The sequence below is a fragment of the Pelodiscus sinensis genome, chromosome 1 (assembly GCF_052426305.1).
Source record: "Pelodiscus sinensis isolate ZL-2025 chromosome 1, ASM5242630v1, whole genome shotgun sequence".
Classification (NCBI taxonomy): domain Eukaryota; kingdom Metazoa; phylum Chordata; order Testudines; family Trionychidae; genus Pelodiscus; species Pelodiscus sinensis.
The window spans coordinates 4037614-4176116 of NC_143052.1; the positions used below are offsets into that span (position 1 = coordinate 4037614).

The 138503-nt window shown below is 57.4% G+C and overlaps 6 protein-coding genes across 6 annotated transcripts; 4 read left to right on the forward strand and 2 right to left on the reverse strand.

The window, feature by feature from the left end:
• Window positions 1-6527: 6527 nt before the first annotated feature.
• LOC112545026 (interferon-induced protein with tetratricopeptide repeats 5-like) lies at window positions 6528-17047 on the forward strand. Its single transcript, XM_089777897.1, has 3 exons — window positions 6528-6679; window positions 9294-10714; window positions 15701-17047. The coding sequence occupies exons 1-2, from the start codon at window positions 6633-6635 to the stop codon at window positions 10636-10638; spliced, it is 1392 nt and encodes a 463-aa protein (XP_089634023.1). The 5' UTR covers window positions 6528-6632; the 3' UTR covers window positions 10639-10714; window positions 15701-17047.
• Window positions 17048-26643: 9596 nt separating this feature from the next.
• LOC106731656 (interferon-induced protein with tetratricopeptide repeats 5-like) lies at window positions 26644-42048 on the reverse strand. The gene is made up of 2 exons (XM_089777900.1): window positions 41918-42048; window positions 26644-29868 (listed from the first exon to the last, which is right to left on the reverse strand). Exons 1-2 carry the CDS (start codon window positions 41962-41964, stop codon window positions 28524-28526), a joined length of 1392 nt encoding a protein of 463 aa, XP_089634026.1. The 5' UTR covers window positions 41965-42048; the 3' UTR covers window positions 26644-28523.
• A 9095-nt stretch (window positions 42049-51143) lies between these two features.
• LOC142827957 (interferon-induced protein with tetratricopeptide repeats 5-like) lies at window positions 51144-61414 on the forward strand. The gene is made up of 2 exons (XM_089777906.1): window positions 51144-51331; window positions 58470-61414. The coding sequence occupies exons 1-2, from the start codon at window positions 51327-51329 to the stop codon at window positions 59815-59817; spliced, it is 1353 nt and encodes a 450-aa protein (XP_089634032.1). The 5' UTR covers window positions 51144-51326; the 3' UTR covers window positions 59818-61414.
• Window positions 61415-69119: 7705 nt separating this feature from the next.
• On the forward strand, window positions 69120-87763 carry LOC142827975 (interferon-induced protein with tetratricopeptide repeats 5-like). Its single transcript, XM_075924779.2, has 2 exons — window positions 69120-69330; window positions 84987-87763. Exons 1-2 carry the CDS (start codon window positions 69284-69286, stop codon window positions 86332-86334), a joined length of 1395 nt encoding a protein of 464 aa, XP_075780894.2. The 5' UTR covers window positions 69120-69283; the 3' UTR covers window positions 86335-87763.
• Window positions 87764-110305: 22542 nt separating this feature from the next.
• Window positions 110306-113606, forward strand: LOC142827966 (interferon-induced protein with tetratricopeptide repeats 5-like). The gene is made up of 2 exons (XM_089777628.1): window positions 110306-110406; window positions 110753-113606. Exons 1-2 carry the CDS (start codon window positions 110306-110308, stop codon window positions 112095-112097), a joined length of 1446 nt encoding a protein of 481 aa, XP_089633754.1. The 3' UTR covers window positions 112098-113606.
• A 10460-nt stretch (window positions 113607-124066) lies between these two features.
• On the reverse strand, window positions 124067-138198 carry LOC142827956 (interferon-induced protein with tetratricopeptide repeats 5-like). Its single transcript, XM_075924700.2, has 2 exons — window positions 138059-138198; window positions 124067-127359 (listed from the first exon to the last, which is right to left on the reverse strand). Exons 1-2 carry the CDS (start codon window positions 138103-138105, stop codon window positions 126015-126017), a joined length of 1392 nt encoding a protein of 463 aa, XP_075780815.2. The 5' UTR covers window positions 138106-138198; the 3' UTR covers window positions 124067-126014.
• Between the last annotated feature and the right edge of the window lie 305 nt (window positions 138199-138503).

A 138503-nucleotide genomic window follows, 5' to 3' on the forward strand; every position in this document is an offset into this window, starting at 1 on the left:
GCTGCAACATCTCTGCTAGAGCCTGCATCGAGAACTGGGAGATTCGGTGCATGTAACGTACTGTACTTTAATAAACTGACTCTCAGGCTTTTCTTTCTTGTAATAATAAACCTTTAGATATAGATTCTAAAGGATTGGCCCAGCGTGATTTGTGGGTAAGGTCCAGAGGGTAAATTGACCAGGGATCTGTGGCTGGTTTCTTGGAACCGGACAGAACTTGTTGGGGGTAGGTGGGATTGGGTGCTAGGACCCCCCACCTGTGTATAGGCCCGGGGCCATCTGGGGCATGGATATTGCTGGGGTGTCGGAGGGGTTTTGCTCGGGAGGCTTCAGGCAGGCTGCTGAAGCGCTCTGTGAGACTGGTTTTTGGCCTGTGTGGAGAGGTCGCCAGTCGGGGGCTGTAAGGAACCCCGGATTTGAGCAATTCGCCCTGAGCGGACGCACTCAGCTGTGCCCAGACACGGCCCGGTCCGTCACAGCCCATCAGAAGTTCGATAGGTGCAAGGTCCCCTCTTCTCAATGATTTTAAGAGGAGACGTGAATTTATGGTCCCCGCTGTGTAAAATGCCAGGTTTCTTTACTCTAAAGAAGGAACCACACTCAAACTTCGGTTCCTTAGCACCCTGCCGTTTGTCTGTGAAAGTCTTATACTTGCTTGCTTCTGTTCAACCGGTTTTCTCTCATCGTCCTCTTTTGGTGCATCAGGTCTGGACTTTAAGGGTACGTCTAAACTACATGGCTCCGTCGACGGAGCCATGTAGATTTGTTGTTTTGGCAAAGGCAAATGAAGCCGCGATTTAAATGATCGCGGCTTCATTTACATTTACATGGCTGCCGCGCCGAGCCGACAAACAGCTGATCAGCACGGCAGCCATGTAAATGGAAATGAAGCCGTGATCATTTAAATCGCGGCTTCATTTGCCTTTGCCTATGTGTCTAATCTACATGCCTCTGACGACAGAGGCATGTAGTCTAGACACAGCCTAACAGTACAGCAATGTTCAGTTTAGTATTCCCATCTGTTTTCCATGCAGTAAATCTGCAGGTGATCTGTGTGTTGCGGCATGTCGTGTAGCCCTGTATGCTTGCAAGAAATCAGTAGTGAAGGTTATCCATGAGCGCCCTTCCAGTTTAGCCGTTTCCAAACTCTCTTTTAAGCTTCTGTTAAACCTTTCCATTTCCCCATTGGCTTGAGGGTAATACAGCGATGATCTTCTATGTAAAATGTTCCCCTCTGCTAGAAAAGTTTCAAATTCCAGGCAAGTAAATTGACTACCATTATCCGAAACCAGTTCTTTGGGGTTACCGTCCCTGCTAACAACAGTAGAGAGGAACTTACTTACTGTAGCAGAAGAGATTCGTAATGTAAACGCTACTTCAGGCCATTTACTGAAATAGTCTATGAAAGTGATGGCATAACGTCAGTCAATTGGTGCAGTATCAAACGGTCCTACAATGTCAGTTGTAACTTTTTCCCATGCAGAATCAGGAAGAGGAACAGGCTGTAATGGTGGGGTACATGTTACTGCTGTCTTATCATGCATTTGGCAAGTGACACAGAATTTTATGATTGCTTCAGTTTGGGAGTCCATCAGTTTGCAGATCCCGTAGTCGTTGTTTGGTTTTGACAATTCCTTGGTGAGCATCATGTGTCAGGTGTATGAGTTTTGACTGTAATTCTCCTGGCACAAACAGCCAGTGTGTACCTCGTAGCACACCGCCATCAATCAAAGAAAGTTCATCCCGAATTCTAAGATAAGGCAGCAAAACTGAGTCAAGGTTTTTAGGGTTACTGGGCCATCTCTTTGTCAGAAATTCCCATAGCTTGTGTTGAATTGGACATGCCAAACAAGCAGCTTGGAATTGCTCTCTTGTTACTGCAGTAAGAGTGCTTGCAATAAGGGCATCTACTTGATCCTCATCCTCCAGTGGACCATCTGGTGAAGACAAAGGCAGGCGAGAAAGGCAATCAGCTATCACATTTTGGTTTCCAGGCTTCTATTCCAGTTCATAATTGAAAGAGAGTAGTCTTGCAGACCATCTAGCAATACGATTTCCTGCTCTTCCCAGTCCTTTTGTGGTTAGCAATGTTGTCAAAGGGCTGTGGTCTGTGTGCAACTTGAATGTGCAGCCCCACAGGTAAGCTCTCCATTTTTCAGTAGCCCAGACACAAACAAGTGCGTCTTTTTCAACTGTAGAATATTTTCTCTCAACATCACTCTGGGGATGTGTGACGTAGTGGGGGTACTTGCTGGGCTGTGGTGACCCCTGCTGTCTGGAGCAAGACCCAGCAGGGAAAACCTCACTAGGCCAAGGTAATGCCAAACTTGTTGAACCAGTGGCCAGACACCCCCCATGGAGAGGAACAAAGGAAGGTGGAATGCTGCCCTGGCTGGGGGGCAGGGCTGGAAGGGGGTTAGTTAGTTCCTGTCTGGAAGGCAGGGAATAAGGAGCTGGGGAGGGGGCTGGGACTCCCCTATCTCAAGGGGGGGCACTGAGGCCTCTTAGCCCCAGTTCCTGTAACCAGATTACATCTGTGCTGCGCTGTGCTGGAGGAGCAATAAACCACCCTCAATTCCACTGGCTGGTGCAGTCTGTTTGTGCCATTTCGGGGTGCAGGAGACGGGGAACCCCCAACGCGCCGTCACAGTATGTCTACACTACAGTGCTAATTCGAACTAACTTAGTTCGAATTAGTTAATTCGAACTCAGCTAATTCAAACTAACGCGTCTAGAACTAAAAACTAGTTCGAATTAGCGTTTTGCTAATTCGAACTAGCAAGTCCACACTGAGTGGACCCTGAACAGGGCTTAAGGATGGCCGGAAGCAGTGCCGGCAGGGCATCAGAGGAGGACTTAGAGCGTGGAGATGCTGTCTCAGGCTAGCCGAGGGCTGCACTTAAAGGGTCCCGACCCCCACCCCGGACACACAGTTCTAAGGGGTGCCCCGCTTGCAAAGCAGTCCTGGCTTGGAGTGCCCGGAGTACCCACACTGGGCACATCACAGCACTCGGCCATCAGCCCGGCTGCACTTGCCGCAGGCTGCCATCTGGGGAGAGGGGGCAATCGGGGGGCTGCAGGAGAGCTTCCTCCCCCAGAAGCCCGCAGAGCCAGCCCAGTCCTCCCCATCGGGGGCTCGTACCCCATTCCTCCCTCACCTCCTTCCACTTACCCTTCCCTAGACCCCCTTCTTATTGATGTACAAAATAAAGATAACGTTTCTTCCAACATTGACTCTGTCTTTATTGAACAAAACTGGGGGAGACTGGGAAAAGGAGGTGGGAGAGGGGAAGAGAAAGGCTGGGAGAGGGGAGGGCAACTAACATGATCAGGGGTTGGGAACAGGTCCCAGATGAAGAGAGGCTACAGAGACTGGGACTGTTCAGCTTAGAAAAGAGGAGACGGAGGGGGGACAGGATAGAGGTCTCTAAAAGCAGGGGTTGGGTGGAGAGGGTGCACACAGAAAAGTTCTTCATGAGTTCCCATAAAGAAGGACTAGAGGACACCAAAGGAAAGGAATGGGTAGCAGGCTTGAAACTAGTAAGAGAAAGTTGTTGTTGTTGTTGACAAAGCAAAGAGTTAACCTGTGGAACTCCTTGCTGCAGGAGGCTGTGAAGGCTACAACTAGAACAGAGTTTAAAGGGAAGTGAGATCAAGTCATGGAGGTTGGGTCCATGGAGTAGTCTTAGCCAGGGGGTAGGAGTGGTGTCCCTGCCGTAAGTTTGTGGAAGGCTGGAGAGGGATGGCACGAGACAAATGGCTTGGTCACTGTCTTCGGTCCATCCCCTCCAGGATCCCTAGGGTTGGCCACTGTCGGCAGACAGGCTACTGGGCTAGATGGACCTTTGGTCTGACCCAGGACGGCCATTGTAAGCTCAGGGCTCAGGGTCGGGGGTCTCAGTGGACCCCCTTGATTTTCATGCACACCTGCTCCTGGGTGGCCAGGCTGGCAGCTCTCCTGCCCTAGACGGCCACTTTCCTGTGCCTAGTGCGGAGATCGTGGACGAGGTCCACGATGTCCACACTAGCCCAGGAAGGTGCCTGCCTCTTGCGGTCCAGGGCAAGCTCCCGGGAGCCGCCAGCCTGGCCCCGGGAAGGGACGTGCAGGGGGATAGGAAAGAGGAAGCCAGTCAGGCTAACGGGGGGAGAAGAGCCCAGCTGGCTGGGGACCATGGCCGAGGCAGAAGGGACACAAGCATGGGGAGGGAGTGGTGCCCACGCACCAGACTAGCAGGCAGCTGGGACCGGAAAGAGAAAGGCAGGTGACTCCCAGGGGCTCAGTGCTCACTCAGGGGAAATGGGGTTCGCAAGGGGCTGGTCCAGAGGGCAGGATGGGGCTGGGCGAGGGATGTATCAGAACTGACCAGGGGGCGGCTGGCTACTGAGCTGAGACCAGGGCGCACACAGTGACTGTGGAGACAGGATGGGCCTGGCGACGAGGCGGTGGCATGTCGGCGCGAGGAAGTGCCGAGCTGATCAGAAGCACACGGGAGCTTCATCAGGCAGGGGTGGGCAACCATTTTTGAAGGGGGCCACTTCGTAAGTTTCAGAAGTGGCCGTGGGTGGAGCCAGAAGGGGCGGGGCATTGGCAGAAGGGGTGGAGTTCAGAGTTACCCTACTAGGAGCTTTGCTTGGCCTGGGGACGCTGCCCCCTGACTTCTGGCCAATGGAAGGGACCTGGAGCAGAGGGGAGGGTACCAGGGTTGAGTCTCCTCCCAGAGCTGTCTGGGGTGGAGGCTTAGATTTCACATGGCAGGGCTGGCAGCTCCAGGCCCCGCTGCTCAGATGTTGCCTCCCGGGCAGTTCCCAGGCAACGGGCCAGTGGGACCGAGAGCTGTGAGCCCCTGCAATGGCTTCTCTTTAAAGGGCTTGCGCCTGCCGGGCAGCTGTCAGGCTACCCGCGAGCCCTGTGACTAGAAGCAGTTGCAAGGACTCTGGCTCCCAGCCACACGCTGGCGGCGCGGGGAGCTGGAGAGTTACGAGTGTGTCGCTCACATTAGCCGGGTGGCCAAGTCGGCGAAGCGCGAGGGAGGCGCCAGGCTGGGTTTGGCCGGGACTGACGTTCGGGTCTGACAGTGACAGGACGAACCCGGCGGAAACAGGCCTGCTTCTGTAATGGCGCTTTTGTATTAGGGTCAATGGGTTTGGCTGGTTTTCTGACGGATGTTTGTTATTTCTGGGTTGGCTTGGTTTTTTTCTTATTTCTTTGTTCTGCCTTGCTACGCTGGTTTCGATTATGAATATCTCGTTCCAGTTGATAAGGACTTGCCCTTTTTCTCAGTGCCTCAGCGTTCTGGGATGCCAGTTTGCCCTCTTTTGATGGGCATATTTCATACCTCCCTTTTAGCATCTTTGGTTTGATGGTGGCCTTTGCCCTTATCTCTCCCACATTCCCAACTTTTACACCTTAACAAAGTTACAAACAGAATTTAAAAAAATAAGTTATTACATTATTTCACTACAGTGTATGACAATATTTATTTTAGATATAAACAAATAATAACCATAAAAGTCTTAATCTATTTCTACACTCAAACCATCTTTACAATATTAAAAACCAAGAGAATCTAAATTTATTTCTACTTCAAAACCATATTAAGAAAACATATTAAGAGAATAGCGCTAAAAATAGTAAATAGGAGAGACACACAGAGAGATACACACATGCACACACACAGAGAGATACACACATGCACACACACACATGAACACACAAGGATACATGCACAAATGACCACACACACACAGGCACACACGGACACACACACACACACATAAATACACACTGGGATACAAACACACACACATGAATAAACAAAAGACAGGACTATGTAGCACTTTAAAGACTAACAAGATGTTTCATTAAGTGATGAGCTTTCGTGGGCCAGACCCACGTTCTCAGATCAATTTGTGGAAGAAAATTGTCACAACCATAGATACCAAAGGGATACAATCAAAAAAAGTGAACACATAAAATTGACAAATCAAATTTTAGAACAGAGTGGGGGTGAGGGGGGAAGGTTAGGAGGGAGAAGGAGGAGGGAGAAAACTTGTTCATCTTGGCCTCTGAGGATAGGACAAGAAGCAATGGGCTTAAACTGCAGCAAGGGAGGTTTAGGTTGGACATGAGGAAAAACTTCCTGCCTGTCAGGGTGGTTAAACACTGGAATAAATTGCCCAGGGAGGTTGTGGAATCCCCATCTATGATATGTGTTCACTTTTTTTGATTGTATCCTTTGGTATAGATGGTCCTGCCAATTTTCTTCCACAAATTGATCTGAGGACGTGGGTCTGGCCCACGAAAGCTCATCACCTAATAAACCATCTTGTTAGTTTTGAAAGTGCTGCCTAGTTTTGTCTTTTGTTTCAGCCAGACCGGACTAACAGGCTGCATGTCTATCACTACTCACACGAATAGGCACAGAGACACACCCCCGGACCTGTGTCAGCCCCGGGGCTGCAGCCGACAGCCCAGGCAGGGTGACAGCCGAGCGGAACGCGGAGTTTCACTTTCCATTCCCCCCCCCCGCTCACTTTCCCTTTCCTGACACCCCCTCCCCAGGGAAGGGGCGGGGGCGGGGGCGTATAAAGGGCGCCGCGGCCGGGCAGGGACAGTCCGGAGCCCAGACAGGATGCGGCGCTGGGAGAGGAGCCCTGGCCCCGGGCTGCGCACAGCGAGGTAGGGCCGGGCGCTGGCGGCGGAGGCTTCCCCAAACCCCCGGGCGGAGCATCCCCAGCGCGCAGCGCCCTGGGCCGGGGATCCGGGCCCCCTGGCTCCTTCGCCTCCCCCGGCCCAGCCCGCGGGCTCGCCCTGCTGGGACCCTCTGCCTGCCCCCCCCCCGCCAGCTGGCACCCTCTGCCTGCCCCCCCCCGCCAGCTGGGACCCTCTGCCTGCCCCCCCCCCTCCGCCAGCTGGGACCCTCTGCCTGCCCCCCCCCCGCCAGCTGGCACCCTCTGCCTGCCCCCCCCACCAGCTGGCACCCTCTGGCTCCCCCCGCCAGCTGGGACCCTCTGCCTGCCCCCCCCCCCGCCAGCTGGCACCCTCTGCCTGCCCCCCCCGCCAGCTGGCACCCTCTGCCTGCCCCCCCGCCAGCTGGCACCCTCTGCCTGCCCCCCCCCGCCAGCTGGCACCCTCTGACTCACCCCCGCCAGCTCGCACCCTCTGCCTGCCCCCCTTCTGCCTGCCCCCCCACCAGCTGGCACCCTCTGCCTGCCCCCCCTCTGCCTGCCTCCCCACAAGCTGGCACCCTCTGCCTTCTCCCCCCCCACTGCCAACTGGCACCCTCTGGTTCCCCCCCCTGCCAGCTGGCACCCTCTAGCTCCCCCCCTGCCAGCTGGCATGCTCTGGCTGCCCCCCTGCCAGCTGGCACCCTCTGCCTGCCCCCCCCCCACCAGCTGGCACCCTCTGCCTTCTCCCCCCCCCGCCAGCTGGCACCCTCTGGCTGCCCCCCGCCACCAGTTCGCACCCTCTGGCTCCCCCCCCCCCGCCAGCTGGCATCCTCTGGCTCACTCCCCCTCCCTGCCAGCTGGCACCCTCTGCCTACTCCCCGCTGCCAGCTGGCACCCTCTGGCTCCCCCCCCCCCGCCAGCTGACATTCCTGCCCTTCCCCCTTCAGCCCCCAGGGCAGCTCCCCCCCCCCCCCCGATGTTTTACACACAAACGTGTCTGGGACGGGGATCTCCCCAGCCTGTCACCGCCCCCCTCCCCGCTGCCCTGCACCCTGGCTGGGGGGGGACCCGGGGTCTCTCCCACCCCACAGAGCTGCTGGCTGGGGCAGGGCAGGGGAGGAGGCGGCGGGAGCCCGGGACTCCTGTAACGCCCGGCCCGGAGCTAGGACCAGCCGCCCCCGCGACCGAGCGGAGAGGTGTCACGTTACTGGAATTTGAGGGAAGCAGCCAGATCATGGCTGCACCCATAGGTGGGGGTGCTGGCCCCAACAATGGTATAAAAGGGGGCCATGTGGGGTGTTGAACAGGAGCTCACTGTCTGCTGATCCTGCGAACGCTGGTCACAGGAGTGTAGAATGTCAGTGTGTGGAGTTAGGAACCTGTACTCTGCGTGGATACTGAATATTTCTCTGCATGTGGTTGAGCAGGCTGCAGTCGGGGGGCAGAGAGGACAGGTCCCTTGGCGCCCAGCAGTTCAAAGGGGCCCCGGGGCTCCTGGCCACCCTCCCTGCTCCTGCAGCAGCCAGAGCTCCGTGCCCCTGAAATCCCCCTGAGCCCCGACGGCTGGACTCCTCCTTTCCCCTGCCTGTCCTCAGGCAACCTGGCCCCTTCTGTACCCCGTGACCGGTGGCGCCTATCGCCCAAATGGGGTGATGGCAGTGAGGCCGCTGCTGGGTTTGTTTAGCAGCATTTCCCGTCCTTCCTGCGTCTTCCCGCCCGCCCGGTGCTAGGAGACACCCAGCTGAGACGCTGATTTGATTTTGCCCCCCACTTCTGTCTTGTGTCCCTGCTCCCTGCTATTGCAGCAGCACTTGTACAGCAGCTGGGTGCTCCGGCAGGCGGGACCGGCTGACGTGTGGTGAGGGTGTTGCTGGTGCAGGGGGCCGGGACCTGCTGCAGTTGCATGGCAGGCAGGATGCCTACTCCGATGGCGGGGGCTTCCACTTGGGCGGGAGGGGGGCAGGGTCTGTTCTTGTGGCTGGGGCTGGGAACGGGTCCTGCCGCACGGCGCGAGTCGGGGTGGAATTCCTGCTCCGGCAGCTGGGAACGTCTCTGTGTTAATACCTTGGGTGCTACGGTGGCACACGTCCAAACCTGCGCTCCTGGTGTACATTTTGGCTTTGATGAACGTGCGTCCGATATTGCAATAAGTCAAATATCTTCAGCCCTAACGGCGAATGGCACAACCAACCGAGGTACAGCCAAAAAACGTGCAATGTTCCCATCTCCAGCTCTGGGGTGGAGGGGCATTGAAACCAGTCACTTCACTGTCACCCTTGTAAGCGGTTCCTTCCCCAGGAGAAATTCTCCCGACTACCCGCGCGGAGCTCACCACACACTGCCTGGGCTGCAGGGAGTCGGGTCGCTTTGCAGGGGGGCTTTGTGGGACACAGGAAGTGCTAAGTGGATTCCACAGAGGTTGGGGGAAGCCCATCCACAAAGGCCCCACGCCCGGCGGAGGGGGGCATCAGACACGGCCCTCCAAGCTCCGCGCCAGGTCTGCACTTTGCAATTGGCTCTTAAGCAGACAGAGACCTCGTCCCTCCCTGGTCCCCACCCCACGACCTTAGTGTGCTGGGGAAATTCATTCATTCAACGGTGTCTGGTTCCCCCTCTCTCTGCAGCTCCCTGCCGCTGAAGGAGAAGCTGCAGGCCCTCCAGTGCCACTTCACCTGGGACTTTGAAATCAGGGACAAGGTGGACGCCGTTCACATCCTCCAAACGGTGGCTCTGAGGATTGCCCACACTCCCTACCCGAACCAGGCCGCCTACCTGGCCCTGCAGGCTTATCTCTGCCACCTGCAAGGGCGATATGAGGACGCTCTGCAAAGCCTTAGGGAAGCTGAAGAGTTCCTGGCCAGAGATCACTCAGGTAATGTCCCCCGCCAGGCCCTGGTCATTTACGGGAACTACGCCTGGATCTACTATCACCTGGCCCATTACGACGTGGTGGAGCGTTACCTGGACCAGGTGAGCCAGATCTGCCGCTCCCTGAACAGCCGCTCGCCGTACACAGCTCTGATCCCTGAGGTCCACGCACACAAAGGCTGGTCTCTCCTGGCAACCGGCTTCCGCCACGGCCAAGAGGCCTCAAAGTGTTTCCAAAGGGCATTGGCAGAAGACGAAGCCAATGGGGAATTTCTTGCTGGGTCGGCAGTCGCAGCCTTCGCCTCGTACACTCACTCACGTGATTTTGAATACAAGTCAGATGCCAAAAAGAAGTTGAGCGCCATTATCCAGGAAGAGCCGCAAACCTATGAAGCTAAGATGTATTTAGCCAAGATCCTTGAGAGGTGGGATAGACCCCAGGCAGAAGCCCTGGTCGAAGATGTTGTTCGGAATAGCCGGGACCCCGAGGTCCTGAGAAATGCAGCCAAGTTCTTTCAAGGAGAGTTCCCAGAAAAAGCAATTGCTATTCTAGAGCGAGCAATCTCTCTGGACCCCACTTATCACCTCCCTCACTATGACCTGGGTCGTTGCTACAAGGAACAGCTGGCAGTGGCTGACACGGACAGGAGAGAAGAAATCTTGGCAGCGGCTACGGAGGCCTTCAAGATGGCTGTGCAGAAAGATCCCGCCTTTGTGTTTGCAAAGCTGGCGCTTGCTGAAATGTACGGAAAAAAGACACCTGAGTATCAAGAGGAGATTTACCTCAACCTCCTGAGCGAGGTGTCCACCCTCAGCAAGAGGTGCCAGCAGGCCGTCTACCTTCACTGGGGGGACTTTCTCCTCTACACGCGGGAGTCCCTGCCCGAGGCAGCTGAGATTTACAAAGCCGGCTTCGTCATCGCAGGCACCACCCGGGAGAAAGAAACACTGAGAAATAGGCTGCAAGAGGTGGCAGGCGAATTCCGGCAGCGCTCCCAGACCACTGAGGCTGCAGCCATACAGCATGTCCTGGAACGGTACGGAAGTCCCTGGTACAAGAAGAAATCCACCCGTGGCCGGAGCAGGAGACTGTCGATGTAGTGAAAATAGAGGAATCCACCAGCAGCGCGGGAATCCTGCATTTGGAGAGGCCCCCTCACACTGCCCCCTGCTCCACCTCAAGGCTCCACCCCTGCTCAGCCTCTGTGACAGACCGGGCCGTGTCTGGGCACAGCTTAGGGCGTCCGCTCAGGGCGAATTGCTCAAATCCGGGGCTCTTTACAGTCCCCCTGACTGGCGACCTCTCCACACAGGCCACAAACCAGTCTCACAGAGCGCTTCAGCTGCCTGCCTGAAGCCTCCCGAGCAAAACCCCTCCAACACCCCAGCAATACCCGTGCCCCAGATGGCCCCGGGCCTATACACAGGTGGGGGGTCCTAGCACCCAATCCCACCTACCCCGAACAAGTCCTGTCCGGTTCCAAGAAACCAGCCACAGATCCCTGGTCAATTTACCCTCTGGATCTTACCCACAAATCACGCTGGGCCAATCCTTTAGAATCTAAAACTAAAGGTTTATTAACACAAGAAAGAAAAGCATGAGAGTAAGGTTATTAAAGTACAGTACGTTACATGCACCGAATCTCCCAGTTCTCGATGCAGGCTCTAGCAGAGATGTTGCAGCTGCTGGTTTAAAAGTTCTTATTGCACATCCTGAGATCAGGATGGGTTCACAGGTCTTCCGGGCTCTTCAATCCCTGCAATGCTGCCTCTGGGATGAAGTGCTGAGCTGAGAACAAAATGGCCTCGACCACATGGCCCCTTTTATTCCCTTCCTGGCCTCTTCTTGTATGCAGCAAGTCACCTGGTCAGAGGCCAAACTCTATGTTTCCTGCTGGCTGCCCTCAGGTGACAAATCCCATTCTTTGGGTGTGTCCATAGCCTATTGAGAGTCATTGTTCCACAGGGCTTTGCTACTCAGCCTGTCCATAGCCATGCTTAACCACATTCAGAGAAATATTCAGCTTCCACACAGACTACAGATTCCCACCTACACACACAGACATTATATACTCACATAAATAGTGTACATAAGATTAACAAACAATAATCTCCCATTCAATACCCCACATGGCTCCCCCCATACCAATTTCTGGGGCCAACACCCCCCCCTAGGGGTGCAGCAGCGATCTGGCTGCTTCCCTCCAATCCAGCAACGTGACACCCCCAACGCAAAATTGATGCAGGAAGTGATGCCAGTAACATCACTGAGGGCATCACAGGCCTCCCCCAACAAAATGGTGGTGTGCCTCAGTTTCCCTTCTTACACAGGACCTTCTGGCTGGAACCCTTTTTGTACTGTAAGAAGTTCCAAGACCAGTTACAAGTGTTAACCACGAAATATCAATATCACAAGGTCCCCTTACATACCGTCTGTCATTTGGTACATCTCCAGACAGATTACATGGTATTTTCATAGGATCATGCACATTGTATACCGTTACAATTCTCTGCAACAATAGTACATTGGTTACAAGAATTAACATCAGTAACAAGAACAATCCTATCTCAGGTGTATACTGAAATTCTCCGTCAGGCCCCTTCTCTGGCCCCACGCCATTGCAGTTTTGGCCCTTCAGGTTTAAACTGCAAATCTTCTTGGCCAAAGCAAGTCCTGCCCCTCCCCCTTGTCCTCTGGGCTCCAGGCCTGAAGCCTCTGGCCTGAGCAAGACAAAGGGCTGGCTGGGTGTGACTCCCTGGCTCACAATGGCCCTGGAATTCTCCCCCTTCCCCCACTCAGTGGGGTAACAGCAGTGAGCTGTAGACTCCCAAGTCTCTCCTCTGTCCCTCTCTAACCTCTGTTTCCACATGGAACCAGATATCAACCTCCCTGATTGAGTATGAGTGTCCACCGTGTCCAGAGATGGGAGCTTAACTGCCATCTCCTGCATCCTAGGGAGAGTGACCACACAGCTGTTCTGCTCTGCATACTTGGCTACACAGTCCTTCTCCTGAATCTGAGACACTAACTTCCCACTCTCCTCCTTCACCTGGGAACAATCCTGTCCCACACACACTGACTTCCCAGCAAGCTGGTCACCCACAGTCACTGGGTTAGCAGCCTGCTCCAATTCTCTGGATGTTCCTGCCTCATCTGGAACAACCCTCAGTCCCTCTGAGACTTCTCCAACACCATCCACACTGGGTTTCCCTAAACCCAAGTCATTGGAGTCACTGCTAACAGACAAATTCTGTCTGTCAGGCACCAAAACAAGTGCCTCACACAAGAAGCTGCTGCCGTTTACAGGCAGAGCTTTCTCCTGAATGCCTTCTCCGAGCAAGGCCCTGTCACCTCCCTCAGTCACAGCAAACTGCTTGCTACAAGCACTGCCAGGACTCTCCTCCCTATGAGCTTCCTTAAGCAGCAGGTCACCCTTCTCTGGCTCTGCAGCAGCCTTGCCCTGCTGAGCCACAACCAACTCCTCCTGCAATTCCCTTACTCCCTGAGTCACCTCTGGCCCCTCTGGTGGATTCACAGACAATCCCCTCTCAGGCACACAGACAGACCCACAAGAGACAGGGTCAGAAGCACCTTCACTCCCTGTGCAACTCTTTAGATGGCTGTAAACTTCCACACCATCATTAGGCTCCAGAGTTAACGTGCCATCAATCTCACCTTGTGCCTGGGCTAAGGGGTCTCCCTGCTCCCACCGAGTAGCTCCCCCCTCTGCCAGCAACACAGCAGCATCAGGCACAATATCAGGGTCACCACTGTCTGGTCTCTGGGGTTCTGGTAAAACACTGACTGACTCTACCTGAGTCACCTCATCCCTCTCCCCAGCAGACACAAACCTTGGGTCACCCCCTTCCTGGGCCTTAGCCATATCCAGACCCAACTCTGGGACAACCACACTGCTCTCAGCCTTCACAGGCTGTGGGGCACCTTCCGCAGACATAGGAAGAAACTCTTCCCCACACACAGCCAGACAACCAGAGACAGCTTCTCCCTTGTCCCAACACCCCTGGCTAATCTCAGGCATATAGCTAGCCACTGGGACAGCTTCCTTTACTGCCCCACTGCTACTTCCACCAGCCAAATTGCCAGCTTGCACACACTGTGCTTCTTCACACAAATCACTTTCAGCTTGTGCAGGTTCAATTCCACAAACCTCACCAGCCACCAACTCCTCAACTAAAACTTCACTCTGGCTAGCCACTCCAGGCTGCCCCAGAGAAACATTTCCCTGACTTCTGGGCTCTTCCTGCCCTGGTTCTGATTCCAGCCTCACCTCTGAGGCATCAGACGGGCCCTCACCCACAGGCTCACTGCCCCCCTGCACAGACACACAGCCGTCTGCCACAGGCACACATGTAGAGACACTTTCCCCTTGGTTACAGGGAGACTGACCAGCTCCAGGAAACTTTTCATACCCACATGCACCCCCTTCCCAAACCTCCCTGTTAGCTACAGGTAACACAAAAGGTTTGCATTCACACATGCTTTGGGGTTGGGTCATCACATCAGCTGGGCAAAATACGTCTGCCATATCATAAGCACACCGCATACCCACAGAGTTATACATTGAACCTTCAGGAGAATACAGTCTCTCTTGTTCTTTTAGTCTCTTAAGCTGGAGGTCAAGTCTAGCATGTTCCTCCTTGGCTAGGGCCATCTTCTTCACATGCTCTACCTCTTCCCTCCGCTGTCTCTCAGCATATTCTGCCTTTTTCTCCTCAAGTTCTGCTTTTCTCATCTCAAGTTCCCGATCCAGCGCCTTCTGTCTCTTAGCAATTTCTTCATCTGCCTTCTGCCTTCTTTCAGCAGCTTCCTTGGCTTGCTTCTGATCCCTTTCATCCACATCTCTGGTTAATAACAACACTACCAGATCTAGTTTAGAGGCCCTTTTCCTAAAGGCAATGCTTCTCCCCAAGCACAAATCCTTCAGAGCACTTTTGCTCAGACTCTCATATAATTCCGGGTTCATTGCAGCGGCTCTTTAATCACCCAAACTCTCAACACCAAAAATCAAATTTAGACAGCGTGGGGTCCTGATCCCAAAGCTCAATTGACCAAGATCTGTGGATCCTGCCGACTACGCCACTGTGACAGACCGGGCCGTGTCTGGGCACAGCTTAGGGCGTCCGCTCAGGGCGAATTGCTCAAATCCGGGGCTCTTTACAGTCCCCCTGACTGGCGACCTCTCCACACAGGCCACAAACCAGTCTCACAGAGTGCTTCAGCTACCTGCCTGAAGCCTCCCGAGCAAAACCCCTCTGACACCCCAGCAATACCCATGCCCCAGATGGCCCCGGGCCTATACACAGGTGGGGGGTCCTAGCACCCAATCCCACCTACCCCGAACAAGTCCTGTCCGGTTCCAAGAAACCAGCCACAGATCCCTGGTCAATTTACCCTCTGGATCTTACCCACAAATCACGCTGGGCCAATCCTTTAGAATCTAAAACTAAAGGTTTATTAACACAAGAAAGAAAAGCATGAGAGTAAGGTTATTAAAGTACAGTACGTTACATGCACCGAATCTCCCAGTTCTCGATGCAGGCTCTAGCAGAGGTGTTGCAGCTGCTGGTTTAAAAGTTCTTATTGCACATCCTACGATCAGGATGGGTTCACAGGTCTTCCGGGCTCTTCAATCCCTGCAATGCTGCCTCTGGGATGAAGTGCTGAGCTGAGAACAAAATGGCCTCGACCACATGGCCCCTTTTATTCCCTTCCTGGCCTCTTCTTGTATGCAGCAAGTCACCTGGTCAGAGGCCAAACTCTATGTTTCCTGCTGGCTGCCCTCAGGTGACAAATCCCATTCTTTGGGTGTGTCCATAGCCTATTGAGAGTCATTGTTCCACAGGGCTTTGCTACTCAGCCTGTCCATAGCCATGCTTAACCACATTCAGAGAAATATTCAGCTTCCACACAGACTACAGATTCCCACCTACACACACAGACATTATATACTCACATAAATAGTGTACATAAGATTAACAAACAATAATCTCCCATTCAATACCCCACATGGCTCCCCCCATACCAATTTCTGGGGCCAACACCCCCCCCTAGGGGTGCAGCAGCGATCTGGCTGCTTCCCTCCAATCCAGCAACGTGACAGCCTCCTCCCCAGGGCCCCACCCACACTGCCCCCTGCTCCACCCCCACTCATCCTGCTCCCCAGGGCCCCACCCACACTGCCCCCTGCTCCACCCCAAGCTCTGCTCCCTCCCACCCCACCTCGCTATTCTGACCTCTCTGCCTCCTCCGCTCAGGACCTGCCCTGAGGCCTCAGGGTGGCCCTCAGGAAAGGGGGCAGTGTAGGAGGGGTCGTGGGGGGAGACAAGGCACCAAAGTCAGGCCTCGGTGGCAGAGCGCGGGGGGGGGTCCCCCGCCCGGGCACCCTTTCAGCAGCAGCGATCCAAAGGCAGCACCTGGCCCCGTGTAACGGAGAGATGTTCCTGTGGCCCAGTAACGCTCCCCCTGCTTCCCCTCTGGGTTCCCCGCCCACCCCTCTTCTCTCAGAGCGGGGTCTGTCCCCTGGCCAGCACTGAACTTTCATTCACAGGTAGACACAGGCACTACGTCCTCCGACTCAGACCGTTGTACCCTCCTGCACCCCAGTGTGTTCCCTCTGCACATTTCCCTGTGCACCCTGATGAGGTCCTCCTCTGGTTTCGTGCAACCTGCCGGCAGCCAGCAACACAGACAGTTTCCTCTCCGATGCAATACACACACACACACTCACAGGCACACACATGAGAGACTGTCTTCAGCTACAAAGCTGGCCTCAGTTTCCCACGGCTACTGCAGAAGTAAGGAGACATTCCCCCTTTTCTTCAACAATAGCTGAGACTTCACCCTCTCCCTCTGGGGTTTCAGCATCTCCAGCATCCTATGAATGGGAGGACCCACGTAGGCAGCCCCGCTCCACTGCACCGTCTCCTGGGCCGCTGCGCTCGGTTTTCCCATATGGCGGGAAGCCTTGGATGCAAAACTTGGGTCCCAGACCAGCATGTGGAAAACTACTGACCTGCCAAGATGGAGGCCAGATTAGTGGTTTGGTCACATGTCCTGCGGTGTCTCGGCAGCTGCTGCTTACAGGCTGCCCTCAACGTTCGCTGGAAGTTAAGTTCTTCCACGTGCAGTGTCTTTGCTGATGGGCCATTGCCTCGGTCTGGCTTCTTCCCTGTTGCCCTGGAAAGGCTAGCAGGGGCTTGTCAGCAGGAGTGAAATGCAGAGACACGGCCCTGCCTTTAGATACAGCAACGACACACGCCTCCCACCGGGGCAATCAGCAGCAGCAAGTCTGAACTTTTCCAACGACATGTCACATGACCCGGCTTGCATGAAATGCGTCCGAATTGGGCGATAATTACGATATCACAGTGAAGAATACAGCCTGCAGTGCCACGGAGCGGCTGTGTTTTTATTTCATTTACAATAGCAACACCCGAGACACCAGAATGGAATCTGTCGCATCGGGGTGAGCGGCTCACACGGGACCCCCAGAAAAACATCGGGACCGTCGCTAGCAGGGCAGGAATGTCCCAGATTGAGGTGCCTTTGCAAGGGATTGGAACAAATTGAGAAACTGAACAGGAGCAGATGGTAGCACCAAAGAATTCAGAAGGAGCTCAGAGATGAAACTGCGTTACTACTAACTGTGGTCTGTCACGTTCCATTTACATCAGGTTCTGTCCCAGAAGATGTGATGCCCGTTGTAGAAAAGGGGCTGCAGAAGTGATTAGCGATAACCCACCCCAGTGCCAAGCAAAGTGGTTGACGCTATAATAAAGAATAGATTTCTCACACAGGAAAGCAACATTTGCTGCTGAAGAGTCAACTTCTACTTAGATTTCCAGAAAGCCTTTGACAAGGTGTGACGGCGCGTTGGGGGTCCCCCGTCTCCTGCACCCCGAAATGGCACAAACAGACTGCACCAGCCGGTGGAATAGAGGAAGTTTATTGCCTCTCCAGGATACAGCACAGCACAGATGTAATCTGGTCACAGAGCTGGGCTAGGATGCCTCAGGCCCCCTTGAGATGGGGGAGACTGGGCCCCTAAACTCCAGCCCCTTCCCCTAGGCTCTCCTCCATGCTCTCAGACCGCAACTAACTAACCCTCTTCCAGCCCTGCCCCCCAGCCAGGGCAGCATCCACCTTCCTTTGTTCCTCTCCATGGGGGGTGTCTGGCCACTGGTTGCATAGTGACTCATCCTGTTTTGCTGGGTCGTGGTACCCACGGCAGCCAGTGGGGGTTACCCCAGAGCCAGCAGCATAGAAACCAGCCAGGTACCCCCACTACGTCACACAAGGTCCCTCACCAAAGGCTCTTAAGCAAAGGAAACTGTCATGGGATAGGAGGGCAGATCCTCTCCTGGACTGGTATCCGGTTAAAAGACAGGAAACAAAGGGGAGAAATAAATGGTCAGTTTTCAGAGTGGAGCGAGGTATCCAGTGGTGTCCCCCAGGGCTTCCCGAGTCCTATTCAACTTATTGATAAACGATCTGGAGAAAGGGGTAAATTATGAGGTGGCCAAATTTGCAGATGATACAAAGCTGCTCAAGATACTAGTTAAGAACAAAGCAGACTGTGAGGAGCGTCCAAAGGATCTCCTGAAACTCAGTGACTGGGCAGCACAATGACAGATGAAATTCAAAGCCGACAAGTGTGAAGTAGTGCACATTGGAAACCATCATCCCAGCTATCCCTATAACGTGATGGGGGTCTAATTTGGCTGTTCCCACTCAAGAGAGAGATCTTGCAGTCCGTGTGGAGAGTGCTCTGAAAACATCCAGGCTGTGTCTAGACTGGCAAGTTTTTCCACAAAATCAGAGGATTTTGCGGAAAAACTTGCCAGCTGTCTACACTGGCCGCTTGAATTTCCGGAAAAGCACTGACGATCTAATGTAAAATCATCAGTGCTTTTGCGGAAATACTATGCTGCTCCCGTTCGGGCAAAAGTCTTGTTCCGAAAGATTTTTGCGCAAAAGGGCCAGTGTAGACAGCATAGTATTGTTTTGCGCAAAAAAGCCCCGATTGCGAAAATGGCGATCGGGGCTTTTTTGCAGAAAACCACGTCTAGATTGGCCACGGACGCTTTTCCGCAAAAAGTGATTTTGCAGAAAAGCATCCTGCCAATCTACATGCGCTTTTCCGAAAATACTTTTAACGAAAAACTTTTCCATTAAAAGCATTTCCGGAAAATCATGCCAGTGTAGACGTAGCCCGCCTCCATGTGCGGCAGCGGGCAAAAAAGCAAACAACCTTGGGAATCATTAAGGAAGGGACCCATAGGAAAATACCGTATTGCCTCTGGGTAAATCCACGGTGCTGCCACGTCTCGAATACGGGGTGTAGATGTGGTTGCCGCATCTCACCAATGATACACTGGAACTGGAAAAGATTCAGAAGAGGGCAACAAAAATGACGAGGGGTTTGGAACAGCTGCCGCGTGAGGAGAGATGAATAAAACCCTAACCCGGCAGATTCACACAGCGAAGGGGTCCGGGTCCTCATACCAGCTCCCCTACCCTGGATGCCGGCCAGACTCCAGGGCAAAGCCACCCGTGCTTATGATGGGTCAGGGCAGTCACCCCGTGCGTTGGGGGGCCCCAAGGCAGCCTGAGGCATTACCTGGGGGCTCTGGCTAGTCCTCAGCTCTGCCACCTCCCGGCTGGTCACCCACTTCACTGAGGGGGCGGGATGTGGAAAAACCCAGCCTGCTCTGTTTCCCCGAGCCACACCGGGGGAGCCTCCATTCGGATAACGTGGGGTCCCCTTTGGGCGCTGCAGGGACCCAGAGGCGGAGCCGGGACGGAGCCATTTGTCCCCCTGAGGGCTACGGGGCCTGAGGAGCCTGCATGTCGCTCCCCCTTCCACCGGGGCGCCCCCTCATTGAATGGGCAAAGGGGGGTTCGCTCAGACTGTACCTGACTGCGGGGCTGGTGGGGAGAAGCCAGCGCCCTCTGCTGACAGCCTGAGAGAACTCCAGCGCCTGGCCCGTTCCTGCCTCCCGCCCAGTCCCTAAAACCAGCCAGCCTGGGGCTGGCCTTTGGGCTATGGGGCAGGAATCGATCCCCCTCCCTCCCGTCCCCCAGCGATCTGTGACAACCAGCCATTCCTCTCTCGTCCGGCCCACCCCTCTCCTCCTGCTCCCATCTCCACACGGACCCGGGATCCCCACAGCGGGGACGGAGTGAGCTGTTGTGGAAGCGTCAGGCCCCTCCAGCGCCGGGAGCCTGAGCCTGCAGAGCTTCAAGGCTCCATCCGGCTCAGCCTGGGACCTGCCCCCCCATGGCTAGCAGCTGCACCTGGCTAAGGCTGGCCCCTGGCCATGGGGCGGGGGGTATGCGAGGCAGGAGGAGGCTTTGCCTTCCCAAACCGCCAGCCTGGCCCCGCCCAGACTCCACCCCCAGAGCATCTACTGTCACCGTACCAGGGCGGAGCGTTACTGCCCCAAAGCGCCTGCCCTCCCCATGCTCCTGGCCCGGGGAGGCTGCGACCACCCGCCACCCACCCGCCCTAAAGTACTGGGTGGGGGGCTCACATGGGTCTGGGTCCTGAGCGAAAGGGCGGGGCTGGGGGCTTGCCTCCCCCACCTCTAACTTCACCCACCGCTCATGCCCACGGCTGTAACCAGAGAGGCCAGGAGCAGACACAGAAAGTGGATTTCACCGCAAGGCACCGTGGTCAGTGCTATGAAAGGGCCATCCAGGGGGGCAGGAAAGAGGAAGCCAGTCAGGCTAACGGGGGGAGAAGAGCCCAGCTGGCTGGGGACGATGGCCAAGGCAGAAGGGACACAAACATGGGGAGGGGGAGTGGTGCCCACGCACCAGACTAGCGGGCAGCTGGGAACGGAAGGAGAAAGGCAGGAGACTCGCAGGGGCTCAGTGCTCACCTGGGGGAATCGGGGTTTGCAAGGGGCTGGCCCAGACGGCAGGATGGGGCTGGGCGAGGGATCTGTCAGAACGGACCAGTGTTACCTGTCAGCCCTGTGCTCTTGGGGAGCCGGAGAGTGACACTCATGGAAAACCATCCCCTTCCCCCAGGCCTCTGCTTGAATCAGAGGCAAAGCCATGAAAAGGCCGGGGGAGACCCAGCTAACCCCTCCAGACAAGGGGAGTAGAATTAAGGAGACGCCCCGGCCTCATGTGCATTGACGCTAGAACAGAGAGACATCCCCATTGGCATACAGCATGGGGACCAGCTCTTCCAAAGCAGGAACCGCACTGAACTATGGGATACCGAAAGCAGAGACGCACGGCCTGATGGGAAATCTCAGCTCCAGATGCTAATGAACCCAGGCCTGCTCACACCCCAATTAGTCATTATCAGACCAATTCTAGTAACGGTCCTATTGACATCCAAATCCTGAAACTGCTTCTTTGCATTGTGAATTCCTTCAAGGAACATCCCCCCTAGCCAGGGGTGCTCAGTCTATTGTCTCACCTCCGTTAACCCTTAAACAAATCCAGTGTCTCTTCGAACCATTGTCCTGTCCCTGTACAAACTCCTACCCTTGCCCCAAGAACAACTGTTCTGATACCTGGATTTAAACTGTATCAGTTCCATTGAGGCTTCTTCATCTCCTGTCTGATCGTGCTGGGGGCTCTGCTCTGCTGGTCTCCTGCCCTCTGGCCCCCGGCTCCCATCAGCATCTGGGAACCCCGCTCAGTGCAAGTGGTGAGGTCTCTCTCTCTACATTTAGATCTATCTCTTCCCGCCCCCTCCCCCCAGCTACCTCTCTCTAGGCATAGCTTCCCGACCCTGCCCTAGGTAAACTGTTCATAGAATCATAGAATCATAGAATAATAGGACTGGAAGGGACCTCAAGAGGTCATCGAGTCCAGCCCCCCACCCTCAAGGCAGGACCAAGCTCCGTCTACACCATCCCTGACAGATGTCTATCTAACCTGTTCTTAAATATCTCCAGAGAGGGAGATTCCACCACCTCCCTTGGCAATTTATTCCAATATTTGACCACCCTGAGAGTTAGGAATTTTTTCCTAATGTCCAATCTAAACCTCCCCTGCTGCACTTTAAGCCCATTACTCCTTGTCCTGTCCTCAGAAACCAAGAGGAACAAATTTTCGCCTTCCTCCTTGTGACACCCTTTTAGATATTTGAAAACCGCTATCATGTCCCCCCTTAATCTTCTTTTTTCCAAACTAAACAAGCCCAGTTCATGAAGCCTGGCTTCATAGGTCATGTTCTCTAAACCTTTAATCATTCTTGTCGCTCTTCTCTGTACCCTTTCCAATTTCTCCACATCTTTCTTGAAATGTGGCGCCCAGAACTGGACACAGTACTCCAGCTGAGGCCTAACTAGTGCAGAGTAGAGCGGCAGAATGACTTCACGAGTTTTGCTTACAACACACCTGTTGATACAACCTAGACTCATATTTGCTTTTTTTGCAACAGCATCACACTGTTGACTCATATTCAACTTGTGGTCCACTATGACCCCTAGATCCCTTTCCGCCATGCTCCTTCCTAGACAGTCGCTTCCCATCTTGTATGTATGGAACTGGTTGTTCCTTCCTAAGTGGAGCACTTTGCATTTCTCTTTATTAAACCTCATCCTGTTTACCTCTGACCATTTCTCTAACTTGCTAAGGTCATTTTGAATTATGTCCCTATCCTCCAAAGAAGTTGCAACCCCACCCAGTTTGGTATCATCTGCAAACTTAATAAGCGTACTCTCTATCCCAATATCTACATCATTGATGAAGATATTGAACAGTACGGGTCCCAAAACAGACCCTTGAGGAACTCCACTTGTTATCCCTTTCCAGCAGGATTTAGCACCGTTAACAACAACTCTCTGACTACGGTTATCCAGCCAATTATGCACCCACCTTATCGTGGCCCTATCTAAGTTATATTTGCCTAGTTTGTCAATAAGAATATCATGCGAGACCGTATCAAATGCCTTACTAAAGTCTAGGTATATGACATCCACCGCTTCTCCCTTATCCACAAGGCTCGTTATCTTATCAAAGAAAGCTATCAGATTAGTTTGGCATGACTTATTCTTCACAAACACATGCTGGCTATTCGCTATCACTTTATTACCTTCCAAGTGTTTGCATATGATTTCCTTAATTATCTGCTCCATTATCTTCCCTGGGACAGACTTTAAACTGACCGGTCTGTAGTTTCCTGGGTTGTTCTTATTCCCCTTTTTATAGATGGGCACAAGATTTGCCCTTTTCCAGTCTTCTGGAATCTCCCCTGTCTGCCATGATTTTTCAAAGATCATAGCTAAAGGCTCAGATACCTCCTCTATCAGCTCCTTGAGTATCCTGGGATGCATTTCATCAGGATCATTTCATTTGGTGTCCTCTAGTCCTTATATTATGGGAACTAATGAATAACTTTTCTTTATTCACCCTCCCCACACCACTCATGATTTTATAGACCTCTATCATATCCCCCCTCAGTCTCCTCTTTTCCAAACTGAAAAGTCTAGTATACTTTACGTTACGTGTTACGCAGTTAACCCTCAGGGCCAGTGTAGGGGAAGCGGCGCAAGGCGTTGTCAACTACTTCGAAGGAGAATCGGCCCATTTCTTAGCAGAGAACTGGTTAGCACGGGGGCGTAGGCTGCACCGGCGCGGTGCTGGCTCTGAAGGGGTAAATCGCCCTCCGTGGGCCGGGGTGATGCTCCTCCGCTGGCCATGTTCCAGCTGGAGCCGGGATAGAAAAGGGGGCCTAGCGCAGGCCGGCACAGCCCAAGGGCGAGGCGGGGCACTGCTGGCTCCAGCACGAGCGACGACGCACCCGGACATGGGGGATAGCCAGACTGCAACATCCAGCAACACCCAGCCCCTGATGTCACGGCGGGTGGAGAACCTGTGGGACCCCCCTAGCTGGCTAACCTGAGCCCCCCGACCTAGCTGCCACAAACCCTGAGTCAGTGGCCTGCTGCTGCAGCCACTCTGGAGCCACGCAGCCCTAACGAGGGGGTGGCCATATTGACTCTGGCCACTAGGCTATATTACCCTGAGGTGTAGGGTGGCCAGCTGGACTCAGCCGCAGGGGGATAATGCCCTGCCCTGCCCCCAAAGACAGCAGACTGCCCCAGCCCCGTGCCACACACACGAATACAAACCAGTTCTGCAACTCTGAGGGATCACCGAAAGCGATTCGGTTCTCATGCCGACGTCCCCCTTGTGTGGCCGTTGGCATGCACTGAAATGCGGGTTTCCAACATCCATCTACCCTGGAGCAAAGCCCAGTGGCCCACCCCCCTCGGCGCTGCTTTCCGAGACGCTTTCTCGCGCCCCATGGTGCCACCGGACACACGTCGTGCGTCTCTCCCGGACTCTTCCTCGCCTGAGCAGAATGAAGGGTTGGAAAAGGCTGAGCGACCGCCGGAGTCTGCGTCTGGCACCAGCCACGCTGGGAAGACAGGACGCTGGGCGAGAGGGAGCCCTGGGGCTCTCACCGCTAGCAGTGCGCCAGCCCTGGGGGGGGCCCGGTTCCTGGGGAAGGAGAAATGCGTAGCAAGTATCCAAAGCGGCACAGGGATTGATGGGTGAGGGGGTCGCCGGGTGAGTCTGTAACTTTAAAAACAAGTGGCCCTGTGACCCCAGAGGGCCTGTCTGCACTGGGGAGTTATTTCGAAATCACGTGGTAGTGCAGACACAGCCTGAGGGACCACGGGACCACTGGCTGGCTTTAGGCACTGGAGTTCTCTCAGGCTGTCAGCAGAGGGCGCTGGCTTCTCCCCACCAGCCCCGCAGTCAGGTACAGCCCGTGCGAACCCCCCTTTGCCCATTCAATGAGGGGGCGCCCCGGTGGAAGGGGGAGCGACATGCAGGCTCCTCAGGCCCCGTAGCCCTCAGGGGGACAAATGGCTCCATCCCGGCTCCGCCTCTGGGTCCCTGCAGCGCCCAAAGGGGACCCCACGTTATCCGAATGGAGGCTCCCCCGGGATGTGCAGCTGGAGTAGCGCTGGCCCGTATCCAGACGGGTACAGGGACTGGGCCCCCCTCCCAGCTGGCAGACACAGCCCCACAGAGTCCATGAAGGGGAGAGGGAAAAAGGGAAAGAAGGACCCGGCTCGCCGAGCCAGCAGGGAGATGCCAACGCTGGATGTCAGCTGGATGGACAGGGTGGACAGGCCAGTGCAAGAGTCAAGGGCCCAGGGCCCAGGGCCCAGCCTCAGTGTGAGCTGGGGCTGTGGGGCAGAGCTAAGGGGAGAGCAGCAGCCAGAGCGGGGCTGGAAGCTGGGGCAGCCGAGAGCTAGGGCAGCCATAAGCTGGAGTACCGGGAGCTGGGGCAGCCGGGAGCTGGAGTACCGGGAGCTGGGGCAGCCTGGAGCTGGAGTACCGGGAGCTGGGGCAGCCGGGAGGTGGAGTACCGGGAGCTGGGGAAGCCGGGAACTGGAGTACCGGGAGCTGGGGCAGCCGGGAGCTGGAGTACCGGGAGCTGGGGCAGCCAGGACCTGGAGTACCGGGAGCTGGAGTACCAGGAGCTGGGGCAGCTGGGAGCTGGAATACCGGGAGCTGGGGCAGCCGGGAGCTGGAGTACCGGGAGCTGGGGCAGCCGGGAGCTGGAGTACCGGGAGCTGGGGCAGCCGGGAGCTGGAGTACCGGGAGCTGGGGCAGCCGGGAGCTGGAGTACCGGGAGCTGGGGCAGCAGGGATCTGGAGTACCGGGAGCTGGGGCAGCCGGGAGCTGGAGTACCGGGAGCTGGGGCAGCCGGGAGCTGGAGTACCGGGAGCTGGGGCAGCCGGGAGCTGGAGTACTGGAAGCTGGGGCAGCCGGGAGCTGGAGTACTGGGAGCTGGGGCAGCCGGGAGCTGGAGTACCGGGAGCTGGGGCAGCCGGGAGCTGGAGTACCGGGAGCTGGGGCAGCACAGACCAACCATGCCAAGGGGGGGCCAGGGCTGAGCTATAGCAAGGAGCTGAGGGGCCACAGAGGAAGGGGTGGACTCTGGCCGTGCCACGCAACGCTGGGGGGCTCTGAGCAGCAAGGGCCCAGCACAGCAAGAGGTCACTAGACAAGTGGCTGGCCCGGGGTGGGGACGGGGGAAGGGACATGACCCCACATGGGGAGGGGAGTTGTGCTGGGGTCATGTCACTGGAGCCTGAGGACGTGTGGACACCGTCTGAGCAGGGGTCGGACCCCTGGTGTCACCGCAGCGCAGCCAGGGCCGGGGCGGGAGGCCGGGGACGTGTGAGGAACAGTCGGTGAACTTCCGTTAGTGCCCGGAGATTATTTGGAATACGTGATGTTGGGTTTTATGTTAACGGAGAGGTCACTGGCTTTGCCCTGGGGTCTGGCCGGCATCCAGGGTAGGGGAGCTGGTGCGAGGACCCGGACCCTTTGGCTGTGTGAATCTGCCGGGTAAGGGTTTACGGCAGGACAGCGCCAGGGTTAGGCAAACTCTGTTGGGCACTTCGCTAAAGGGCCAGCTGCCATGCAGAGCCAGGGACACGCTGCTCCCCCCAGCTGAAAACAAGGGAGGTTCTGCCCCCCCCGGTTACGAATCCCTCTCTTGGGGGGGGGGGCGATCAGAGCACTCCGGGGTTCGTACAGAGCAGGGCTGAAGGACCGAGGGCCCAGTGAGGCCAGTATCCTTAGGGTAGTTTTATTCCGTATCTATGGCAACAGACAAGCGATGGAGAGGGCGCAATCTAGTCCATTCCCCTTCTCAGCTCCACTCGCACAAGCCTCCTTCTCGGGCGGCCAGAGGCTGGAGATCTGGCGGGGCACCGCGCTGCCTCGGCGTCTGTCCATCCGTCTCCAGTGACGCCCCGGCGCTGTCAAGGCCGTTCCCCACTCTGGCATGACAAAGGCAGACGTGGGAGCCTGCAAAAGGACCCCAAAACCGGATCTCTACAGGCTTTGGTACAAAAACTCCCCCCCACGATATTCGCTGCGACCACCGAAGTACTCCCAGCAAACCAGGGAAAAGATCACTTGGGAAAACTTCCTCCCTAAAACCTCAGGGGCACCTCAAGCTCCTTTCCCCCAAAGAGCTTGAAAAAAGAAAAGAGAAAACAAGCTGCCGTCTGTGGAAGCTGACTCCTTAGGCAGACAGGCAGACAGACTTCCCAGGACACAAAAATGAACCGATACCGATTACTTAGACAAGAGAAAACAAGCTTTTATTTTCAAAACAAAACTGCAGTTGCGAGCATAGTTGAGGTGGCAAGATGGTAAGAGCCACCAAATTGATACACTCAGACAAAATTCTCTGGGTTAACAAGCTTCATTGCAAAAGAGAAAAAACACTGTTAAACAAAGAAAAAAACATGGTTAATAGCACAGACCTCAGTTCCAAATTCCCAAACCAGAATACAATAAAACGTGACGGACTAGCTAAACGTTTCCTTACATACACGTGTAAGAAGTCCTTCTTGGGGACAGAAGTGTCTTTCTGTCTCCCTTAGTATCTGGAGAAACTGTTCTGCCTCAGCCTAGTTCGAACTACCTAGTTTGTGCCCCGTGTAGCCGCGCTGCACAGGGTTCGAACCAGCGGGGTTTTAAAAATGGCGGCGCCCTGCTTATGCAAATGAAGCCCGGGAAATTCAAATCCTGGGCTTCATTTGCAAGTGCGGTATGCCTACATTACCCCGCTAGTTCGAACTAGCGGGGTAGTGTAGACATACCCGGAGGGAAAAGATAAAAATTTCTTTGTTCCAGTTTGAAATCCCTACTTGCATTACTATCGGCTGACCAGATACCTGGCTAGGTAAGCCCCTTAGCCACGAGGCTACTGGTCAACTCTCCTGGTTATGACAGGCGCTAAGGACTCTTATACACTTCTAATCAGTATCTCTGTTGGGATGTGTCTACCCAGCACCCAGGACAAGCTACGCAAATTACATAGCTTATTTCGAAATAGCTTATGCGTGTGTCTCTGTGTTTGTGTCGCTGAGAGTCTGTTTGTATGTGTCTCTGTGTGCACGTCTGTCTGTGTGTGAATGAGTGTGTATGTGTGTGTGAGTATGAGTGTGTATCTGAGTGGGTGGGTGTGTGTACTGCATCAGTGAGGGAACTGTCCGCGTTGCTGGCTGCAGGCAGGGTGCACAGAGCCAGAGGCAGATCTCACCGGGGTGCACAGGGAGATGTGTTGCAGAGGGAACACACTGGGGTGGGGGAGGGTCCCAAGGCTGCTACTGCTGGAAGGGTGCCCGGGTGGTGGACCCTCCCGCGCTCTGCCACCGAGGCCCGACTGGCTCCTTCTCTCCCCCCACAGCCTCCCCTGCACTGCCCCTCCCCCAAGGACCACCCTGAGGCCTGGGCGATGGGGGGAGGGAGGAGGCAGACAGTTCAGAATAGCAGGGCGGGGGGGGAGAGGGAGCAAACTTGGGTCGGAGCAGGGGCCAGTGTGGGTGGGGCCCTGGGGAGGAGGCTAGGCGGGGGTGGGGCCTTGAGGTGGGGCAGGGGGCAGTGTGGGTGGGGCCCTGGGGAGGAGGCTAGGCGGGAGTGGGGCCTTCGGGTGGAGCAGGGGGCAGTGTGGGTGGGCCCCTGGGGAGGAGGCTAGGCGGGGGTGGGGCCTTGGGGTGGAGCAGGGGCCAGTGTGGGTGGGGCCCTGGGGAGGAGGCTAGGCGGGGGTGGGGCCTTGGGGTGGAGCAGGGGCCAGTGTGGGTGGGGCCCTGGGGAGGAGGCTGAGCGGGGGTGGGGCCTTGGGGTGGAGCAGGGGGCAGTGTGGGTGAGGCCCTGGGGAGGAGGCTAGGCGGGGGTGGGGCCTTGGGGTGGAGCAGGGGGCAGTGTGGGTGGGGTCCTGGGGAGGAGGCTGAGCGGGGTGGGGCCTTGGGGTGGAGCAGGGGGCAGTGTGGGTGAGGCCCTGGGGAGGAGGCTAGGCGGGGGTGGGGCTTTGGGGTGGAGCAGGGGGCAGTGTGGGTGGGGCCCTGGGGAGGAGGCTGAGCGGGGTGGGGCCTTGGAGAGGAGCAGGGGGCAGTGTGAGGAGGTGTCTCCAAATGCAGGAGTCCCGCGCTGCTGGTGGATTCTCCCATTTTCACTACATCTCCAGTCTCCAGGTCCGGCCATGAGAGGTGCACTTCTTGTAGTTGGGACTTGTGTTCCGTTCCAGGACATGCTGTATGGCTGCAGCCTCGGTGGTCTGGGAGCGCTGCCGGAATACGTCTGCCACCTCTTGCAGCCTATTTCTCAGTGCTGTTTTCTCCCAGGGGTTGCTTGCGATGGCAAAACCGGCTTTGTAAATCTCAGCTGCCTCGGGCAGGGACTCCCGCGTGTAGAGGAGAAAGTCCCCCCAGTGAAGGTAGACGGCCTGCTGGCACCTCTTGCTGAGGGTGGACACCTCGCTCAGGAGGTTGAGGTAAATCTCCTCTTGATACTCAGGTGTCTTTTGTCCGAGCATTTCAGCTAGCGCCAGCTTTGCAGACACAAAGGCGGGATCTTTCTGCACAGCCATCTTGAAGGCCTCTGTAGCCGCTGCCAAGATTTCTTCTCTCCTACCCGTGTCGGCCACCACCAGCTTTTCCTTGTAGCAACAACCCAGGTCATAGTGAAGGAGGTGATAAGTGGGGTCCAGAGAGATTGCTCGCTCTAGAATAGCAATTGTTTCTTCTAGGAACTCTCCTTGAAAGAACTTGGCTGCATTTCTCAGGACCTCGGGGTCCCGGCTATTCCGAACAACATCTTCGACCAGGGCTTCTGCCTGGGGTCTATCCCACCTCTGAAGGATCTTGGCTAAATACATCTTAGCTTCATAGTTTTGCGGCTCTTCCTGGATAATGGCGCTCAACTTCTTTTTGGCATCTGACTTGTATTCAAAATCATGTGAGTGGAACCATGAAGCAAAGGCTGCGATTGCCGACCCAGCAAGAAATTCCCCATTGGCTTCGTCTTCTGCCAATGCCCTTTGGAAACACTTTGAGGCCTCTTGGCCGTTGCGGAAGCCGGTTGCCAGGAGAGACCAGCCTTTGTGTGCGTGGACCTCAGGGATCAGAGCTGCGTACGGCGAGCGGCTGTTCAGGGAGCGGCAGATCTGGCTCACCTGGTCCAGGTAACGCTCCACCACGTCGTAATGGGCCAGGTGATAGTAGATCCAGGCGTAGTTCCCGTAAATGACCAGGGCCTGGCGGGGGATGTTACCTGGGTGATCTCTGGCCAGGAACTCTTCAGCTTTCTTAAGGCTTTGCAGAGCGTCCTCATATCGCCCTTGCAGGTGGCAGAGATAAGCCTGCAGGGCCAGCAACGCGGCCTGGTTCGGGTAGGGAGTGTGGGCAATCCTCAGAGCCACCGTTAGGAGGAGGTGAACGGCGTCCACCTTGTCCCTGATTTCAAAGTCCCAGGTGAAGTGGCACTGGAGGGCCTGCAGCTTCTCCTTCAGCGGCAGGGAGCTGCAGAGAGAGGGGGAACCAGACACCGTTGAATGAATGAATTTCCCCAGCACACTAAGGTCGTGGGGTGGGGACTATGGAGGGACGAGGTCTCTGTCTGCTTAAGAGCCAATTGCAAAGTGCAGACCTGGCGCGGAGCTCGGAGGGCCGTGTCTGATGCCCCCTCCGCCGGGCGTGGGGCCTTTGTGGATGGGCTTCCCCCAACCTTTGTGGAATCCACTTAGCACTTCCTGTGTCCCACAAAGCCCCCCTGCAAAGCGACCCGACTCCCTGCAGCCCAGGCAGTGTGTGGTGAGCTCCGCGCGGGTAGTCGGGAGAATTTCTCCTGGGGAAGGAACCGCTTACAAGGGTGACAGTGAAGTGACTGGTTTCAATGCCCCTCCACCCCAGAGCTGGAGATGGGAACATTGCACGTTTTTTGGCTGTACCTCGGTTGGTTGTGCCATTCGCCGTTAGGGCTGAAGATATTTGACTTATTGCAATATCGGACGCACGTTCATCAAAGCCAAAATGTACACCAGGAGCGCAGGTTTGGACGTGTGCCACCGTAGCACCCAAGGTATTAACACAGAGACGTTCCCAGCTGCCGCAGCAGGAATTCCGCCCCGACTCGCGCCGTGCGGCAGGACCCGTTCCCAGCCCCAGCCACAAGAACAGACCCTGGCCCCCTCCCGCCCATGTGGAAGCCCCCGCCACCGGAGTAGTTGTCCGTCCTGCCATGCGGCTGTGACAGGTCCTGGCCCCCCGCCCCAGTGGCTCCCTCATCACAGCAAATCAGCCAGCCCCGCCTGCTGTACAGGTTCTGCTGCGCGGCTGTCCAGAGGAGGTGGCGGGGGAAGAATGTTTTGTGCGCGGTGGCGCACGGATCCACCTTAGCGGGAGCTGTGACCAGGAGGTTCATTTTGGCTTTGACTCCCATGCGTCAAGGGAGGAGGCTTTAAAATGGGTATGGCGGGGGCAGGTGACCAGAGCCCCCAGCTAAGTCATGAACACAGAGAGCTGGAGGACACGTCACAAGCTGGTGGGAGCAGGGAGACAAGACGGAAGTGGGGGGCAAAATCGAATCAGCATCTCAGTTGGGTGTCTCCTAACACCAGGCGGGCGGGAGGACGCAGGAAGGACGGGAAAGGCTGCTAAACAAACCTGGTGGCAGCTTCGCTGCCATCACCCCGGCTTGGGCGATAGGAGCCACTGGTCACGGCCCTGCAGACACCCCAACCCCACACCCTTGTGCCTGGCTACACACACACAGACACCCCACCCCCACCTAAACACACAGATCATTTCAACCCTCCCTCCCCCAAGCCTGGCCAGATACTCAGACCCCCCTGCTGGACAGACAGCTCCCCCCGCCCGCTCTGTCTGGACACAGAGCCCTTCTCTGCACCCCCCCCCCCAGCTGGACACCCAGCAGCCCCCCCTCCCACTCTCCTCTCTGCTCGGTCCCATGCTCAGCCAAGGAGTCAGCGCGCCCGGGCCGGTGTAACGACAAAAAATGGTGCAGGAGTGTTATGATGCTGCAGTGAGATGGGGGTTTGGCCCCAACTGGGGGCTTGTTGGCCTGGCTTCATTTTGAAATAAAATATTCTGTCAAACTCCAAAGGTTTTAGCATTGTCTCAATATATGAGAGGGGTGAGGAACCTGTTTTGAGTCAAGGGTCGCTGACCCACAGAAAAGTCAGTTGGGGCCACACAAGTGAGATGCAAAAAAAAAAAAAAAAAAACCAAAACCCAGCAACCCTCCAAAAAACCCCAAGCCTCACTACTGTGGTCCCAAATGTGCTGTGCGGGCAGGGGACAGAGTGAAAGTGGGGGCTGGGGAGAGGGTGCTGCTGGTGGAAGGATGCTGGGTCAGGTGGCAGGGTGCTGGGGTCAGGGACATAGTCCTGCTGGGCAGTAGGGTGACTGGGAGGGTGCTGGGAAAAGGATCAGGGTGCTGCTGGGTGCTAGTGTAGATGGCAGGGTGCTGGGGCCAGGGATAGGGTGGTGCTGAGTCCTGGGGTGTGAGGCAGGGTGCTGGGGCCAGGGACAGGGTGGTGCTGAGTCCTGGGGTGTGAGGCAGGGTGCTGGGGCCAAGGACAGGGTGGTGCTGAGTCCTGGGGTGTGAGGCAGGGTGCTGGGGCCAGGGACAGGGTGGTGCTGAGTCCTGGGGTGTGAGGCAGGGTGCTGGGGCCAGGGACAGGGTGGTGCTGAGTCCTGGGGTGTGAGGCAGGGTGCTGGGGCCAGGGACAGGGTGGTGCTGAGTCCTGGGGTGTGAGGCAGGGTGCTGGGGCCAGGGACAGGGTGGTGCTGAGTCCTGGGGTGTGAGGCAGGGTGCTGGGGCCAGGGACAGGGTGGTGCTGAGTCCTGGGGTGTGAGGCAGGGTGCTGGGGCCAGGGACAGGGTGGTGCTGAGTCCTGGGGTGTGAGGCAGGGTGCTGGGGCCAAGGACAGGGTGGTGCTGAGTCCTGGGGTGTGAGGCAGGGTGCTGGGGCCAGGGACAGGGTGGTGCTGAGTCCTGGGGTGTGAGGCAGGGTGCTGGGGCCAGGGACAGGGTGGTGCTGAGTCCTGGGGTGTGAGGCAGGGTGCTGGGGCCAGGGACAGGGTGGTGCTGAGTCCTGGGGTGTGAGGCAGGGTGCTGGGGCCAGGGACAGGGTGGTGCTGAGTCCTGGGGTGTGAGGCAGGGTGCTGGGGCCAAGGACAGGGTGGTGCTGAGTCCTGGGGTGTGAGGCAGGGTGCTGGGGCCAAGGACAGGGTGGAGCTAGGTGCTAGGGTGGATGGCAGGGCTGCCAAGGAACAGGATAGGGATGGGGTGCAGGATCTGGGAGGGAGGTGGGGGGTGGACAGAGGCAAGGTCTGGGTGGTAGGTAGGGTGCAGAAGCAGGCTGGATGTAGGGTGTCTGGCCAGGGGGAGGGAGCAGGAGCAGATTGGGGGAGGGTGTCTGGCTACGAGGGAGGGTGCAAGGAGGGGACTTGGGTAGGAGTTGGACCTCCCTGATCTGGCACCTTCTGGACCTGACTGGTCCCAGATGAGGGATTTTTGGACCAGGCGAGGTCATTTCAGGGCTCCTGGTCCCCCCCCTTTTGCCCCACTAGGCTTCTTTGCACCTCTATCCCCTGCAACCCAACTGAGCTGCCCACCCCTGCTGGTTCCCTGCACCGCCCCCCCCAAAACCACCCCCCACAATCCAAGGGAGTGCAGCACCAGTTCCCCGCAGCCCCTCCCAGCCCAGCTGAGCTGCCCATCGGTTCCGTATGCCCGCCCCCATCCACCTCAGCCCAGCTGAGCCCTGCTCTGGTTCCCTGCATGCCTCCCCCACAGCACAGCTGAGCCCCGTTTCCCTGCACCTCCCCCAAACCCCGCAAAATTTCAGAGCCAAGCGTTGATTCCCTGTCCCTTCCTCCCCTTGAGTCTAGCCCCGGTTCCCGGCACCTCCCTCCTCCTGCAGCCAAACTGAGCTCTGAGCTCCACACACACACACCCCACCCCACCGCCCAGCCCAGCTCCCCGGACCTCCCCATTCTGCAACCCAGCTGAGCTCAATTTCCCTGCACCTCCCCCCAAACCATGCAGACATGCTGAGCCAGCTGATTCCCTGCCTCTGCCTCCCTCCCCCCCTTGCCTGTGTCTACACTGGTGTGATCTTGCACCAAAGTGGCCGCTCTTGCGCATAAACTTGCTGCCTGTCTACACTGGCCCGGTGTTCTTGCACAAGTACACTGCCGTTCACATGTATGAAATCAGGGCTTCTTGCACAAGAACTATGATGCTCCCGCTCAGGAATAAGCCCTCTTGTGCAACTGTTCTGAACGCAAGGGGGTCAGCCGAACCTCGAGACCGAGCGGATGTGTGACGGAGTGACGACTCCCCTTATTCCGTGAGCTGCTGATAAGATCTGACACTCTAGACCCAGCAGACCCCTTCTTTGGTGTATGTAGATTTAGTTTCCTATAAGCCACTGAACGGACAGGGTGCAGACTGCCTGTCTGTTCTCAAGAGGTGTGAAACCAATTGTCCCTCATAAGTAAGCCTGTAACTTTGTACATATGATTCTTTTCAGGAAAATAAAAGCTTTTTTGCTTGCTGGAACAGTAACTGGCCAGCCAACACCTTGTGCTAAGGAAAAGCATTATAGCTTCGCACATTAAGCCTGATCTGTGGTACAAGAGGGAAACTGAGGCATGCCACTGTTGGGGAGGGCTAGCAACTCAGAGGTAATTCAAGCGAGTGGAAGGTCACGAGTACCGATGAAGCGCTCTTGTTTTCGGAAAGTTGCAGCTCACTCGCCCACGGAAGTGGTAAGGAACTAGCTGTAACCGGTTCCCCTAGCAGATCTTAGGCAGTATTTTAAGTTATAATGAGCCACCCCGACAGGGGTAGAAATGTTTTCTTGTCTTTCAGATCATCAAAAAGCGCTGGTGCCAGCTGAAGAAAAACAACCAACAAAAAAACATGGTTCTGTGTCATGACATAGTAAGTTTGTGTTCTGTCCAAGTTGGTCTTGTGTGTCTTAATTGTAATACGTATTGCAAATATTGTTGTGTGTAGGATATTGTTTTAACGAAAGGATAATTTGAGTAAAGCAGAAGCATCAATTTAAACCAACAAAATTAATAATTGGGCCCAATCAATTGGCAACTCTAAACTTAGTGAATTGACAACTTTAAAATTCAGTGAAAGGATAATAGTTTGGTAATTGTTTAGGCCAGGAGAATGTTAACAACGTCTCCACAGGTGAACAAAAAAGGAACTGGAAGGAAGCAAGGAGTGCATCACGTGAACAGAGGACTGGGAGTGGGGTACCAGCCCTCTCCCCCACTGGATTGGTTTTGCTTTAATGGCTACACAAATGAAATATTTAGCTTCTGTAAATTTGCACACCAACCATAAAAGTGGTTTGGCCAGAGATAATAAGAAATCTATTAGAAACAACACAGGCAAGTGGGACATCAGCATATTTAAGTAAAGATGCCCACAACAATGAGGGAACTAGTAACCCACCATTGCAATAACAGCTACTTGCCCTGTTACTCATTGGTGCCTGATGCCTTAAAAGGCCTCAAGAATTATGGAATTGCATGGGTTAACAATTAAACATCTATCAGAGGGGTCGCCGTGTTAGTCTGAATCGGCAAAAGCGACGAGGAGTCCTGTGGCACCTTAGAGACTAACCGAAGTGTAGGAGCATAAGCTTTCGTGGGCAAAGACCCACTTCGTCAGATGCATGATAATAACTCGAACTCAGGAACCAATCCTTGCAACAAACCTCAGTGCCAACTCTGCCCACATATATACACCAGCAACACCATCACAGGACCTAACCAGATCAGCCATACTGTCACTGGTACATTCTCCTGCACATCCACTAACGTAATATATGCCATCATGTGCCGACAATGCCCCACTGCTATATACATCGGCCAAACTGGGCAGTCCCTACGTAAAAGAATCAATGGACACAAATCTGATATTAGGAATGGCAACATACAAAAACCTGTAGGGGAACACTTCAATCTTCCTGGACACACAATTGCAGATTGTGTCCGTCCACTTACCCTTCCCTAGCTCCTTTTCTTGATGTACAAAATAAAGGACAATTGTGTTCAAAAATGGAATCTGTCTTTATTGAACAAAACTGGGGGAGACTGGGAAAAGGAGGTGGGAGAGGGGAAGAGAGAGGCTGGGAGAGGGGAGGGCAACTACAATGATCAGTGGTTGGGAACAGGTCCCAGATGAAGAGAGGCTAAATAGAGTGGGACTTTTCAGCTTAGAAAAGAGGAGACTGAGGGGGAACAGGATAGAGGTCTCTAAAAGCAGGAGTTGGGTGCAGAGGGTGCATACAGAAAAGTTCTTCATTAGTTCCCATAAAGAAGGACTAGAGGACACCAAAGGAAAGGAATGGGTAGCAGGCTTCAAACTAGTAACAGAAAGTTCTTCTTCACAAACCAAAGAGTCAACCTGTGGAACTCCTTGCTGCAGGAGGCTGTGAAGGCTAGAACTAGAACAGAGTTTAAAGGGAAGTGAGATCAAGTCGTGGAGGTTGGGTCCATGGAGTGGTATTAGCCAGGGGGTAGAAATGGTGTCCCTGGCCTCTGTTTGTGGAAGGCTGGAGAGGGATGGCACGAGACAAATGGCTTGGTCACTGTCTTCGGTCCATCCCCTCCAGGGTCCCTAGGGTTGGCCGTTGTCGGCAGACAGGCTACTGGGCTAGATGGACCTTTGGTCTGACCCAGGACGGCCATTGTAAGCTCGGGGCTCAGGGTCGGGGGTCTCAGTGGACCACCTTGATTTTCATGCACACCTGCTCCTGGGTGGCCAGGCTGGCAGCTCTCCTGCCCTAGACGGCCAGTTTCCTGCGCCTAGTGCGGAGGTCGTGGATGAGGTCCATGATGTCCGCACTAGACCAGGCGGGTGCCCGCATCTTGCGGTCCCGGGCAAGCTCCCGGGAGCCGCCAGCCTGGTCCCGGGAAGAGGGGGAGGTCTGGGGGGCATCGGGTGGGTGGCTTGATCCGTGCCGGGTGCAGGGTCTGCTGGCTGGGTGCTGGCAGGCTTGCACCTGGCAGGGGCACCGTAGCCAGCCCGTGCCCCTTTAAGGGGTCCAGGGCCGGGAGGGGGGCAGAAGAGTTTCCCTGGTGTTGGCCAGAGTGGCCACCAGGGAAACCTGGGGAGGGCTAGCCTCCCACTAGTTCGAATTAAGGGGCTACACAGCCCTTAATTCGAAGTAGTAAGTTCGAACTAGGCTTAATCCTCGTAGAATGAGGTTCACCTAGTTCGAACTAAGCGCTCCGTTAGTTCAAATTAAGTTCGAACTAGCGGAGCGCTAGTGTAGCGCCTATCAAAGTTAGTTCGAACTAACGGACGTTAGTTCGAACTAACTTTGTAGTGTAGACATACCCCTAGGCTGTGTCTACACTGGCATCCCTTCCGGAAAAGGGATGCTAATGTAGCACTTTGGAATAGGCAAATCTGCGGGGGATTTAAATATCCCCCCGCGGTATTTGCATTAACATGGCTGCCGCTTTTTTCCGGCTTGGGGATAAGCCGGAGAAAAGCGTCAGTCTACACGTGATTCTCTGGAAAATAATTCCTTTTCCGGAGGATCTCTTATTCCTACTTGAAAGTAGGAATAAGAGATCCTCCGGAAAAGGGCTTATTTTCCAGAGGATCGCGTCTAGACTGGCGCTTTTCTCTGGCTTATCCCCAAGCCGGAAAAAAGCGGCAGCCTTGTAAATGCAAATACCGCGGGGGATATTTAAATCCCCCGCGGAATCTGCAATTCCGAAGTCTACATTAGCATCCCTTTTCCGGAAAGGGGTGCCAATGTAGACACAGCCATAGTGAATATTTGTGAGTCAACTTCTACACACAAGCAACCACTGTGAACGTGGGACACTAAGGGCTGGATTCACAGCCAAGATAAATGCAGCAAAGGCAATCCTCATTGCTGGATCAAAGGCAAAGGAATTGTTGAAAACAGGACAGGAAATCAGTTATAGAATCATAGAATTATAGGACTGGAAGGGACCTCGAGAGGTCATCGAGTCCAGCCCCCCGCCCTCAAGGCAGGACCAAGCACTGTCTACACCATCCCTGACAGATGTCTATCTAACCTGTTCTTAAATATCTCCAGAGAGGGAGATTCCACCACCTCCCTTGGCAATTTATTCCAATATTTGACCACCCAGGCAGTTAGGAATTTTTTCCTAATGTCCAATCTAAACCTCCCCTGCTGCACTTTAAGCCCATTACTCCTTGTCCTGTCCTCAGAAACCAAGAGGAACAAATTTTCTCCTTCCTCCTTGTGACACCCTTTTAGATATTTGAAAACCGCTATCATGTCCCCCCTTAATCTTCTTTTTTCCAAACTAAACAAGCCCAGTTCATGAAGCCTGGCTTCATAGGTCATGTTCTCTAGACCTTTAATCATTCTTGTCGCTCTTCTCTGTACCCTTTCCAATTTCTCCACATCTTTCTTGAAATGTGGCGCCCAGAACTGGAAGTCACATGACCCAACAAAATAAACTTGTGCTATTAAAAAAAAAAAAGGTAGAATTAAAAACTGCTAATTACAAATCGAAGTACAAAAACCATAGCAAGTGCTATAATAGAAACACAGATGGAATTCCTAAAACCAACAACAACTACTTACTTAAAATCTGTGGATGAGCATTAGCTATTAAAATAAAAAATAAACAGCATTGCACAGTGATAATACAGATAAATGACAAAGTGTTCAGAGTAATAAGAGTAATAGAAATAACATTTTCAAAAGAGCAAAACTATAATTAAAATGGATTACAAGAAGAGAGCGCAATTCAGGGAATCACATCAGCCGATAAAACACATTTGTGAACTGTTATGAGACTTCATGTATGTGGAAGCAGGCTCTTTGCTGGCCAGGCCTCTCGTGCGTATTGCCATCCAAGCAAAAGGTCAACTTCCCCTTGATGAAAACCCTTACACTATGTAACTTAAAGATCAGCGACAAACAGGAACCAAAACCAGACCTGAAATGTTCATGTAAAGTTCGTGCTGGTTGTGCTGACTGTGCTGTGCCCGATAAGGCAGAAAAGGAAAAACAGGAAACCAACCTCACCCCCTTACTCCTGTCACTTAGCAGACCCTGTCTGCTAGCCTAGCACAAAAAGCGTGCAAAAGCTCTCTCTAAAAAACAGCTACCCCTCCTATATCAAACTGAGGAATCCCGAATAAACATTGGATGGCGGAATATGAGCCAGGTCCGGGGACTGATCACCCGAGGGCCACCTTCCGCTCACCGAACCAAACGAGTTCCTGTAGAGCGTAACGTATCCCAAACGTAACGAAAACCAAATATGTTGTTGTGGTAGTTTGTGTCTGTTAAATGTAAGTATTGTTATCTGAAATTGTTTCAAGGTATTGTTAAGTAGTAGTGTTCAAAGTTTTAGGTAAATGATTAGTCTTATAAGTAAGACTGATATAAATGTAACTGTTAATCCCTGGTCCCTTGTTAACAACTATTAAGATTTAGAAAAGCCTCAGGGAATTTTCTTTACTGTATTGCATTTTGCTTATTGGACAGTCTAATAATTATTTGGTGCCTACGTATGTAAGAAACTGATCAATCATAATTTATACGTAGAAGCCCTTTAATAAAAGTTTCAAAGATATTTGGTAATAGTTTGTCTGTTTCTGCGCCTCCCTGGGACTAGCCACATTTCTGAACCTTTTACTTTAAACCGCAATGTAGAGATATAGTGAGAAGAGACTCTTAAATATTCAAAATGTGTGACACAGTTTGAGGGAATGTAGGTAAATTATTTCACCGCACCAAGTCTCCTGGAGCAGTAAAGTAGCACCACGGACAGCAGGGAATACAGTCAGTTCCGGGTTTACAATGGTGCCAATGGCACTGTGGCACCAGGCTCACCAGGCACCATTATGGACCCCTCTAACCCATCCTACAGCCGGGTCTGGCCACTTGCCTTCTATCAGGGCTGGCTATTGTGGATGGGGGTCAGGGTGTGGGAGAGTAGGTCTCTAGAGGCGGGGGGGTCCTGGGCAGTGAGGGGATGGGGGGTGCTCGGCAGTGGGGAAGGTTTGCATGTTTTGGGGTGCTGGGGAGTGGGGCTTTTGGGGGGCACTGGGGCTGGGGAGATCTGTGTGTGTTGGGGGCTGTGCAGTGGGGCAGATCTATGTGTCGAGGCGCTGGGACATGTGGGGGGGTCAGTGTGGGGCACTGTGCAGTTGTGGTGGGCACTGGGCAGTGAAGGGATCTGGGGGGGGAATGCTGGGCGTAGCGGTGTGTGGGAGGGCATAGGGATTTGTGGGGGTCTCTGGGTGGTGTGGCACTGGGTGTAGGGGGTCAGAGGGGTAGCATGGTGCAGCATGGGCCCGCCCCCAAGGGGAAGAAGCACAGCGCAGGGCCAGGCAGACCAGTGTGCGTCTGGCAGCTGCCACTTTGTAAACAGTGCCCTTGTAGCGGGCTGGATGGGGCAGGGCTGTCCCTGCCTGCCATGACCCGTCTCCCGGGGGCCCACAAATATGTTTAGCCCCGGGTCCATGAAAGGTTAACCTGGCCCTGTGTGGGGCGCAGGCTCTGGGACGGAGTTTGGGTGCAGGAGGGGTGCAGGCTAGGGGGAGTTTGGGTGAGGGCTCAGACCTGGGGCAGGAGATTGTGGTACAGGAGGGGTGTGGCTGTGTGGGCTCGGGGAGGGAGTTGAGCACACGATGGAAGAGAAAGGAGCGGCAGTGACATAGGAACGGAGAGAAGACTCTTCAATACTCCAAAGGCGAGTGGCAGTTTGCGGGAGGGGCTGTTGGTACAATAGGTCACAGCATTCAGACTCCCGGCTGTAACGGCAGGTCGTCCTGCAGCGCTTGTGTGGGATAGCGAGCAGCTGCGGTGTCTAAGCGCTGAGGTTGTGTCTAGACTGGCAAGTTTTTCTGCAAAAGCAGCTGCTTTTCTGGAAAAACTTGCCAGCTGTCTACACTGGCCGCTTGAATTTCCGCAAGAGCACTGACTCCTACTGTCTGAAATCAGCGCTGCTTGCGGAAATACGAGGCTGCTCCCGGTCGGGCACAAGTCCTTTTGCGCAAAGGGCCAGTGTAGACAGCTCAGATTTGTTTTGCGCAAAAAAGCCCCGATGGCAAAAATGGCGATCGTGGCGTTTTTGCGGAAAAGCGCGTCTATTGGCCACGGACGCTTATCCGCAAACAGTGCTTTTGTGGAAAAGCGTCCTGCCGATCTAGACGCGCTTTTCCGAAAATGCTTTTAACGGAAACCTTTTCTGTTAAAAGCATTTGCGGAAAATCAAGCCAGTGTAGACGTAGCCTGACAGTCAGGGAGTTGGGAGGCCCCTGCCTTTAAGGACACCCCCAGGAACCCGCCTCTGGTCCGGGGCTGACTTGCAGCATCCTGCGAGGAGACCGAGAAAAGCCTTGGTCCCCCTCGTACCCCACTAGGTCCAAGCACAGCAGGTGGCTCACCCCGCGGGGTCACTGCTCCCCCCTCCCTAAATGGGGGTTTTGTCCCCGCACAGGGTCTGGCAGTGCCCCCCCCGATTTAACCCCGGCTACCCCCCCATTCCTCCCCTTCAGCCCCTCTTCTGCCGCTCCCCACAGGCGCTTGATCCCCCAGCCAGCACATTTCTGCCCCCTGCTCAGACCCTGACACCCCCCGCTGCAATTCGCCCCCCTTCACCCTTTTAAACCCCTCCCAGGAGGAGGCAGCAAACCCTGCAGCGGCCACAGTGAAGGCGACGGAGCCGGCTCAGCTCGGGTGCGTAGGCTCAGTGCACCCAAAGGGGCAAATCTGGAGAGGTCGCTTTTTCTGTCGCTCAGGCTCGCTCGGCTGCTCCCCTCGGAAGCCGGGCCCCGCCCCTCTGCCCCCGACCACCTCCCCGGGCTGCTGCGGGCTCCGAGCGCGGGGGCGGCTGGTCCCAGCTCCGGGCCGGGCGTTACAGGAGTCCCGGGCTCCCGCCGCCTCCTCCCCTGCCCTGCCCCGGGCCACAGCGCTGCGGGGCCGGAGAGAGCCCGGGTCCCCCCCAGCCAGGGTGCAGGGCAGCGGGGGGGCGGTGACAGGCTGGGGAGATCCCCGCCCCAGACACGTTTGTGTGTAAAACATCGGGGGGGGCTGCCCTGGGGGCTGAAGGGGGAAGGCAGGAATGACCCGGGGGGGGGAATCAGAGGGTGCCAGCTGGCGGGGGGGAGGGGGCAGGGGCAGGCAGAGGGTGCCAGCTGGTGGGGGGGGCAGACAACAGGTCCCAAATGGCGGGGGGGGGGCAGGCAGAGGGTCCCAGCTGGCGGGGGGGCAGGCAGAGGGTCCCAGCTGGCGGGGGGGGCAGGCAGAGGGTCGCAGCTGGCGGGGGGGGGCAGGCAGAGGTTGCCAGCAGGCGGGGGGGGGGGGGCAGGCAGAGGGTCCCAGCTGGCGGGGGGGGCAGGCAGAGGGTCCCAGCAGGGCGAGCCCGCGGGCTGGGCCGGGGGAGGCGAAGGAGCCAGGGGGCCCGGATCGCCGGCCCAGGGCGCTGGGCGCTGGGGATGCTCCGCCCGGGGGTTCGGGGAAGCCTCCGCCGCCAGCGCCCGGCCCTACCTCGCTGTGCGCAGCCCGGGGCCAGGGCTCCTCTCCCAGCGCCGCATCCTGTCTGGGCTCCGGACTGCCCCTGCCCGGCCGCGGCGCCCTTTATACGCCCCCCCCCCCCCCCGCCCCTTCCCGGGGAGGGGGAGTCAGCAAAGGGAAAGCGAGCGGAAAGCGGGGAAAGGAAAGTGAAACTCCGCGTTCCGCTCGGCTGTCACCCTGCCTGGGCTGTCGGCTGCAGCCCCGCTCTGTGTGTGTGTGTGTGTGTGTGTGTGTGTGTGTGTGTATCTGTGCGTGCCTGCCTGTCTCTTCTATTTCCTGTGTGTGTGTGTGTGTGTGTGTGTGTGTGTGTGTGTGCGCGCGCGCGCGCGCCTGTCTCTTCTATTTCCTAGTTGCAGCGATAGTCTCTTTAATGTTTTCTTAATAGGCTTCATGTTGTATACTCTGTCAAATTATTCTGAAGTAGAAATACATTTCGATTCTTGTGGTTATGAATATCTGAAGATGGTTTAATTAGTATTGTAGAAATAGATTTAGACTTTCATGGTTATTATTTTGTTTTTCGTTCTAAAGTAAATATTGTCATATACTACAGTGAAAGAACATCATAACTTGTTTTTAAAAAGAATTCTGTTTGTAACCTTGGGTATGTCTACACTACAGCACTAATTCGAACTAACTTAGTTCGAATTAGTTAATTCGAACTAAGCTAATTCGAACTAACTCGTCTAGAACTAAAAACTAGTTCGAATTAGCGTTTTGCTAATTCGAACTAGCATGTCCACATTAAGTGGACTCTGAACAGGGCTTAAGGATGGCCGGAAGCAGTGCCGGCAGGGCATCAGAGGAGGACTTAGAGCGTGGAGATGCTGTCTCAGGCTAGCCGTGGGCTGCGCTTAAAGGGTCCCAACCCCCACCCCAGACAGACAGTTCTCAGGGTGCCCCGCTTGCAAAGCAGTCCTGGCTTGGAGTGCCCGGAGTACCCACACTGGGCACATCACAGCACTCGGCCATCAGCCCGGCTGCACTTGCCGCAGGCTGCCATCTGGGGAGAGGGGGTAATCGGGGGGGCTGCAGGAGAGCTTCCACCCCCAGAAGCCCGCAGAGCCAGCCCAGTCCTCCCCATCGGGGGCTCGTACCCCATTCCTCCCTCACCTCCTTCCACTTACCCTTCCCTAGCCCCTCTTCTTATTGATGTACAAAATAAAGATAACGTTTCTTCCAACATTGACTCTGTCTTTATTGAACAAAACTGGGGGAGACTGGGAAAAGGAGGTGGGAGAGGGGAAGAGAAAGGCTGGGAGAAGGGAGGGCAACTAACATGATCAGGGGTTGGGAACAGGTCCCAGATGAGGAGAGGCTACAGAGACTGGGACTGTTCAACTTAGAAAAGAGGAGACGGAGTGGGGACAGGATAGAGGTCTCTAAAAGCAGGGGTTGGGTGGAGAGGGTGCATTCAGAAAAGTTCTTCATGAGCTCCCATAAAGAAGGACTAGAGGACACCAAAGGAAAGGAATGGGTAGAAGGCTTGAAACTAGTAAGAGAAAGTTGTTGTTCTTCCCAAAGCAAATAGTTAACCTGCGGAACTCCTTGCTGCAAGAGGCTGTGAAGGCTAGAACTAGAACACAGTTTAAAGGGACGTGAGATCAAGTCATGGAGGTTGGGTCCGTGGTGTGGTATTAGCCAGGGGGTAGGAGTGGTGTCCCTGCCCAAAGTTTGTGGAAGGCTGGAGAGGGATGGCACGAGACAAATGGCTTGGTCACTGTTTTCGGTCCATCCCCTCCAAGGTCCCTAGGGTTGGCCGCTGTCGGCAGACAGGCTACTGGGCTAGATGGACCTTTGGTCTGACCCAGGACGGCCATTGTAAGCTCAGGGCTCAGGGTCGGGGGGTCTCAGTGGACCCCCTTGATTTTCATGCACACCTGCTCCTGGGTGGCTAGGCGGGCAGCTCTCCTGCCCTAGACGGCCACTTTCCTGTGCCTAGTGCGGAGATCGTGGACGAGGTCCACGATGTCCGCACTAGCCCAGGAAGGTGCCCGCCTTGTGCAGTCCAGGGCAAGCTCCTGGGAGCTGCCAGCCTGGTCCCGGGAAGAGGGGGAGGGCTGGGGGGCATCGGGTGGGTGGCTCTGTGCCGTGCCAGGTGCAGGGTCTGCCGGCTGGGTACTGGCAGGCTTCCACCTGGTACGGGCACCGTAGCCAGCCCGTGCCCCTTTAAGGGGTCCGGGGCCGGGAGGGGGGCAGAAGAGTTTCCCTGGTGTTGGCCAGAGTGACCACCAGGGAAAGCTGGGGAGGGCTAGCCTCCCACTAGTTTGAATTAAGAGGCTACACACCCCTTAATTCGAACTAGCTAGTTCGAACTAGGCTTAATCCTCGTAAAATGAGGTTTTCCTAGTTCGAACTAAGCACTCCGCTAGTTCGATTCAAATTCGAACTAGCGGAGCGCTAGTGTAGCGCCTACGAATGTTAGTTCGAACTAACGGCCATTAGTTCGAACTAACATTGTAGTGTAGGAGAGCTTACCTGTGGAGAGCTTACCTGTGGGGCTGCACATTCAAGTTGCACACAGACCACAGCCCTTTGACAACATTGCTAACCACAAAAGGACTGGGAAGAGCAGGAAATCGTATTGCTAGATGGTCTGCAAGACTACTCTCTTTCAATTAGGAACTGGAATAGAAGCCTGGAAACCAAAATGTGATAGCTGATTGCCTTTCTCGCCTGCCTTTGTCTTCACCAGATGGTTCACTGGAGGATGAGGATCAAGTAGTTGCCCTTATTGCAAGCACTCTTACTGCAGTAACAAGAGAGCAATTCCAAGCTGCTTGTTTGGCATGTCCAATTCAACACAAGCTATGGGAATTTCTGACAAAGAGATGGCCCAGTAACCCTAAAAACCTTGACTCAGTTTTGCTGCCTTATCTTAGAATTCGGGATGAACTTTCTTTGATTGATGGCGGTGTGCTACGAGGTACACACTGGCTGTTTGTGCCAGGAGAATTACAGTCAAAACTCATACACCTGACACATGATGCTCACCAAGGAATTGTCAAAACCAAACAACGACTACGGGATCTGCAAACTGATGGACTCCCAAACTGAAGCAATCATAAAATTCTGTGTCACTTGCCAAATGCATGATAAGACAGCAGTAACATGTACCCCACCATTACAGCCTGTTCCTTTTCCTGATTCTGCATGGGAAAAAGTTACAACTGACATTTTAGAACCGTTTGATACTGCACCAATTGACTGACGTTATGCCATCACTTTCATAGACTATTTCAGTAAATGTCCTGAAGTAGCATTTACATTACGAATCTCTTCTGCTACAGTAAGTAAGTTCCTCTCTACTGTTGTTAGCAGGGATGGTAACCCCAAAGAACTGGTTTTGGATAATGGTAGTCAATTTACTTGCCTGTAATTTGAAACTTTTCTAGCAGAGGGGAACATTTTACATAGAAGATCATCGCTGTATTACCCTCAAGCCAATGGGGAAATCAAAAGGTTTAACAGAAGCTTAAAAGAGAGTTTGGAAACGGCTAAACTGGAAGGGCGCTCATGGATAACCTTCACTACTGATTTCTTGCAAGCATACAGGGCTACACGACATGCCGCAACACACAGATCACCCGCAGATTTACTGCATGGAAAACAGATGGGAATACTAAACTGAACATTGCTGTACTGTTAGGCTGTGTCTAGACTACATGCCTCTGTCGTCAGAGACATGTAGATTAGACACATAGGCAAAGGCAAATGAAGCCACGATTTAAATGATCACGGCTTCATTTCCATTTATATGGCTGCCGTGCTGAGCCGACAAACATCTGATCAGCTGTTTGTCTGCTCAGCGCGCTAGTCTGGACGCTCCCCTGCCGACATCAAAGCCCTTTGTCGGCAGCCCCGTTATTCCCCGTGGGACGAGGTTTACCGGGGCTGCCGACAAGTGGCTTTGATGTCGGGAGGGGAGCGTCCAGACTAGAGCGCTGAGCGGACAAACAGCTGATCAGCTGTTTGTCGGCTCGGCGCGGCAGCCATGTAAATGTAAATGAAGCCGCGATCATTTAAATCGCGGCTTCATTTGCCTTTGCCAAAACAACAAATCTACATAGCTCCGTCGACGGAGCCATGTAGTTTAGACGTACCCTTAAAGTCCAGACCTGATGCACCAAAAGAGGACGATGAGAGAAAACCGGTTGAACAGAAGCAAGCAAGTATAAGACTTTCACAGACAAACGGCAGGGTGCTAAGGAACCGAAGTTTGAGTGTGGTTCCTTCTTTAGAGTAAAGAAACCTAGCATTTTACACAGCGGGGACCATAAATTCACGTCTCCTCTTAAAATCATTGAGAAGAGGGGACCTTGCACCTATCGAACTTCTGATGGGCTGTGACGGACCGGGCCGTGTCTGGGCACAGCTGAGTGCGTCCGCTCAGGGCGAATTGCTCAAATCCGGGGTTCCTTACAGCACCCGACTGGCGACCTCTCCACACAGGCCACACACCAGTCCCACAGAGCACTTCAGCAGCCTGCCTGAAGCCTCCCGAGCAAAACCCCTCCGACACCCCAGCAATATCCGTGCCCCAGATGGCCCCGGGCCTATACACAGGTGGGGGGTCCTAGCACCCAATCCCACCTACCCCGAACAAGTTCTGTCCGGTTCCAAGAAACCAGCCACAGATCCCTGGTCAATTTACCCTCTGGACCTTACCCACAAATCACGCTGAGCCAATCCTTTAGAATCTATATCTAAAGGTTTATTATTACAAGAAAGAAAAGCCTGAGAGTAAGGTTATTAAAGTACAGTACGTTACATGCACCGAATCTCCCAGTCCTCGATGCAGGCTCTAGCAGAGATGTTGCAGCTGCTGGTTTAAAAGTTCTTATTGCACATCCTACGATCAGGATGGGTTCACAGGTCTTCCGGGCTCTTCAATCCCTGCAGTGCTGCCTCTGGGATGAAGTGCTGAGCTGAGAACAAAATGGCATCGACCACATGGCCTCTTTATACTCCTTCCTGGCCTCTTCTAGTATGTAGCAGGTCACCTGGTCCTCAGCCTCTCTGCTGGCAGCTCTTGGGTCTCCGCCCTCCTGCTTTAGGTGTGTCTTTGGGCCATCAAGGGCCATTGTTCCACAGGGCTTCACTACTCAGCCTGTCCATAGCCATGCTCAACCACATTCACAGAAATATTCAGCTTCCACACAGATTACAGATTCCTACCTACACACACAGACATTATACACTCACATAAATAGCGTACATAAGATCAACAAACAATAAGCTCCCATTCAATACCCCACATGGCTCCCCCCACACCAATTTCTGGGGCCAACACCCCCACCTAGGGGTGCAGCAGCGATCTGGCTGCTTCCTTCCAACTCAGTAATGTGACACCCCCAGCGCAAAATTGATGCAGGAAGTGATGCCAGTAACATCACTGAGGGCATCACAGGCCTCCCCCAACAAAATGGTGGCGTGCCTCAGTTTCCCTCCTTACACAGGAACTTCTGGCTGGAACCCTTTTTGTCCTGTAAGAAGTTCCAAGACCAGTTACAAGTGTTAACCACGAAATAGCAACATCACAATGTCCCCTTACATACCGTCTGTCGTTTGGTACATCTCCAGACAGATTACATGGTATTTTCATAAGCTCATGCACACTGTATACCGTTACAATTCTCTGCAACAATAATACATTGGTTACAAGAATTAACATCAGTAACAAGAACAATCCTATCTCAGGTGTATACTGAAATTCTCCGTCAGGCCCCTTCTCTGGCCCCACACCATTGCAGTTTTGGCCCTTCAGGTTTAAACTGCAAATCTTCTTGGCCAAAGCAAGTCCTGCCCCTCCCCCTTGTCCTCTGGGCTCCAGGCCTGAAACCTCTGGCCTGACCAAGACAAAGGGCTGGCTGGGCGTGACCCCCTGGCTCACAATGGCCCTGGAATTCTCCCCCTTCCCCCACTCAGTGGGGTAACAGCAGTGAGCTGTAGACTCCCAAGTCTCTCCTCTGTCCCTCTCTAACCTCTGTTTCCACATGGAACCAGATATCCACCTCCCTGATTGAGTATGAGTGTCCACCGTGTCCAGAGAGGGGAGCGTAACTGCCATCTCCTGCATCCTAGGGAGAGTGACCACACAGCTGTTCTGCTCTGCATACTTGGCTACACAGTCCTTCTCCTGAATCTGAGACACTAAGTTCCCACTCTCCTCACTCACCTGGGAAGAATCCTGTTCCAATTCTCTGGATGTTCCTGCCTCATCTGGAACAACCCTCAGTCCCTCTGAGACTTCTCCACCACCATCCACACTGGGTTCCCCTAAACCCAAGTCAGTGGAGTCACTGTTAACAGACAAGTTCTGTCTGCCAGGCACTGCAACAAGCGCCTCACACAAGAAGCTGCTGCCTTTTACAGGCAGAGCTTTCTCCTGAATGCCTTCTCCCAGCAAGGCCCTGTCACCTCCCTCAGTCACAGCAAACTGCTTGCCACAAGCACTGCCAGGACTCTCCTCCCTATGAGCTCCCTTAAGCAGCAGTTCACCCTTCCCTGCCTCTGCAGTAGCATTGCCCTGCTGAGCCCCAACCAATTCCTCCTGCAATTCCCTTACTCCCTGAGTCATCTCTGGCCCCTCAGGTGGATTCACTGACAATCCCCTCTCAGGCACACAGACAGACCCACAAGAGACAGGGTTAGAGGCATCTTCACTCCCTGTGCAGCTCTCTAGATGGCTGTAAACGTCCACACCATCATTAGGCACCAGAGTTAACACACCCTCATTCTCTCCTTGTGCCTGGGCTAAGGGGTCTCCTTGGTCCCACAGAGTCGCTCTGCCAGCAACACAGCAGTATCAGGCACAATATCAGGGTCACCACTGTCCGGTCTCTGGGGTTCTGGTAAAACACTGACTGACTCTACCTGAGTCACCTCATCCCTCTCCCCAGCAGACACAAACCTTGGGCCACCCCCTTCCTGGGCCTTTGCCATATCCAGACCCAACTCTGGGACAACAACACTGCTCTCAGCCAACACAGGCTGTGGGGCACCTTCCTCAGACACAGGAAGAAACTCTTCCCCACACACAGCCAGACAACCAGAGACAGCTTCTCCCTTGTCCCAACACCCCTGGCTAATCTCAGGCATACAGCTAGCCACTGGGACAGCTTCCTTTACTGCCCCACTGCTACTTCCACCAGCCAAATTGCCAGCTTGCACACACTGTGCTTCTTCACACAAATCAATTTCAGCTTGTGCAGGTTCAATTCCACAAACCTCACCAGCCACCAGCTCCTCAACTAAAACTTCACTCTGGCCAGCCACTCCAGGCTGCCCCAGAGAAACATTTCCCTGATTTCTGGGCTCTTCTTGCCCTGGTTCTGATTCCAGCCTCCCCTCTGAGGCATCAGACGGGCCCTCGCCCACAGGCTCACATGTAGAGACACTTTCCCCTTGGTTACAGGGAGACTGACCAGCTCCAGGAAACTTTCCATACCCACATGCACCCCCTTCCCAAACCTCCCTGTTAGCTACAGGTAACACAAAAGGTTTGCATTCATACATGCTTTGGGGTTAGGGTCTCACATCAGCTGGGTAAAATACGTCTGCCATCATATAAGCACACCGCATACCCACAGAGTTATACATTGAACCTTCAGGAGAATACAGTCTCTCTTGTTCTTTTAGTCTCTTAAGCTGGAGGTCAAGTCTAGCATTTTCCTCCTTGGCTAGGGCCATCTTCTTTGCATGCTCTGCTCTTCTCTCTGCATGTTCTGCTTTTCTCATCTCAAGTTCCCGATCCATCTCCTTCTGTCTCTTAGCAATTTCTTCATCCGCCTTCCGCCTTCTTTCAGCAGCCTCCTTGGCTTGCTTCTGCTCCTTTTCATCCACATCTCTGGTTAATAACAGCACTACCAGATCTAGTTTAGAGGCCCTTTTCCCAAAGGCAATGCCTCTCCCCAAGCACAAATCCTTCAGAGCACTTTTGCTCAGACTCTCATATAATTCCGGGATCATCGCAGCGGCTCTTTAATCAACCAAACTCTCAACACCAAAAATCAAATTTAGACAGCGTGGGGTCCTGATCCCAAAGCTCAATTGACCAAGATCTGTGGATCCTGCCGACTACGCCACTGTGACGGACCGGGCCGTGTCTGGGCACAGCTGAGGGCGTCCGCTCAGGGCGAATTGCTCAAATCCGGGGCTCCTTACAGCCCCCGACTGGCGACGTCTCCACACAGGCCAAAAACCAGTCTCACAGAGTGCTTCAGCTACCTGCCTGAAGCCTCCCGAGCAAAACCCCTCCGACACCCCAGCAATATCCATGCCCCAGATGGCCCCGGGCCTATACACAGGTGGGGGGTCCTAGCACCCAATCCCACCTACCCCGAACAAGTTCTGTCCGGTTCCAAGAAACCAGCCACAGATCCCTGGTCAATTTACCCTCTGGACCTTACCACAAATCACGCTGGGCCAATCCTTTAGAATCTATATCTAAAGGTTTATTATTACAAGAAAGAAAAGCCTGAGAGTAAGGTTATTAAAGTACAGTACGTTACATGCACCGAATCTCCCAGTCCTCGATGCAGGCTCTAGCAGAGATGTTGCAGCTGCTGGTTTAAAAGTTCTTATTGCACATCCTACGATCAGGATGGGTTCACAGGTCTTCCGGGCTCTTCAATCCCTGCAGTGCTGCCTCTGGGATGAAGTGCTGAGCTGAGAACAAAATGGCATCGACCACATGGCCTCTTTATACTCCTTCCTGGCCTCTTCTAGTATGTAGCAGGTCACCTGGTCCTCAGCCTCTCTGCTGGCAGCTCTTGGGTCTCCGCCCTCCTGCTTTAGGTGTGTCTTTGGGCCATCAAGGGCCATTGTCCCACAGGGCTTCACTACTCAGCCTGTCCATAGCCATGCTCAACCACATTCACAGGAATATTCAGCTTCCACACAGATTACAGATTCCTACCTACACACACAGACATTATACACTCACATAAATAGCGTACATAAGATCAACAAACAATAATCTCCCATTCAGTACCCCACATGGCTCCCCCCACACCAATTTCTGGGGCCAACACCCCCACCTAGGGGTGCAGCAGCGATCTGGCTGCTTCCCTCCAACTCAGTAATGTGACATGGGCGTGTATGGAATGCTTCTTATCTTGGACCTGCCTATGCACCAAGAGGAGATAAGGCCAACACCCAGGTCCTGTATCAGCGCCCGGGCTGCAGGTCCTGTATCAGCGCCAGGCAGGGGGACAGTGGACGGGACGCCGAGTTTCACTTTCCTTTCCACTCCCACCCCGCTCACTCTCCATTTCCTGACACTCCCGCCCCGGGAAGGGGCGTGGGGTGGCAGTAGACAGTCCAGACCACAGACAGGTTGCAGTGCCAAGAGAGGAGCCCTGGCACCGAGCTGTGCACAATGAGGTAGGGGCGCTGGGGGCGGTGCATCTCTGGGTCCTTTGCCTCTCCCAGCCCTAGCCGGGCTCACCCAGCTGGCACCCACTGCCTACCCCCCCCCAGCTGACCCCTGATGGCTAAAGGCCCCGTACCCCCCCCCGGCCGACCCCTGATGGCTAAAGGCCCCCTACCCCACCCCGCACCCTCTGGCTACCCCCCCCCCCGGCTGTCATTCCTGCCCTTTCCCCTCAGCCCCCAGGGCAGCCCCCCCCCCCCGATGTTTTGCACACAGACGTGTCTGGGGCGGGGATCTCCCCAGCCTGTCACCGCCCCCCCGCTGCCCTGCACCCTGGCTGGGGAGGACCCGGGGTCTCTCCGGCCCCGCAGCGCTGTGGCCCGGGGCGGGGCAGGGGAGGGGAGGAGGCGGCGGGAGCCCGGGATTCCTGTAACGCCCGGCCCGGAGCTGGAACCAGCTGCCCCCGCGCTCGGAGCCCCCAGCTGCCCGGGGGGCGGGGCCAAGCTTCCGAGGGGAGCAGCGGAGCGAGCCGGGCCCAGCCGGCGATGGGGGGGGCGGCGGAGCGGACACACCTGGGGAGGCGCCAGCCCCGGCCCGGGCGCCCGGACTCCTCAGCTGAGCGCGGGGACCGAGCAGAGAGGAAAGTGGGGGGGGAGTTGTGTGCCCAGCTAGACCCTGTGGGGGGACAGAAAAGGGCTGGGGGGGGAGAAGAGGCTCTGTAACTGGGCACAAGGGTGCAGAGTTGGGGTGTCTGTGTGTAGCCAGGCACAAGGGTGCAGAGTTGGGGTGTCTGTGTGTAGCCAGGCACAAGGGTGCGGGGGTGGGGTGTCTGTGTGTAGCCAGGCACAAGGGTGCGGGGGTGGGTTGTCTGTGTGTAGCCAGGCACAAGGGTGCGGGGGTGGGGTGTCTGTGTGTAGCCAGGCACAAGGGTGCAGAGTTGGGGTGTCTGTGTGTAGCCAGGCACAAGGGTGTGGGGTTGGGGTGTCTGTGTGTGTAGCCAGGCACAAGGGTGCGGGGGTGGGGTGTCTGTGTGTAGCCAGGCACAAGGGTGCGGGGGTGGGGTGTCTGTGTGTAGCCAGGCACAAGGGTGCAGAGTTGGGGTGTCTGTGTGTAGCCAGGCACAAGGGTGCGGGGGTGGGGTGTCTGTGTGTAGCCAGGCACAAGGGTGCGGGGGTGGGTTGTCTGTGTGTAGCCAGGCACAAGGGTGCGGGGGTGGGGTGTCTGTGTGTAGCCAGGCACAAGGGTGCAGAGTTGGGGTGTCTGTGTGTAGCCAGGCACAAGGGTGTGGGGTTGGGGTGTCTGTGTGTGTAGCCAGGCACAAGGGTGCGGGGGTGGGGTGTCTGTGTGTAGCCAGGCACAAGGGTGCGGGGGTGGGGTGTCTGTGTGTAGCCAGGCACAACGGTACGGGGGTGGGGTGTCTGTGTGTAGCCAGGCACAAGGGTGCAGAGTTGGGGTGTCTGTGTGTAGCCAGGCACAAGTGTGCGGGAGTGGGGTGTCTGTGTGTGTAGCCAGGCACAACGGTACGGGGGTGGGGTGTCTGTGTGTAGCCAGGCACAAGGGTGCAGAGTTGGGGTGTCTGTGTGTAGCCAGGCACAAGTGTGCGGGGGTGGGGTGTCTGTGTGTGTAGCCAGGCACAAGGGTGCGGGGGTGGGGTGTCTGTGTGTAGCCAGGCACAAGGGTGCGGGGGTGGGGTGTCTGTGTGTAGCCAGGCACAACGGTACGGGGGTGGGGTGTCTGTGTGTAGCCAGGCACAAGGGTGCAGAGTTGGGGTGTCTGTGTGTAGCCAGGCACAAGTGTGCGGGAGTGGGGTGTCTGTGTGTGAAGCCAGGCACAAGGGTGCGGGGGTGGGGTGTCTGTGTGTAGCCAGGCACAAGGGTGCGGGGGAGGGGTGTCTGTGTGTAGCCAGGCACAAGGGTGCGGGGGTGGGGTGTCTGTGTGTGTAGCCAGGCACACGGGTGCGGGGGTGGGGTGTCTGTGTGTGTAGCCAGGCACAAGGGTGCGGGGGAGGGGTGTCTGTGTGTAGCCAGGCACAAGGGTGCGGGGCAGGGGTGTCTGTGTGTGTAGCCAGGCACAAGGGTGCGGGGGTGGGGTGTCTGTGTGTGTAGCCAGGCACACGGGTGCGGGGTTGGGGTGTCTGTGTGTAGCCAGGCACAAGAGTGCGGGGGTGGGGTGTCTGTGTGTAGCCAGGCACAAGGGTGCGGGGTTGGGGTGTCTGTGTGTAGCCAGGCACAAGTGTGCGGGGGTGGGGTGTCTGTGTGTAGCCAGTCACAAAGGTGCGGGGGTTGCTGTCTATGTGTGTAGCCAGGCACAAGGGTGCAGAGTTGGGGTGTCTGTGTGTGGCCAGCCACAAGTGTGTGGGGTTGGGCTGTCTGTCTGTAGCCAGGCACAAAGGTGCGGGGGTGGGGTGTCTGTGTGTAGCCAGGCACAAGTGTGCGGGGGTGGGGTGTCTGTGTGTGTAGCCAGGCACAAAGGTGCAGGGGTGGGGTGTCTGTATCTGTAGCCAGGCACAAGGGTGCGGGGTTGGGGTGTCTGTGTGTGTAGCCAGGCACAAAGATGTGGGGGTGGGGTGTCTGTGTGTAGCCAGGCACAGAGGTGCGGGGTGGGGTGTCTGTGTGTAGCCAGGCACAAGTGTGCGGGGGTGGGGTGTCTGTGTGTAGCCAGGCACAAGTGTGTGGGGTTGGGGTGTCTGTGTGTAGCCAGGCACAAGGGTGCAGAGTTGGGGTGTCTGTGTGTACCCAGGCACAAAGGTGCGGGGGTGGGGTGTCTGTGTGTAGCCAGGCACAAGGGTGCGGGGTTGGACCCCTCATAGAATCCGAGGGCTGGAAGAGACCTCAGGAGCCCATCTATCCAGCCCCCTGCTCTAGGCAGGACCAATCCCAACGAAATCAACGCAGCCAGGTCGCTGTCAAGCTGAGACTTAAACACCTCTAGGGATGGAGATTCCACCCCCGCCCTAGGGAACCCAGCCCAGCGCCTCCCCACCCGCCTAGGGAAATCGTTTTTCCTAATATCCAACCTAGATCTCTTCCACTGTAGCTTGAGACCATTGCTCCTCCTTCTGCCATCTGTTGCTACTGTGAACAGCCCCTCTCTATCCTCTCTGGAATCCCAATCCAGGCTCCTCCCTTGTTCCTCGTTCCTCCTTGTCTTTCTTCCCGGTATCTGACTTCCTCACTTACCTCAGGGTTTTGGTCACCGTCCCCTGACAAACCTACTTTAAAGCCCTCCTCACTAGGTTTGCAATCCTGCCCGCGAAGATGCTCCTTCCTCTCTTGGTTAGGTGGATCCCGTCTCTTTCTAACAATCCTCATGCCTGGAACAGAGTCCCGTGATCGAAGAAACCAAAGCCCTCTCTGCGTCACCACCTGCGCAACCACGCATTTGCCTATTTCCAATCATCCGGGATCTCTCCCGATCTCCACGAGTTTTCAGATAATGGCCAAAGGCTCCACAATGACATTTGCCAGCTCCCTCAGTAACCTCGGATGCATTAAATCCGGGCCCATGGATTTGTGTATGTTTAGCTTTTCTAAATAGTTCCTAACTTGTTCTTTCCCCACCAAGGGCTGCCCACCTCCTTCCCATACTGCGTTGCCTAGTGCATTTGTCTGGGAGCTGACCTTGTCCATGAAGACAGGCAAAGAAAGCATCGAGTACTTCAGTTTTTCCTACATCATCTGTCACTAGGTTACCTCTCTCCTCCAGTAAGGGCCCCACGCCCTCTCTGATCACCTTCTTATTGCTAACAGGCCTGTAGAAACCTTTCTTATTATCCTTCACATCCCTTGCTAGCTGCAATTCCAATTGCGCTTTTGCCTTCCTGATAACTCCCCTGCATTCTCGAGCTATATATTTATACTCCTCCCTAGTCATCTGCCCAAGTTTCCACTTCTTGTAAGCTTCCTTTTTGTGTTTGAGTTCACCAAGGATTTCCCCGGTAAGCCAATCTAGTTGCCTATCATATTTGCTTTTCTTGATGCACATCGGGATGGTTTCTTCCTGTGCCTTCAATAAGATTTCTTTAAAATACTGCCAGCTCTCCTGGACTCCTTTCCCCTTCATGTTAGCATCCCATGGGATCTTGCCCATCAGGTCTCTGAGGGAATCAAAGTCTGTTTTTCTGAAGTCCAGGGTATGTATTTTGCTACTCCACTTTCTTCCTTTGGTCAGGATCTTGAAATCTACCATCTCATGATCACTGCTTCCCCAGTTGTCACCCACCTCTACTTCCCCTACTAGTTCCTCCCTGTTTGTGAGCAGAAGATCAAGCTGCGCACGGCCCCTGGTCGGATCCTTCAGCACTTGTACCAAGAAGTTATCCCCAACATTCTCCAAAAACTTCCTGGATTGTCTGCGTCCTGCTGTATTGGCCTCCCAACAGATGTCAGGGGGATTGAAGTCCCCCATGAGAACCAGGGCCTGTGATATGGAAGCTTCTCTCAGTTGTCTGAAGAAAGCCTCATCTACCTCCTCAACCTGATCTGGTCTATTGCAGACACCGACCACAACATCACCCCTGTTGCTTCCACCTCTAAACTTAACCCATAGACTCTCAACAGGCTTTTCTCCCTCTAAATACTGGAGCTCCGAGCAATCCTACTGCTCTCTTAGGGTACATCTAGACTACAGGGTTTTGTCGACAGAATTTTTGTCGACAGATACTGTCGACAAAACTTCTGTCGACATAGAGCGTCTAGACACATTCAGTTCTGTCGACAAAGCAAGCTGCTTTGTCGACAAAACCCTGTAGTCTAGACGCAACCCTACAGGAAATAACACCTTCTGTCGACAGAACTCTGTCGACAGAAGGTGTTATGCCTCGTAAAATGAGGTTTACCAGCGTCGACAAAACTGCTGAGTTCTGTCGACGTTATGTCGACAGAACTCAGCAGTAGTGTAGACGCAGGTATAGTTTTGTCGACAAAAGTCCACTTTTGTCGACAAAACTCAGTAGTCTAGACACACCCTTACATACAGAGCAACTCCTCCTCCTCTTCTCCCGGCCTGTTCTTCCTGAACAGTTTATACCCTTCCATGGCAGTGCTCCAGTCATGCGAGTCATCCCACCAAGCCTCCATTATTCATTTTTTGACTGGGCCAAGGTTTCTAATTCTTCCTGTTTGTTTCCCAGGCTTCTTGCATGGGTGTACAGACACCTTCGATAACCAGTTGATTGACCTATCTTCTCCATCCCAATCCGGGCTCCTCCCTTGTTCCTCGTTCCTCCTTGTCTTTCTTCCCGGTATCTGACTTCCTCACTTACCTCAGGGTTTTGGTCACCGTCCCCTGACAAACCTACTTTAAAGCCCTCCTCACTAGGTTTGCAATCCTGCCCGCGAAGATGCTCCTTCCTCTCTTGGTTGGGTGGATCCCGTCTCTTTCTAACAATCCCCATGCCCGGAACAGAGTCCCCTGATCGAAGAAACCAAAGCCCTCTCTGCGTCACCACCTGCGCAACCACGCATTGACTTCCTCAATTCGACGATCCCTACATGGATCTTTTCCTTCACTAAGGAGGATGGACGAGAACATCACTTGCGCTTCAGATTCCTTGATCCTTCTACCCAGCGCTACATAACCTGCTGTGACCTGCTCAAGGTCGTTCTTGGCCGTATCGTTAGTTCCTCCCTTTCCCCTGCCTATCCTTGGGCAACCTGGACTCTTCTGTACCCACGTGACCAGTCGCACCTATTATCCAAGCCGGGGTGATGCCATAAGAATGTAAGAACGGCCGTACTGGGTCAGACCGAAGGTCCTTCTAGCCCAGTATCCTGTCTGCCGACAGTGGCCAGCACCAGGTGCCCCAGAGAGGGTGGACCGAAGACAATGATCAAGCGATTTGTCTCCTGCCATCCCTCTCCAGCCTCTGACAGACAGAGGCCAAGGACACCATTTTATCCCCTGGCTAATAGCCTTGTATGGACCTCACCGCCATGCCAGCGAGGCCGCAGCTGGGTTTGTTTAGCAGCCTTCCACATCCTTCCTGCGTCTTCCCCACGATACACGCAACTAAGACGCTGATTCGATTTTGCCCCCCGCTTCTGTCTTGTCTCCGTGGTCCCTGCTATTACAGCCCCTGCTCCCACCAGCTTGTGACCTGGCCTCCAGCTCTCCGTGTTTATGACGTACCTGGGGGCTCTGGTCACCCGCCCCCACCAAACCCAGTTTAAAGCCTCCTCGCTTGACACACAAGCCAAAATGAACCTCCAGGTCACAGCTCCCGCTAAGGTGGGCCCCTGCGCCACCGCGCACAAAACATTCTTCCCCCACCACCTCCACTTGTACAGCAGCTGGGTGCTCCGGCAGGAGGGGACAGCTGAGACGGTGTGGTGAGGGATCCGCTGAGGTAGGGGGGCTGGGACCTGCCATGACTGGTGGCGGGGGCCTCCACGAGGGCGGGAAGGGGCTGGGGGCTGTTCTGGCGGCTGGGGCCGGGAACAGGACCTGCCACATGGTGGGAGGCAGGGTGGAGTTTCTGCACTGCTGGCCGGGAACGTCTCTGTGTGAAAAACTTGGGTGCCACGGTGGCAAACGTCCAAACCAGCGCCCATGACCTCAATATTGGTGCACAAGCCAAAACGCACTGTGCTCCTGGCTGGAAAATCTTAGAAGGAACCCTGTTCCTGGGGTACATTTTGGCTTTGATGAACATGCATCTGATATTACAGAGTGTCAGATATTCTAGCTTCAGCCCTAACGGCGAATGGCACAACCAACCGAGGTACAGCCAAAAAACGTGCAATGTTCCCATCTCCAGCTCTGGGGTGGAGGGGCATTGAAACCAGTCACTTCACTGTCACCCTTGTAAGCGGTTCCTTCCCCAGGAGAAATTCTCCCGACTACCCGCGCGGAGCTCACCACACACTGCCTGGGCTGCAGGGAGTCGGGTCGCTTTGCAGGGGGGCTTTGTGGGACACAGGAAGTGCTAAGTGGATTCCACAGAGGTTGGGGGAAGCCCATCCACAAAGGCCCCACGCCCGGCGGAGGGGGCATCAGACACGGCCCTCCAAGCTCCGCACCAGGTCTGCACTTTGCAATTGGCTCTTAAGCAGACAGAGACCTCGTCCCTCCCTGGTCCCCACCCCACGACCTTAGTGTGCTGGGGAAATTCATTCATTCAACGGTGTCTGGTTCCCCCTCTCTCTGCAGCTCCCTGCCGCTGAAGGAGAAGCTGCAGGCCCTCCAGTGCCAATTCACCTGGGACTTTGAAATCAGGGACAAGGTGGACGCAGCTCACATCCTCCATACGGTGGCTCTGAGGATTGGCCACACTCCCTACCCGAACCAGGCCGCCTACCTGGCCCTGCAGGCTTATCTCTGCCACCTGCAAGGGCGATATGAGGACGCTCTGCAAAGCCTTAAGAAAGCTGAAGAGTTCCTGGCCAGAGATCACCCAGGTAACGTCCCCCGCCAGGCCCTGGTCATTTACGGGAACTACGCCTGGATCTACTATCACCTGGCCCATTACGACGTGGTGGAGCGTTACCTGGACAAGGTGAGCCAGATCTGCCGCTCCCTGAACAGCCGCTCGCCATACGCAGCTCTGATCCCTGAGGTCCATGCACACAAAGGCTGGTCTCTCCTGGCAACCGGCTTCCGCCACGGCCTACAGGCCACAAAGTGTTTCCAAAGGGCATTGGCAGAAGACGAAGCCAATGGGGAATTTCTTGCTGGGTCGGCAATCGCAGCCTTCGCCTCCTGGACCCACTCACGTGATTTTCAATATAAGTTAGAAGCCAAAAAGAAGTTCAGCGCCATTATCCAGGAAGAGCCGCAAAACTATGAAGCTAAAATGTATTTAGCCAAGATCCTTGAGACGTGGGATAGACCCCAGGGAGAAGCCCTGGTCGAAGATGTTGTTCGGAATAGCCGGGACCCCGAGGTCCTGAGAAATGCAGCCAAGTTCTTTCAAGCTGAGTTCCCAGAAAAAGCAATTGCTATTCTAGAGCGAGCAATCTCTCGGGACCCCACTTATCACCTCCCTCACTATGACCTGGGTCGGTGCTACAAACAACAACTGGCGGCGGCCGAGACGGACAGGAGAGAAGAAATCGTAGCAGCGGGTACGGAGGCCTTCAAGATGGCTGTGCAGAAAGATCCCGCCTCTGTGTTTGCAAAGCTGGCGCTAGCTGAAATGTACGGAGAAAAGACACCTGAGTACCAAGAGGAGATTTACCTCAACCTCATGAGCGAGGTGTCCACCCTCAGCAAGAGGTGCCAGCAGGCCGTCTACCTTGGCTTTGGGGACTTCCTCTTCTACACACGGAAGTCCCTGCCCGAGGCAGCTGAGAAGTACAAAGCCGGTTTTGCCATCGCAGGCAGCATCTGGGAGAAAGAAACACTGAGAAGAAGGCTGCAAGAGGTGGCAGACGAATTCCAGCAGCGCTCCCAGACCACCGAGGCTGCAGCCATACAGCATGTCCTGGAACGGAACACAAGTCCCAACTACAAGAAGTGCTCCACTCGTGGCCGGAGCTGGAGACTGGAGAGGCAGTGAAAATGGGGGAATCCACCAGCAGCGCGGGACTCCTGCATTTGGAGAGGCCCCCTCACACTGCCTCCTGCTCCTCTCCAAGGCCCCACCCTGCTCAGCCTCCTCCCCAGGGCCCCACCCACACTGCCCCCTGCCCCACCCCAAGGCCCCACCCCCGCTCATCCTCCTCCCCGGGGCCCCACCCACACTGCCCCCTGCTCCGACCCAAGCTCTGCTCCCTCCCTCCCCGCCCTGCCATTCTGACCTGTCTGCCTACTCCCCCCTCCCTGTCACTCAGGCCTCAGGGTGGTCCTTGGGGGAGGGGCAGTGCAGGGGAGGCTGTGGGGGGAGAGAAGGAGCCAGTCGGGCCTCGGTGGCAGAGCACGGAGGGTCCACCGCCCGGGCACCCTTCCAGCAGTAGCAGCCTTGGGACCCTCCCCCACCCCAGTGTGTTCCCTCTGCAACACATCTCCCTGTGCACCCCGGTGAGATCTGCCTCTGGCTTTGTGCACCCTGCCTGCAGCCAGTAACGCGGACAGTTCCCTCACTGATGCAGTACACACACCCCCACTCACATTCCCAGATAGACACACACTCATACTCATTCACACACACACACACACATACACAGACTGACACATGCACATACACAGACTGACACACACACACAGACTATTTCCAAATAGATTCGAAATAAGCTACGCAATTTGCATATCTTATTTCTAGTTTCGAGTACTGTGGTCCTTGGGGGAGAGGGCAGTGCAGGAGAAGCCATGGGGGGAGACGAGGAGCCAGAGTCGGACTGCAACACATCTCCCTGTGCACACACTCACAATCACACTCATACTCACACTCACACACGAACACACGAACACAGACCCACACACATAAGCAATTTCGAAATACTTTCAAAACAAGCTACATAATTTGCGTTTCTTATTCTGAGTTTCGGGTTTCAGGTGCTGTGTAGACGCACCCCAACAGAGCTACTGATTAGAAGTGTATAAGAGTCCTTAGCGCCTGTCATAACCAGGAGAATTGACCAGCAGCCTCATGGCTAAGGGGCATACCTAGCCAGGTCTATGGTCAGCCGATAGTAATGCAGGAGGGATTTCAAACTGGAACAAAGGAAGTTTTATCTTTTCCCTCCTTTGTCTGAGTCAGAACAGTTTCTCCAGGTACTAAGGGAGACAGAAAGACACTTCTGTCCCCAAGAAGGACTTCTTACATGTGTATGTAAGGAAAAGTTTAGCTAGTCCGTCAGGTTTTATTGTATTCTGGTTTGGGAATTTGGAACTGAGGTCTGTGCTATTAACCATGTTTTTTTCTTTGTTTAACAGTGTTTTTCCTCTTTTGCAATGAAGCTTCCAAACCCAGAGAATTTTGTCTGAGTGTATCAATTTGGTGGCTCTTACCATCTTGCCACCTCAACTATGCTCGCAATTGCAGTTTTGTTTTGATAATAAAAGCTTGTTTTCTCTTGTCTAATTAATCGGTATCGGTTCATTTTTGTGTCCTGGGAAGTCTGTCTGCCTAAGGAGTCAGCTTCCACAGACGGCAGCTTGTTTTCTCTTTTCTTTTTTCAAGCTCTTTGGGGGAAAGGAGCTTGAGGTGCCCTTGAGGTTTTAGGGAGGAAGTTTTCCCAAGTGGTCTCTTCCCTGGTTTGCTGGGAGCCCCCAAGTGTTGCGTGGAACAGCTGTAGCCCCTCAGCTCTTTGCTGTAGCTTGGCCCTGGTGCCCCCTTGGTGTGCTTGGTCTGCGCTGCCCCAGCTTCCAGCTCCTCTCCCCTTAGCTCTGCCCCACTGAGGCCCAGCCTTGGGCCCTTGACTCTCTCACTGGCCTGTCCACCCTGTCGACGTCCAGCGTTGGCATCTCCCCGCTGGCTCTGCGAGCCGGGTCCTTCTTTCCCTTTGGCCCTCTCCCCTTCATGGACTCTGTGTGGCTGTAGCTGTCAGCTGGGGCCCAGTGCCTGTACCCGTCTGGATACGGGCCAGCGCTATTCCAGCTGCACGTACCAGCGGAGCCTCCATTCGGATAACGTCAGGTCCCCTTCGAGTGCTGCTTGTGTAACCACCACCAGGCGGATTTGAACCTGGGATCTCTGAAGCTGAGTGTAGGCGCCTCTACCCTCTGAGCTAAAAGCCAGCTGGCTCCCAGCCCCTGCTGTAGACGTCTCTTGATCTTAACTGTTGCTGTGGTCTAGGTACCAGTTGCATTGCTCAGCAACCACACTAGGTGTGTGGGTTACATATGGACCCAGAGGAGGAGCCGGGACCGAGCCATTTGTCCCCCTGAGGGCTACGGGGCCTGAGGAGCCTGCATGTCGCTCCCCCTTCCACCGGGGCGCCCCCTCATTGAATGGGCGAAGGGGGGTTCGCTCAGACTGTACCTGACTGCGGGGCTGGTGGGGAGAAGCCAGCGCCCTCTGCTGACAGCCTGAGAGAACTCCAGCGCCTGGCCCGTTCCTGCCTCCCGCCCAGTCCCTAAAACCAGCCAGCCTGGGGTTGGCCTTTGGGCTATGGGGCAGGAATCAATCCCCCTCCCTCCTGCCCCCAGCGATCTGTGACAACCAGCCTTTCCTCTCTCGTCCGGCCCACCCCTCTCCTCCTGCTCCCATCTCCACACGGACCCGGGATCCCCCCAGCCAGGACGGAGTGAGCTGTTGTGGAAGCGTCAGGGCCCTCCAGCGCCGGGAGCCTGAGCCCGCAGAGCTTCAAGGCTCCATCCAGCTCAGCCTGGGACCTGCCCCCCCATGGCTAGCAGCTGCACCTGGCTAAGGCTGGCCCCTGGCCATGGGGCGGGGGGTATGCGAGGCAGGAGGAGGCTTTGCCTTCCCAAACCGCCAGCCTGGCCCCGCCCAGACTCCACCCCCAGAGCATCTACTGTCACCGTACCAGGGCAGAGCGTTACTGCCCCAAAGCGCCTGCCCTCCCCATGCTCCTGGCCCAGGGAAGCTGCAACTACCCGCTGCCCACCCGCCCTAAAGTACTGGGTGGGGGGCTCACATGGGTCTGGGTCCTGAGCGAAAGGGCGGGGCTGGGGGCTTGCCTCCCCCACCCCTCCTTAACCCACCGCTCATGCCCACGGCTGTAGCCAGAGAGGCCCGGAGCAGACACAGAAAGTGGATTTCACTGCAAGGTCAGTGCTACGAAAGGGACGTCCGGGGGGGGGGGAGGGCAGGAAAGAGGAAGCCAGTCAGGCTAACGGGGGGAGAAGAGCCCAGCTGGCTGGGGACCATGGCCGAGGCAGAAGGGACACAAGCATGGGGAGGGGGGGTGGTGCCCATGCACCAGACTAGCGGGCAGCTGGGACCGGAAAGAGAAAGGCAGGAGACTCGCAGGGGCTCAGTGCTCACCCGGGGGAATCGGGGTTTGCAAGATGTGGCGTAGTGGGGGCGTGCTGTCTGCTCTGTGACCCGGTGTGGTGTGGTGGTGCCTTGCTGGTGGATGGGCTTGGGCAGTGGGCTGTGGGTGACCCCCACTGGCTGCCGTTTGTAGCACGGCCCAGCAGGACAGCGGATGAGTCACTAGGCAAGGATCTCCCTACCTGTCCGACGAGTTGCCTCCCAGGGAGAGAGACAAAGCGGGGTCCAACCCCTGGCTGGGGGCAGGGCTGGAAGAGAGTTTAGTTTCTGTCTGGGAAGCAGGGGAGAAGGAACTAGGGAGGGGGCTGGGATTGCAGGGTCCAGCCACCCCCCATCTCAAACGGGGGGCCCTGAGGTCTCCAAGCCCCAGTTCCTGTAACCAGATTGCATCTGCCCTGTGCTGTACCCTGGAGAAGCAATACACTCCCTCAATCCTGCTGGCTGGAGGAGTCTGTTCGTGCCACTGTGGGCGTGCAGGAGAGGGGAAACCCCAACGCGCCGTCACACAAGAGGCTGGCCCAGAGGGCAGGATGGGGCTGAGAGGGATCTGTCAGAACGGACCAGTGTTACCTACCAGCTCTGTGCTCTTGGGGAACCAGGGAGTGACACTCAGGGAAAACCATCCCCCTCCCCCAGGTCTCTGCTTGAATCAGAGGCAAAGCCATGAAAAGGCCGGGGGAGACCCAGCTAACCCCTCCAGACAAGGGGAGTAGAATTAAGGAGACGCCCCGGCCTCATGTACATTGACGCTAGAACAGAGAGACATCCCCATTGGCATACAGCATGGGGACCAGCTCTTCCAAAGCAGGAACCGCACTGAACTATGGGATACCGAAAGCAGAGACGCACGGCCTGATGGGAAATCTCGGCTCCAGATGCTAATGAACCCAGGCCTGCTCACCCCCAAATTAGTCATTGTCTGACCAGTTCTAGTAACGATCCTATTGACATCCAAATCCTGAAACTGCCTAGTGGCTTTGTGAGCTCGTTCAAGGAACATCCCCCCTAGCCAGGGGTGATCAGTCTCTATTGTCTCACCTCTGTTAGCCCCTAAAGAAATTCAGTGTCTGCTCCAACTATTGTCCTGTCCCTGTACAAACTCCGACCCTTGCCCCAAGAACAACTGTTCTGATACCTGGATTCAGTTCCATTGAGACTTCTTCATCTCCTGTCTGATCGTGCGGGGGGCTCTGCTCTGCTGGTCTCCTGCCCTCTGGACCCCCGGCTCCCATCAGCATCTGGGAACCCCGCTCAGTGCAAGTGTAACCCACACACCTGATGTGGTTACCATGCAGTGGCACCTAGACCACAGCAAGAGCTAAGATCAAGAGACCTCTACAGGACGAGGTAGGAGGCAGCTGGCTTTTAGCTCAGAGGGTAAAGCAGTGCTCCCCAACCAGTAGAGGCTGCTGGGTGCCAGGGGGCGTGGACGTTCGCCTGCCGGGCGCCAGAGGGCGGGGACACTTGCGCCCGGGGGCAGACCCCCCCCATAGCCGCGTGCTCGGGGTTGGGCCCCCCCCATGTGCTGCGGGCCCAGGGCCGGCGCTGCCGGGGCTGGCACTTACCATGCACCCGGGGCCGGCTCTGGCACCATGCATGCACCGTGTGCCGTGCTGATCAGAAGCACATGGGAGCTTCATAGGGCAGGGGTGGGCAATAATTTTTGAAGGGAGCCACTTCACAAGTTTCGGAATTAGCCGTGGGCCGAGCTGGAAGGGGTGGGGCCTCAGGTGGAAGGGGTGGGGCTTCAGCAGAAGGGGCGTGGCCTCAGCAGAAGGGCAGGGCCTCGGTGGAAGGGGTGGGGCCTTGGTGGAAGGGGCGGGGCCTTAGGTGGAAGGGGCAGGTTGGAGAGCTACCCTACCTGGAGTATACTTGGCCTGGGGTCCCTACCCCCTGACTTCTGGCCAATGGAAGGGACCTGGAGCAGAGGGGAGGGTGTGGGGGCGAGTCTCCTCCCAGAGCTGTCTGGGGTGGAGGGTTAGATTTCACATGGCAGGGCTGGCAGCTCCAGGCAACGGGCCAGTGGACCCCAGAGCTGTGAGCCCCTGCAATGGCTTCTCTTTAAAGGGCTTGCGCCTGCCGGGCGGCTGTCAGGCTACCCGCGAGCCCTGTGACTAGAAGCAGTTGAAAGGACTCTGGCTCCCAGCCACACGCTGGCGGCGCGGGGAGCTGGAGAGTTACGAGTGTGTCGCTCACATTAGCCGGGTGGCCAAGTCGGCGAAGCGCGAGGGAGGCGCCAGGCTGGGTTTGGCCGGGACTGACGTTCGGGTCTGACAGTGACAGGACGAACCCGGCGGAAACAGGCCTGCTTCTGTAATGGCGCTTTTGTATTAGGGTCAGTGGGTTTGGCTGGTTTTCTGATGGATGTTTGTTATTTGTGGGTTGGGTCGGGTTGGTTTTTTGGGGGGGGTTGTTTGTTTGTTTTGTTTTGGCTTCTTCTTTCCTTTGTTCCACTTTGCTACACTGGTTTTGATTATGAAAATCTTGTTCCGGTTGAGCAATGCTTCCCTGTAGCAGGGCAGCTGCCCTGTACTGGCCCTTTAAGAGCCCAACCCCAGCCTGAAGCAGGCCCGGGAAGTTCAGCCCAGCTGGGCGGCGTTGGCCAATTAAGGCCCAGCTGGGAGCTATAAAAGGGAAGGGCTGCTTCAGCCAAGGCAGTGTGAGCCTGGCTGCCGAGGGAGCAGGATGCTCTCTGGAGCTAGGGCAGGGCTAGAGAGTCAGGCTGGGCCAGGACGCTTGGACAGCCAACCGGCCAGCCTGCTAGGCCTGCGGCAAGGCGGGGAGCCTGGCTGCCGAGGGAGCAGGACGCTCTCTGGAGCTAGGGCAGGGCTAGAGAGTTAGGCTGGGCTAGGGCGCTCGGACAGCCAGCCGGCCAGCCTGCTAGGCCTGCAGATAGGCCCGCTGGAGAGACACCAATCCCCCGGAAGGGGGGCTCAGAGCGAGTGACTTGGGCACTGCCGGAGGGCAGTGTGGCGAAGAGAGCACCGCGACTAGAAGATTCGAGAGGGGAAACGCCCCGTGAGCGGAGGCCTGTGCGGGCGGAATGGACTGATTCCGGGGACAGATGACGGACCCCCGCTACAGTGGTGAGTGACCCCCTCACATTCCCCTTTTCCTCAGTGCCTCAGTCTTCTGGGATGCCAATTTGCCCTTGTGACGTAGTGGGGGTATTTGCTGGGCTGTGGTGACCCCTGCTGTCTGGAGCAAGACCCAGCAGGGAAAACCTCACTAGGCAGAGGTAATGCCAAACTTGTTGAACCAGTGGCCAGACACCCCCCATGGAGAGGAACAAAGGAAGGTGGATGCTGCCCTGGCTGGGGGGCAGGGCTGGAAGGGAATTTAGTTAGTTGGTGGCTGGCTGGCTGTGAGCATGGAGGAGACAGCCTAGGGAGAGGAGCTGGAGTTTAGGGGCCCAGTCTCCCCCATCTCAAGGGGGCCTGAGGCATCCTAGCCCAGTTCCTGTAACCAGATTACATCTGTGCTGCGCTGTGCTGGAGGAGCAATAAACCACCCTCAATTCCACTGGCTGGTGCAGTCTGTTTGTGCCATTTCGGGATGCAGGAGACGGGGAACCCCCAACGCGCCGTCACAGCCCTCTTGTGATGGGCTGTCATTTTTGGTGTCTCCCTTTTAGCATCTTTGGTGTAATGGTGGCCGTCTCACTTTTCTCTCTCCCACATTCCTTACTTTTACACCTAACAGGGGGTATGCCTACACTACAATGTTAGTTCGAACTAACGGACGTTAGTTCGAACTAACATTCATAGCCGCTACACTAGCGCTCCGCTAGTTCGAATTTGAATCGAACTAGCGGAGCGCTTAGTTCGAACTAGGAAAACCTCATTCCACGAGGATTAAGCCTAGTTCGAACTTACTAGTTCGAATTAAGGGGTGTGTAGCCCCTTAATTTGAACTAGTGGGAGGCTAGCCCTCCCCAGGTTTCCCTGGTGGCCACTCTGGCCAACACCAGGGAAACTCTATGCCCCCCTCCCGGCCCCAGACCCCTTAAAGGGGCACGGGCTGGCTACGGTGCCCGTGCCAGGTGCAAGCCTGCCACCACCCAGCCAGCAGACCCTGCACCTGGCACAGCACAGAGCCACCCACCCGATGCCCCCCAGCCCTCCCCCTCTTCCCAGGACCAGGCTGGCAGCTCCCAGGAGCTTGCCCTGGACCGCAAGAGGCGGGCACCTTCCTGGGCTAGTGCGGATATCGTGGACCTCGTCCACGATCTCCGCACTAGGCACAGGAAAGTGGCCGGCTAGGGCAGGAGAGCTGCCAGCCTGGCCACCCAGGAGCAGGTGTGCATGAAAATCAAGGGGGTCCACTGAGACCCCCTGACCCTGAGCCCTGAGCTTACAATGGCCGTCCTGGGTCAGACCAAAGGTCCATCTAGCCCAGTAGCCTGTCTGCCGACAGCGGCCAACCCTAGGGACCCTGGAGGGGATGGACCGAAAACAGTGACCAAGCCATTTGTCTCATGCCATCCCTCTCCAGCCTTCCACAAACTTTCAGCAGGGACACCACTCCTACCCCCTGGCTAATACCACACCACGGACCCAACCTCCACGACTTGATCTCACGTCCCTTTAAACTGTGTTCTAGTTCTAGCCTTCACAGCCTCTTGCAGCAAGGAGTTCCGCAGGTTAACTATTTGCTTTGGGAAGAACAACAACTTTCTCTTACTAGTTTGAAGCCTGCTACCCATTCCTTTCCTTTGGTGTCCTCTAGTCCTTCTTTATGGGAACTCAGGAAGAACTTTTCTGAATGCACCCTCTCCACCCAACCCCTGCTTTTAGAGACCTCTATCCTGTCCCCGCTCCGTCTCCTCTTTTCTAAGTTGAACAGTCCCAGTCTCTGTAGCCTCTCTTCATCTGGGACCTGTTCCCAACCCCTGATCATGTTAGTTGCCCTCCCTTCTCCCAGCCTTTCTCTTCCCCTCTCCCACCTCCTTTTCCCAGTCTCCCCCAGTTTTGTTCAATAAAGACAGAGTCAATGTTGGAAGAAACGTTATCTTTATTTTGTACATCAATAAGAAGGGGGGCTAGGGAAGGGTAAGTGGAAGGAGGTGAGGGAGGAATGGGGTACGAGCCCCCGATGGGGAGGACTGGGCTGGCTCTGCGGGCTTCTGGGGGTGGAAGCTCTCCTGCAGCCCCCCAATTGCCCCCTCTCCCCAGATGGCAGCCTGCGGCAAGTGCAGCCGGGCTGATGGCCGAGTGGTGTGATGTGCCCAGTGTGGGTACTCCGGGCACTCCAAGCCAGGACTGCTTTGCAAGCGGGGCACCCTGAGAACTGTCTGTCCGGGGTGGGGGTCGGGACCCTTTAAGCGCAGCCCTCGGCTAGCCTGAGACAGCATCTCCACGCTCTAAGTCCTACTCTGATGCCCTGCCGGCACTGCTTCCGGCCATCCTTAAGCCCTGTTCAGAAGCCACTTAATGTGGACATGCTAGTTCGAATTAGCAAAACGCTAATTCGAACTAGTTTTTAGTTCTAGACGCGTTAGTTCGAATTAGCTTAGTTCGAATTAACTAAGTTAGTTCGAATTAGCGCTGTAGTGTAGACATACCCAAGGTTACAAACAGAATTCTTTTTAAAAACAAGTTATGATGTTCTTTCACTGTAGTATATGGCAATATTTACTTTAGAACGAAAAACAAAATAATAACCATGAAAGTCTAAATCTATTTCTACAATACTAATTAAACCATCTTCACGATATTCATAACCACAAGAATCGAAATGTATTTCTACTTCAGAATAATTTGACAGAGTATACAACATGAAGCCTATTAAGAAAACATTAAAGAGACTATCGCTGCAACTAGGAAATAGAAGAGACAGGCAGGCACGCACAGATACACACAGGAACAGGCAAAGATACATGCACGGACACAGACGTGCACAAATGAACACACACACACACACACACACACACACACACACACAGAGCGGGGCTGCAGCCGACAGCCCAGGCAGGGTGGCAGCCGAGCGGAACGCGGAGTTTCACTTTCCATTTCCCGCTTTCCGCTCGCTTTCCCTTTGCTGACACCCCCTCCCCAGGGAAGGGGCGGGGGCGGGGGCGTATAAAGGGCGCCGCGGCCGGGCAGGGACAGTCCGGAGCCCAGACAGGATGCGGCGCTGGGAGAGGAGCCCTGGCCCCGGGCTGCGCACAGCGAGGTAGGGCCGGGCGCTGGCGGCGGAGGCTTCCCCGAACCCCCGGGCGGAGCATCCCCAGCGCGCAGCGCCCTGGGCCGGGGATCCGGGCCCCCTGGCTCCTTCGCCTCCCCCGGCCCAGCCCGCGGGCTCGCCCTGCTGGGACCCTCTGCCTGCCCCCCCCCCCGCCAGCTGGCAACCTCTGCCTGCCCCCCCCCCGCCAGCTGGGACCCTCTGGTTCCTCCCCCCCGCCAGTTGGGACCCTCTGCCTGCCCCCCCGCCAGTTGGGACCCTCTGCCTGCCCCCCTGACAGCTGGGACCCTCTGGTTCCTCCCCCCCCCCGCCAGCTGGCACCCTCTGCCTGCCCCCCCCCCCCCTGCCAGTTGGGACCCTCTGCCTGCCCCCCCCCCCCGCCAGCTGGCAACCTCTGCCTGCCCCCGCCCCCGCCAGCTGGGACCCTCTGCCTGCCCCCCCCCCCCGGCCAGCTGGGACCCTCTGGTTCCTCCCCCCCGCCATCTGGGACCCTCTGCCTGCCCCCCTGACAGCTGGGACCCTCTGGTTCCTCCCCCCCCCCCGCCAGCTGGCACCCTCTGCCTGCCCCCCCCCCCGCCAGCTGGCACCCTCTGCCTGCCCCCCCCCCCCCGCCAGCTGGCAACCTCTGCCTGCCCCCCCCCCCCCGCCAGCTGGGACCCTCTGGTTCCTCCCCCCCGCCATCTGGGACCCTCTGCCTGCCCCCCTGCCAGCTGGGACCCTCTGGTTCCTCCCCCCCCCCGCCAGCTGGCACCCTCTGCCTGCCCCCCCTGCCAGTTGGGACCCTCTGCCTGCCCCCGCCCCCGCCAGCTGGCAACCTCTGCCTGCCCCCGCCCCCGCCAGCTGGCAACCTCTGCCTGCCCCCCCCCGCCAGCTGGCAACCTCTGCCTGCCCCCCCCCGCCAGCTGGGACCCTCTGCCTGCCCCCCCCCGCCAGCTGGCAACCTCTGCCTGCCCCCCCACCAGCTGGGACCCTCTGCCTGCCCCCCCCCACCCCGCCAGCTGGGACCCTCTGGTTCCTCCCCCCCACCCCGCCAGCTGGGACCCTCTGCCTGCCCCCCCCCCGCCAGCTGGGACCCTCTGCCTGCCCCCCCCCCGCCAGCTGGGACCCTCTGGTTCCTCCCCCCCGCCATCTGGGACCCTCTGCCTGCCCCCCCGCCAGTTGGGACCCGCTGGTTCCTCCCCCCCCCCCCAGCTGGGACCCTCTGGTTCCCCCCCCCCGCCAGCTGGCAACCTCTGCCTGCCCCCCCCCCCGCCAGCTGGCAACCTCTGCCTGCCCCCCCCCCCACCAGCTGGGACCCTCTGGTTCCTCCCCCCCCCCCCCGCCAGCTGGGACCCTCTGGTTCCTCCCCCCCCCCCCGCCAGCTCGCACCCTCTGGTTCCTCCCCCCCCCCCCCCGCCAGCTCGCACCCTCTGGTTCCTCCCCCCCCCCCGCCAGCTCGCACCCTCTGGTTCCTCCCCCGCCCCCGCCAGCTGGCACCCTCTGCCTGCCCCCGCCCCCGCCAGCTGGCAACCTCTGCCTGCCCCCCCTGCCAGTTGGGACCCTTTGTCTGCCCCCCCACCAGCTGGCACCCTCTGATTCCCCCCGGGTCATTCCTGCCTTCCCCCTTCAGCCCCAGGGCAGCCCCCCCCAATGTTTTACACACAAACGTGTCTGGGGCGGGGATCTCCCCAGCCTGTCACCACCCCCCCGCTGCCCTGCATCCTGGCTGGGGGGGACCCGGGCTCTCTCCGGCCCCGCAGCGCTGTGGCCCGGGGCAGGGCAGGGGAGGAGGCGGCGGGAGCCCGGGACTCCTGTAACGCCCGGCCCAGAGCTGGGACCAGCCGTCCCCACGCTCGGAGCCTGCAGCAGCCCGGGGAGGTGGTCGGGGGCAGAGGGGCGGGGCCCGGCTTCCGAGGGGAGCAGCCGAGCGAGCCTGAGCGACAGAAAAAGCGACCTCTCCAGATTTGCCCCTTTGGGTGCACTGAGCCTACGCACCCGAGCTGAGCCGGCTCCGTCGCCTTCACTGTGGCCGCTGCAGGGTTTGCTGCCTCCTCCTGGGAGGGGTTTAAAAGGGTGGAGGGGGGCGAATTGCAGCGGGGGTGTCAGGGTCTGAGCAGGGGGCAGAAATGTGCTGGCTGGGGGATCAAGCGCCTGTGGGGAGCGGCAGAAGAGGGGCTGAAGGGGAGGAATGGGGGGGTAGCCGGGGTTAAATCGGGGGGGGCACTGCCAGACCCTGTGCGGGGACAAAACCCCCATTTAGGGAGGGGGGAGCAGTGACCCCGCGGGGTGAGCCACCTGCTGTGCTTGGACCTAGTGGGGTATGAGGGGGACCAAGGCTTTTCTCGGTCTCCTCGCAGGATGCTGCATGTCAGCCCCGGACCAGAGGCGGGTTCCTGGGGGTGTCCTTAAAGGCAGGGGCCTCCCAACTCCCTGACTGTCAGGCTACGTCTACACTGGCTTGATTTTCCGCAAATGCTTTTAACAGAAAAGGTTTCCGTTAAAAGCATTTTCGGAAAAGCGCGTCTAGATCGGCAGGACGCTTTTCCACAAAAGCACTGTTTGCGGATAAGCGTCCGTGGCCAATCTAGACGCTTTTCCGCAAAAAAGCCCCAATCGCCATTTTTGCCATCGGGGCTTTTTTGCGCAAAACCAATCTGACCTGTCTACACTGGCCCTTTGCGCAAAAGGACTTGTGCCCGACCGGGAGCAGCGTAGTATTTCCTCAAGCAGCGCTGATTTCAGACAGTAGGAGTCCGTGCTTTTGCGGAAATTCAAGCGGCCAGTGTAGACAGCTGGCAAGTTTTTCCGGAAAAGCAGCTGCTCTTGCAGAAAAACTTGCCAGTCTAGACACAACCTCAGCGCTTAGACACCGCAGCTGCTCGCTATCCCACACAAGCGCTGCAGGACGACCTGCCGTTACAGCCAGGAGTCTGAATGCTGTGACCTATTGTACCAACAGCCCCTCCCACAAGCTGCCACTCGCCTTTGGAGTATTGAAGAGTCTTCTCTCCGTTCCTATGTCACTGCCGCTCCTTTCTCTTCCATCGTGTGCTCAACTCCCTCCCCGAGCCCACACAGCCACAACCCCTCCTGTACCCCAATCCCCTGCCCCAGGTCTGAGCCCTCACCCAAACTCCCCCTAGCCTGCACCCCTCCTGCACCCAAACTCCGTCCCAGAGCCTGCGCCCCACACAGGGCCAGGTTAACCTTTCATGGACCCGGGGCTAAACATATTTGTGGGCCCCCGGGAGACGGGTCATGGCAGGCAGGCACAGCCCTGCCCCATCCAGCCCGCTACAAGGGCACTGTTTACAAAGTGGCAGCTGCCAGACGCACACTGGTCTGCCTGGCCCTGCGCTGTGCTTCTTCCCCTTGGGGACGGGCCCATGCTGCACCATGCTACCCCTCTGACCCCCTACACCCAGTGCCACACCACCCAGAGACCCCCACAAATCCCTATGCCCTCCCACACACCGCTACGCCCAGCATTCCCCCCCAGATCCCTTCACTGCCCAGTGCCCACCACAACTGCACAGTGCCCCACACTGACTCCCCCCACATGTCCCAGCGCCTCGACACATAGATCTGCCCCACTGCACAGCCCCCAACACACACAGATCTCCCCAGCCCCCAGTGCCCCCCAAAAGCCCCACTCCCCAGCACCCAAAACATGCAAACCTTCCCCACTGCCGAGCACCTCCCACCCCCTCACTGCCCAGGCCCCCCCCCCCCACCCGGCCCTCTAGAGACCTACTCTCCCACACCCTGACCCCCATCCACAATAGCCAGCCCTGATAGAAGGCAAGCGGCCAGACCCGGCTGTAGGATGGCTCAGAGGGGTCCATAATGGTGCCTGGTGAGCCTGGTGCCACAGTGCCATTGGCACCATTGTAAACCCGGAACTGACTGTATTCCCTGCTGTCCGTGGTGCTACTTTACTGCTCCAGGAGACTTGGTGCGGTGAAATAATTTACCTACATTCCCTCAAACTGTGTCACACATTTTGAATATTTAAGAGTCTCTTCTCACTATATCTCTACATTGCGGTTTAAAGTAAAAGGTTCGGAAATGTGGCTAGTCCCAGGGAGGCGCAGAAACAGACAAACTATTACCAAATATCTTTGAAACTTTTATTAAAGGGCTTCTACGTATAAATTATGATTTATCAGTTTCTTACATATGTAGGCACCAAATAATTATTAGAATGTCCAATAAGCAAAATGCAATACAGTAAAGAAAATTCCCTGAGGCTTTTCTAAATCTTAATAGTTGTTAACAAGGGACCAGGGATTAACAGTTACATTTATATCAGTCTTACTTATAAGACTAATCATTTACCTAAAACTTTTAACACTACTACTTAACAATACCTTGAAACAATTTCAGATAACAATACTTACATTTAACAGACACAAACTACCACAACAACATATTTGGTTTTCGTTACGTTTGGGATACGTTACGCTCTACAGGAACTCGTTTGGTTCGGTGAGCGGGAGGTGGCCCTCGGGTGATCAGTCCTCGGACCTGGCTCATATTCCGCCATCCAATGTTTATTCGGGATTCCTCAGTTTGATATAGGAGGGGTAGCTGTTTTTTAGAGAGAGCTTTTGCACGCTTTTTGTGATAGGCAGCCATGTTAAAAAAAAAGCGGCAGCCATGTTAATGCAAATACCACGGGGGATATTTAAATCCCCCACAGATTTGCCTATTCCAAAGTGCTACATTAGTTCTTCATTAGGGGTATGTCTACACTACAAAGTTAGTTCGAACTAACGTCCGTTAGTTCGAACTAACTTTGATAGGCGCTACACTAGCGCTCCGCTAGTTCGAACTTAATTCGAACTAACGGAGCGCTTAGTTGGAACTAGGTGAACCTCATTCTATGAGGATTAAGCCTAGTTCGAATTTACTAGTTCGAATTAAGGGGTGTGTAGCCCCTTAATTCGAACTAGTGGGAGGCTAGCCCTCCCCAGGTTTCCCTGGTGGCCACTCTGGCCAACACCAGGGAAACTCTTCTGCCCCCCTCCCGGACCTGGACCCCTTAAAGGGGCACGGCCTGGCTACGGTGCCCATGCCAGGTGCAAGCCTGCCACCACCCAGCCAGCAGACCCTGCACCTGGCACGGATCGAGCCACCCACCCGATGCCCCCCAGACCTCCCCCTCTTCCCGGGACCAGGCTGGCGGCTCCCGGGAGCTTGCCCGGGACTGCAAGATGCGGGCACCCGCCTGGTCTAGTGCGGACATCGTGGACCTTGTCCACGACCTCCGCACTAGGCACAGGAAAGTGGCCGTCTAGGGCAGGAGAGCTGCCAGCCTGGCCACCCAGGAGCAAGTGTGCATGAAAATCAAGAGGGTCCACTGAGACCCCCGACCCTGAGCCCTGAGCTTACAATGGCCGTCCTGGGTCAGACCAAAGGTCCATCTAGCCCAGTAGCCTGTCTGCCGACAGCGGCCAACCCTAGGGACCTTGGAGGGGATGGACCGAAGACAGTGACCAAGCCATTTGTCTTGTGCCATCCCTCTCCAGCCTTCCACAAACCATGGGCAGGGACACCACTCCTACCCCCTGGCTAATAGCACTCCATGGACCCAACCTCCACGACTCGATCTCACTTCCCTTTAAACTCTGTTCTAGTTCTAGCCTTCACAGCCTCTTGCAGCAAGGAGTTCCACAGGTTGACTCTTTGCTTTGTGAAGAAGAACTTTCTGTTACTAGTTTGAAGCCTGCTACCCATTCCTTTCCTTTGGTGTCCTCTAGTCCTTCTTTATGGGAACTAATGAAGAACTTTTCTGTATGCACCCTCTGCACCCAACTCCTGCTTTTAGAGACCTCTATCCTGTTCCCCCTCAGTCTCCTCTTTTCTAAGCTGAAAAGTCCCACTCTATTTAGCCTCTCTTCATCTGGGACCTGTTCCCAACCCCTGATCATTGTAGTTGCCCTCCCCTCTCCCAGCCTCTCTCTTCCCCTCTCCCACCTCCTTTTCCCAGTCTCCCCCAGTTTTGTTCAATAAAGACAGATTCCATTTTTGAACACAATTGTCCTTTATTTTGTACATCAAGAAAAGGGGCTAGGGAAGGGTAAGTGGACGGAGGTGAGGGAGGAATGGGGTACGAGCCCCCGATGGGGACGACTGGGCTGGCTCTGCGGGCTTCTGGGGGTGGAAACTCTCCTGCAGCCCCCCGATTACCCCCTCTCCCCAGATGGCAGCCTGCGGCAAGTGCAGCCGGGCTGATGGCCGAGTGCTGTGATGTGCCCAGTGTGGGTACTCCGGGCACTCCAAGCCAGGACTGGTTTTCAAGCGGGGCACCCCTGAGAACTGTCTGTCTGGGGTGGGGGTCGGGTCCCTTTAAGCGCAGCCCTCGGCTAGCCTGAGACAGCATCTCCACGCTCTAAGTCCTCCTCTGATGCCCTGCCGGCACTGCTTCTGGCCATCCTTAAGCCCTGTTCAGGGTCCACTTAATGTGGACATGCTAGTTCGAATTAGCAAAACGCTAATTCAAACTAGTTTTTAGTTCTAGACGTGTTAGTTCGAATTAGCTTAGTTCGAATTAACTAATTCGAACTAAGCTAGTTCGAACTAACTCTGTAGTGTAGACATACCCTTATAGACTAACTGAAGTGTAGGAGCATAAGCTTTCGTGGGCAAAGACCCACTTCGTCAGATGCATGTAGTGGAAATTTCCAGAGGCAGGTAGAAATATGCAGGCCAGGATCAGGCTGGAGATGACCAGGTGGATCCAATCAAGGAGATGAGGCCCACTTCTGCCAGCTGATCTGGAGGTGTGAATTCCAAGAGAGGAGAAGCTGCTTTTGTAGTTAGCGAGCCATTCACAGTCTTTGTTTAATCCAGAGTTGATTGTGTCAAACTTAAAGATGAACTGTAGCTCAGCAGTTTCTCTTTGAAGTCTGGTCCTGAAGTTTTTTTGCTGCAGGATGGCTACTTTTAGATCTGCAATTGTGTTGTGACGGCGCGTTGGGGGTCCCCCGTCTCCTGCACCCCGAAATGGCACAAACAGACTGCACCAGCCGGTGGAATAGAGGAAGTTTATTGCCTCTCCAGGATACAGCACAGCACAGATGGAATCTGGTCACAGAGCTGGGCTACGATGCCTCAGGCCCCCTTGAGATGGGGGAGACTGGGCCCCTAAACTCCAGCCCCTTCCCCTAGGCTCTCCTCCATGCTCTCCGACAGAACTAACTAAATTCCCTTCCAGCCCTGCCCCCCAGCCAGGGCAGCATCCACCTTCCTTTGTTCCTCTCCATGGGGGCTGTCTGGCCACTGGTTCAACAAGTTTGGCATTACCTTTGCATAGTGAGGTTTTCCCTGCTGGGTCTTGCTCCAGACAGCAGGGGTCACCACAGCCCAGCAAGTACCCCCACTACGTCACAGTTCTCCCCCCTCCGAGAGCGAACTGAGCAGGGTCACTCCGCTCGTGACCTAGGGAAGTTCGGGTCCTCTGCGTGGGAACCCGCCCCGGGGACATGGGTGCTCCCCTTGACTCAGGCCAGCCGTGGCACGGCCCCACATGAGCTGGCTTCCCTCTGTCCACTCGCCGCCCCGCTCCAGGGCGACTGGCGCAGGCCTGTCCTCGGGGGTCACACCCACCCTTCCGCTGGCCTTGATCTCTGGCCAGGGTCTCTCGGGCCGGGGCCATGAGCCCAGTGAGCCTTCTCTGGACAGCCAGGGCGGCTTCCACCCCCGAAGCTCCATCCAGGGAGGTCTTCCCCTCCCATAACTCTCTCAGCGAGCCCAGAGGGTCTATCTGGGGTAGAGACCCCCAAGCCGCTTTCCTACTGTCTTGGGCCTTCCCGCCCCTCTGGCAGGAGTCGCAGGACCGGCAGTACCGCTGCACGGCTGTAAAGATTCCCGGCCAATAGAAGTGCTGGAGCAGCTTCAGCCGGGTGCTCCAGATCCCCCGGTGGGCCCCAACGGGGACATCGTGGGCTAAATACAGCAGCTTGAGGCGATACTTTTGGGGGACGACCAGCTGCCGCTGGACCCCCCATGCCCTCGCCTTCCTGGGGGGAAGCCATTCACGGAACAGGAGTCCACGCCCCCGCAGGAATCTCTCCGGGCCACCTCTCCCCCGGGGCCGAGCTGCACGGAGGCCAGCCTGGTCCCTCAGCCTCTGCAAGGAGGGGTCTGCCTGCACCTCAGCCTGGAATTCAGGTGCTGAGGCAGGGATCGGGACCTGTCCCCCACCTCTGCCTAGGTCCGGAGTCCCAGCCTGGCTGGACCCCGTGTCCACTGGGATGGGACCCTGAGGACGCTGCCCGGAGTCCTTCCCTGGACCCAGGTTGTCAGCCCCCCGCTGGCTCTGGCTCCGGGTAGTGACTAGAGCCCGCTGGGATTCATGGGGCCACTCCTCTAGGTCATTCCCCATCAGCACCTCGGTGGGCAAGTGCGGGTGCACCCCCACTTCCTTGAGGCCTTCCTTCGCCCCCCATTTCAGATGCACCCTGGCTACAGGCACCTTAAACGGGGACCCGTCTATGCCCTTCAGGGTCAGCTGCGCGTGGGGTAGTATCCTCTCCGGGGCCACTATGTCGGATGGGGCCAGAGTCACCTCCGCCCCCGTGTCCCAAAAGCCCGTCACCTTCCTACCATCCACCTCCAGGGGTATGAGGCACTCGCTCCGCAGGGGCCGTCCTGCCCCCACCCAGTACACGGAGAAATCCGCCTCCTGAGATTCAGACCTCCCAGGGGAGGTGCACTGAGCATCCTTCCCCTCTCTCTGAGCTGAGGTTTGCCTGCCAGCCCCTGCCTCTGGGGCAGCCTGCCCTTCCTCCCGCCCCAGCCAGTTAACCCTGGAAAGTCCCCGGTCCTGGGACCTGGTGCACTGAGCCCTCTTGTGGCCTTTTTGCCCACAGCGCTGGCAAGTTAGGCTTTGGGCTGTCTCTGTCCAGGGCCTGGCTGGTTCTCTGGGGTATCGATGACTGGTCCTGGTCTCTGGGGCTCGCCTCGGAGGTGTCTCTCTCCGTTGCTCAGCCAAGATCCGGTCTCTGCGCGGTTCCCTCTCTCTCCAGGACTCCGGTTCACACCCGGACCGGCTCTCCGTGAACTCATCCGCCAGCCTCCCAGCCTCCTGGGGGTTCTCTGGTCTCCGGTCCTTGAGCCACAGCCTCAGTTTGGGTGGGCACGCTTCATAGAACTGCTCCATCATGATCAGCTTGAGCAGCTCCTCTGCGGTCTGGGCTCCGACTCCAGACACCCACTTGCGGCAGTATTGCGCCAGGCGGGAGGCCAGATCCACATAGGTCTCCCGTGGCCCTTTCTGTACCCCCCGGAACTTCTTCCTGTACATCTCGGGGGTCAGCCCGAACTTGTGCAGCAGGGCCTCCTTGACTCGGTTGTAATCCCCTGGCTGTAGGTCCTCCAGCTGACTGAGCACTCCGGCCGCCTCCTGGCTCAGTGCGGGGATGAGCTCCTGCAGCCAGTCAGCTGGGGGAACCCGTTGCAGTCCACAGGCCCTCTCAAAGGCACTGAGGAACCCGTCTATGTCGCCCATGTCCTTCAATTGGGCCACCACGAGCCTCTCCAAGCATCTGGCAGTCCTGGGACCCTGTGGCCCATCCACTCTTGGCACAGCCGGTGCCCCGCCGGTTCTCCGCTCTGCCATGGCCAGCTCATGCTGCCGCTGCCTCTCTCGGTCCTCTACTTCCAATTCCTTGATCCGCAGCTGGATCTCCAGCCGCCGCAGCTCTGCTTGGCTGGCCCCTGCCCTAGATGGGCTGCAGCTTGCAGGCCTCCTGGGGGAAGCTGTCTCATCTCTCCGGTGAGTTCCAGCACTCCTCCCCCTCTCTGAGCCTGACACACTCTCAGGGGGGGTCTGGCTGCTTCCCCTGGGGACAAGATCCTGGCCCTGTGGCTGGTCGTTCTCTTCTAGCTGAGCAATCAGCTGGGCCTTGGTTGCTTTCTGCACAGGCAAGCCCCTCTCTCTGCACAGCCCCACCAGCTCTGCCTTCAAGAGTTGGGCATAGGCCATCTGCCCGCTGGTCCCCTTGGTGCAGACTCACCAGTCTAGTGCTGCAGCGCCCAACGATTCCCAGGGACCGCTTCACTCTGTCTCCAGCATGCCTGGCTCCAGGGCTCTTGCTTCTCCTGCGCCTTGTCGCTCGCCGCTGGAAGCTCCAACCACGGGGTGCAGTGCATCCCACTTCTGACACCAGTGTGACGGCGCGTTGGGGGTCCCCCGTCTCCTGCACCCCGAAATGGCACAAACAGACTGCACCAGCCGGTGGAATAGAGGAAGTTTATTGCCTCTCCAGGATACAGCACAGCACAGATGGAATCTGGTCACAGAGCTGGGCTAGGATGCCTCAGGCCCCCTTGAGATGGGGGAGACTGGGCCCCTAAACTCCAGCCCCTTCCCCTAGGCTCTCCTCCATGCTCTCCGACAGAACTAACTAAATTCCCTTCCAGCCCTGCCCCCCAGTCAGGGCAGCATCCCACCTTCCTTTGTTCCTCTCCATGGGGGGTGTCTGGCCACTGGTTCAACAAGTTTGGCACTACCTTTGCATAGTGAGGTTTTCCCTGCTGGGTCTTGCTCCAGACAGCAGGGGTCACCACAGCCCAGCAAGTACCCCCACTACGTCACATGTGTGTCCAGGAAGATTGAAGTGTTCCCCTACAGGTTTTTGTATGTTGCCATTCCTAATATCAGATTTGTGTCCATTGATTCTTTTACGTAGGGACTGCCCAGTTTGGCCGATGTATATAGCAGTGGGGCATTGTCGGCACATGATGGCATATATTACGTTAGTAGATGTGCAGGAGAATGTACCAGTGACAGTATGGCTGATCTGGTTAGGTCCTGTGATGGTGTTGCTGGTGTATATATGTGGGCAGAGTTGGCACTGAGGTTTGTTGCAAGGATTGGTTCCTGAGTTCGAGTTATTATCATGCATCTGACGAAGTGGGTCTTTGTCCACGAAAGCTTATGCTCCTACACTTCGGTTAGTCTCTAAGGTGCCACAGGACTCCTCGTCGCTTTTGCCGATTCAGACTAACACGGCGACCCCTCAGATAGATGTTTAATTGTTAACCCATGCAATCCCATAATTCTTGAGGCCTTTTAAGGCATCAGGCACCAATGAGTAGCAGGGCAAGTAGCTGTTATTGCAATGGTGGGTTACTAGTTTCCTCATTGTTGTGGGCATCTTTACTTAAATATGCTGATGTCCCACTTGCCCGTGTTGTTTCTAATAGATTTCTTATTATCTCTGGCCAAACCACTTTTATGGTTGGTGTGCAAATTTACAGAAGCTAAATATTTCATTTGTGTAGCCATTAAAGCAAAACCAATCCAGTGGGGGAGAGGGCTGGTACCCCACTCCCAGTCCTCTGTTCACGTGATGCACTCCTTGCTTCCTTCGAGTTCCTTTTTTGTTCACCTGTGGAGACGTTGTTAACATTCTCCTAGCCTAAACAATTACCAAACTATTATCCTTTCACTGAATTTTAAAGTTGTCAATTCACTAAGTTTAGAGTTGTCAATTGATTGGATCCAATTATTAATTTTGTTGGTTTAAATTAATGCTTCTGCTTTACTCAAATTATCCTTTCGTTAAAACAATATCCTACACACAACAATATTTGCAATACGTATTACAATTAAGACACACAAGACCAACCTGGACAGAACACAAACTTACTATGTCATGACACAGAACCATGGTTTTTTGTTGGTTGTTTTTCTTCAGCTGGCACCAGCGCTTTTTGATGATCTGAAAGACAAGAAAACATTTCTACCCCTGTCGGGGTGGCTCATTATAACTTAAAATACTGCCTAAGATCTGCTAGGGGAACCGGTTACAGCTAGTTCCTTACCACTTCTGTGGGCGAGTGAGCTGCAACTTTCCGAAAACAAGAGCGCTTCATCGGTACTCGTGACCTTCCACTCGCTTGAATTACCTCTGAGTTGCTAGCCCTCCCCAACAGTGGCATGCCTCAGTTTCCCTCTTGTACCACAGATCAGGCTTAATGTGCGAAGCTATAATGCTTTTCCTTAGCACAAGGTGTTGGCTGGCCAGTTACTGTTCCAGCAAGCAAAAAAGCTTTTATTTTCCTGAAAAGAATCATATGTACAAAGTTACAGGCTTACTTATGAGGGACAGTTGGTTTCACACCTCTTGAGAACAGACAGGCAGTCTGCACCCTGTCCATTCAGTGGCTTATAGGAAACTAAATCTACATACACCAAAGAAGGGGTCTGCTGGGTCTAGAGTGTCAGATCTTATCAGCAGCTCACGGAATAAGGGGAGTCGTCACTCCGTCACACATCCGCTCGGTCTCGAGGTTCGGCTGACCCCCTTGCGTTCAGAACAGTTGCTCAAGAGGGCTTATTCCTGAGCGGGAGCATCATAGTTCTTGTGCAAGAAGCCCTGATTTCATACATGTGAACGGCAGTGTACTTGTGCAAGAACACCGGGCCAGTGTAGACAGGCAGCAAGTTTATGCGCAAGAGCGGCCACTTTGGTGCAAGATCACACCAGTGTAGACACAGGCAAGGGGGGGAGGGAGGCAGAGGCAGGGAATCAGCTGGCTCAGCATGTCTGCATGGTTTGGGGGGAGGTGCAGGGAAATTGAGCTCAGCTGGGTTGCAGAATGGGGAGGTCCGGGGAGCTGGGCTGGGCGGTGGGGTGGGGGGTGTGTGTGTGGAGCTCAGAGCTCAGTTTGGCTGCAGGAGGAGGGAGGTGCCGGGAACCGGGGCTAGACTCAAGGGGAGGAAGGGACAGGGAATCGACGCTTGGCTCTGAAATTTTGCGGGGTTTGGGGGAGGTGCAGGGAAACGGGGCTCAGCTGTGCTGTGGGGGAGGCATGCAGGGAACCAGAGCAGGGCTCAGCTGGGCTGAGGTGGATGGGGGAGGGCATACGGAACCGATGGGCAGCTCAGCTGGGCTGGGAGGGGCTGCGGGGAACTGGTGCTGCACTCCCTTGGATTGTGGGGGGTGGTTTTGGGGGGGGGGGGTGCAGGGAACCAGCAGGGGTGGGCAGCTCAGTTGGGTTGCAGGGGATAGAGGTGCAAAGAAGCCTAGTGGGGCAAAAGGGGGGGGACCAGGAGCCCTGAAATGACCTCGCCTGGTCCAAAAATCCCTCATCTGGGACCAGTCAGGTCCAGAAGGTGCCAGATCAGGGAGGTCCAACTCCTACCCAAGTCCCCTCCTTGCACCCTCCCTCGTAGCCAGACACCCTCCCCCAACCTGCTCCTGCTCCCTCCCCCTGGCCAGACACCCTACATCCAGCCTGCTTCTGCACCCTACCTACCACCCACACCTTGCCTCTGTCCACCCCCCACCTCCCTCCCAGATCCTGCACCCCATCCCTATCCTGTTCCTTGGCAGCCCTGCCATCCACCCTAGCACCTAGCACCACCCTGTCCCTGGCCCCAGCACCCTGCCTCACACCCCAGGACTCAGCACCACCCTGTCCCTGGCCCCAGCACCCTGCCTCACACCCCAGGACTCAGCACCACCCTGTCCCTGGCCCCAGCACCCTGCCTCACACCCCAGGACTCAGCACCACCCTGTCCTTGGCCCCAGCACCCTGCCTCACACCCCAGGACTCAGCACCACCCTGTCCCTGGCCCCAGCACCCTGCCTCACACCCCAGGACTCAGCACCACCCTGTCCCTGGCCCCAGCACCCTGCCTCACACCCCAGGACTCAGCACCACCCTGTCCTTGGCCCCAGCACCCTGCCATCCACACTAGCACCCAGCAGCACCCTGATCCTTTTCCCAGCACCCTCCCAGTCACCCTACTGCCCAGCAGGACTATGTCCCTGACCCCAGCACCCTGCCACCTGACCCAGCATCCTTCCACCAGCAGCACCCTCTCCCCAGCCCCCACTTTCACTCTGTCCCCTGCCCGCACAGCACATTTGGGACCACAGTAGTGAGGCTTGGGGTTTTTTGGAGGGTTGTTGGGTTTTGGGTTTTTTTTTTTTTTTTTTTTTTTGCATCTCACTTGTGTGGCCCCAACTGACTTTTCTGTGGGTCAGCGACCCTTGACTCAAAACAGGTTCCTCACCCCTCTCATATATAGAGACAATGCTAAAACCTTCGGAGTTTGACAGAATATTTTATTTCAAAATGAAGCCAGGCCAACAAGCCCCCAGTTGGGGCCAAACCCCCATCTCACTGCAGCATCATAACACTCCTGCACCATTTTTTGTCGTTACACCGGCCCGGGCGCGCTGACTCCTTGGCTGAGCATGGGACCGAGCAGAGAGGAGAGTGGGAGGGGGGGCTGCTGGGTGTCCAGCTGGGGGGGGGGTGCAGAGAAGGGCTCTGTGTCCAGACAGAGCGGGCGGGGGGAGCTGTCTGTCCAGCAGGGGGGTCTGAGTATCTGGCCAGGCTTGGGGAAGGGAGGGTTGAAATGATCTGTGTGTTTAGGTGGGGGTGGGGTGTCTGTGTGTGTGTAGCCAGGCACAAGGGTGTGGGGTTGGGGTGTCTGCAGGGCCGTGACCAGTGGCTCCTATCGCCCAAGCTGGGGTGATGGCAGCGAAGCTGCCACCAGGTTTGTTTAGCAGCCTTTCCCGTCCTTCCTGCGTCCTCCCGCCCGCCTGGTGTTAGGAGACACCCAACTGAGATGCTGATTCGATTTTGCCCCCCACTTCCGTCTTGTCTCCCTGCTCCCACCAGCTTGTGACGTGTCCTCCAGCTCTCTGTGTTCATGACTTAGCTGGGGGCTCTGGTCACCTGCCCCCGCCATACCCAGTTTAAAGCCTCCTCCCTTGACGCATGGGAGTCAATGCCAAAATGAACCTCCTGGTCACAGCTCCCGCTAAGGTGGACCCGTGCGCCACCGCGCACAAAACATTCTTCCCCCGCCACCTCCTCTGGACAGCCGCGCAGCAGAACCTGTACAGCAGGCGGGGCTGGCTGATTTGCTGTGGTGAGGGAGCCACTGGGGCGGGGGGCCAGGACCTGTCACAGCCGCATGGCAGGACGGACAACTACTCCGGTGGCGGGGGCTTCCACATGGGCGGGAGGGGGCCAGGGTCTGTTCTTGTGGCTGGGGCTGGGAACGGGTCCTGCCGCACGGCGCGAGTCGGGGCGGAATTCCTGCTCCGGCAGCTGGGAACGTCTCTGTGTTAATACCTTGGGTGCTACGGTGGCACACGTCCAAACCTGCGCTCCTGATGTACATTTTGGCTTTGATGAACGTGCGTCCGATATTGCAATAAGTCAAATATCTTCAGCCCTAACGGCGAATGGCACAACCAACCGAGGTACAGCCAAAAAACGTGCAATGTTCCCATCTCCAGCTCTGGGGTGGAGGGGCATTGAAACCAGTCACTTCACTGTCACCCTTGTAAGCGGTTCCTTCCCCAGGAGAAATTCTCCCGACTACCCGCGCGGAGCTCACCACACACTGCCTGGGCTGCAGGGAGTCGGGTCGCTTTGCAGGGGGGCTTTGTGGGACACAGGAAGTGCTAAGTGGATTCCACAGAGGTTGGGGGAAGCCCATCCACAAAGGCCCCACGCCCGGCGGAGGGGGGCATCAGACACGGCCCTCCAAGCTCCGCGCCAGGTCTGCACTTTGCAATTGGCTCTTAAGCAGACAGAGACCTCGTCCCTCCCTGGTCCCCACCCCACGACCTTAGTGTGCTGGGGAAATTCATTCATTCAACGGTGTCTGGTTCCCCCTCTCTCTGCAGCTCCCTGCCGCTGAAGGAGAAGCTGCAGGCCCTCCAGTGCCACTTCACCTGGGACTTTGAAATCAGGGACAAGGTGGACGCCGTTCACCTCCTCCTAACGGTGGCTCTGAGGATTGCCCACACTCCCTACCCGAACCAGGCCGCCTACCTGGCCCTGCAGGCTTATCTCTGCCACCTGCAAGGGCGATATGAGGACGCTCTGCAAAGCCTTAGGGAAGCTGAAGAGTTCCTGGACAGACATCACCCAGGTAATGTCCCCCGCCAGGCCCTGGTCATTTACGGGAACTACGCCTGGATCTACTATCACCTGGCCCATTACGACGTGGTGGAGCGTTACCTGGACCAGGTGAGCCAGATCTGCCGCTCCCTGAACAGCCGCTCGCCATACACAGCTCTGATCCCTGAGGTCCACGCACACAAAGGCTGGTCTCTCCTGGCAACCGGCTTCCGCAACGGCCAAGAGGCCTCAAAGTGTTTCCAAAGGGCATTGGCAGAAGACGAAGCCAATGGGGAATTTCTTGCTGGGTCGGCAATCGCAGCCTTTGCTTCATGGCTCCACTCACATGATTTTGAATACAAGTCAGACGCCAAAAAGAAGTTGAGCGCCATTATCCAGGAAGAGCCGCAAAACTATGAAGCTAAAATGTATTTAGCCAAGATCCTTGAGAGGCGGGATAGACCCCAGGCAGAAGCCCTGGTCGAAGATGTTGTTCGGAATAGCCGGGACCCCGAGGTCCTGAGAAATGCAGCCAAGTTCTTTCCAGGAAAGTTCCTAGAAGAAACAATTGCTATTCTAGAGCGAGCAATCTCTCTGGACCCCACTTATCACCTCCTTCACTATGACCTGGGTTGTTGCTACAAGCAACAGCTGGCAGTGGCCGACACGGGTAGGAGAGAAGAAATCTTGGCAGCAGCTACGGAGGCCTTCAAGATGGCTGTGCAGAAAGATCCCGCCTTTGTGTTTGCAAAGCTGGCGCTAGCTGAAATGCTCGGACAAAAGACACCTGAGTACCAAGAGGAGATTTACCTCAACCTCCTGAGCGAGGTGTCCACCCTCAGCAAGAGGTGCCAGCAGGCCGTCTACCTTCACTGGGGGGACTTTCTCCTCTACACGCGGGAGTCCCTGCCCGAGGCAGCTGAGATTTACAAAGCCGGTTTTGCCATCGCAAGCACCACCCAGGAGAAAAAAACACTGAGAAATAGGCTGCAAGAGGTGGCAGACGTATTCCGGCAGCGCTCCCAGACCACCGAGGCTGCAGCCATACAGCATGTCCTGGAACGGAACACAAGTCCCAACTACAAGAAGTGCACCTCTCATGGCCGGACCTGGAGACTGGAGAGGCAGTGAAAATGGGAGAATCCACCAGCAGCGCGGGACTCCTGCATTTGGAGACACCTCCTCACACTGCCCCCTGCTCCTCTCCAAGGCCCCACCCCGCTCAGCCTCCTCCCCAGGGCCCCACCCACACTGCCCCCTGCCCCACCCCAAGGCCCCACCCCCGCTCAGCCTCCTCCCCAGGGCCCCACCCACACTGGCCCCTGCTCCACCCCAAGGCCCCACCCCCGCCTAGCCTCCTCCCCAGGGCCCCACCCACACTGGCCCCTGCTCCACCCCAAGGCCCCACCCCCGCCTAGCCTCCTCCCCAGGGCCCCACCCACACTGGCCCCTGCTCCGACCCAAGTTTGCTCCCTCTCCCCCCCCCCCGCCCTGCTATTCTGAACTGTCTGCCTCCTCCCCCTCCCCCCCATCGCCCAGGCCTCAGGGTGGTCCTTGGTGGAGGGGCAGTGCAGGGGAGGCTGTGGGGGGAGAGAAGGAGCCAGTCGGGCCTCGGTGGCAGAGCGCGGGAGGGTCCACCGCCCGGGCACCCTTCCAGCAGTAGCAGCCTTGGGACCCTCCCCCACCCCAGTGTGTTCCCTCGGCAACACATCTCCCTGTGCACCCCGGTGAGACCTGCCTCTGGCTCTGTGCACCCTGCCTGCAGCCAGCAACGCGGACAGTTCTCTCACTGATGCAGTACACACACCCACCCACTCAGATACACACTCATACTCACACACACATACACACTCATTCACACACAGACAGACGTGCACACAGAGACACACACAAACAGACTCTCAGCGACACAAACACAGAGACACACGCATAAGCTATTTCGAAATAAGCTATGCAATTTGCGTAGCTTGTCCCGGGTGCTGGGTAGACACATCCCAACAGAGATACTGATTAGAAGTGTATAAGAGTCCTTAGCGCCTGTCATAACCAGGAGAGTTGACCAGTAGCCTCGTGGCTAAAGGGCTTACCTAGCCAGGTATCTGGTCAGCCGATAGTAATGCAAGTAGGGATTTCAAACTGGAACAAAGAAATTTTTATCTTTTCCCTCCGGGTATGTCTACACTACCCCGCTAGTTCGAACTAGCGGGGTAATGTAGGCATACCGCACTTGCAAATGAAGCCCGGGATTTGAATTTCCCGGGCTTCATTTGCATAAGCGGGGCGCCGCCATTTTTAAAACCCCGCTGGTTCGAACCCCGTGCAGCGCGGCTACACGGGGCACAAACTAGGTAGTTCGAACTAGGCTTCCTAGTTCGAACTACCGTTACTCCTCATTCCACGAGACATACCCTCCTTTGTCTGAGGCAGAACAGTTTCTCCAGATACTAAGGGAGACAGAAAGACACTTCTGTCCCCAAGAAGGACTTCTTACACGTGTATGTAAGGAAACGTTTAGCTAGTCCGTCACGTTTTATTGTATTCTGGTTTGGGAATTTGGAACTGAGGTCTGTGCTATTAACCATGTTTTTTTCTTTGTTTAACAGTGTTTTTCCTCTTTTGCAATGAAGCTTGTTAACCCAGAGAATTTTGTCTGTGTGTATCAATTTGGTGGCTCTTACCATCTTGCCACCTCAACTATGCTCGCAACTGCAGTTTTGTTTTGATAATAAAAGCTTGTTTTCTCTTGTCTAAGTAATCGGTATCGGTTCATTTTTGTGTCCTGGGAAGTCTGTCTGCCTGTCTGCCTAAGGAGTCAGCTTCCACAGACGGCAGCTTGTTTTCTCTTTTCTTTTTTCAAGCTCTTTGGGGGAAGGAGCTTGAGGTGCCCCTGAGGTTTTAGGGAGGAAGTTTTCCCAAGTGATCTTTTCCCTGGTTTGCTTGGAGTACTTCGGTGGTCGCACCGGATATCGTGGGGGGAAGTTTTTGTACCAAAGCCTGTAGAGATCCGGTTTTGGGGTCCTTTTGCAGGCTCCCACGTCTGCATTTGTCATGCCAGAGTGGGGAACGGCCTTGACAGCGCCGGGGCGTCACTGGAGACGGATGGACAGACGCCGAGGCAGCGCGGTGCCCCGCCAGATCTCCAGCCTCTGGCCGCCCGAGAAGGAGGCTTGTGCGAGTGGAGCTGAGAAGGGGAATGGACTAGATTGCGCCCTCTCCATCGCTTGTCTGTTGCCATAGATACGGAATAAAACTACCCTAAGGATACTGGCCTCACTGGGCCCTCGGTCCTTCAGCCCTGCTCTGTACGAACCCCGGAGTGCTCTGATCGCCCCCCCCCCAAGAGAGGGATTCGTAACCGGGGGGGGCAGAACCTCCCTTGTTTTCAGCTGGGGGGAGCAGCGTGTCCCTGGCTCTGCATGGCAGCTGGCCCTTTAGCGAAGTGCCCAACAGAGTTTGCCTAACCCTGGCGCTGTCCTGCCGTAAACCCTAACCCGGCAGATTCACACAGCCAAAGGGTCCGGGTCCTCGTGCCAGCTCCCCTACCCTGGATGCCGGCCAGACCCCAGGGCAAAGCCACCCGTGCTTATGATGGGTCAGGGCAGCCACCCAGTGCGTTGGGGGGCCCCAAGGCAGCCTGGGCGGTTATGGGGGGCTCTGGCTAGTCCTCAGCTCTGCCCCCTCCCAGCTGGTCATCCCACTTCACTGCGGGGGTGGGAAGTGGAAAGACCCGGGTCACGTCACGCGGGGGGTGGGGAATAGAGCAGGGGTGGAGCTTGGGGAAGGGGTGGGGTGGGGTGGGGGGGAGGAGACTGTTGTCCCAGGCCCCACCCCAGTCTAGGGCTGGATCTGCCCCCACGTTTCCCCTTCGGTCCTCCCCTGTGGCAGGGTCTTTGTAACCCCGACAAGGCTGGTCCCGGTATTCGGGGGGGATTGGAGCCCCGCTCCGGCTGTGGTCTTTTGGGGGGTCCCCACTCGCATAGTCTCCCACACTGCCCACTTCCCTGACCCAGTGACCTCTCCGTTAACATAAAACCCAACATCACGTATTCCAAATAATCTCCGGGCACTAACGGAAGTTCACCGACTGTTCCTCACACGTCCCCGGCCTCCCGCCCCGGCCCTGGCTGCGCTGCGGTGACACCAGGGGTCCGACCCCTGCTCAGACGGTGTCCACACGTCCTCAGGCTCCAGTGACATGACCCCAGCACAACTCCCCTCCCCATGTGGGGTCATGTCCCTTCCCCCGTCCCCACCCCGGGCCAGCCACTTGTCTAGTGACCTCTTGCTGTGCTGGGCCCTTGCTGCTCAGAGCCCCCCAGCGTTGCGTGGCACGGCCAGAGTCCACCCCTTCCTCTGTGGCCCCTCAGCTCCTTGCTATAGCTCAGCCCTGGCCCCCCCTTGGCATGGTTGGTCTGTGCTGCCCCAGCTCCCGGTACTCCAGCTCCCGGCTGCCCCAGCTCCCGGTACTCCAGCTCCCGGCTGCCCCAGCTTCCAGTACTCCAGCTCCCAGCTGCCCCAGCTCCCGGTACTCCAGCTCCCGGCTGCAGCTCCCAGTACTCCAGCTCCCGGTACTCCAGTTCCCGGCTGCCCCAGCTCCCAGTACTCCAGCTCCCAGCTGCCCCAGCTCCCGGTACTCCAGCTCCCGGATGCCCCAGCTCCCGGTACTCCAGTTCCCGGCTGCCCCAGCTCCCGGTACTCCAGCTCCCGGCTGCCCCAGCTCCTGGCTGCCCCAGCTCCCGGCTGCCCCAGCTCCCGGTACTCCAGCTCCCAGCTGCCCCAGCTCCCGGTACTCCAGTTCCCAGGTGCCCCAGCTCCCGGTACTCCAGCTCCCGGCTGCCCCAGCTCCCGGCTGCCCCAGCTTCCGGTACTCCAGCACCCAGCTGCCCCAGCTCCCGGTACTCCAGATCCCAGCTGCCCCAGCTCCCGGTACTCCAGCTCCCGGCTGCCCCAACTCCCGGCTGCCCCAGCTCCCAGTACTCCAGCTCCCGGTACTCCAGATCCCGGCTGCCCCAGCTCCCGGTACTCCAGCTCCCGGCTGCCCCAGCTCCCAGTACTCCAGCTCCCAGCTGCCCCAGCTCCCGGCTGCCCCAGCTCTCGGCTGCCCCAGCTTCCAGCCCCGCTCTGGCTGCTGCTCTCCCCTTAGCTCTGCCCCACAGCCCCAGCTCACACTGAGGCCGGGCCCTGGGCCCTTGACTCTCACACTGGCCTGTCCGCCCTGTCCATCCAGCTGACGTCCAGCGTTGGCATCTCCCCGCTGGCTCTGCGAGCCGGGTCCTTCTTTCCCTTTGGCCCTCTCCCCTTCATGACCTCTGTGGGGCTGTGTCTGCCGGCTGGGAGGGGGGCCCAGTCCCTGTACCCGTCTGGATACGGGCCAGCGCTACTCCAGCTGCACGTCCCGGGGCAGCCTCCATTCGGATAACGTGGGGTCCCCTTTGGGCGCTGCAGGGACCCAGAGGCAGAGCCGGGACCGAGCCATTTGTCCCCCTGAGGGCTACGGGGCCTGAGGAGCCTGCATGTCGCTCCCCCTTCCACCGGGGCGCCCCCTCATTGAATGGGCAAAGGGGGGTTCGCACGGGCTGTACCTGACTGTGGGGCTGGTGGGGAGAAGCCAGCGCCCTCTGCTGACAGCCTGAGAGAACTCCAGTGCCTAAAGCCAGCCAGTGGTCCCGTGGTCCCTCAGGCTGTGTCTGCACTACCACGTGATTTCGAAATAACTCCCCAGTGCAGACAGGCCCTCTGGGGTCACAGGGCCACTTGTTTTTAAAGTTACAGACTCACCCGGCGACCCCCTCACCCCTCAATCCCTTTGCCGCTTTGGATACTTGCTACGCATTTCTCCTTCCCCAGGAACCGGGCCCCCCCCAGGGCTGGCGCACTGCTAGCGGTGAGAGCCCCAGGGCTCCCTCTCGCCCAGCGTCCTGTCTTCCCAGCGTGGCTGGTGCCAGACGCAGACTCCGGCGGTCGCTCAGCCTTTTCCAACCCTTCATTCTGCTCAGGCGAGGAAGAGTCCGGGAGAGACGCACGACGTGTGTCCGGTGGCACCATGGGGCGCGAGAAAGCGTCTCGGAAAGCAGCGCCGAGGGGGGTGGGCCACTGGGCTTTGCTCCAGGGTAGATGGATGTTGGAAACCCGCATTTCAGTGCATGCCAACGGCCACACAAGGGGGACGTCGGCATGAGAACCGAATCGCTTTCGGTGATCCCTCAGAGTTGCAGAACTGGTTTGTATTCGTGTGTGTGGCACGGGGCTGGGGCAGTCTGCTGTCTTTGGGGGCAGGGCAGGGCATTATCCCCCTGCGGCTGAGTCCAGCTGGCCACCCTACACCTCAGGGTAATATAGCCTAGTGGCCAGAGTCAATATGGCCACCCCCTCGTTAGGGCTGCGTGGCTCCAGAGTGGCTGCAGCAGCAGGCCACTGACTCAGGGTTTGTGGCAGCTAGGTCGGGGGGCTCAGGTTAGCCAGCTAGGGGGTCCCACAGGTTCTCCACCCGCCGTGACATCAGGGGCTGGGTGTTGCTGGATGTTGCAGTCTGGCTATCCCCCATGTCCGGGTGCGTCGTCGCTCGTGCTGGAGCCAGCAGCGCCCCGCCTCGCCCTTGGGCTGTGCCAGCCTGCGCTAGGCCCCCTTTTCTATCCCGGCTCCAGCTGGAACATGGCCAGCGGAGGAGCATCACCCCGGCCCACGGAGGGCGATTTACCCCTTCAGAGCCAGCACCGCGCCGGTGCAGCCTACGCCCCCGTGCTAACCAGTTCTCTGCTAAGAAATGGGCCGATTCTCCTTCGAAGTAGTTGACAACGCCTTGCGCCGCTTCCCCTACACTGGCCCTGAGGGTTAACTGCGTAACACGTAACGTAAAGTATACTAGACTTTTCAGTTTGGAAAAGAGGAGACTGAGGGGGGATAGGATAGAGGTCTATAAAATCATGAGTGGTGTGGGGAGGGTGAATAAAGAAAAGTTATTTATTAGTTCCCATAATATAAGGACTAGAGGACACCAAATGAAATTAATGGGGAGCAGGTTTAAAACTAATAAGTGAAAGTTCTTCTTCATACAGCACATAGTCAACCTGTGGAACTCCTTGCCAGAGGAGGCTGTGAAGGCTAGGACTAGAACAGAGTTTAAAGAGAAGCTAGATAATTTCATGGAGGTTAGGTCCATAAAAGGCTATTAGCCAGGGGATAAAATGGTGTCCCTGGCCTCTGTTTGTCAGAGGCTGGAGAGGGATGGCAGGAGACAAATCGCTTGATCATTGTCTTCGGTCCACCCTCTCTGGGGCACCTGGCGCTGGCCACTGTCGGCAGACAGGATACTGGGCTAATGGACCTTCGGTCTGACCCAGTCCGGCCGTTCTTATGTTCTTATGTTAACGCTTTCTGAGCAGACAGAAACGCTGGCTGGTCGGCAAAGTGTTGAGCCGAGGCTCAGGAAAAAGGAGGGCACAATGGGGCGCTACACCTGGCCTCTGCACCCCGTCCCCTCACGCCGGTAGGACACGTCATCCTGACGGAAGGGGCATGAACAATGCTAGGGTGAACACCTTTCTACCGGCGGAGCTGTAACGGCGTTAGAGGTTGTACCCAGTGACTGAGGGGACAGAGGCTTTGTGGGGTGTTATAAATTAACCAGGGCTGAGGAACCATTTTTGGGTCGGGGGCCGCTGACCCACAGAAAATCAGTCGGGAGCCGCACACAAGTGAGAAGCAAAACAAAAAGAAAACCAAACCCGGCGTGGCCCCGACTGAGACCCTCCCCACCATCTCCTCACACACCAGAGACTGGGGGACCCAAGCTAGTAGATTTTGTGTGCTGCATCAGGGGACAGCAAGGGGCTGGAGCAGCAATGTGGGCTCCCCAATTTTGGGGGGAGCCTCAAACTTCAGGGGCTGGATCCAGGCAAACTGGGGTCCACATCCAGCCCCCGGGCCTTAAGTTCCCCCCCCTTCAGTGAGTGCACGGGGGTGAGTTGGTGACGATGCTAAGCAGAGCCGAGGGATTGTCCGTCCAGAGGGGGTTTTCCCTCCTTTTTCCTTTGGTCTGTTTATGCCTGTGACGGCGCGTTGGGGGTTCCCCGTCTCCTGCACCCCGAAATGGCACAAACAGGCTGCACCAGCCAGTGGAATTGAGGGTGGTTTATTGCTCCTCCAGCACAGCGCAGCACAGATGTAATCTGGTTACAGGAACTGGGCTAGGATGCCTCAGGCCCCCTTGAGATGGGGGAGACTGGGCCCCTAAACTCCAGCCCCTTCCCCTAGGCTCTCCTCCATGCTCTTCCACAGTCTAACTAAATTCCCCTCCAGCCCTGCCCCCGCAGTCAGGGCAGCATTCCCCCTTCCTTTGTTCCTCTCCATGGGGGGTGTCTGGCCACTGGTTCAACCAGTTTGGCCTTATCTCTGCCTAGCCAGGTTTTCCCTGCTGGGTCTTGCTCCAGACAGCAGGGGTCACCACAGCCCAGCAAGTACCCCCACTACGTCACAGTTCTCCCCCCTCCGAGAGCGAACTGAGCAGGGTCACTCCGCTCGTGACCTAGGGAAGTTCGGGTCCTCTGCGTGGGAACCCGCCCCGGGGACATGGGTGCTCCCCTTGACTCAGGCCGGCCGTGGCAAGGCCCCACATGAGCTGGCTTCCCTCTGTCCACTCGCCGCCCCGCTCCAGGGCGACTGGCGCAGGCCTGTCCTCGGGGGTCACACCCACCCTTCCGCTGGCCTTGATCTCTGGCCGGGGTCTCTCGGGCCAGGGCCATGAGCCCAGCGAGCCTTCTCTGGACAGCCAGGGCGGCTTCCACCCCCGAAGCTCCAACCAGGGAGGACTTCCCCTCCCATAACTCTCTCAGCAAGCCCAGAGGGTCTATCTGGGGTAGAGACCCCCAAGCCGCTTTCCTCCTGTCTTGGGCCTTCCCGCCCCTCTGGCAGGAGTCACAGGACCGGCAGTACCGCTGCACGGCTGTAAAGATTCCTGGCCAATAGAAGTGCTGGAGCAGCTTCAGCCGGGTGCTCCGGATCCCCCGGTGGCCCCCAACGGGGACGTCGTGGGCCAAATACAGCAGCTTGAGGCGATACTTTCGGGGGACGACCAGCTGCCGCTGGACACCCCATGCCCTCGCCTTCCTGGGGGGGAGCCACTCACGGAACAGGAGCCCACGCTCCCGCAGGAATCTCTCCTGGCCACCTCTCCCCCGGGGCTGAGCTGCATGGAGGCCAGCCTGGTCCCTCAGCCTCTGCAAGGAGGGGTCTGCCTGCACCTCAGCCTGGAATTCAGCTGCTGAGGCGGGGATCGGGATCTGTCCCCCACCTCTGCCTAGGTCCGGAGTCCCAGCCTGGCTGGACCCCGTGTCCACTGGGATGGGACCCTGAGGACGCTGCCAGGAGTCCTTCCCTGGACCCACGTTGTCGGCCCCCCGCTGGCTCTGGCTCCGGGTAGGGACTAGAGCCCGCTGGGATCCATGGGGCCACTCCTCTAGGTCATTCCCCATCAGCACCTCGGTGGGCAAGTGCGGGTGCACCCCCACTTCCTTGAGGCCCTCCTTGGCCCCCCATTTCAGATGCACCCTGGCTACAGGCACCTTAAACGGGGACCCGTCTATGCCCTTCAGGGTCAGCTGCGCGTGGGGTAGTATCCGCTCCTGGGCCACTATGTCGGATCGGGCCAGAGTCACCTCCGCCCCCGTGTCCCAGAAGCCCGTCACCTTCCTACCATCCACCTCCAGGGGTATGAGGCACTCGCTCCGCAGGGGCCGTCCTGCCCCCACCCGGTACACGGAGAAATCCGCCTCCTGAGAATCAGACCTCCCAGGGGAGGTGCACTGAGCATCCTTCCCCTCTCTCTGAGCTGAGGTTTGCCTGCCAGCCCTTGCCTCTGGGGCAGCCTGCCCTTCCTCCCGCCCCAGCCAGTTAACCCTGGAAAGTCCCCGGTCCCGGGACCTGGTGCACTGAGCCCTCTTGTGGCCTTTTTGCCCACAGCGCTGGCAAGTTAGGCTTTGGGCTGTCTCTGTCCAGGCCCTGGCTGGTTCTCTGGGGCGCAGACGACCTGTTCCTTGGTCTCGCCCCGTAGTTGACTCCCTCCGTCGCTCAGCCGAGATCCGGTCTCTGCGCGGTTCCCTTTCTCTCCGGGACTCCCGTTCACACCCGGACCGGCTCTCCGTGAACTCATCCGCCAGCCTCCCGGCCTCCTGGGGGTTCTCTGGTCTCCGGTCCTTGAGCCACAGCCTCAGTTTGGGTGGGCACGCTTCATAGAACTGCTCCATCATGACCAGCTTGAGCAGCTCCTCTGCGGTCTGGGCTCCGACTCCAGACACCCACTTGCGGCAGTATTGCGCCAGGCGGGAGGCCAGATCCACATAGGTCTCCCGTGGCCCTTTCTGTACCCCCCGGAACTTCTTCCTGTACATCTCGGGGGTCAGCCCGAACTTGTGCAGCAGGGCCTCCTTGACTCGGTTGTAATCCCCGGGCTGTAGGTCCTCCAGCTGACTGAGCACTCCGGCCGCCTCCTGGCTCAGTGCGGGGATGAGCTCCTGCAGCCAGTCAGCTGGGGGAACCCGTTGCAGTCCACAGGCCCTCTCAAAGGCACTGAGGAACCCGTCTATGTCACCCATGTCCTTCAATTGGGCCACCACGGGCCTCTCCAAGCATCTGGCAGTCCTGGGACCCTGGGGCCCATCCGCACTTGGCGCAGCCGGTGCCCCGCCGGTTCTCCACTCTGCCATGGCCAGCTCATGCTGTCGCTGCCTCTCTCGATCTTGGCGATCCCTTTCTCGGTCCTGGCGGTCCCTCTCTCGGTCCTCTACTTCCAATTCCTTGATCCGCAGCTGGATCTCCAGCCGCCGCAGCTCTGCTTGGCTGGCCCCTGCCCTAGATGGGCTGCAGCTTGCAGGCCTCCTGGGGGAAGCTGTCTCATCTCTCCTGTGGGTTCCAGCGCTCCTCCCCCTCTCTGAGCCTGACACACTCTCAGGGGGGGTCTGGCTGCTTCCCCTGGGGACAAGATCCTGGCCCTGTGGCTGGTCGTTCTCTTCTAGCTGAGCAATCAGCTGGGCCTTGGTTGCTTTCTGCACAGGCAAGCCCCTCTCTCTGCACAGCCCCACCAGCTCTGCCTTCAAGAGTCGGGCGTAGGCCATCTGCCCGCTGGTCCCCTCGGTGCAGACTCACCAGTCTAGTGCTGCAGCGCCCCACGATTCCCAGGAACCGCTTCGCTCTGTCTCCAGCACGCCTGGCTCCAGGGCTCTTGCTTCTACTGCGCCTTGTCGCTCGCCGCTGGAAGCTTCATCCACGGGGTGCCGTGGATCCCACCCCTGACACCAGTGTGACGGCGCGTTGGGGGTTCCCCGTCTCCTGCACCCCGAAATGGCACAAACAGACTGCACCAGCCAGTGGAATTGAGGGTGGTTTATTGCTCCTCCAGCACAGCGCAGCACAGATGTAATCTGGTTACAGGAACTGGGCTAGGATGCCTCAGGCCCCCTTGAGATGGGGGAGACTGGGCCCCTAAACTCCAGCCCCTTCCCCTAGGCTCTCCTCCATGCTCTTCCACAGTCTAACTAAATTCCCCTCCAGCCCTGCCCCCGCAGTCAGGGCAGCATTCCCCCTTCCTTTGTTCCTCTCCATGGGGGGTGTCTGGCCACTGGTTCAACCAGTTTGGCCTTATCTCTGCCTAGCCAGGTTTTCCCTGCTGGGTCTTGCTCCAGACAGCAGGGGTCACCACAGCCCAGCAAGTACCCCCACTACGTCACAATGCCGCCATGTTTTCCTGTTCTGGTTCCGTTTTCGCTTTCACCAGGAAGCAAACAGGACGCAGCGTCCCAGAGGCTGAGCCCTGGAAACGAGTTGGGGGTCGCCATGACCACCAGTAGCCCAGAACCGCAGGGCCTCGTGGCCCTGGCTGGCTCCTGAGAGACCAGCTGAGGCCAGCAGAGTCAGAGCCGGTCCGGGGAGGGGAAGCCGGGCAGGAGGGTGCGGCTCTGAGGGTGTGGCTAGACTACATGGCTCCGTCGACGGAGTCGTGTAGATGAGTGTACTCGGCAAAGGGAAATGAAGCGGCGATTTAAATAATCGCCCCTTCATTTACATCAAAATGGCCGACGCTGAGGTGGGGGTTTAGTGGCCAGGAGGGTCAATGGCGGAGGGGGAGGGATTAGTGGCTAAGGTGGGGGTGTTAGTGACCAGTGGGGGGTTCATGGCTGAAGTGGGAGGGTTAGTGGCTGAGGTGGGGGGGTTAGTGGCCAGTGGGGGGTTCATGGCTGAAGTGGGAGGGTTAGTGGCTGAGGTGGGGGGGTTAGTGACCAATGGGGGGTTCATGGCTGAAGTGGGAGGGTTAGTGGCTGAGGTGGGAGGGTTAGTGGCCAGTGGGGGGTTCATGGCTGAAGTGGGAGGGTTAGTGGCTGAGGTGGGGGGGTTAGTGGCCAGTGGGGGGTTCATGGCTGAAGTGGGAGGGTTAGTGGCTGAGGGGGAGGGATTAGTGGCTGAGGTGGGGAGGTTAGTGACCAGTGGGGGATTCATGGCTGAAGTGGGAGGGTTAGTGGCTGAGGTGGGGGGGTTAGTGGCCAGTGGGGGGTTCATGGCTGAAGTGGGAGGGTTAGTGGCTGAGGTGGGGGGGTTAGTGGCCAGTGGGGGGTTCATGGCTGAAGTGGGAGGGTTAGTGGCTGAGGTGGGGGGGTTAGTGGCCAGTGGGGGGTTCGTGGCTGAGGTAGGAGGGTTAGTGACTGGGGTTGTTAATAGTCAGGGGAGTTAAAGGCTAGAGGGGTTAATGGCTGAGGTGGGGGGTGGGGGGGTTAGTGACTGGGACAGTCAATGGCTGAGGTACAGGGGTTAGTGGCCAGGGGATAAATGGCTGAGGGGGAGGGATTAGTGGCTGAGGGGGAGGGATTAGTGGCTGAAGTGGGGGGGATTAGTGGCCAGAGGGGTTCATAGCTGAGTTGGGGGGGAGGGCTAGTGGCTGGGGTTGTTAATAGCCAGGCAAATTAAATCCTGAGTACAGGGGAGGGGGGTTAGTGGTGGGAGTGGTCATTGACTGAGGAGAGCAGGGTAGTGGCTGGGGCGGTTGATGGCTGGGTGGGGTTCGTGGCCGGGGGAGTTAATGGCTGGGAAAGGGGGATACATGTGTGGCGGGCCGGGCCAGGTCTGGGCACCACTGAGGGCATCTGCTCAGGGCGAATTGCTCAAATTTGGGGCTCTCTATAGCCCCCAGACTGGAGACCCTCCCAAACAGGCCGCAAACCAGTCCCACAGGGTGCTCAGCTGCCTGCTCAGCCAGCCAGAAGCCTCACGAGCAAAACACCTTTGACACCCCAGCAAAATGCATGCCCCAGATGGCCCCGGGCCTCATACACAGGTGGGGGGTCCTAGCACCCAATCCCACCTACCCCGAACAAGTTCTGTCCAGTCCCAAGAAACCAGCCACAGATCCCTGGTCAATTTACCCTCTGGACCTTACCCACAAATCACGCTGGGCCAATCCTTTAGCATTTAACATCTAAAGGTTTATTACGACAAGAAAGTAAAGCATGAGAGTGAGGTTGTTAAAGGATAGTACATTACATGCATCGAATCTCCCAGTTCTCGATGCAGGCTCTAGCAGAGATGTTACAGCTGCTGGCTTAACAGTCCTTGGTGCACATCCTATGTCCGGATGGGTCCACAGTTCTTCCCGGCTCATGATTCCCTGTGAGGCCACATCTGGGGTCAGGAGCAGATCTGGAGACCAAGATGGAGTCGGCCGCATGGCGTCTTTATCCCCCCTCTTGGCTTCTTCCAAGCTGGAGAGAGTCACATGGTCTCTGACCAGGCAGCTAGATTCCTTCATAGGTGGGTCTTGGGTACTTAAGAGACCTACTGTCCCTGGAGTCTTGCTAATTAGCATACTAATTGCTCACCCACACACAGAGAAACTTCCAGTCTGCACAGAGTACAGCTTCCTAACTCCACACACAGACCTTGTACAGATATACGAAGAGAAGATATAGAATCAGAAGAAAGTAGCTTTTGTTTGACACCTCACATGGCCCCCTTTGTACCACTTTTGGGGCAAACACCCCCCCCCCCCCATGGGCGCAGCAGTAACCCTGCTGCTTCCCTTAAACTCCGGTAACGTGACAACATGCCAGGAGGGTTTATGGCTGAGGTGAGGGGGGTAGTGGCAGGGGCGGTTGATGGCTGGGTGGGGTTAGTGGTCAGGGGTGTTAATGGCTGAGGTGGGGGGTTAGTGCCTGGGACGGTCAATGGTTGAGCTAGGTGGAAGTTAGTGGCCAGGAGGGTCAATGGCTGAGGTGGGGGGGCGGGTAGTGGCTAGAGAAGTTAATGCCTGAAGTGGAGGGATTAATGGCTGAGGTGGGGGTTTCGTGGCCCGGAGGGTCAATGGCTGAGGTGGGGGTTTCATGGCCAGGAGGGTCAATGGCTGAGGTGGGAGTTAGTGGCCAGGAGGGTCAATGGCTGAGGTGGGGGTTTCGTGGCCAGGAAGATCAATGGCTGAGGTGGGGGTTTCGTGGCCAGGAGGGTCAATGGCTGAGGTGGGGGTTTCGTGGCCAGGAAGGTCAATGGCTGAGGTGGGGTTTCATGGCCAGGAAGATCAATGGCTGAGGTGGGGTTTCGTGGCCAGGAAGATCAATGGCTGAGGTGGGGGTTTCGTGGCCAGGAGGGTCAATGGCTGAGGTGGGGGTTTCGTGGCCGGGAGGGTCAATGGCTGAGGTGGGGGTTTCGTGGCCAGGAGGGTCAATGGCTGAGGTGGGGGTTTCGTGGCCAGGAGGGTCAATGGCTGAGGTGGGGGTTTCGTGGCCAGGAGGGTCAATGGCTGAGGTGGGGGTTTCGTGGCCGGGAGGGTCAATGGCTGAGGTGGGGGTTTCGTGGCCAGGAGGGTCAATGGCTGAGGTGGGGGTTTCGTGGCCGGGAGGGTCAATGGCTGAGGCGGGGGTTTCGTGGCCGGGAGGGTCAATGGCTGAGGTGGGGGTTTCGTGGCCGGGAGGGTCAATGGCTGAGGTGGGGGTTTCGTGGCCAGGAGGGTCAATGGCTGAGGTGGGGGTTTCGTGGCCAGGAGGGTCAATGGCTGAGGTGGGGGTTTCATGGCCAGGAGGGTCAATGGCTGAGGTGGGGGTTTCGTGGCCGGGAGGGTCAATGGCTGAGGTGGGGGTTTCGTGGCCGGGAGGGTCAATGGCTGAGGCGGGGGTTTCGTGGCCGGGAGGGTCAATGGCTGAGGCGGGGGTTTCGTGGCCGGGAGGGTCAATGGCTGAGGTGGGGGTTTCGTGGCCAGGAAGGTCAATGGCTGAGGTGGGGGTTTCGTGGCCAGGAAGGTCAATGGCTGAGGTGGGGGTTTCGTGGCCAGGAGGGTCAATGGCTGAGGTGGGGGTTTCGTGGCCGGGAGGGTCAATGGCTGAGGTGGGGGTTTCGTGGCCAGGAGGGTCAATGGCTGAGGTGGGGGTTTCGTGGCCAGGAGGGTCAATGGCTGAGGTGGAGGTTTCGTGGCCAGGAAGGTCAATGGCTGAGGCGGGGGTTTCGTGGCCAGGAGGGTCAATGGCTGGGTGGAGTTAGTGACTGGGATGGTTAACGGTTGAGTGACTGGAACGGTGGGAGACTCCAGCAGCAGCCGTGGCCGTGGCAGCCCTTGGACGGACGCTACCCAGAGGCCGTGCGACGGGAGAGAAGGGCAGAGCTGGCAGGAAGGCGCCAGGGCGGGAATTGTTCCTCGCGAGCTCAGCGTGTGGCGGCCGGCGGCCCTGCTCCACGACCAACAGGGCCCGGGGCTTGGACCCAGTGCAGCTAACCCCACCGCCCGGAGCAAGAGAGTGCCCTGGGCGTTTGCCGTCACCTCTGAGCTGGGCCCTATTGCTCCCGATAGATACAACAGGAGTGTTCTGGCCAGGGGTCAGATGTGCAGAGCCCATGGGGGTTGGGTAGACGAGGCTGCCTCTCTCGGCTGTGTGGGGCAGGGTCCAGGCTGGGTTCAAGACATGTCAGTGGGGGATTCTCCGTCCCGTGCCATTGCTCGGCCATGACGTGAGGGCGTCAGTAACTCAGCCAGGGAGAGTGAGGCTGGGTGAGGTTCTGGGGCCTGACCAGATGCTCACGATGGTCCCTTCGGCCATTCAGGTCTGAGCCCAGGACACCGGCCTTTGGGCTTCTGTGGGACTCCTGGCCCCGGCTCTGACAGCCACTGCTCTGACTGCTAGGCATGACTGCTCCAGCCAGGAGTCTGGGAGGGCTTTGCCTGGGGAGGGGCTGTTGTCTTGGCAAGAGAAACACTCCTGTGCTGTGGGCTGCATCCCAGAGAGGGGGCTCGGCGGCACCGCTCTGTCCCCCTGGCCCTGGGGTGCAGCGGCACCCTCGGCCGTCATGGGAGAAGTGTTCCACGGCCTCTGGTTTGCAGGGCGTGGCTGAGACAGACCCGAGCGAGCGCTTAAGGCCCAGAAAGCAAAGCCCATAAAAACACAGATCGGTTTAGTTCTCTTCAGTCGCTTTATTGGAAACCAGTCTCACCACGTTTTCCATTGGCTCCTGCTGGTGCTACCCCTGAGGCGGGTGGAGATTTCGGCATCGAGGGAGCGTCTCTCGGAGGCCGCGATTCACTCTCGCTCTTCCAGGCGACGCAGGAGGAGGCAGCAGGGATTCCAGAGTCGGCGGGAGGCTGGAAACATCTGGGCTGGTTCCAGGGGCCGGCAGACGTGGTGTTTTGTGCCTGGCTGAGCAGCAGGTTTCTTCATCCCCCGGTCTGTACCCACAAGTCTCTGGCCACTCCCTGCCGGGGTGCAGCCATGGCCCTGGGCATCCCTGGCCAGGCCCTCCCTTTGCTCCTCCACTCTCCATCCAGGCAGATCTCCGAGTTGGGGAACCTCCCCTGAGAACCTGCCGCCTCCTCCGTGGAAGTGGTGGGACAGGGGCTGCCAGGAACTCCCTCGGGGTTGTAGAGGAATCCCCCAGTGCAGCGTTTCTCCCCCAGGGGGTCCCCGCCCAGAAGGGGGCGGCAAGGCGAGGGCAGGAGGGTCACTCGCGGGGGCACCGGACATTTGGGCTTTCCTGGCCGTGGCCTCGTCTTCGGTCCCCAGGTCTCCGTCCCGGCGGAGTTTGGAAATAAGAAGAAATGTCCCTGATCTCCCCTGGCCTTCTGAGCTGGGCGGCTGGAGGGGCAGCTGCTCTCTGCCCCCAACCTGGCCAGCAGCGGCGCAGACGGACGGGCGGCAACGGCATCGCCGGCTGCACTTCCTCCTGCGCTGCTGCTGCTGCTGGCGCTGGCTCCACAGCTGGGATCCCGCGTGCTCTGGCCACCCGGCGTGGAAGGGAGCGATGCCCCCAGCGGCGGGGCAGAGGGAAGGACAGCAATGCCAGGCCACTCCCCCTTCCTTCTGCGCTGCAATGGGGCCGCCCTCCGAGCTGGGCACCTCCCCTGCGGCCGCTGCTCTGTGGCCCCGATGGAGAAGGCAGCCCTGCCAGCAGCAGCGCGGAAGGAACGGTGCCAACGCCACGCCAGGCCACCCTTCCTCCTGCGCTGCTGCTGGAGCCGTCCTGCCTTCTGAGCTCCATGTCCTGCCAGCAGCCACCGTGCTCCAGCCCCCGGCATTGAAAGCCCCCAGCCGTGGCACAGAAGGAAGGCGGCACCCACAGAACGTGCCACGTTCCTGCTGCTGCTGCTGGAGCCGGAGTTGCTGCCCTTTTCCCTGACCCATTGCATTGCTTCCCAGCCACCCTCCCCCTTTAAAACCAGCGCCCCCAGCAGCAGGGGTGCACAAGGAAGGGAGGCAAAGCCACGCCAGGCCTCCCTCCCTCCTGCGCTGCTGCGGGGCGTGGCGCTGCCTTTCCAGCTGCCCACAATGGCAGGCAGAGCTGCCACCAGCAGGGGGCGCTGCAGGCAGGGCGGCGATGTCATCAGATGCCACCCTGTGTGCCACGCTGCTGCGGGTGGCCCTGCTGCCTTCGGAGCCAGGTGCCTGGCCAGGGGCTGCCGCCCTGCAGCCTCCCAGTGCGGACTCAGCGCTGCCAGCAGTGAGGGGGTTAACGACGAGACCACGGTCGAGTCGATTGGTCGATTTCTCCTCCCTTTGCTGCCTCTATCAGATGGCGGCAGCAAAAGAGGGGGAGGGGTACTCCAAAGCAGCCGCGGTGCATGGAGCCCGGGCTTGCCAGGGGTCTCAGAGTTGCCCGCTGACTCCAGGCTCCAGGCAGGTGCTTCCGCTCTGAAATGCACAAGGGCCTCCGGGATCGTGTGCCTTTCAAAGCGGAAGGACCCTCGGGAAGCCCGGAGTCAGTGGGACTTCCCGCCGGCCCGGGCTGCCCACGGCGTTCCCGTTTCGAAGCGCGCAAGAGGCCCGGCTGGGGCCCTTGTACATTTCAAAGTGCAGGACGTGCCCATCGACGAGTCGCGTAGCCCCTGCAAATTCCATTGACTCCTCGATGAATCGTTATTTAACATCCTTACCCAGCAGCAGCGGAGGCAAAGCTGCACCGGCCCACCTGCCCTCTGCTCTGTTCCCGGAGACAGCTCGGATTGTCCCGCTGCCCGGCGGGAGAGGCGGCGCCATCGCCAGCAAGGGCAGAGAAGGACGAGGGCAGCACCGTCCAGGGCCGCCCTCCCGTCTGTGCCAGGGATGTCAGAGGGGGAGTCATTGAACAATCGTATCACTGCATCAGACTGTAGCAATTCCACCATTATTCGATAGTCCCCGGGGCCTGGCCGGCAGCCAGTGCGCTCCAGCCCCGCTGGCGGGGACCCCCTGGCCACCCCATGCTGCTGCCTCTGGGTCAGCAGTGCGGGGCGGCAGCAGCCCCTGTCCACGGTGGTCTGAGCTCCCTGCGGACAGAGGCTGCACCGGCATCTCACCCAGCAGCCTCCGTGCGACGAGAGCTTGTGCCAGCCCCGGACAGAGGCTGCTCTGCAGCAGCCTCCTCTGCAGCGTGAGGGGCAGGAGCAGGTGCTCACAGGGAGCCAGATTTTAAGCTGCCTCCCCCAGGACACCTGCCCCCACTGCCACTGTGCGAGGCAGCAAGGGAGGAAAGGGGGCTCCATGGAGCTGGCATGTGTGGAGAGCCGGCTTAGAAGATGGCTCCCCGCACAGATCATCTCCTGTCTGAGAGAGAGGCAGCAGGGGGATGGGGGGGACGAGGCAGCAGGAGGGAGGGGTGCGTGATGGGGGGCAGCAGGAGGAGGGAAAGGCCTCCGTGGGAGATGATACACGTGGGGAGCTGTCACGTGTGCACCAGCTCCCGCCTGCCCCCCTCGCCCTCCGTGTGGCTGCATCTCTGTGAGAGGGGGGCCAGGCAGCTCCGTGGGATCTGGTGCTCATGGGGAGGCAGCTGAAAAGCCGGCTCCCCACAGACACCAGCTCCCGCCTCCCCCCCTTGCTGCTTCTGTCACTGAGGCAGCCGGGGGAGGGGTGCGTGAAGTCGCCAGGATTAACCAAGAGGCCCAGGCGTGTCGGTTAATTGTGTAGCCGACGACACACGGCGCCATCCCGAGTTTGTGCGGCTGCCGGCGCCGGCGCTGCCCTCTGGATGGCCAGTGGCACCTGCTCTCTGGTCACCCCGTGTGGGAGGCAGGGCCGACACCCGCCGTGGTGCAGAAGGAAGTGCTGAAATCCCGCCCCCTCCGGCACTTCCTGCGGCACCGCTGCCGGGAGCAGCCCTGACGGCCGAGCATGGTGGCCAGAGCGGCGCAGACGGAGGCGTGACACACCCCACGGCGCCACCCTCCCTCTGCTCTCCAGACGCTCAGCCGGGAAAGCCGGGAGAAATCCGACAGTTTTTAATATTTCCAGATGTCTGCCCAGAGGAAGATTTGAGGCCCAAAGGCGAGATCCTGGCTGGGAAAACCCAGGCGGCCAGTGACCCTGCTCGTGAGCCCCCTGTGACGTAGTGGGGGTACCTGGCTGGTTTCTATGCTGCTGGCTCTGGGGGAACCCCCACTGGCTGCTGTGGGTACCACGACCCAGCAAAACAGGATGAGTCACTATGCAAACCAGTGGCCAGACACCCCCCATGGAGAGGAACAAAGGAAGGTGGAATGCTGCCTTGGCTGGGGGGCAGGGCTGGAAGTTAGGGAGTTGGTTACTGTGGGAGAGCATGGAGGAGACAGCCTAGGGAGAGGAGCTGGAGTTTAGGGGCCCAGTCTCCCCCCAACTCAAGGGGGCCTGAGGCATCCTAGCCCAGTTCTGTGACCAGACTACATCTGTGCTATGCTGTATCCTGGAGAGGCAATAAACTTCCTCTATTCCACTGGCTGGTGCAGTCTGTTTGTGCCATCTCGGGGTGCAGGAGACGGGGAACCCCCAACACGCCGTCACACTGGTGTCAGAAGTGGGATGCACTGCACCCCGTGGATGAAGCTCCCAGCGGCAAGCGACAAGGCGCAGTAGAAGCAAGAGCCCTGGAGCCAGGCGTGCTGGAGACAGAGCGAAGCGGTTCCTGGGAATCGTGGGGCGCTGCAGCACTAGACTGGTGAGTCTGCACCGAGGGGCCCAGCGGGCAGATGGCCTACGCCCGACTCTTGAAGGCAGAGCTGGTGGGGCTGTGCAGAGAGAGGGGCTTGCCTGTGCGGAAAGCAACCAAGGCCCAGCTGATTACCCAGCTGGAAGAGAATGACCAGCCACAGGGCCAGGATCTTGTCCCCAGGGGAAGCAGCCAGACCCCCCCTGAGAGTGTGTCAGGCTCAGAGAGGGGGAGGAGCGCTGGAACCCAACGGAGAGATGAGATAGCGTCTCCCGGGAGGCCTGCAAGCCGTAGCCCATCTAGGGCAGGGGCCAGCCCAGCGGAGCTGCGGCGGCTGGAGATCCAGCTGCGGATCAGGGAATTGGAAGTAGAGGACCGAGAGAAGGACCGCCAGGATCGAGAGAGGCAGCGGCAGCATGAGCTGGCCATGGCAGAGCGGAGAACCGGCGGGGCACCGGCTGCGCCAAGTGCGGATGGGCCCCAAGGTCCCAGGGCTGCCAGCCACTTGGAGAGGCTCGTGGTGGCCCAATTGAAGGACATGGGTGACATAGACGGGTTCCTCAGCTCCTTTGAGAGGGCCTGTGGACTGCAACGGGTTCCCCCAGCTGACTGGCTGCAGGAGCTCATCCCCGCACTGAGCCAGGAGGCGGCCGGAGTGCTCAGTCAGCTGGAGGACCTACAGCCAGGGGATTACAACCGAGTCAAGGAGGCCCTGCTGCACAAGTTCGGGCTGACCCCCGAGATATACAGGAAGAAGTTCCGGGGGGTACAGAAAGGGCCACGGGAGACCTATGTGGACCTGGCCTCCCGCCTGGCGCAATACGGCCGCAAGTGGGTGTCTGGAGTTGGAGCCCAGACCGCAGAGGAGCTGCTCAAGCTGGTCATGATGGAGCAGTTCTATGAAGCGTGCCCACCCAAACTGAGGCTGTGGCTCAAGGACCGGAGACCAGAGAACCCCCAGGAGGCCGGGAGACTGGCGGATGAGTTCACGGAGAGCCGGTCCGGGTGTGAACGGGAGTCCCGGAGAGAAAGGGAACCGCGCAGAGACCGGATCTCGGCTGAGCGACGGAGGGAGTCAACTACGGGGCGAGACCAAGGAACAGGTCGTCTGCGCCCCAGAGAACCAGCCAGGGCCTGGACAGAGACAGCCCAAAGCCTAACTTGCCATCGCTGTGGGCAAAAAGGCCACAAGAGGGCTCAGTGCACCAGGTCCCAGGACCGGGGACTGTCCAGGGTTAACTGGCTGGGGCGGGAGGAAGGGCAGGCTGCCCCAGAGGCAGGGGCTGGCAGGCAAACCTCAGCTCAGAGAGAGGGGAAGGATGCTCAGTGCACCTCCCCTGGGAGGTCTGACCCTCGGGAGACAGATTTATCCGTGCACCGGGTGGGGGCGGGGCGGCCCCTACGGAGGGACTGCCTCGTACCCCTGGAGGTGGATGGCAGGAAGGTGACGGGTTTCTGGGACACGGGGGCGGAGGTGACGCTGGCCCGGCCCGACATAGTGGCCCCAGACCGTATGCTACCCGACACTCAGCTGACACTGAGGGGCATAGGCGGCACCCCCTTTGAGGTACCTGTAGCCAGGGTGCATCTGAAATGGGAGGCCAAGGAGGGCCCCAAGGAAGTGGGGGTGCACCCGCACTTGCCCACCGACGTGCTAATGGGGAGTGACCTAGAGGAGTGGCCCCATGAATCCCAGCGGGCTCTAGTCACTACCCGGAGCCAGAGCCAGCGGGGGGCTGACGACGTGGGTCCAGGGAAGGACTCCTGGCAGCGTCCTCAGGGTCCCATCCCAGTGGACACGGGGTCCAGCCAGGCTGGGACTCCGGACCTAGGCAGAGGTGGGGGACAGGTCCCGATCCCTGCCTCAGCAGCTGAATTCCAGGCTGAGGTGCAGGCAGACCCCTCCTTGCAGAGGCTGAGGGACCAGGCTGGCCTCCGTGCAGCTCAGCCCCGGGGGAGAGGTGGCCAGGAGAGATTCCTGCGGGAGCGTGGGCTCCTGTTCCGTGAGTGGCTCCCCCCCAGGAAGGCGAGGGCATGGGGTGTCCAGCGGCAGCTGGTCGTCCCCCGAAAGTATCGCCTCAAGCTGCTGTATTTGGCCCACGATGTCCCCGTTGGGGGCCACCGGGGGATCCGGAGCACCCGGCTGAAGCTGCTCCAGCACTTCTATTGGCCGGGAATCTTTACAGCCGTGCAGCGGTACTGCCGGTCCTGTGACTCCTGCCAGAGGGGCGGGAAGGCCCAAGACAGGAGGAAAGCGGCTTGGGGGTCTCTACCCCAGATAGACCCTCTGGGCTTGCTGAGAGAGTTATGGGAGGGGAAGTCCTCCCTGGATGGAGCATCGGGGGTGGAAGCCGCCCTGGCTGTCCAGAGAAGGCTCACTGGGCTCATGGCCCCGGCCCGAGAGCCCCTGGCCAGAGATCAAGGCCAGCGGAAGGGTGGGTGTGACCCCCGAGGACAGGCCTGCGTCAGTCGCCCTGGAGCGGGGCGGCGAGTGGACAGAGGGAAGCCAATTCATGTGGGGCCTCGCCACGGCCGGCCCGAGTCAAGGGGAGCACCCATGTCCCCAGGGCGGGTTCCCACGCAGAGGACCCGAACTTCCCTAGGTCACGAGCGGAGTGACCCTGCTCAGTTCGCTCTCGGAGGGGGGAGAACTGTGACGTAGTGGGGGTACCTGGCTGGTTTCTATGCTGCCGGCTCTGGGGGAACCCCCACTGGCTGCCGTGGGTACCACGACCCAGCAAAACAGGATGAGTCACTATGCAAACCAGTGGCCAGACACCCCCCATGGAGAGGAACAAAGGAAGGTGGATGCTGCCTTGGCTGGGGGGCAGGGCTGGAAGTTAGTGAGTTGGTTGCTGGCTGGCTGTGAGGATGGATGAGACAGCCTAGGGAGAGGAGCTGGAGTTTAGGGGCCCAGTCTCCCCCATCTCAAGGGGGCCTGAGGCCTCCTAGCCCAGTTCCTGTAACCAGATTACATCTGTGCTGCGCTGTGCTGGAGGAGCAATAAACCACCCTCAATTCCACTGGCTGGTACAGTCTGTTTGTGCCATTTCGGGGTGCAGGAGACGGGGAACCCCCAACGTGCCGTCACACCCCCCACAAGCTGGCACCCTCTGCCTTCTCCCCCCCCACCGCCAACTGGCACCCTCTGGTTCCCCCCCCCCCGCCAGCTGGCACCCTCTGGCTCCCCCCCTGCCAGCTGGCACGCTCTGGCTGCCCCCTGCCAGCTGGCACCCTCTGCCTGCCCCCCCCCACCAGCTGGCACCCTCTGCCTTCTCCCCCCCCCCGCCAGCTGGCACCCTCTGGCTCCCCCCCCGCCACCAGTTCGCACCCTCTGGCTCCCCCCCCCCGCCAGCTGGCATCCTCTGGCTCACTCCCCCTCCCTGCCAGCTGGCACCCTCTGCCTACTCCCCGCTGCCAGCTGGCACCCTCTGGCTCCCCCCCCCCCCGCCAGCTGACATTCCTGCCCTTCCCCCTTCAGCCCCCAGGGCAGCTCCCCCCCCCCCCGATGTTTTACACACAAACGTGTCTGGGGCGGGGATCTCCCCAGCCTGTCACCGCCCCCCTCCCCGCTGCCCTGCACCCTGGCTGGGGGGGGGACCCGGGGTCTCTCCCACCCCACAGAGCTGCTGGCTGGGGCAGGGCAGGGGAGGAGGCGGCGGGAGCCCGGGACTCCTGTAACGCCCGGCCCGGAGCTGGGACCAGCCGCCCCCGCGACCGAGCGGAGAGGTGTCACATTACTGGAATTTGAGGGAAGCAGCCAGATCATGGCTGCACCCATAGGTGGGGGTGCTGGCCCCAACAATGGTATAAAAGGGGGCCATGTGGGGTGTTGAACAGGAGCTCACTGTCTGCTGATCCTGTGAACGCTGGTCACGAGAGTGTAGAATGTCAGTGTGTGGAGTTAGGAACCTGTACTCTGCGTGGATACTGAATATTTCTCTGCATGTGGTTGAGCAGGCTGCAGTCGGGGGGCAGAGAGGACAGGTCCCTTGGCGCCCAGCAGTTCAAAGGGGCCCCGGGGCTCCTGGCCACCCTCCCTGCTCCTGCAGCAGCCAGAGCCCCATGCCCCTGAAATCCCCCTGAGCCCCGACGGCTGGACTCCTCCTTTGCCCTGCCTGTCCTCAGGCAACCTGGCCCCTTCTGTACCCCGTGACCGGTGGCGCCTATCGCCCAAGCCGGGGTGATGGCAGCGAGGCCGCTGCTGGGTTTGCTTAGCAGCATTTCCCGTCCTTCCTGCGTCTTCCCGCCCGCCCGGTGCTAGGAGACACCCAGCTGAGACGCTGATTCGATTTTGCCCCCCACTTCTGTCTTGTGCCCCTGCTCCCTGCTATTGCAGCAGCACTTGTACAGCAGCTGGGTGCTCCGGCAGGCGGGACCGGCTGACGTGTGGTGAGGGTGTTGCTGGTGCAGGGGGCCGGGACCTGCCGCAGTTGCATGGCAGGCGGGATGCCTACTCCGGTGGCGGGGGCTTCCACTTGGGCGGGAGGGGAGCAGGGTCTGTTCTTGTGGCTGGGGCTGGGAACGGGTCCTGCCGCACGGCGCGAGTCGGGGCGGAATTCCTGCTCCGGCAGCTGGGAACGTCTCTGTGTTAATACCTTGGGTGCTACGGTGGCACACGTCCAAACCTGCGCTCCTGGTGTACATTTTGGCTTTGATGAACGTGCGTCCGATATTGCAATAAGTCAAATATCTTCAGCCCTAACGGCGAATGGCACAACCAACCGAGGTACAGCCAAAAAACGTGCAATGTTCCCATCTCCAGCTCTGGGGTGCAGGGGCATTGAAACCAGTCACTTCACTGTCACCCTTGTAAGCGGTTCCTTCCCCAGGAGAAATTCTCCCGACTACCCGCGCGGAGCTCACCACACACTGCCTGGGCTGCAGGGAGTCGGGTCGCTTTGCAGGGGGGCTTTGTGGGACACAGGAAGTGCTAAGTGGATTCCACAAAGGTTGGGGGAAGCCCATCCACAAAGGCCCCACGCCCGGCGGAGGGGGGCATCAGACACGGCCCTCCGAGCTCCGCGCCAGGTCTGCACTTTGCAATTGGCTCTTAAGCAGACAGAGACCTCGTCCCTCCATAGTCCCCACCCCACGACCTTAGTGTGCTGGGGAAATTCATTCATTCAACCGTGTCTGGTTCCCCCTCTCTCTGCAGCTCCCTGCCGCTGAAGGAGAAGCTGCAGGCCCTCCAGTGCCACTTCACCTGGGACTTTGAAATCAGGGACAAGGTGGACGCCGTTCACATCCTCCATACGGTGGCTCTGAGGATTGCCCACACTCCCTACCCGAACCAGGCCGCCTACCTGGCCCTGCAGGCTTATCTCTGCCACCTGCAAGGGCGATATGAGGACGCTCTGCAAAGCCTTAGGGAAGCTGAAGAGTTCCTGGCCAGAGATCACCCAGGTAACGTCCCCCGCCAGGCCCTGGTCATTTACGGGAACTACGCCTGGATCTACTATCACCTGGCCCATTACGACGTGGTGGAGCGTTACCTGGACCAGGTGAGCCAGATCTGCCGCTCCCTGAACAGCCGCTCGCCGTACGCAGCTCTGATCCCTGAGGTCCACGCACACAAAGGCTGGTCTCTCCTGGCAACCGGCTTCCGCAATGGCCAAGAGGCCTCAAAGTGTTTCCAAAGGGCATTGGCAGAAGACGAAGCCAATGGGGAATTTCTTGCTGGGTCGGCAATCGCAGCCTTCGCCTCGTACACTCACTCACGTGATTTTGAATACAAGTCAGATGCCAAAAAGAAGTTGAGCGCCATTATCCAGGAAGAGCCGCAAAACTATGAAGCTAAGATGTATTTAGCCAAGATCCTTGAGAGGTGGGATAGACCCCAGGCAGAAGCCCTGGTCGAAGATGTTGTTCGGAATAGCCGGGACCCCGAGGTCCTGAGAAATGCAGCCAAGTTCTTTCAAGGAGAGTTCCCAGAAAAAGCAATTGCTATTCTAGAGCGAGCAATCTCTCTGGACCCCACTTATCACCTCCCTCACTATGACCTGGCTCGTTGCTATAAGGAACAGCTGGCAGTGGCTGACACGGACAGGAGAGAAGAAATCTTGGCAGCGGCTACGGAGGCCTTCAAGATGGCTGTGCAGAAAGATCCCGCCTTTGTGTTTGCAAAGCTGGCGCTAGCTGAAATGTACGGAAAAAAGACACCTGAGTATCAAGAGGAGATTTACCTCAACCTCCTGAGCGAGGTGTCCACCCTCAGCAAGAAGTGCCAGCAGGCCGTCTACCTTCACTGGGGGGACTTCCTCCTCTACACGCGGGAGTCCCTGCCCGAGGCAGCTGAGATTTACAAAGCCGGCTTCGTCATCGCAGGCACCACCCGGGAGAAAAAAACACTGAGAAATAGGCTGCAAGAGGTGGCAGACGAATTCCGGCAGCGCTCCCAGACCACTGAGGCTGCAGCCATACAGCATGTCCTGGAACGGTACGGAAGTCCCTGGTACAAGAAGAAATCCACCCGTGGCCGGAGCAGGAGACTGTCGATGTAGTGAAAATAGAGGAATCCACCAGCAGCGCGGGACTCCTGCATTTGGAGAGGCCCCCTCACACTGCCCCCTGCTCCACCTCAAGGCTCCACCCCTGCTCATCCTCCTCCCCAGGGCCCCACCCACACTGGCCCCTGCTCCACCTCAAGGCTCCACCCCTGCTCATCCTCCTCCCCAGGGCCCCACCCTCACTGCCCCCTGTTCCCCCCCAAGCTCTGCTCCCTCCCTCCCCACCTCGCTATTCTGACCTCTCTGCATCCTCCGCTCAGGACCCGCCCTGAGGCCTCAGGGTGGCCCTCAGGAAAGGGGGCAGTGTAGGAGGGGTCGTGGGGGGAGACAAGGCACCAAAGTCAGGCCTCGGTGGGAAAGCGCGGGGGGGGGTCCTCCGCCCGGGCACCCTTTCAGCAGCAGCGATCCAAAGGCAGCACCTGGCCCCGTGTAACGGAGAGGAGATGTTCCTGTGGCCCAGTAATGCTCCCCCTGCTTCCCCTCTGGGTTCCCCGCCCACCCCTCTTCTCTCAGAGCGGGGTCTGTCCCCTGGCCAGCACTGAACTTTCATTCACAGGTAGACACAGGCACTACGTCCTCCGACTCAGACCGTTGTACCCTCCTGCACCCCAGTGTGTTCCCTCTGCACATTTCCCTGTGCACCCTGATGAGGTCCACCTCTGGTTTCGTGCAACCTGCCGGCAGCCAGCAACACAGACAGTTTCCTCTCCGATGCAATACACACACACACACTCACAGGCACACACATGAGAGACTGTCTTCAGCTACAGGGCGAAAGCTGGCCTCAGTTTCCCACGGCTACTGCGGAAGTAAGGAGACATTCCCCCTTTTCTTCAACAATAGCTGAGACTTCACCCTCTCCCTCTGGGGTTTCAGCATCTCCAGCATCCTACGAACGGGAGGACCCACGTAGGCAGCCCCGCTCCACTGCACCGTCTCCTGGGCCGCTGCGCTCGGTTTTCCCATATGGCGGGAAGCCTTGGATGCAAAACTTGGGTCCCAGACCAGCGTGTGGAAAACTACTGACCTGCCAAGATGGAGGCCAGATTAGTGGTTTGGTCACATGTCCTGCGGTGTCTCGGCAGCTGCTGCTTACAGGCTGCCCTCAACGTTCGCTGGAAGTTAAGTTCTTCCACGTGCAGTGTCTTTGCTGATGGGCCATTGCCTCGGTCTGGCTTCTTCCCTGTTGCCCTGGAAAGGCTAGCAGGGGCTTGTCAGCAGGAGTGAAATGCAGAGACACGGCCCTGCCTTTAGATACAGCAACGACACACGCCTCCCACCGGGGCAATCAGCAGCAGCAAGTCTGAACTTTTCCAACGACATGTCACATGACCCGGCTTGCATGAAATGCGCCCGAATTGGGCGATAATTACGATATCACAGTGAAGAATACAGCCTGCAGTGCCACGGAGCGGCTGTGTTTTTATTTCATTTACAATAGCAACACCCGAGACACCAGAATGGAATCTGTCGCATCGGGGTGAGCGGCACACACGGGACCCCCAGAAAAACATCGGGACCGTCGCTAGCAGGGCAGGAATGTCCCAGATTGAGGTGCCTTTGCAAGGGGTTGGAACAAATTGAGAAACTGAACAGGAGCAGATGGTAGCACCAAAGAATTCAGAAGGAGCTCAGAGATGAAACTGCGTTACTGCTAACTGTGGTCTGTCACGTTCCATTTACATCAGGTTCTGTCCCAGAAGATGTGATGCCCGTTGTAGAAAAGGGGCTGCAGAAGTGATTAGTGATAACCCACCCCAGTGCCAAGCAAAGTGGTTGACGCTATAATAAAGAATAGATTTCTCACACAGGAAAGCAACATTTGCTGCTGAAGAGTCAACTTCTACTTAGATTTCCAGAAAGCCTTTGACAAGGTGTGACGGCGCGTTGGGGGTCCCCCGTCTCCTGCACCCCGAAATGGCACAAACAGACTGCACCAGCCGGTGGAATAGAGGAAGTTTATTGCCTCTCCAGGATACAGCACAGCACAGATGTAATCTGGTCACAGAGCTGGGCTAGGATGCCTCAGGCCCCCTTGAGATGGGGGAGACTGGGCCCCTAAACTCCAGCCCCTTCCCCTAGGCTCTCCTCCATGCTCTCAGACCGCAACTAACTAACCCTCTTCCAGCCCTGCCCCCCAGCCAGGGCAGCATCCACCTTCCTTTGTTCCTCTCCATGGGGGGTGTCTGGCCACTGGTTGCATAGTGACTCATCCTGTTTTGCTGGGTCGTGGTACCCACGGCAGCCAGTGGGGGTTACCCCAGAGCCAGCAGCATAGAAACCAGCCAGGTACCCCCACTACGTCACACAAGGTCCCTCACCAAAGGCTCTTAAGCAAAGGAAACTGTCATGGGATAGGAGGGCAGATCCTCTCCTGGACTGGTATCCGGTTAAAAGACAGGAAACAAAGGGGAGAAATAAATGGTCAGTTTTCAGAGTGGAGCGAGGTATCCAGTGGTGTCCCCCAGGGCTTCCCGAGTCCTATTCAACTTATTGATAAACGATCTGGAGAAAGGGGTAAATTATGAGGTGGCCAAATTTGCAGATGATACAAAGCTGCTCAAGATACTAGTTAAGAACAAAGCAGACTGTGAGGAGCGTCCAAAGGATCTCCTGAAACTCAGTGACTGGGCAGCACAATGACAGATGAAATTCAAAGCCGACAAGTGTGAAGTAGTGCACATTGGAAACCATCATCCCAGCTATCCCTATAACGTGATGGGGGTCTAATTTGGCTGTTCCCACTCAAGAGAGAGATCTTGCAGTCCGTGTGGAGAGTGCTCTGAAAACATCCAGGCTGTGTCTAGACTGGCAAGTTTTTCCACAAAATCAGAGGATTTTGCGGAAAAACTTGCCAGCTGTCTACACTGGCCGCTTGAATTTCCGGAAAAGCACTGACGATCTAATGTAAAATCATCAGTGCTTTTGCGGAAATACTATGCTGCTCCCGTTCGGGCAAAAGTCTTGTTCCGAAAGATTTTTGCGCAAAAGGGCCAGTGTAGACAGCATAGTATTGTTTTGCGCAAAAAAGCCCCGATTGCGAAAATGGCGATCGGGGCTTTTTTGCAGAAAACCACGTCTAGATTGGCCACGGACGCTTTTCCGCAAAAAGTGATTTTGCAGAAAAGCATCCTGCCAATCTAGATGCGCTTTTCCGAAAATACTTTTAACGGAAAACTTTTCCATTAAAAGCATTTCCGGAAAATCATGCCAGTGTAGATGTAGCCCGCCTCCATGTGCGGCAGCGGGCAAAAAAGCAAACAACCTTGGGAATCATTAAGGAAGGGACCCATAGGAAAATACCGTATTGCCTCTGGGTAAATCCACGGTGCTGCCACGTCTCGAATACGGGGTGTAGATGTGGTTGCCGCATCTCACCAATGATACACTGGAACTGGAAAAGATTCAGAAGAGGGCAACAAAAATGACGAGGGGTTTGGAACAGCTGCTGCGTGAGGAGAGATGAATAAAACCCTAACCCGGCAGATTCACACAGCGAAGGGGTCCGGGTCCTCATACCAGCTCCCCTACCCTGGATGCCGGCCAGACTCCAGGGCAAAGCCACCCGTGCTTATGATGGGTCAGGGCAGTCACCCCGTGCGTTGGGGGGCCCCAAGGCAGCCTGAGGCATTACCTGGGGGCTCTGGCTAGTCCTCAGCTCTGCCACCTCCCGGCTGGTCACCCACTTCACTGAGGGGGCGGGATGTGGAAAAACCCAGCCTGCTCTGTTTCCCCGAGCCACACCGGGGGAGCCTCCATTCGGATAACGTGGGGTCCCCTTTGGGCGCTGCAGGGACCCAGAGGCGGAGCCGGGACGGAGCCATTTGTCCCCCTGAGGGTTACGGGGCCTGAGGAGCCTGCATGTCGCTCCCCCTTCCACCGGGGCGCCCCCTCATTGAATGGGCGAAGGGGGGTTCGCTCAGACTGTACCTGACTGCAGGGCTGGTGGGGAGAAGCCAGCGCCCTCTGCTGACAGCCTGAGAGAACTCCAGCGCCTGGCCCGTTCCTGCCTCCCGCCCAGTCCCTAAAACCAGCCAGCCTGGGGCTGGCCTATGGGCTATGGGGCAGGAATCGATCCCCCTCCCTCCCGTCCCCCAGCGATCTGTGACAACCAGCCTTTCCTCTCTCGTCCGGCCCACCCCTCTCCTCCTGCTCCCATCTCCACACGGACCCGGGATCCCCACAGCCAGGACGGAGTGAGCTGTTGTGGAAGCGTCAGGCCCCTCCAGCGCCGGGAGCCTGAGCCCGCAGAGCTTCAAGGCTCCATCCGGTTCAGCCTGGGACCTGCCCCCCCATGGATAGCAGCTGCACCTGGCTAAGGCTGGCCCCTGGCCATGGGGCGGGGGGTATGCGAGGCAGGAGGAGGCTTTGCCTTCCCAAACCGCCAGCCTGGCCCCGCCCAGACTCCACCCCCAGAGCATCTACTGTCACCGTACCAGGGCGGAGCGTTACTGCCCCAAAGCGCCTGCCCTCCCCATGCTCCTGGCCCGGGGAGGCTGCGACCACCCGCCACCCACCCGCCCTAAAGTACTGGGTGGGGGGCTCACATGGGTCTGGGTCCTGAGCGAAAGGGCGGGGCTGGGGGCTTGCCTCCCCCACCTCTAACTTCACCCACCGCTCATGCCCACGGCTGTAACCAGAGAGGCCCGGAGCAGACACAGAAAGTGGATTTCACCGCAAGGCACCGTGGTCAGTGCTATGAAAGGGCCGTCCAGGGGGGCAGGAAAGAGGAAGCCAGTCAGGCTAACGGGGGGAGAAGAGCCCAGCCGGCTGGGGACGATGGCCAAGGCAGAAGGGACACAACCATGGGGAGGGGGGGTGGTGCCCACGCACCAGACTAGCGGGCAGCTGGGAACGGAAGGAGAAAGGCAGGAGACTCGCAGGGGCTCAGTGCTCACCTGGGGGAATCGGGGTTTGCAAGGGGCTGGCCCAGACGGCAGGATGGGGCTGGGCGAGGGATCTGTCAGAACGGACCAGTGTTACCTGTCAGCCCTGTGCTCTTGGGGAGCCGGAGAGTGACACTCATGGAAAACCATCCCCTTCCCCCAGGCCTCTGCTTGAATCAGAGGCAAAGCCATGAAAAGGCCGGGGGAGACCCAGCTAACCCCTCCAGACAAGGGGAGTAGAATTAAGGAGACGCCCCGGCCTCATGTGCATTGACGCTAGAACAGAGAGACATCCCCATTGGCATACAGCATGGGGACCAGCTCTTCCAAAGCAGGAACCGCACTGAACTATGGGATACCGAAAGCAGAGACGCACGGCCTGATGGGAAATCTCAGCTCCAGATGCTAATGAACCCAGGCCTGCTCACACCCCAATTAGTCATTATCAGACCAATTCTAGTAACGATCCTATTGACATCCAAATCCTGAAACTGCTTCTTTGCATTGTGAATTCCTTCAAGGAACATCCCCCCTAGCCAGGGGTGCTCAGTCTATTGTCTCACCTCCGTTAACCCTTAAACAAATCCAGTGTCTCTTCGAACCATTGTCCTGTCCCTGTACAAACTCCTACCCTTGCCCCAAGAACAACTGTTCTGATACCTGGATTTAAACTGTATCAGTTCCATTGAGGCTTCTTCATCTCCTGTCTGATCGTGCTGGGGGCTCTGCTCTGCTGGTCTCCTGCCCTCTGGCCCCCGGCTCCCCTCACCATCTGGGAACCCCGCTCAGTGCAAGTGGTGAGGTCTCTCTCTCTACATTTAGATCTATCTCTTCCCGCCCCCTCCCCCCAGCTACCTCTCTCTAGGCATAGCTTCCCGACCCTGCCCTAGGTAAACTGTTCATAGAATCATAGAATCATAGAATAATAGGACTGGAAGGGACCTCGAGAGGTCATCGAGTCCAGCCCCCCACCCTCAAGGCAGGACCAAGCTCCGTCTACACCATCCCTGACAGATGTCTATCTAACCTGTTCTTAAATATCTCCAGAGAGGGAGATTCCACCACCTCCCTTGGCAATTTATTCCAATATTTGACCACCCTGACAGTTAGGAATTTTTTCCTAATGTCCAATCTAAACCTCCCCTGCTGCACTTTAAGCCCATTACTCCTTGTCCTGTCCTCAGAAACCAAGAGGAACAAATTTTCTCCTTCCTCCTTGTAACACCCTTTTAGATATTTGAAAACCGCTATCATGTCCCCCCTTAATCTTCTTTTTTCCAAACTAAACAAGCCCAGTTCATGAAGCCTGGCTTCATAGGTCATGTTCTCTAAACCTTTAATCATTCTTGTCGCTCTTCTCTGTACCCTTTCCAATTTCTCCACATCTTTCTTGAAATGTGGCGCCCAGAACTGGACACAGTACTCCAGCTGAGGCCTAACTAGTGCAGAGTAGAGCGGCAGAATGACTTCACGAGTTTTGCTTACAACACACCTGTTGATACAACCTAGAATCATATTTGCTTTTTTTGCAACAGCATCACACTGTTGGCTCATATTCAACTTGTGGTCCACTATGACCCCTAGATCCCTTTCCGCCATGCTCCTTCCTAGACAGTCGCTTCCCATCTTGTATGTATGGAACTGATTGTTCCTTCCTAAGTGGAGCACTTTGCATTTCTCTTTATTAAACCTCATCCTGTTTACCTCTGACCATTTCTCTAACTTGCTAAGGTCATTTTGAATTATGTCCCTATCCTCCAAAGAAGTTGCAACCCCACCCAGTTTGGTATCATCTGCATACTTAATAAGCGTACTCTCTATCCCAATATCTACATCATTGATGAAGATATTGAACAGTACGGGTCCCAAAACAGACCCTTGAGGAACTCTACTTGTTATCCCTTTCCAGCAGGATTTAGCACCGTTAACAACAACTCTCTGACTACGGTTATCCAGCCAATTATGCACCCACCTTATCGTGGCCCTATCTAAGTTATATTTGCCTAGTTTATCAATAAGAATATCATGCGAGACCGTATCAAATGCCTTACTAAAGTCTAGGTATATGACATCCACCGCTTCTCCCTTATCCACAAGGCTCGTTATCTTATCAAAGAAAGCTATCAGATTAGTTTGGCATGACTTGTTCTTCACAAACACATGCTGGCTATTCGCTATCACTTTATTACCTTCCAAGTGTTTGCATATGATTTCCTTAATTACCTGCTCCATTATCTTCCCTGGGACAGACGTTAAACTGACCGGTCTGTAGTTTCCTGGGTTGTTCTTATTCCCCTTTTTATAGATGGGCACAATATTTGCCCTTTTCCAGTCTTCTGGAATCTCCCCTGTCTGCCATGATTTTTCAAAGATCATAGCTAAAGGCTCAGATACCTCCTCTATCAGCTCCTTGAGTATCCTGGGATGCATTTCATCAGGATCATTTCATTTGGTGTCCTCTAGTCCTTATATTATGGGAACTAATGAATAACTTTTCTTTATTCACCCTCCCCACACCACTCATGATTTTATAGACCTCTATCCTATCCCCCCTCAGTCTCCTCTTTTCCAAACTGAAAAGTCTAGTATACTTTACGTTACGTGTTACGCAGTTAACCCTCAGGGCCAGTGTAGGGGAAGCCGCGCAAGGCGTTGTCAACTACTTTGAAGGAGAATCGGCCCATTTCTTAGCAGAGAACTGGTTAGCACGGGGGCGTAGGCTGCACCGGCGCGGTGCTGGCTCTGAAGGGGTAAATCGCCCTCCGTGGGCCGGGGTGATGCTCCTCCGCTGGCCATGTTCCAGCTGGAGCCGGGATAGAAAAGGGGGCCTAGCGCAGGCCGGCACAGCCCAAGGGCGAGGCGGGGTGCTGCTGGCTCCAGCACGAGCGACGACGCACCCGGACATGGGGGCCAGCCAGACTGCAACATCCAGCAACACCCAGCCCCTGATTTCACGGCGGGTGGAGAACCTGTGGGACCCCCTAGCTGGCTAACCTGAGCCCCCCGACCTAGCTGCCACAAACCCTGAGTCAGTGGCCTGCTGCTGCAGCCACTCTGGAGCCACGCAGCCCTAACGAGGGGGTGGCCATATTGACTCTGGCCACTAGGCTATATTACCCTGAGGTGTAGGGTGGCCAGCTGGACTCAGCCGCAGGGGGATAATGCCCTGCCCTGCCCCCAAAGACAGCAGACTGCCCCAGCCCCGTGCCACACACACGAATACAAACCAGTTCTGCAACTCTGAGGGATCACCGAAAGCGATTCGGTTCTCATGCCGACGTCCCCCTTGTGTGGCCGTTGGCATGCACTGAAATGCGGGTTTCCAACATCCATCTACCCTGGAGCAAAGCCCAGTGGCCCACCCCCCTCGGCGCTGCTTTCCGAGACGCTTTCTCGCGCCCCATGGTGCCACCGGACACACGTCGTGCGTCTCTCCCGGACTCTTCCTCGCCTGAGCAGAATGAAGGGTTGGAAAAGGCTGAGCGACCGCCGGAGTCTGCGTCTGGCACCAGCCACGCTGGGAAGACAGGACGCCGGGCGAGAGGGATCCCTGGGGCTCTCACCGCTAGCAGTGCGCCAGCCCTGGGGGGGGCCCGGTTCCTGGGGAAGGAGAAATGCGTAGCAAGTATCCAAAGCGGCACAGGGATTGAGGGGTGAGGGGGTCGCCGGGTGAGTCTGTAACTTTAAAAACAAGTGGCCCTGTGACCCCAGAGGGCCTGTCAGCATTGGGGAGTTATTTCGAAATCACGTGGTAGTGCAGACACAGCCTGAGGGACCACGGGACCACTGGCTGGCTTTAGGCACTGGAGTTCTCTCAGGCTGTCAGCAGAGGGCGCTGGCTTCTCCCCACCAGCCCCGCAGTCAGGTACAGCCCGTGCGAACCCCCCTTTGCCCATTCAATGAGGGGGCGCCCCGGTGGAAGGGGGAGCGACATGCAGGCTCCTCAGGCCCCGTAGCCCTCAGGGGGACAAATGGCTCTATCCCGGCTCCGCCTCTGGGTCCCTGCAGCGCCCAAAGGGGACCCCACGTTATCCGAATGGAGGCTCCCCCGGGACGTGCGGCTGGAGTAGCGCTGGCCCGTATCCAGATGGGTACAGGGACTGGGCCCCCCTCCCAGCTGGCAGACACAGCCCCACAGAGTCCATGAAGGGGAGAGGGCCAAAGGGAAAGAAGGACCCGGCTCGCCGAGCCAGCAGGGAGATGCCAACGCTGGATGTCAGCTGGATGGACAGGGTGAACAGGCCAGTGCAAGAGTGAAGGGCCCAGGGCCCAGGGCCCAGCCTCAGTGTGAGCTGGGGCTGTGGGGCAGAGCTAAGGGGAGAGCAGCAGCCAGAGCGGGGCTGGAAGCTGGGGCAGCCGAGAGCTAGGGCAGCCAGGAGCTGGAGTAACGGGAGCTGGGGCAGCCGGGAGCTGGAGTACCGGGAGCTGGGGCAGCCTGGAGCTGGAGTACCGGGAGCTGGGGCAGCTGGGAGCTGGAGTACCGGGACCTGGGGCAGCCGGGAGGTGGAGTACCGGGAGCTGGGGAAGCCGGGAACTGGAGTACCGGGAGCTGGGGCAGCCGGGAGCTGGAGTACCGGGAGCTGGGGCAGCCTGGAGCTGGAGTACCGGGAGCTGGGGCAGCTGGGAGCTGGAGTACCGGGAGCTGGGGCAGCCGGGAGGTGGAGTACTGGGAGCTGGGGAAGCCGGGAACTGGAGTACCGGGAGCTGGGGCAGCCGGGAGCTGGAGTACCGGGAGCTGGGGCAGCCGGGAGCTGGAGTACCGGGAGCTGGGGCAGCCAGGAGCTGGGGCAGCCGGGAGCTGGAGTACTGGGAGCTGGGGCAGCCAGGAGCTGGAGTACTGGGAGCTGGAGTACCAAGAGCTGGGCCAGCCGGGAGCTGGAGTACTGGGAGCTGGGGCAGCCGGGATCTGGAGTACTGGGAGCTGGGGCAGCCGGGAGCTGGAGTACCAGGAGCTGGGGCAGCCGGGATCTGGAGTACCGGGAGCTGGGGCAGCCGGGAGCTGGAGTACCGGGAGCTGGGGCAGCCGGGAGCTGGAGTACCGGGAGCTGGGGCAGCCAGGACCTGGAGTACCGGGAGCTGGAGTACCAGGAGCTGCGGCAGCCGGGAGCTGGAGTACCAGGAGCTTGGGCAGCCGGGATCTGGAGTACCGGGAGCTGGGGCAGCCGGGAGCTGGAGTACCGGGAGCTGGGGCAGCCGGGAGCTGGAGTACCGGGAGCTGGGGCAGCCAGGACCTGGAGTACCGGGAGCTGGAGTACCAGGAGCTGGGGCAGCCGGGAGCTGGAGTACTGGGAGCTGGGGCAGCCGGGATCTGGCGTACTGAGAGCTGGGGCAGCCGGGAGCTGGAGTACCGGGAGCTGGGGCAGCCGGGATCTGGAGTACCGGGATCTGGGGCAGCCGGGAGCTGGAGTACCGGGAGCTGGGGCAGCTGGGAGCTGGAATACCGGGAGCTGGGGCAGCCGGGAGCTGGAGTACCGGGAGCTGGGGCAGCCGGGAGCTGGAGTACCGGAAGCTGGGGCAGCCGGGAGCTGGAGTATCGGGAGCTGGGGCAGCCGGGAGCTGGAGTACCGGGAGCTGGGGCAGCCGGGATCTGGAGTACCGGGAGCTGGGGCAGCCGGGAGCTGGAGTACCGGGAGCTGGGGCAGCCGGGAGCTGGGGCAGCCGGGAGCTGGAGTACTGGGAGCTGGGGCAGCCGGGAGCTGGAGTACTGGGAGCTGCAGCCGGGAGCTGGAGTACCGGGAGCTGGGGCAGCTGGGAGCTGGAGTACTGGAAGCTGGGGCAGCCGGGAGCTGGAGTACCGGGAGCTGGGGCAGCCGGGAGCTGGAGTACCGGGAGCTGGGGCAGCACAGACCAACCATGCCTAGGGGGGGCCAGGGCTGAGCTATAGCAAGGAGCTGAGGGGCCACAGAGGAAGGGGTGGACTCTGGCCGTGCCACGCAACGCTGGGGGGCTCTGAGCAGCAAGGGCCCAGCACAGCAAGAGGTCACTAGACAAGTGGCTGGCCCGGGGTGGGGACGGGGGAAGGGACATGACCCCACATGGGGAGGGGAGTTGTGCTGGGGTCATGTCACTGGAGCCTGAGGACGTGTGGACACCGTCTGAGCAGGGGTCGGACCCCTGGTGTCACCGCAGCGCAGCCAGGGCCGGGGCGGGAGGCCGGGGACGTGTGAGGAACAGTCGGTGAACTTCCGTTAGTGCCCGGAGATTATTTGGAATACGTGATGTTGGGTTTTATGTTAACGGAGAGGTCACTGGCTTTGCCCTGGGGTCTGGCCGGCATCCAGGGTAGGGGAGCTGGTGCGAGGACCCGGACCCTTTGGCTGTGTGAATCTGCCGGGTAAGGGTTTACGGCAGGACAGCGCCAGGGTTAGGCAAACTCTGTTGGGCACTTCGCTAAAGGGCCAGCTGCCATGCAGAGCCAGGGACACGCTGCTCCCCCCAGCTGAAAACAAGGGAGGTTCTGCCCCCCCCGGTTACGAATCCCTCTCTTGGGGGGGGGGGGCGATCAGAGCACTCCGGGGTTCGTACAGAGCAGGGCTGAAGGACCGAGGGCCCAGTGAGGCCAGTATCCTTAGGGTAGTTTTATTCCGTATCTATGGCAACAGACAAGCGATGGAGAGGGCGCAATCTAGTCCATTCCCCTTCTCAGCTCCACTCGCACAAGCCTCCTTCTCGGGCGGCCAGAGGCTGGAGATCTGGCGGGGCACCGCGCTGCCTCGGCGTCTGTCCATCCGTCTCCAGTGACGCCCCGGCGCTGTCAAGGCCGTTCCCCACTCTGGCATGACAAAGGCAGACGTGGGAGCCTGCAAAAGGACCCCAAAACCGGATCTCTACAGGCTTTGGTACAAAAACTCCCCCCCACGATATTCGCTGCGACCACCGAAGTACTCCAAGCAAACCAGGGAAAAGATCACTTGGGAAAACTTCCTCCCTAAAACCTCAGGGGCACCTCAAGCTCCTTTCCCCCAAAGAGCTTGAAAAAAGAAAAGAGAAAACAAGCTGCCGTCTGTGGAAGCTGACTCCTTAGGCAGACAGGCAGACAGACTTCCCAGGACACAAAAATGAACCGATACCGATTACTTAGACAAGAGAAAACAAGCTTTTATTATCAAAACAAAACTGCAGTTGCGAGCATAGTTGAGGTGGCAAGATGGTAAGAGCCACCAAATTGATACACTCAGACAAAATTCTCTGGGTTAACAAGTTTCATTGCAAAAGAGGAAAAACACTGTTAAACAAAGAAAAAAACATGGTTAATAGCACAGACCTCAGTTCCAAATTCCCAAACCAGAATACAATAAAACCTGACGGACTAGCTAAACGTTTCCTTACATACACGTGTAAGAAGTCCTTCTTGGGGACAGAAGTGTCTTTCTGTCTCCCTTAGTATCTGGAGAAACTGTTCTGCCTCAGCCTAGTTCGAACTACCTAGTTTGTGCCCCGTGTAGCCGCGCTGCACAGGGTTCGAACCAGCGGGGTTTTAAAAATGGCGGCGCCCTGCTTATGCAAATGAAGCCCGGGAAATTCAAATCCTGGGCTTCATTTGCAAGTGCGGTATGCCTACATTACCCCGCTAGTTCGAACTAGCGGGGTAGTGTAGACATACCCGGAGGGAAAAGATAAAAATTTCTTTGTTCCAGTTTGAAATCCCTACTTGCATTACTATCGGCTGACCAGATACCTGGCTAGGTAAGCCCCTTAGCCACGAGGCTACTGGTCAACTCTCCTGGTTATGACAGGCGCTAAGGACTCTTATACACTTCTAATCAGTATCTCTGTTGGGATGTGTCTACCCAGCACCCAGGACAAGCTACGCAAATTACATAGCTTATTTCGAAATAGCTTATGCGTGTGTCTCTGTGTTTGTGTCGCTGAGAGTCTGTTTGTATGTGTCTCTGTGTGCACGTCTGTCTGTGTGTGAATGAGTGTGTATGTGTGTGTGAGTATGAGTGTGTATCTGAGTGGGTGGGTGTGTGTACTGCATCAGTGAGGGAACTGTCCGCGTTGCTGGCTGCAGGCAGGGTGCACAGAGCCAGAGGCAGATCTCACCGGGGTGCACAGGGAGATGTGTTGCAGAGGGAACACACTGGGGTGGGGGAGGGTCCCAAGGCTGCTACTGCTGGAAGGGTGCCCGGGTGGTGGACCCTCCCGCGCTCTGCCACCGAGGCCCGACTGGCTCCTTCTCTCCCCCCACAGCCTCCCCTGCACTGCCCCTCCCCCAAGGACCACCCTGAGGCCTGGGCGATGGGGGGAGGGAGGAGGCAGACAGTTCAGAATAGCAGGGCGGGGGGGGAGAGGGAGCAAACTTGGGTCGGAGCAGGGGCCAGTGTGGGTGGGGCCCTGGGGAGGAGGCTAGGCGGGGGTGGGGCCTTGAGGTGGGGCAGGGGGCAGTGTGGGTGGGGCCCTGGGGAGGAGGCTAGGCGGGGGTGGGGCCTTCGGGTGGAGCAGGGGGCAGTGTGGGTGGGGCCCTGGGGAGGAGGCTAGGCGGGGGTGGGGCCTTCGGGTGGAGCAGGGGCCAGTGTGGGTGGGGCCCTGGGGAGGAGGCTAGGCGGGGGTGGGGCCTTGGGGTGGAGCAGGGGGCAGTGTGGGTTGGGCCCTGGGGAGGAGGCTGAGCGGGGGTGGGGCCTTGGGGTGGAGCAGGGGGCAGTGTGGGTGGGGCCCTGGGGAGGAGGCTGAGCAGGGTGGGGCCTTGGGGTGGAGCAGGGGGCAGTGTGGGTGGGGCCTTGGGGTGGAGCAGGGGGCAGTGTGGGTGGGGCCCTGGGGAGGAGGCTGAGCGGGGTGGGGCCTTGGAGAGGAGCAGGGGGCAGTGTGGGTGGGGCCTTGGGGTGGAGCAGGGGGCAGTGTGGGTGGGGCCCTGGGGAGGAGGCTGAGCGGGGGTGGGGCCTTGGGGTGGGGCAGGGGGCAGTGTGGGTGGGGCCCTGGGGAGGAGGCTGAGCGGGGTGGGGCCTTGGAGAGGAGCAGGGGGCAGTGTGAGGAGGTGTCTCCAAATGCAGGAGTCCCGCGCTGCTGGTGGATTCTCCCATTTTCACTACATCTCCAGTCTCCAGGTCCGGCCATGAGAGGTGCACTTCTTGTAGTTGGGACTTGTGTTCCGTTGCAGGACATGCTGTATGGCTGCAGCCTCGGTGGTCTGGGAGCGCTGCCGGAATACGTCTGCCACCTCTTGCAGCCTATTTCTCAGTGCTGTTTTCTCCCAGGGGTTGCTTGCGATGGCAAAACCGGCTTTGTAAATCTCAGCTGCCTCGGGCAGGGACTCCTGCGTGTAGAGGAGAAAGTCCCCCCAGTGAAGGTAGACGGCCTGCTGGCACCTCTTGCTGAGGGTGGACACCTCGCTCAGGAGGTTGAGGTAAATCTCCTCTTGGTACTCAGGTGTCTTTTGTCCGAGCATTTCAGCTAGCGCCAGCTTTGCAGACACAAAGGCGGGATCTTTCTGCACAGCCATCTTGAAGGCCTCTGTAGCCGCTGCCAAGATTTCTTCTCTCCTACCCGTGTCGGCCACCACCAGCTTTTCCTTGTAGCAACAACCCAGGTCATAGTGAAGGAGGTGATAAGTGGGGTCCAGAGAGATTGCTCGCTCTAGAATAGCAATTGTTTCTTCTAGGAACTCTCCTTGAAAGAACTTGGCTGCATTTCTCAGGACCTCGGGGTCCCGGCTATTCCGAACAACATCTTTGACCAGGGCTTCTGCCTGGGGTCTATCCCGCCTCTGAAGGATCTTGGCTAAATACATCTTAGCTTCATAGTTTTGCGGCTCTTCCTGGATAATGGCGCTGAACTTCTTTTTGGCGTCTGACTTGTATTCAAAATCATGTGAGTGGAGCCATGAAGCAAAGGCTGCGATTGCCGACCCAGCAAGAAATTCCCCATTGGCTTCGTCTTCTGCCAATGCCCTTTGGAAACACTTTGAGGCCTCTTGGCCGTTGCGGAAGCCGGTTGCCAGGAGAGACCAGCCTTTGTGTGCGTGGACCTCAGGGATCAGAGCTGCGTATGGCGAGCGGCTGTTCAGGGAGCGGCAGATCTGGCTCACCTTGTCCAGGTAACGCTCCACCACGTCGTAATGGGCCAGGTGATAGTAGATCCAGGCGTAGTTCCCGTAAATGACCAGGGCCTGGCGGGGGACGTTACCTGGGTGATCTCTGGCCAGGAACTCTTCAGCTTCTTTAAGGCTTTGCAGAGCGTCCTCATATCGCCCTTGCAGGTGGCAGAGATAAGCCTGCAGGGCCAGCAACGCGGCCTGGTTCGGGTAGGGAGTGTGGGCAATCCTCAGAGCCACCGTATGGAGGAGGTGAACGGCGTCCACCTTGTCCCTGATTTCAAAGTCCCAGGTGAAGTGGCACTGGAGGGTCTGCAGCTTCTCCTTCAGCGGCAGGGAGCTGCAGAGAGAGGGGGAACCAGACACCGTTGAATGAATGAATTTCCCCAGCACACTAAGGTCGTGGGGTGGGGACCAGGGAGGGACGAGGTCTCTGTCTGCTTAAGAGCCAATTGCAAAGTGCAGACCTGGCGCGGAGCTCGGAGGGCCGTGTCTGATGCCCCCTCCGCCGGGCGTGGGGCCTTTGTGGATGGGCTTCCCCCAACCTCTGTGGAATCCACTTAGCACTTCCTGTGTCCCACAAAGCCCCCCTGCAAAGCGACCCGACTCCCTGCAGCCCAGGCAGTGTGTGGTGAGCTCCGCGCGGGTAGTCGGGAGAATTTCTCCTGGGGAAGGAACCGCTTACAAGGGTGACAGTGAAGTGACTGGTTTCAATGCCCCTCCACCCCAGAGCTGGAGATGGGAACATTGCACGTTTTTTGGCTGTACCTCGGTTGGTTGTGCCATTCGCCGTTAGGGCTGAAGATATTTGACTTATTGCAATATCGGACGCACGTTCATCAAAGCCAAAATGTACACCAGGAGCGCAGGTTTGGACGTGTGCCACCGTAGCACCCAAGGTATTAACACAGAGACGTTCCCAGCTGCCGGAGCAGGAATTCCGCCCCGACTCGCGCCGTGCGGCAGGACCCGTTCCCAGCCCCAGCCACAAGAACAGACCCTGGCCCCCTCCCGCCCATGTGGAAGCCCCCGCCACCGGAGTAGTTGTCCGTCCTGCCATGCGGCTGTGACAGGTCCTGGCCCCCCGCCCCAGTGGCTCCCTCACCACAGCAAATCAGCCAGCCCCGCCTGCTGTACAGGTTCTGCTGCGCGGCTGTCCAGAGGAGGTGGCGGGGGAAGAATGTTTTGTGCGCGGTGGCGCACGGATCCACCTTAGCGGGAGCTGTGACCAGGAGGTTCATTTTGGCTTTGACTCCCATGCGTCAAGGGAGGAGGCTTTAAACTGGGTATGGCGGGGGCAGGTGACCAGAGCCCCCAGCTAAGTCATGAACACAGAGAGCTGGAGGACACGTCACAAGCTGGTGGGAGCAGGGAGACAAGACGGAAGTGGGGGGCAAAATCGAATCAGCATCTCAGTTGGGTGTCTCCTAACACCAGGCGGGCGGGAGGACGCAGGAAGGACGGGAAAGGCTGCTAAACAAACCTGGTGGCAGCTTCGCTGCCATCACCCTGGCTTGGGCGATAGGAGCCACTGGTCACGGCCCTGCAGACACCCCAACCCCACACCCTTGTGCCTGGCTACACACACACAGACACCCCACCCCCACCTAAACACACAGATCATTTCAACCCTCCCTCCCCCAAGCCTGGCCAGATACTCAGACCCCCCTGCTGGACAGACAGCTCCCCCCGCCCGCTCTGTCTGGACACAGAGCCCTTCTCTGCACCCTCCTCCAGCTGGACACCCAGCAGCCCCCCCCTCCCACTCTCCTCTCTGCTCGGTCCCATGCTCAGCCAAGGAGTCAGCGCGCCCGGGCCGGTGTAACGACAAAAAATGGTGCAGGAGTGTTATGATGCTGCAGTGAGATGGGGGTTTGGCCCCAACTGGGGGCTTGTTGGCCTGGCTTCATTTTGAAATAAAATATTCTGTCAAACTCCAAAGGTTTTAGCTTTGTCTCAATATATGAGAGGGGTGAGGAACCTGTTTTGAGTCAAGGGTCGCTGACCCACAGAAAAGTCAGTTGGGGCCACACAAGTGAGATGCAAAAAAAAAAAAAAAAAACCAAAACCCAGCAACCCTCCAAAAAACCCCAAGCCTCACTACTGTGGTCCCAAATGTGCTGTGCGGGCAGGGGACAGAGTGAAAGTGGGGGCTGGGGAGAGGGTGCTGCTGGTGGAAGGATGCTGGGTCAGGTGGCAGGGTGCTGGGGTCAGGGACATAGTCCTGCTGGGCAGTAGGGTGACTGGGAGGGTGCTGGGAAAAGGATCAGGGTGCTGCTGGGTGCTAGTGTAGATGGCAGGGTGCTGGGGCCAGGGACAGGGTGGTGCTGAGTCCTGGGGTGTGAGGCAGGGTGCTGGGGCCAGGGACAGGGTGGTGCTGAGTCCTGGGGTGTGAGGCAGGGTGCTGGGGCCAAGGACAGGGTGGTGCTGAGTCCTGGGGTGTGAGGCAGGGTGCTGGGGCCAGGGACAGGGTGGTGCTGAGTCCTGGGGTGTGAGGCAGGGTGCTGGGGCCAAGGACAGTGTGGTGCTAGGTGCTAGGGTGGATGGCAGGGCTGCCAAGGAACAGGATAGGGATGGGGTGCAGGATCTGGGAGGGAGGTGGGGGGTGGACCAGGCGAGGTCATTTCAGGGCTCCCGGTCCCCCCCCTTTTGCCCCACTAGGCTTCTTTGCACCTCTATCCCCTGCAACCCAACTGAGCTGCCCACCCCTGCTGGTTCCCTGCACCCCCCCCCAAAACCACCCCCCACAATCCAAGGGAGTGCAGCACCAGTTCCCCGCAGCCCCTCCCAGCCCAGCTGAGCTGCCCGTTGGTTCCGTATGCCCGCCCCCATCCACCTCAGCCCAGCTGAGCCCTGCTCTGGTTCCCTGCATGCCTCCCCCACAGCACAGCTGAGCCCCGTTTCCCTGCACCTCCCCCAAACCCCGCAAAATTTCAGAGCCAAGTGTTGATTCCCTGTCCCTTCCTCCCCTTGAGTCTAGCCCCGGTTCCCGGCACCTCCCTCCTCCTGCAGCCAAACTGAGCTCTGAGCTCCACACACACACACCCCACCCCACCGCCCAGCCCAGCTCCCCGGACCTCCCCACTCTGCAACCCAGCTGAGCTCAATTTCCCTGCACCTCCCCCCAAACCATGCAGACATGCTGAGCCAGCTGATTCCCTGCCTCTGCCTCCCTCCCCCCCTTGCCTGTGTCTACACTGGTGTGATCTTGCACCAAAGTGGCCGCTCTTGCGCATAAACTTGCTGCCTGTCTACACTGGCCCGGTGTTCTTGTACAAGTACACTGCCGTTCACATGTATGAAATCAGGGCTTCTTGCACAAGAACTATGATGCTCCCGCTCAGGAATAAGCCCTCTTGTGCAACTGTTCTGAACGCAAGGGGGTCAGCCGAACCTCGAGACCGAGCGGATGTGTGACGGAGTGACGACTCCCCTTATTTCGTGAGCTGCTGATAAGATCTGACACTCTAGACCCAGCAGACCCCTTCTTTGGTGTATGTAGATTTAGTTTCCTATAAGCCACTGAACGGACAGGGTGCAGACTGCCTGTCTGTTCTCAAGAGGTGTGAAACCAACTGTCCCTCATAAGTAAGCCTGTAACTTTGTACATATGATTCTTTTCAGGAAAATAAAAGCTTTTTTGCTTGCTGGAACAGTAACTGGCCAGCCAACACCTTGTGCTAAGGAAAAGCATTATAGCTTCGCACATTAAGCCTGATCTGTGGTACAAGAGGGAAACTGAGGCATGCCACTGTTGGGGAGGGCTAGCAACTCAGAGGTAATTCAAGTGAGTGGAAGGTCACGAGTACCGATGAAGCGCTCTTGTTTTCGGAAAGTTGCAGCTCACTCGCCCACGGAAGTGGTAAGGAACTAGCTGTAACCGGTTCCCCTAGCAGATCTTAGGCAGTATTTTAAGTTATAATGAGCCACCCCGACAGGGGTAGAAATGTTTTCTTGTCTTTCAGATCATCAAAAAGTGCTGGTGCCAGCTGAAGAAAAACAACCAACAAAAAACCATGGTTCTGTGTCATGACATAGTAAGTTTGTGTTCTGTCCAGGTTGGTCTTGTGTGTCTTAATTGTAATACGTATTGCAAATATTGTTGTGTGTAGGATATTGTTTTAATGAAAGGATAATTTGAGTAAAGCAGAAGCATTAATTTAAACCAACAAAATTAATAATTGGGCCCAATCAATTGGCAACTCTAAACTTAGTGAATTGACAACTTTAAAATTCAGTGAAAGGATAATAGTTTGGTAATTGTTTAGGCTAGGAGAATGTTAACAACGTCTCCACAGGTGAACAAAAAAGGAACTGGAAGGAAGCAAGGAGTGCATCACGTGAACAGAGGACTGGGAGTGGGGTACCAGCCCTCTCCCCCACTGGATTGGTTTTGCTTTAATGGCTACACAAATGAAATATTTAGCTTCTGTAAATTTGCACACCAACCATAAAAGTGGTTTGGCCAGAGATAATAAGAAATCTATTAGAAACAACACGGGCAAGTGGGACATCAGCATATTTAAGTAAAGATGCCCACAACAATGAGGAAACTAGTAACCCACCATTGCAATAACAGCTACTTGCCCTGCTACTCATTGGTGCCTGATGCCTTAAAAGGCCTCAAGAATTATGGAATTGCATGGGTTAACAATTAAACATCTATCAGAGGGGTCGCCGTGTTAGTCTGAATCGGCAAAAGCGACGAGGAGTCCTGTGGCACCTTAGAGACTAACCGATATTAGGAATGGCAACATACAAAAACCTGTAGGGGAACACTTCAATCTTCCTGGACACACAATTGCAGATCTAAAAGTAGCCATCCTGCAGCAAAAAAACTTCAGGACCAGACTTCAAAGAGAAACTGCTGAGCTACAGTTCATCTTTAAGTTTGACACAATCAACTCTGGATTAAACAAAGACTGTGAATGGCTCGCTAACTACAAAAGCAGCTTCTCCTCTCTTGGAATTCACACCTCCAGATCAGCTGCTAGAAGTGGGCCTCATCCTCCTTGATTGGATCACCTCATCATCTCCAGCCTGATCCTGGCCTGCATATTTCTACCTGCCTCTGGAAATTTCCACTACATGCATCTGACGAAGTGGGTCTTTGCCCACGAAAGCTTATGTTCCTACACTTCAGTTAGTCTATCAGGGTATGTCTACACTACAGAGTTAGTTCGAACTAGCTTAGTTCGAATTAATTAATTCGAACTAAGCTAATTCGAACTAACACGTCTAGAACTAAAAACTAGTTTGAATTAGCGTTTTGCTAATTCGAACTAGCATGTCCACATTAAGTGGACCCTGAACAGGGCTTAAGGATGGCCAGAAGCAGTGCCGGCAGGGCATCAGAGGAGGACTTAGAGCGTGGAGATGCTGTCTCAGGCTAGCCGAGGGCTGCGCTTAAAGGGACCCGACCCCCACCCCGGACAGACAGTTCTAAGGGGTGCCCCGCTTGAAAACCAGTCCTGGCTTGGAGTGCCCGGAGTACCCACACTGGGCACATCACAGCACTTGGCCATCAGACCGGCTGCACTTGCCGCAGGCTGCCATCTGGGGAGAGGGGGCAATCGGGGGGCTGCAGGAGAGCTTCCACCCCCAGAAGCCCACAGAGCCAGCCCAGTCCTCCCCATCGGGGGCTCGTACCCCATTCCTCCCTCACCTCCGTCCACTTACCCTTCCCTAGCCCCTCTTCTTGATGTACAAAATAAAGGACAATTGTGTTCAAAAATGGAATCTGTCTTTATTGAACAAAACTGGGGGAGACTGGGAAAAGGAGGTGGGAGAGGGGAAGAGAGAGGCTGGGAGAGGGGAGGGCAACTACAATGATCAGGGGTTGGGAACAGGTCCCATATGAAGAGAGGCTAAATAGAGTGGGACTTTTCAGCTTAGAAAAGAGGAGACTGAGGGGGAACAGCATAGAGGTCTCTAAAAGCAGGAGTTGGGTGGAGAGGGTGCATACAGAAAAGTTCTTCATTAGTTCCCATAAAGAAGGACTAGAGGACACCAAAGGAAAGGAATGGGTAGCAGGCTTGAAACTAGTAAGAGAAAGTTGTTGTTCTTCCCAAAGCAAATAGTTAACCTGCGGAACTCCTTGCTGCAAGAGGCTGTGAAGGCTAGAACTAGAACAGAGTTTAAAGGGACGTGAGATCGAGTCGTGGAGGTTGGGTCCATGGAGTGCTATTAGCCAGGGGGTAGGAGTGGTGTCCCTGCCCATGGTTTGTGGAAGGCTGGAGAGGGATGGCACAAGACAAATGGCTTGGTCACTGTCTTCGGTCCATCCCCTCCAAGGTCCCTAGGGTTGGCCGCTGTCGGCAGACAGGCTACTGGGCTAGATGGACCTTTGGTCTGACCCAGGACGGCCATTGTAAGCTCAGGGCTCAGGGTCGGGGGTCTCAGTGGACCCTCTTGATTTTCATGCACACTTGCTCCTGGGTGGCCAGGCTGGCAGCTCTCCTGCCCTAGACGGCCACTTTCCTGTGCCTAGTGCGGAGGTCGTGGACGAGGTCCACGATGTCCGCACTAGACCAGGCGGGTGCCCGCATCTTGCGGTCCCGGGCAAGCTCCCGGGAGCCGCCAGCCTGGTCCCGGGAAGAGGGGGAGGGCTGGGGGGCATCGGGTGGGTGGCTCGATCCGTGCCAGGTGCAGGGTCTGCTGGCTGGGTGGTGGCAGGCTTGCACCTGGCACGGGCACCGTAGCCAGGCCGTGCCCCTTTAAGGGGTCCGGGTCCGGGAGGGGGGCAGTAGAGTTTCCCTGGTGTTGGCCAGAGTGGCCACCAGGGAAAGCTGGGGAGGGCTAGCCTCCCACTAGTTCGAATTAAGGGGCTACACACCCCTTAATTCGAACTAGTAAGTTCGAACTAGGCTTAATCCTCGTAGAATGAGGTTCACCTAGTTCGAACTAAGCGCTCCGTTAGTTCGAATTAAGTTCGAACTAGCGGAGCGCTAGTGTAGCGCCTATCAAAGTTAGTTCGAACTAACGGACGTTAGTTCGAACTAACTTTGTAGTGTAGACATACCCCTAATGAAGAACTAATGTAGCACTTTGGAATAGGCAAATCTGTGGGGGATTTAAATATCCCCCGCGGTATTTGCATTAACATGGCTGCCGCTTTTTTTTTTTAACATGGCTGCCTATCACAAAAAGCGTGCAAAAGCTCTCTCTAAAAAACAGCTACCCCTCCTATATCAAACTGAGGAATCCCGAATAAACATTGGATGGCGGAATATGAGCCAGGTCCGGGGACTGATCACCCGAGGGCCACCTCCCGCTCACCGAACCAAACGAGTTCCTGTAGAGCGTAACGTATCCCAAACGTAACGAAAACCAAATATGTTGTTGTGGTAGTTTGTGTCTGTTAAATGTAAGTATTGTTATCTGAAATTGTTTCAAGGTATTGTTAAGTAGTAGTGTTCAAAGTTTTAGGTAAATGATTAGTCTTATAAGTAAGACTGATATAAATGTAACTGTTAATCCCTGGTCCCTTGTTAACAACTATTAAGATTTAGAAAAGCCTCAGGGAATTTTCTTTACTGTATTGCATTTTGCTTATTGGACATTCTAATAATTATTTGGTGCCTACGTATGTAAGAAACTGATCAATCATAATTTATACGTAGAAGCCCTTTAATAAAAGTTTCAAAGATATTTGGTAATAGTTTGTCTGTTTCTGCGCCTCCCTGGGACTAGCCACATTTCCGAACCTTTTACTTTAAACCGCAATGTAGAGATATAGTGAGAAGAGACTCTTAAATATTCAAAATGTGTGACACAGTTTGAGGGAATGTAGGTAAATTATTTCACCGCACCAAGTCTCCTGGAGCAGTAAAGTAGCACCACGGACAGCAGGGAATACAGTCAGTTCCGGGTTTACAATGGTGCCAATGGCACTGTGGCACCAGGCTCCCCAGGCACCATTATGGACCCCTCTAACCCATCCTACAGCCGGGTCTGGCCACTTGCCTTCTATCAGGGCTGGCTATTGGGGATGGGGGTCAGGGTGTGGGAGAGTAGGTCTCTAGAGGCGGGGGGGTCCTGGGCAGTGAGGGGATGGGGGGTGCTCGGCAGTGGGGAAGGTTTGCATGTTTTGGGGTGCTGGGGAGTGGGGCTTTTGGGGGGCACTGGGGGCTGGGGAGATCTGTGTGTGTTGGGGGCTGTGCAGTGGGGCAGATCTATGTGTCGAGGCGCTGGGACATGTGGGGGGGTCAGTGTGGGGCACTGTGCAGTTGTGGTGGGCACTGGGCAGTGAAGGGATCTGGGGGGGAATGCTGGGCGTAGCGGTGTGTGGGAGGGCATAGGGATTTGTGGGGGACTCTGGGTGGTGTGGCACTGGGTGTAGGGGGTCAGAGGGGTAGCATGGTGCAGCATGGGCCCGCCCCCAAGGGGAAGAAGCACAGCGCAGGGCCAGGCAGACCAGTGTGCGTCTGGCAGCTGCCACTTTGTAAACAGTGCCCTTGTAGCGGGCTGGATGGGGCAGGGCTGTGCCTGCCTGCCATGACCCGTCTCCCGGGGGCCCACAAATATGTTTAGCCCCGGGTCCATGAAAGGTTAACCTGGCCCTGTGTGGGGCGCAGGCTCTGGGACGGAGTTTGGGTGCAGGAGGGGTGCAGGCTAGGGGGAGTTTGGGTGAGGGCTCAGACCTGGGGCAGGGGATTGGGGTACAGGAGGGGTGTGGCTGTGTGGGCTCGGGGAGGGAGTTGAGCACACGATGGAAGAGAAAGGAGCGGCAGTGACATAGGAACGGAGAGAAGACTCTTCAATACTCCAAAGGTGAGTGGCAGCTTGCGGGAGGGGCTGTTGGTACAATAGGTCACAGCATTCAGACTCCCGGCTGTAACGGCAGGTCGTCCTGCAGCGCTTGTGTGGGATAGCGAGCAGCTGCGGTGTCTAAGCGCTGAGGTTGTGTCTAGACTGGCAAGTTTTTCTGCAAGAGCAGCTGCTTTTGCTGAGAAACTTGCCAGCTGTCTACACTGGCCGCTTGAATTTCCGCAAAAGCACTGACTCCTACTGTCTGAAATCAGCGCTGCTTGCGGAAATACTACGCTGCTCCCGGTCGGGCACAAGTCCTTTTGCGCAAAGGGCCAGTGTAGACAGGTCAGATTGGTTTTGCGCAAAAAAGCCCCGATGGCAAAAATGGCGATTGGGGCTTTTTTGCGGAAAAGCGTCTAGATTGGCCACGGACGCTTATCCGCAAACAGTGCTTTTGTGGAAAAGCGTCCTGCCGATCTAGACGCGCTTTTCCGAAAATGCTTTTAACGGAAAACTTTTCTGTTAAAAGCATTTGCGGAAAATCAAGCCAGTGTAGACGTAGCCTGACAGTCAGGGAGTTGGGAGGCCCCTGCCTTTAAGGACACCCCCAGGAACCCGCCTCTGGTCCGGGGCTGACTTGCAGCATCCTGCGAGGAGACCAAGAAAAGCCTTGGTCCCCCTCGTACCCCACTAGGTCCAAGCACAGCAGGTGGCTCACCCCGCGGGGTCACTGCTCCCCCCTCCCTAAATGGGGGTTTTGTCCCCGCACAGGGTCTGGCAGTGCCCCCCCCGATTTAACCCCGGCTACCCCCCCATTCCTCCCCTTCAGCCCCTCTTCTGCCGCTCCCCACAGGCGCTTGATCCCCCAGCCAGCACATTTCTGCCCCCTGCTCAGACCCTGACACCCCCCGCTGCAATTCGCCCCCCTTCACCCTTTTAAACCCCTCCCAGGAGGAGGCAGCAAACCCTGCAGCGGCCACAGCGAAGGCGACGGAGCCGGCTCAGCTCGGGTGCGTAGGCTCAGTGCACCCAAAGGGGCAAATCTGGAGAGGTCGCTTTTTCTGTCGCTCAGGCTCGTTCGGCTGCTCCCCTCGGAAGCCGGGCCCCGCCCCTCTGCCCCCGACCACCTCCCCGGGCTGCTGCAGGCTCCGAGCGTGGGGGCGGCTGGTCCCAGCTCTGGGCCGGGCGTTACAGGAGTCCCGGGCTCCCGCCGCCTCCTCCCCTGCCCTGCCACGGGCCACAGCGCTGCGGGGCCGGAGAGAGCCCGGGTCCCCCCCAGCCAGGGTGCAGGGCAGCGGGGGGGCGGTGACAGGCTGGGGAGATCCCTGCCCCAGACATGTCTGTGTGCAAAACATCGGGGGGGGGGCTGCCCTGGGGGCTGAAGGGGGAAGGCAGGAATGACCGGGGGGGGGGGGGGAATCAGAGGGTGCCAGCTGGCGGAGGGGAGGGGGCAGGGGCATGCAGAGGGTGCCAGGTGGTGGGGGGCAGACAAAGGGTCCCAACTGGCGGGGGGGGCAGGCAGAGGTTGCCAGATGGCGGGGGGGCAGGCAGAGGGTGCCAGCTGGCGGGGGGGCAGGCAGAGGGTGCCAGCTGGCGAGGGGGGGCAGACATAGGGTCCCAACTGGCGGGGGGGGCAGGCAGAGGTTGCCAGCTGGTGGGGGGGCAGGCAGAGGGTGCCAGCTGGCGGGGGGGAGGAACCAGAGGGTCCCAGCTGGCGGGGGGGGAGGAACCAGAGGGGGCGAGCTGGCGGGGGGGGGGAGGAACCAGAGGGTGCCAGCTGGCGGGGGGGGGGGAGGCAGAGGGTGCCAGCTGGCGGGGTGGGGAGGAACCAGAGGGTCCCAGCTGGCGGGGTGGGGAGGAACCAGAGGGTCCCAGCTGGCGGGGGGGGGCAGGCAGAGGGTCCCAGCTGGCGGGGGGGGGCAGGCAGAGGGTCCCAGCTGGCGGGGGGGGCAGGCAGGGGGGGCGGGGGGGGCAGGCAGAGGGTCCCAGCTGGCGGGGGGGGGGCAGGCAGAGGGTCCCAGCTGGCGAAGGGGGGGGCAGGCAGAGGGTCCCAGCTGGCGAAGGGGGGGGCAGGCAGAGGGTCCCAGCTGGCGAAGGGGGGGGCAGGCAGAGGGTCCCAGCTGGCGAAGGGGGGGGCAGGCAGAGGGTCCCAGCAGGGCGAGCCCGCGGGCTGGGCCGGGGGAGGCGAAGGAGCCAGGGGGCCCGGATCCCCGGCCCAGGGCGCTGGGCGCTGGGGATGCTCCGCCCGGGGGTTCGGGGAAGCCTCCGCCGCCAGCGCCCGGCCCTACCTCGCTGTGCGCAGCCCGGGGCCAGGGCTCCTCTCCCAGCGCCGCATCCTGTCTGGGCTCCGGACTGTCCCTGCCCGGCCGCAGCGCCCTTTATACGCCCCCGCCCCCGCCCCTTCCCTGGGGAGGGGGTGTCAGCAAAGGGAAAGCGAGCGGAAAGCGGGAAATGGAAAGTGAAACTCCGCGTTCCGCTCGGCTGTCACCCTGCCTGGGCTGTCGGCTGCAGCCCCGCTCTGTGTGTGTGTGTGTGTGTGTGTGTGTGCGTGTGCGCGCGCCTGTCTCTTCTATTTCCTAGTTGCAGCGATAGTCTCTTTAATGTTTTCTTAATAGGCTTCATGTTGTATACTCTGTCAAATTATTCTGAAGTAGAAATACATTTCGATTCTTGTGGTTATGAATATCTGAAGATGGTTTAATTAGTATTGTAGAAATAGATTTAGACTTTCAT

Coding starts and splice junctions, on each gene's coding strand:
- LOC112545026 (XM_089777897.1), top strand. CDS start 6,633: ATGCGGCGCTGGGAGAGGAGCCCTGGCCCCGGGCTGCGCACAGCGAG. Junction 6,680..9,293: donor CCCGGGCTGCGCACAGCGAG/GTAGGGCCGGGC, acceptor CTCTCTCTGCAG/CTCCCTGCCGCTGAAGGAGA.
- LOC106731656 (XM_089777900.1), bottom strand. CDS start 41,964: ATGCGGCGCTGGGAGAGGAGCCCTGGCCCCGGGCTGCGCACAGCGAG. Junction 29,869..41,917: donor CCCGGGCTGCGCACAGCGAG/GTAGGGCCGGGC, acceptor CTCTCTCTGCAG/CTCCCTGCCGCTGAAGGAGA.
- LOC142827975 (XM_075924779.2), top strand. CDS start 69,284: ATGCGGCGCTGGGAGAGGAGCCCTGGCCCCGGGCTGCGCACAGCGAG. Junction 69,331..84,986: donor CCCGGGCTGCGCACAGCGAG/GTAGGGCCGGGC, acceptor CTCTCTCTGCAG/CTCCCTGCCGCTGAAGGAGA.
- LOC142827966 (XM_089777628.1), top strand. CDS start 110,306: ATGGCACAACCAACCGAGGTACAGCCAAAAAACGTGCAATGTTCCCAT. Junction 110,407..110,752: donor GTCACTTCACTGTCACCCTT/GTAAGCGGTTCC, acceptor CTCTCTCTGCAG/CTCCCTGCCGCTGAAGGAGA.
- LOC142827956 (XM_075924700.2), bottom strand. CDS start 138,105: ATGCGGCGCTGGGAGAGGAGCCCTGGCCCCGGGCTGCGCACAGCGAG. Junction 127,360..138,058: donor CCCGGGCTGCGCACAGCGAG/GTAGGGCCGGGC, acceptor CTCTCTCTGCAG/CTCCCTGCCGCTGAAGGAGA.